A 144,179-nucleotide genomic window follows, 5' to 3' on the forward strand; every position below is an offset into this window, starting at 1 on the left:
GAATTCAATCTAATTCTGTTTCAACGGCATAACTGCACAATCTCAATATACCCATCAATACAAATCAACAGATATCAATTCACACAACTCATAATCGATCATAATACAAATCTGATATCAGATCTCAATCAATTCCATTTTGAAATCATAACAATTTCATACGGTATCTGTTCTTCGATCCGGTTTCGATTATACGATGTCTAATATCGCAAGAACACCATATATGAATCATATCTGATTCCTTCAATATCATATTTTCAAATCGTAACAAAACGTAGTAAAACTTACATCCAGTTGAAGTCTTTGTCGATAGGAACACAGTACTGAAGTCGGATTGAAATTCTGACGGGCGGATCTTGCGCAAACTTCAAATTCCTAAAATAAAAGGCGTAAGGATTTCTTGCAATTTCTCTGAAGCTTTCCTCGGCCTTTTCTTGTTTTCTTTGCTGAGTTATGAAGGAATGAAGAGATTATATATATATATATCTCGTGCATGTCCAAGCCATGTGGCTAAGTCTTTGTGCTGCACGTCTCGCGCATATGCGCGAGACATTCTGTCTTTGCGCGTAACCTCACGGCAGCTCGCGCATATGCGCGCCCTCGCTCGGCGCATATGCGCGAGGTTCACTGCCATACTCGCGCATATGCGTGGGTCCTGTCGCGCATATGAGCGAGGTTCTCTGCCTACCTCGCGCATATGCGCCTGGCTGGGTCACGCATATGCGCGAGGGCTCATCCTCGCACATATTTCCAATCTTCTTTCCAGCTTTTTCCGCTCCGATCCATTCCGTCTATAATCAATTCAATTATCAACAAATCATTTCTGATTACAATAATCAAAACCTCAGGCATTACACATGTGCACGTTGTTTATACTGGGAATGTATTTCTCACCGGAGTTATCCGACTGTTGTTGTGTTTGTATGTGTCCATGACAATAGGTGGGACAGGATCAGGGTCATGAAGAGGATGTGAGATTTCAGTTAGCATGGAGATTCAGACCCCGATGTAGAATAGGCTTCATCACTTGATATATAGTAGTTGAACCCTAATTTGATTTTAATGTGATTGTACAAAACTTGTACTTTTATGTTGATGTTTATATCAGATTGATTTTATTATGTTCCGCACTTGTATTTAAAAAAAAAATTAGACCCAATTTATTAAATTGATCCAATTATTCCAAGAACTATTAAGAAATGAATTAGCGTCCGGGTCCCCACATTTAAATGATTTTAGGAACGTGTCTTTGCGTTTAAAACGCTCGATTATTCGATCGTTGGCGAGGGTGCGACGTTGGACGACCGGACGACGAAGAACTCCGAGCCTTTTTCTTCTCCTTATTTTTTTCGAAATATTGTGTGTGCTTTGAGGTGTGATTCACGGATGATGGAGGAGATTTATGAGGTTTAAAACACCTAGAATACTTATTTATAAATTTAATTACATAATAATTGGCTTTGGTTTTGGGCTTGCAAGACTAAGGGTAATTGGGCCTAACTAAATTAATTAAATTGGGCCCAATAACACTTAATTAACTAAATAATAAAAGTTTATAAAATAAGTTTCCCAAAAATAATATTTTTGATATTTTAAAATTCCTTGTTTGGCCAAAACCGGCTTCCCGGGAAAAATTGAGCTCGACTCATAAATAAATTCGAACTCCAACTTTTTTAGAAAAATTAAATAATTTTTAATCATATTAGGAAGCCTTGCCATTATTTAAATAAAAATACATATTTTTGTCTTGGTCGTCTCCGGTCTTCTTTTCCCTGCCTATTATCGAATATTCGAGTGAAATCCTTAATTTCATGTAATCATGTCATATAATCATTTAATCATATAATAAATATCATGCAAGCATTTAAAAACAATTAAATAAAAAAATTAAAATAATTTTGCATGCATGTGGTTTACGTAGGTTGATTTTTCGGACGTTACTATTCTCCCCTCCCTAAATAGAATTTCGTCCTCGAAATTTTCTTTGACTTGATGATTGCAAAGCTTAGATTCTCTTATCCACCTCAAACTTAATCTCTAACTTAAATCTTATTCTTCAATTTGGTCCCCAAAATCTTGAAAATTGCAATTCTAACCCAAAAATGTTCCAAAGTTGACTCCTAAATCCGGCTCAAGTAGTGCATGCACCCTATTTTTCTAAGTTCTTCAATATCCCAAACAGTTTCCATAACTCAATTTAACATTTCATGCAAGAAAAGCATCGAAAAAATGTTAAACAACTAGGTTACCTCAAAATCAGTGTAGTGTTGGCTCTGTCTCATCCTCCGCAGCTTGCATGACATAGACCCTTCCAGTAGTGGGTTGCTTGAACGTTAGGCAATCTTTAGCCTTGTGTCCCAAATCTCCGCACTTGAAACACTTGTATGTGCCCCACATGCACTTGTCATAGTGTGGACGATTGCACTCCTTGCATAGTGGTTTCTCATCAGCCTTCGGAATGTTCCCTCTAGGTGGTTTCCCTTGTGGTTTTGGTGGTTCTGGTTGTTTTTGTGGTCCCGCATAAGGCTTCTTATTACTCTGATTAGCTTGCTGAGCACGATTCCTCTTTCGCTGCAACTCCCAATCAATGTCCTTGTGTGACTGCTCGGCTCTAAAAGCTTTGGCAACGACAGTAGTGTAGTCAGTAGGATCGCTGAGCATGACATCACGACGGATTCTCGGCTTCAAACCATCTAGGATGTGTCTTAATTTTTCAACAGCATCGTTGGCAATCAAGGGCCCAAAGTGACATCCCCTATCAAACTTCTGCACAAACTCAGCAATAGACCAATCCCCCTGACGGAGACTCATAAACTCCCTCTTAAGCCTAGAGCGAACATCAGATGTGAAGTACTTGTCATAGAATACCCTCTTGAACTCCTTCCAAGTCAACGTCGCCATATTCACTCCTCGCTCCGCTCCCTCCCACCATAAGGAAGCGTCGCCCTTCAACAGATAAATGGTATAGCGAACTCGGTCAGCGTCCGCCATGTCCATGTAGCGAAAAATCACCTCTAAGGATCGAATCCATCCCTCAGCAACGAATGGATAAGTAGTGCCATGAAACTCATCGGGGTGCATCCTCCTAAAACGCTCAAAAACTGGCTCTGGTTTAACCATTGATCCATTCCCTACATGTTGCTCAAGGAAAAGGGCCATACCGGCTAGTACACGGGCACTAGCATCCTGAACAGGTGGAGGCTGTTGAATATTCTCCTCCTGTCTAACCTCATCATTCCTAAGTAAATTTCTTCTCGGAGGCATCTCTGTACATGTCGTCCACGTAACCAACATGCATTAAAAATTTTACATGCAGCATGCAACTAACATTTATATCATATATCATGTAAGCATTTAAAGAATTTTAAGCATATAAAATATAAAGCAGTAAAAACTCACATATTTGAGGCGTGACTTCTTGAGCTTCTCGAAGTGACAGTACACAACACTTTGGGGAACATTGTCTCTGACATCAACTGAAACGACCTCAATTTTTTTTTATTTTTTTCTAATCTTAAATCATAAATTCTAAATTACTAAATAAAATAATTTAACATAATCATGAATCATAATAATTTAACAATTTAAATCTCAAGTGCATTAAAGAAAATCCTATATCTTCGACTAACCAAAATTCCTAAATCGACCTTTAAAAAGATCGGCTAACAATAAAATTAAGTATAAAACTATTTCTAATAAAAATCGTTAACATAATCTTTAAATCCTTAATCTATCTAGCTAGTGCGGAAACATAAAGGCCATCGGGTGTGTACTGCTGTACTCGATCTACTCACGCATCAGCACCTCCCATAAATAATCAAATTCTGCATCATACAAACCTAGTGAGTCTAAAGACTCAGCACGTTCTAAACATGGATATCAAATAAAACATATACAATCACATCCATTAAAATCATATTTTTATTTAAAATAATCTTTTGAACATGAATAAACCATTTAAAATCATTTAAGCATATTTAAATCGTAAATCGTAAAATCATTTTAAAATATTCTTTAAGCATAAATAAATCCTTTAAAAATCATTTAAAAATAAGCTTTGATCATAAATAAATCATTTTAAAAATAACTTTAATCATCATCATAAATCATATATCATAAGAATCATTTTTATCATAAGCTTTCAATCATATATCATTTTAGGTGAAGTTTGATCCTTGAAAGTGACTAGCTTTTATCCTTTGGTCGACTACAGTCTTAGCTCCACATGGTCCATGGGGGTGTGCACTAGGCTCCACCGTGGAAATATGATCGTCGGGGTCCCTCTGGGACCTTTTCCCATACACGGGGTCCCTCTGGGGCCTTGGCCCGTAAACAGGGTCCCTCTGGGGCCTTGGCCTGTATATGGGCTCCCTCTGGGGCCTTGGCCCTCACGTCATCACCACAAAATCATATATCATATATCATATCTTTTGTCACAGTCAATTCACATCCCTCAAAAATATTTTTCCTTTTCTTTAAAAATAATAAAATAAGACAGCCTTCCAAAAATAGCATTTTTACACATTATAAATTGCACAGTTTTACCATAAATCGTAAAAGTATATATTATCATCAAAATCATAATAATAAATCATAAAATATCATTTTACAAGTACTATGATCCTTCGGGATGCTGCCAAGCATTTTCGAATTTTCCTAAGTGTAAAAACATTGTTTTGCCCCTGGACGTAAAAATTTTCGAATTTATCTTTTTCTCACTTTTAATGACATGAGATTATTCTAAATAATTATTTAGGCTTAAATATAATTTTTCATAATTTTATAAAGCTTAAAACTAGGCTTTTCAATTAATTGTTTAATTAGCGTATCATGCGACGATTAAATCCCAGAAAAATCCAAAACTCATTATTTTGATCCCAAATTTTTAACATAACATTTTTAATATTTTTAAAATTCCTTTTTTGGCCAAAACCGGCTTCCCGCGAAAAATCTAGCTCGACTCGTAAATAAATTCGAACTCCAACATTTTTACAAAAATTAAATCATTTTTAATCATATTAGAAAGCCTTGTGATTATTTAAATAAAAATACATATTCTTGTCTTGGTCATCTCCGGTCTCCTTTTCCCATCATATCATCGATTCGGGTAAAATCTTTAATTTCATGTAATCATGTCATATAATTATTTGATTATGCAATTATACATTTAATCATATAATAAATATTATGCAAGCATTTATAAACAATTAAATAAAACAATTAAGCAATTAAAATAATTTTGCATGCATGTGGTTTACGTAGGTTGATTTTTCGGATGTTACAGATGAGGACTGCTCAGAACCGACAAAAGAGTTATGCTGGTAAGCGGTGCAGAGATCTAGAGTTTGCAGTGGGTGACCACATCTTTGTGAAAGTCACAGCTTTGAAGGATGTAATGAGATTTGGCAAGAAAGGTAAACTCAGTCCGAGATTCATAGGACCATTTGAGATTCTCGAGAGAGTTGAGAAACTATCCTACAGAGATTCATTATCACCGAATCTGGCGGGAATACATAATGTGTTCCACGTCTTGATGTTGCAGAAGTACATGTCAAATTCTTCACATGTGCTGAATTATGAGCCTCTGCAGCTGACGTCGAACCTGCCTTTCAAAGAAAGACCTACCCAAATTTTGGACAGACATGAGAAGAGACTCCTGAACAAGGTGATCCAAATGGTCAAAGTCAAGTGACTGAATCATTCCGAGGAATATGCTACTTGGGAGACCGAGACTAAGATGAGGAGTCGCTACCCAGAGCTAATTCGGTACGTTTTAAATTTCGGGAACAAAACTCAATTTAAGCGGGGGAGGAATTGCAATGTCTATAAATTCGAATGACGTAACAGACTACATGAAAATCTGGGCTATTATTAAAATGTTTATTTAATTATTTTTAAATGTATTTAATACATGGTTAAGACATGATTTTATGTTATGGCTTACTTGATTGCATAACATAGGGCTTTTAGCAGTATTTCATGCTCGATCGAGGAACGGAGACCGGGGATAGTTGAGAAAAAATGTTTTATTAAATAATTATTTTTAAGCATTTAATATATGGTGTGAATATTATGTAATTCTCGAAACTAAGCATTTTTAATAAATTTTTACACGTTGAACCATATTTTAAATCGGTAGGCGATTTTTAGCGAAATGGAAGACTTTTTGAGGGTTCGGGCAATATTTTTAACACATTTCAAAACGAAATATTTTACGGGCATTTTATTGGGCCTAATGGGCTTGTGCTAGTAGATATTTGGGCCAAGCCCGCTACACTCCACTATTTTAAGAACCTAAGACCAAATATACACTCACTTTTATTATTTAAAAATACTCCAAACCCTAGTACCTCCCCACGCTCATTCGGCCGCACCCGCCTTGAAAAATAGCAGCAGCTTTGGTTCATTTTTGCAACAAAATTTCAGTAGAATCTTATACCGTTTCTCCGGTGCTTGTCCCTCGCTTTACCGATTCGAGTTTTAGAGCATTTTTATACTAAGGCACGCCCTATACAATTTTCTCTCATCAATTACATCAGGATATGTATATTGAATGATTATTCATGAAAATTAATAGACCTACTATTATGCATCGATTTTACATGGTTTTTACATGAAAAAATATGGAGTTCTTGCTTTGTTTCTCACATTGTGGTATGGTTAAAGGGGCTGCTAGATTTTTTAGGGATAGGGGAAGATATACATGAGGTTTAGAGAGGGTTCAGGTGAAGGTTTTAAATCTTGAACATGTCGAGGTAGGAGGTCGATCGGGTTGCTTGTACAGGGCACGGTCTTGGCTAGATCGAATAGTAGGTTGTGAGCTGTGGTGCAAGGGCTGTTTCAAGCCTTGGATCAGACTCTGGTGGGTCTGAGATGTTGTCCAAGATGGCTCGAGTACAGCTGATCACGGTCCAGGGGCAGATTGCATGAGTTATCGTTCAATGGGCTCGGAATTTAAGTGTTCTTATGAAACGTGCTCAACCGCATGCATGGGGCTAGGGTCCATGGCTAGGTCCGTCTAGGAAGATCCAAAGGTGGGCTTAGAAGGGTTGATTTGGGTCTGGTCCAAGCTGGTTTGGTCTATGGTTGAGAATTCGGAGGTTATGTGCACTAGGGTTCGGCTCTCTTTTGTACAGAAAACTCCAGCAACTTCTAGGTTCTTTTAAAGAGTTTTAAATGGTCTGTTCTAGGTGGTTTAATGGCTGGCAAAGTGCGTTTAAGCCATGATTCATGTTTGGGAAAGTTTGGTTAAGTTTCTGGTTTATTCGGGTTAAAATTGGGACACCGGTCCATGTTTTATAACGAATTATATGCATGGACTCGAGTTTACATCTAGGAAATGATTAAAAATATGTTTTAAGCTTTTTTGATAAATTTGGATGGATTCGGGTCGAAATTTTAAGGTCCAGGGGTAAAATGGTCAAATTAGGCTTTCAGGGGCAAAATGATCATTTTGCACCTGGGTCGAGTTAACCGTCTTGGCACTGACGTGATAACTTAAAATGATGTTTAAAATGTTTATTTGAATTATGAATATGAATTTTTATGATAATGCTGGAAAATACGATGCATGCTTGGCTATAAGAAAATATATATATATGCATGAATTTTACAAGTATTGAGTACGATGACACGTTTTTGAAAGAGGTGAGTTGGTTGTAACTAATACGAACATGAACAAGTAAGGCCAAGGCTCAGTGGACGGGTAAAGTTGTCGCTGACGTCCCCGCCGTCGGGTACCGCGGTTATATGTAGATGGATCTATCGACCTAAAGCTGATACGAAAGTCACAACTAATGATCTGAATTCAATAAAGGAAAATGAATACATATATGATGATATGATATGACATGATTTGATATGACTCGATAGGTTGACGCCCCTGTTTATGCTTTTAAGGATCATAAACTTATTTTAATTACAGTAATTTCACTGTTGCATGATATGTCTATGTAATCTCTACTATTTTATTAAAGGTGAGACGCACAAAAAAAATGCCCATGCAGACACCAATTTTTTGTTCACCATTTTGCCCTTTTTGCCTCACCTTAAAAATAACTCTCTCTCGAAATCACTCAACATCTCCAAGAAACCGTTCCACACAACTACGTACCACGATTCTCTCAGTTATTGTTGATTTACCTTCACAAATCTTCTCTACAAGGTGGATTGGGATTTATTAAATCCACGATCTCCTCCAACAAATACTCGGTTGAGGCCTCGACGAATCCAACACCACATCCATTGCACTCGATCTCCAGCCTCTTGTCTGTCGGTTCAAATTCAATTTTCCGGCCAAGATATCATAAGGGTCCTTCCGTGATTGATGAAATATTACTATGTTGTTTTTAGCTCTCCGATCCTCAAGTTTTCAAAGTGATCGGGATAACAAGACACTACAGATTCTTTAATCTGTTTGCTTTGGATTTTGACTCGCATGATGAGCTAACTCGAAAATAGCCACAGATGCAAGTTTTTGTAATCTTTTTCCTTTTATGTTCAAGAAAAGACAAGTTTCGAACGGTACTTCAATTTGGTATTTTGAAAATTATCTGGTCCTCTTCAGAAGATCCGAGTTACTTTACCAAGGAAGGTGCCAAGAGAACACAGGCTTGATTGAGGTAATGTATTTTTTGGTTGAATTTCGGCTTCTCATTAATTCAAATTGCGTTTAATGTCGGGCTGAAACGGCACGTAGTGTTAATATGACAACGTTCTTTTGCAATTTCTGGAGACTGTCTCGATCCATCAATTAAAGTCGTAATCGCTTGCGTCAATCTAATTTATTTCTAGAGTCTGGAATTGCGATTCGTATGGCTGACTGTACGTTTTCAGTTCTCACATGTATTAAAATACTGCGGTTGCGTGTAATTAAAATGGACATTAACAAGATAAAACAAATCAAAACACAATGGGAAAGTGACTACATATGACTTAACTATTCGGGTTTAAGCCATCTATACGAATTGCTAGAACTTGGAGCAAGTGAATGCAGACAACGGTTCCTGCTTTGAGGAGGGAAAAGCAAATGAAGTTGATGGAGGAGAAACAATGCTGGGTTATTGTCCTTATTGTGCCTAATGCGGATCACAATATAGAACATGCCTTTTGAGCCTTACTCTTCTTTTTCTTTTGCTTGGGTGGCTGGAGCACGACTTTGATAGCAGCATCGAAGACTGCTTTGACATTCTGCTGGGAAAACATAATGGGGTAAATGACTGCAGCATGTTGAAAGAGCGAAGGTACGAATAAAAGAAACTAGAAATTTGAATATTGAATCTTGAGAATACCTGTTGAGTTTTTTTAACTACATTCAATGTAAGCAGGAGAACCAATCATCTTTCTCAACTCCTGCCCCTGCACATTTGATATACGGCATTATAATCATGTTCAGAAATTGGAGGAAGAAAAGAAGATTTAAGTCTTTTTTGTTTAGAATAAATTAGGAAAGTAGGTGGCAAAGAGAGCACCATAGGTGAAGCCTCACCTGTATAGGTCATATGACTCCAAAATCAATTTATACCTGAAAAACACAGTGATTTATCTCCATCTTCATTATTTATGAAATATTTAATAAATCATAGGATATATTGTTATTCAATTCTTTCAAATCTTCTGGGAGTATTTGACGAAGATGATCGATTATACTGGTATGCTTTCTCTGCAAATAAGGCTTCAACATTTTTTCTCTGTACTCTTAAATAGAGGATTTAAATTTAATGAAAACCAAGACAAATTTAGTATGCTTTTCTTTCACAATTTTAACTTTTGGAGGAGAGTTGACTGTCTTTATTGTGCCCTAGGGATACTCTTATTTAATATTGTGTATTTTATTGAATCTATGCAATGAGTGGCCTTCTCATTAATAAATTATTCAAAATGTGTTTTTATGTTTATTGGACAACTAAAGAAGGTCTCTCGATGATTTGTGTACATTTTGTTTACTGAGGATGATGATGAATTTTGTTTAAATTTTATCGAATCAGGCATAAATTATCACAAAAATTAATATTTTTTTTTAAAAAAAAAGGTTTAGAAACAAAATCTTATGTACATTTTGTTTACTGAGGATGAATTTTGTTGAACTTTAACGAATTTCAAAAAATTTAACAAGCCTATAAGAATGATAGAGATGTCAAGATTAATGTGTATAAAAAAATCCTGTAACTGTGGCTAACTGATCTAAGATCAGTGATAACTCATTTCAAACAGAAACAGTGGTGCTGAGAGAGATCTATATGCCCATGGTTGGTAGATCCCCTGTAACGCCACGAAAATGTTAAGGTCCATGCAAATCACGTGCATGCAATTATTAAATTCTCTTGTATTTTAATTAAATGTTTTAATTGCATTAATTAATTATGTTGTGCATAATTGCATGTTTAAAATGTATTATTCTACATTATTGCATTAAAATGTATTTTTAAAGGTTATTCAAGTTGCAATCGAGGAACGAGAACCGAGGGCTGAAAAATAGAAAATGTTTTTATTAAATAATTGTTTTTAATTATTTAAAATATGGTTGATACTTTTTAGTATTTTTGAAAATAAAGGGGTTTTGAGGTGATTTTATACGCCGAGGCGTAAATTTTATCGGTGTTGGTTTTTCAACTAAAATACGAACTTTTGGGCAACCCGGCTAGTAAATTCACATATTTAATTAAAGGAAAAATTTGTTATTATTTTATTAAATCCTAATTAAAGCTAATGGGCTTAAATTTTGTGGCTTAATAGGCCTATAGCCTAATTAGTAAATAAATTAGTATATAAAGTATTAATTGATCACAAAACCGTACACTTGCTACTCAAACAATCGGCCGTTCAATTTATTTTCTGAAAAACTCTCCCCCAACCCCACAAACCCACGGCACACACCAAAACAAGCAAAAGGGAAGTTTTGAAATTGAAGGAAAATTCACCCATGGTTTCTCGTCGCCGTTCTTCGCTTCGTCAACGGATATTCGTGCGTTAAAAACGCAAAGGCACGCCATAAATCTCCTTTTCTCATATATCGCACCATATTACATGTTTTAATTATGTTTGCATGGAAAATATGTTGATCTTTTATGTATTTTCGTTTTTAGTCCATATCATGTCAAAAAACTCAGGTTTTCATGATCCAAACTTATGATAACTTTGCATTAAGGGGCTGCCATGTTAGGGGCTTCATAGGGGATGTTTTTCCACTGGATTTAGAGTCCTTAAGGGCATGATCAAGGGCTGGATAGGACCATGTATCATAAGAAACGAAAATTTAGAGTCCTAGTGGGTTGGGACTCTTCGGCTAGGGTTCATTAGGACTCTCGGCGGCTTGCTGCTGTTAAGATCGCAACCAAGAGACTTAAGGGGAGGGTACGAGGGTCCTAAAGTGTTTGTGCAAGGGTAGGAAGCAACTGAGTAAGGGGCCGCACGGTGGAGGAACCCGAGAGGTTTAGTATGGGCTTTACTTTTCAAATTATTGCTTTTTAGGTTTGGTAAACAGAAGACGGTATCAGTTTTATGACTATTTCACTTGATTTTTAAAATGCTAGTTGATTGATGATTTATCTTAAGGGGCATAATATTTTATAAAAATATTTTCATGAGGTTTATGTATATGGCCGAAAATTGAGTGTTTATAAAAAAAAAAAATCTAGTACTTTTAAAGCAATAAAAAGGGCAAGACGTTTCAGTTGGTATCAGAGCCGAGCTCTCTTAGTACGGTGTGGTTCGGGGACGAACCAAGCGGAAGCTGGAGGGCATGTGAGGCCCGGGGCCAAAGAGGGCGGGGGGTGATCGCCGGTGCCATGAGGTTGCACGGACAATGAGCGGCTCCTGACAGGCTTCTAGGTGGAGGGAACATGAATGAACCGATCCCACACCGGAATGAGAGGGATTCCGAGACTGTTCAATGTAATGGACTGTACAGTTGAAGAAGGTTTAAAAGATTTGATTGGTACTACTCATATCACGAAGATGCATCTTCTTTTCGGTAGCTCATCACATTAGAACTCCAAAGTGAAGCGTGCTTGACTTGGGGCAATTTTGGGATGGCTGACCTCCTGGGAAGTTTCCCAGGGTGCGTGTGAGTGAGAACATAAGCACGCTGGAAAGACCCGTCTTGATACTGTGAGGACAGTCGTCGAATCTGGGGCGTTACATCCCCCGTTCGAATTTCACGCTCGAGGTGCTAGAGCCTTCAAGTTGTTCAATCTGAAGCCCGAGTTTTGTTTCTAAGGCCACAAGGTTTGGTATCTAATCTTTGTGAATAATAATGTTATATTTGAGTTCTGACGAGTACAGGGTAGGATGGTCGAATATTAACCTCTTAATTGTCTCATGAAGATTAAAAGGGGAAGCCAAAAACCAGCCTTCAGCATTAGTGGGTTATTCACCTACTTTACCAACTCAAACACTCATCATATAAATTGTTTTATTCATAATTTTATCGTTAAGTACACCTCAACATTTTAGATATAATACTCAATTATTATAGAGTTTGTTGTAATAATAAGTAACATATGTGATACTAATATATATAACACGATATAATCTATAATTCTTATGTTTGGTGATATAATGGTATAATTGAGATATATATTTAGCTAATCATTGCTAATGGTTGTATTGTATGTAAGGTGCACATTTTTTCAAGCCAAAGGATCCTTCTTACAAAGAGGTATCGTATCTGTGTGTTTTTCTTTTTTCGCTTTCACTTTGGTGTTTTACTTTGTGTACATAGTTTTAAATGTGTAGCACACGACATCCGTGTATCATTTGGTACACGATTTTCATCTTACTTCCCAACGTTGTTTTCGCTGTTGACCTTCTCATGTTGTAAAAAAATAATGTATGGTATTACGATGATAAATTATTTGAGACTTATTGTATTTTACACTTTTTTAAAAAATGTATTTTGAATAAAAACAATCATTTGTATGAGACTAACCTCTCATCTCAAATCTCATTCATGTTTCCACAATAGTTTATCTAATTAAAACATTTTACCATATCCTGCCATCAACTTTCTTCAATGTATGTTTATTTAATGCTCATATATTCATGTTTTTGGTGAATCTGTTATTGCATTTCTTGAATTTTTGAAACTTAATCATGTCGAGACCAATATTTAAGAGTTGTCTTCTAAATATTGTAACAGATATAATACTATTTAGCTTTAATGTTTTCTCCTCCTACACGGGCTACTACTCATAACAATCGCAATGATAATGAAAGACGTCAATTAAACACAGCGCGACGACGAGCACAAAGAGAATTAATGACAGAAAATGAACGACAAACAAATCTAGCTCGACGTCGGTCAGACTACTAAAGACGTATAAATAGATGTCCACATGCTACATATTTTGATGAATCCAACTTTGAAATATCAGATGTTATTACACATTTGAATGGTATGTTACATAAAATATGTAGTGCTTCCTATTTATCAATCATTCTTTTCATTTTTGGTACTTTTAATTTAATATAAGTCAATCCCATTCTTATTTATATATTATTATTTCAGAAATTTATTTATTTATTCTAATACAAGCATATAATGCTCTTATACATTTTTCAGTTCCTCTCAACAACAATTTGACTACGACTACCACAACGCATGCAATAATGAAAACTTCTTCAAATCAAGGTGGTATATTTCATTTGCACTATTTGAAGTTAAACGATTTTAAACATTTCTTTTATATATTATATTATACGATATGCAAGACAAAATTTGATACTACATCCACATGTAATAAATAAAATTATTAAATTTTATTTATTTAACATCATCAATTAAATATTTTTCATATCTAATAATTTGAACAACCAAATAATTAATTATTTAATATTCACTTTTAATGTCAGGAATCACCGCAACTACGGTTGAACAAGTGTGTCGTGTACAGACATTACCTTATCAAACAATGACATCAAATTTTGAGCAAGGGAGTACTAGCACAAGTCAACATCTAACTGATTTAAATCATCAAGGTAATATACTAAATTCAAATACACCATTGACGTAACATGCAACATTTTTTTTATGACTTTGCATTATGTCATCTATGTATAATATAAAGCATCTGAAATCAACATATAGCTGCATGATATAGCAATATCAAATACAACATAATTGTTTGGGCTCGAAAACACCATTTACGTCGATATCGATATCGTAATCTAGCAAAAAAAATCAATAATAGTCAACATAATGGTTGATGGAATTTGTACAAACCAAAAATTTGTATATAATGTCAAGCTCTACTTTTTCATGGTAGAACACCTAAACTGTGTTGCAAAATGGTCGCACAAAATTAAAACCTATTTCATCTCCAATTGAATTGCAACAATTGTATGATAAAAACAACGAACAAGGTAGGTATTTCATGCAACATATAATGGCGTATAATCGCTAAAACTCAGATAATTGAATCAAAATATATTGGATCAATAAGTATTACTTTGCTAAATAATTGTTTCACTACATTTTCTATTTGTGAACTACATGTGTATGTCTTTTTTGTTGAAAAATTTTTTTTTATTTCTTTTGCCATCAATTTCCCCTCTCAAGTTGTCCATTTATTATTTAATGACTTCGATAAGACTCCATCAACAAGGTGATTGATTTTTATTTTATTTTATTTTTTCAAAATTTTATGCACAAATATTTAATCATTTAAAATTTTCAACAGTTGATTTAAAAATAAACTAGGAAGCATCCTACATGACATAAATTTTTTAACATGAAAGATATAATTTTAACACATTGTACATTTTTTTAATGTCTTACTTTCATAGTTTTCTACAAAAATTTCAATTAGGACTAGCCAACGAGGTGCATGTATTGCGTGTAACATGAATATATAAGGCTAATATAATAAACATTCATGATATTACAACACCTTGACACCAAAACATTTTGAGTCATGAATATTTTTTTGGATTTTTTCAATATACAGTAAATATTGTCAAATGTTTTGAAAATAGACTATTTTTAAAACAATGTTTACAAATATGTTAGACTAATAAATTTCTACTATACACTTTATTCATTCAAGCTTCAAACAAATATTTATTTTTTACTTTGTCTGTTTGAAGATTGATTTGAACAATATTGCAGGCATAAGCTTCAGTGAAAACAATGTCATTGCTAACATACAACGATATCCACGTCAACGTCGATATCATAACCTAGCAAGAAATTTCGGTGAAAGTGAGATAAATTATCGATGACAATTGTCTGACCCAAGAATTTGTTTGCATTGCCAAGCTCTATTGTTTCATGGTGAAACATCACAATTTTGCTGTAGAAATGGAAGTACAAATTTGGATCATATCCCTTCTCCTATTGAATTACAAGAGCTGTATGCAGAGAATAATGAGGAAGTCAGGCATTTTCGGCAGTTCATAAGGGCATACAATCATGTTTTCTCTTTTACATCGATGGGAGTCAACTTAGATGAGTCCTTAGAAACCAGTACGCATGGAATTTATACATTTCGTGCCCATGGATCAATATATCACTCGATTGGAAGTCTTTAACCAAATAAAATTATAGGCCAAGGTACATGCATATGTGAATTGTAGACACAGATCATGATATAGACAATAGACTTCATGAAAATCCAGAACTAAGGCGAGAATTGCTGCTTAAGATACAAAACATTCTTGATCAACACAATCCATTTGTGCACGTGTTTCGACAAATTGGAAAATGTCAAGACATACCTAACTGTAGGCTCATCATCAGGCAACAAAAACCTAATGAACATCAATATAGTTTACCAACAGCATCTCAAGTTGCAGCTGTAATTGTTGACAACGAATTTCAAGAAACTTTGAGCAGTCGAGATATTACTATACAAGGAATCGGTGAAAATCTTATCAGCATTCAAGATGTAGTTGGCTATTATGATCCTTTGCAATATCCACTTCTTCTACCATATGGTACATATGGTTGGGACATAAATAGCCGAAATATCAATGGTACCTGGTTAACATGCTTAAATTACTATGCATATATGCTACAGGTTAGTAAAAAAAACATTGTACTTTATGCTTTATATTTTTAATTCAAAAAAATTTAAAACTTAAATGTACACCTATACTTATATATTGTAAATTATCTTCTTATTCAGATACGAGAAAATTCTCCATCTTTGCTACTTATAGGTCTACTTCAACAATACGTAGTTGACAATTACGTAAATATAGAAACACAAAGACTATGATGGATACGTTCAAATCAACGTGATATACGTTCTGAACTTTACCAAGGATTGGAAGATTGTTTACATGGAGGTGAAAATAATGCAGGTATGATAACTTAATTTTTAGAATATTATTTTTCATAACATATATTACAACTCACATATTATACATATCTACCAAATACATTACAGGAAATGTTGGTACCAGAATCGTTTTGCCATCATCTTTCGGTGGAAGCCCACGTGATATGTACCAACGGTATCAAGATGCCATGACTTTGGTACAAACATATGGAAAACCAAATATAATTCTTACAATGACATGCAATCCGAATTGGAATGAGATAAAATATCAACTACTTCCTGGGCAATCATCTCAAGACCGTCCAGATTTGAAAAAATTATACCAAAATTTGAAGAGTTTAAGAAAGATTTGTGGATAGGGGGTTTTGGGTAAGGTCCGGTCTTATTCGTACGTGATTGAGTATAAAAAAAGAGGGCTTCCTCATGTTTATATGTTGTTTGAAAATACTAACAAGTTGTGTACTCTCGATCAGACACCTTTACGTATAAAAATAACATTTTCATGATATGCATAACATAAACCTCACTTGTTCCTTTGCCTCAACCATAACATGTATCTTTTTTTCATGATCATAAACATTATCCTTTATTGAATTTAGATCGTTAATTGTGACTTTACTCAATCCCCAAAAAGTCGATGGATCTATCTATATGTAACCACAGTACTGGGCGGCGGGGACATCAGCGACAAAAGATTGTCAACTGAGCCTTGGCCTATCCTCAATCATATCCTCATATCCTCATTAGTCACAATTACTTCACTTTCTTCAACATTTCATATTTTCATCACTTTATAAAATCGTGTTTAATTAACATTTTTCTTTTGAAACCAAGCAAGAAACATATATTTTAAATGTCAACCTTTAATCATAAAAATCCATGGACATTTAAAAATCGTAATTTAACATGTAAAAATTCATAAACATTTGAAATAATCATAATAGTATATAAAACAGCGTTCAGAGCACTGCCATGACGTTTACTAATTTTTAGGTATAAAAAGACCGTTTTACCCCTAGACATAAATTCCTCGATTTTGACTTTTTCTTGAATTCATTGACTCTAACATGTCCCAAATAATTATTTAAGCTTACGTGAATTTTCCCATATTTTTATTTGGCGTAAACGAGGACTTTTAAGTTAATCTTTAATTAATCACTTTGACGGTGTTTTAATCCCGAAGAAATCCCAAACTTTAATATAAAATTCTTAAATTTAAAACTAAATCTTTTTATATTATTATAGCCCTTAAGAACCACGGCTCGACCCCCGTGAGTCGCGTTTCGATTTATTTTAACATTGAAAACCCTAATATTCCCTATAGAAGTCCCACCCGAACCATGTCTCGATTTTGTCGAGCCACTCTCGAGCTATACCAAACCAAACCCTGAACAACCCCCTTAGGCACCCTTCAGGACCCATAGAACCCTTAGGAAAAAACCCTAGGCTCGGACAGAAGTCGCACCAAGCGATGACAGCTGCGGCCGAGAGTTCTATACTTGCATGGACTTTACGTTTTCATATCTAGGCCCTTAACCATCGTCCCAGCCCCCGAACCAGCCTGATGTTAACTCACCTAGGACCATTAGGACTCATCCTAGCCCAGCTCCTGAGCCTCGGACCGAGACCCTTCCCATACACAAGCTACGCAACTCCTGCACAAGTCTGCACAAAGCTCTCGGGTAGGAGTCCTTGTTTGCAAGGAATCCTCCCAGCCCTCTAACCCGAGTCCTAGCTTGGCTAGGAGTCTACCCTTGACTCAAACATGCCCCTGGCCAGCCCTGATACCATGCCAAGACCAAACCAGCCCCTTGAGCAAGAACCCGAACCCCATGATCCCATGACAGAAAAATATCGGTACCATCTTTTGCTTGCTTGCTTCTTATGTGATTGCCGTGAGTTTGTTGTATTCTTAGGACTCTTAAAATCATGTAAAAACATCCTTTGCTCATACCCTAACATCATGGCAGCCCTTGACACGTGAAGAACAAGTTTTTACATCAAAATTCATGACTTTAACACACGCATGTACAACAAATCCAAAAATAATCACAATATTTCATGCTTTTCATGTACACGATATTTAAACGATAGTACGATGCGATAATTGAGAAAAGTAGATGTATGGCGTGCCTTTGTATTTTAAATGCGCGAATATACATTGACGATTTGCAAAGAATGGGGCAAGACCTTGGCTAGACTTTTCCTTGCAAAAATGTCGATTTTTCCTTGCTTTTGATTTGTGTGTGTGTCATGTGTAATTTGGAGAAAATTCAGAATTGATTGTCAGTGTGTGGCGTGTAACAATGGTAGGGTTTGGGGGTGATTTAACACTTTAAATAGTTAATTAGGCACTAACAAGGCTTAGGCCCATTAAGCACACAATTTAGGCCCATTAGTCTTTAAATAAAATTATATAAATACTTTGTTTAATAAGGTTTGTGAATTTAATAGACGGGTTGCTAAAAAGTTCGTATTTTTGTTGAAAAAACAACGCAGATAAAATTTACGTCCCGGCGTATAAAATCACATCCAAACTCCTTATTTTGAAAAATAAGAAAAATCATCATCCGTATTTTAAAAAATTAAAAATAATTATTTAATAAAGACATTTTACGTTTTTTCAGCCCTAGGTCTCCGTTCCTCGATCGCAACTCGAATAATCCTTAAAAATACAGTTTTATGCATAATGAAAATAAAATCCTATTTAACATCTAATCATGCATGTCACAAAGCCATTTAAGCAATTAAAATCAATTAATTAGCCAATTTTTAATAATTACTAGGTTTGCATGCTGTTGCATTACGTCGTCTAATTTTTGGACCTTACAATTCCTCACCCCCTTAAATAAAATTTCGTCCTCGAAATTAGAACTTACCGAAAAGCTCTGGATAGTGACTCTTCAAGTCCCTCTCGATTTCTCAAGTAGCTTCCTCTTCCAAATGATTCAGCCACTTGACTTTGACCATTGGAATGACTTTGTTTCGCAATCTTCTTTCTTGCCTTCCCAAGATTTGGACAGGTCTTTCTTCATATGTCATATTGGGAGTTAATTGAAGTGGTTCATAATTTAGCACATGTGATGGATTCGACATGTATTTTTGCAGCATCGAAATATGGAACACATTGTGAACTCCAGAAAGTGTCGGTGGCAATGCCACTCTATAAGCTAGTGTCCCTATCCTCTCCAAAATCTCAAACGGACCAATAAATCTTGGACTAAGCTTGGCTTTCTTGCCAAAGCGCATAATACTCTTAATAGGTGCTATTTTCACAAATACATGGTCGTCCACTGCAAACTCTAAGTCCCTTCGTCTCTTGTCAGCATAACCTTTTGACGGCTTTGTGCAGTCTTCATTCTCTCACAAATTTTGACTACAAGCTCGGCAGTCTCTTCAATTACATCTGGACCAATATCTCTTCTTTCCCCAACCTCGTCCCAATGAAGAGGAGATAAACATTTCCTTCCATAAAGTGCCTTAAAAGGAGCCATCCCGATAGATGATTGATAGCTATTGTTGTAAGTGAACTCCACTAGAGGTAATTTTGGTTCCCAACTACCTTGGAAATCAATAACACATGCTATCAGTAGATATTCAAGAATTTAAATAACTCTTTCGGACTGACCATCGATTTGAGGATGGAATGTTGTACTGAACAATAACTTGGTCCCCATCGCTGTATGCAGACTCTTCCAGAATGATGACGTAAATCTCGGATCTCCGTCAGAAAAAATAGACACTAGAATCCCATGCAGGCGAACTATCTCTCGAATAAATAACTCCGCATAATGAATCATGGTGAATGTCTTCTTAATAGGTAGAAAATGCGCTGATTTCGTAAGACGATCCACTATCACCCATATGGCATTTAACCCCTTAACAGTCTTTGGCAATCCCACCACAAAGTCCATAGTCATATTTTCCCATTTCCGCTCGGGATTAGGAATTGGCTTCAATTTCCCCGCTATTTAACTTGCTGACAAGTCAAACACTCGGATATAAATCTCAAAATGTCTCTTTTCATGCCTAGCCACCAATATAACAACTGCAAATCTTTGTACATCTTCGTACTTCCCGAATGGATGGAATAAGGTGTGTCATGAGATTCCTTCATAATAAGATCTCTCAAAGAATGGTCACTAGGAACCCATAACCGATCTCGATAACGAATTATACCATCCACCTATGAATATAAATTCCGGCCCTTAGCTTCATCTCTAGCTCTCCACTTTTGCAACTGCTCATCAGTGGACTGTTCATCGCGAATTTTATCTCTCAAAGTCGACTGTACTGATAATGTGGCAAGATTAGGGGCCTCGCCCCTAGCATACACCGTAAGCTCAAACCGTTGTATCTCGGACTGCAACGGTCTTTGTAGTGATAGCTGAGTGATAACTGCTGCTTTTATACTCAATCCTTCTACCACTACATTAACTTTTCCCGGATTGTAGCTAATGTCACAATCATAGTCCTTTACTAATTCAAGTCATCTACGCTGTCTCATGTTCAACTCTTTTTGGGTGAAGAAGTATTTCAAACTTTTATCATCGGTGAATATCTTGCACTTCTCCCCATATAGGTAGTGTCTCCAAATCTTTAGTGCAAAAACTACTACTACTAGCTCAAGATCATGAGTAGGGTAGTTTTTCTCGTGAATTTTCAACTGTCTCGATGCATATGCTATTACCCGGTCGTTTTGCATCAGAACTTAGCCCACACCAAGTTTAGAAGCGTCGGTATAAAGAACATACTCCCCTTGCCCCGATGGCATAGATAATACTGGTGCTAATATCAAGGCTTGCTTCAACTTGTCAAAACTGTCTTGACACTCGGGTCCCTAAACAAACTTTGCATTTTTCTTTGTCAAGGCGGTCATGGGTACCGGTATAGATGAGAACCCTTGAATAAACTTGCGATAATAGCCAGCTAGTCCCAAGAAACTGCGAATCTCGGTAACACTATTTGGTACTGGCCACTCTTTCACTGCCTCAACTTTAATTGGATCAACTTCCACTCCACTGCTAGAAATGATGTGGCCTAAAAATGCCACTCTATCAAGCCAAAACTCGCATTTGCTGAATTGAGCATAAAGCTTTCTATTTTGTAGAACTTGCGGTGCTGTCCTCAAATGACGGCTATGCTCCTCTCTGCTCTTGGAATAGATCAATATGCATCAATGAAGAGTATAATAATCTGATCCAGATACTGCTGAAATATGCGATTCATGAGATCCATGAAGATCGTTGGCGCATTGGTCAACCCAAATGGCATGACCATAAACTCATAGTGCCCATATCTCGTGCGAAATTATGTCTTGTGAACATCTGACTCCTTTATCTTCAATTGATGGTATCTAGATCGTAGATCAATCTTAGAAAATATCGATGCTCCTTGCAACTGGTCAAATAAATCTTCAATTCTTGGAAGTTGATACTTATTCTTGATAGTAACCCTATTAAGCTCTCGATAATCAATGCAAAGACGAATACTACCATCTTTCTTCTTCACAAATAATACCGGTGCGCCCGATGGAGAATAACTAGTGCGAATAAAACCCTTGTCTAGAAATTCTTGAATTTGATCTTTTAGTTCTTTCATATCAGCAGGTGCTAGATGATAAGGTGCTTTGGATATAAGAACAATGCCCGACATTAGTTCAATAGAGAATTCCACTTCACGATCTGGTGGAATGCCAGAAACGTCCTTGGGAAAGATGCTAGAAAAATCTCTGACAATATCAACGTCCTCCAATTTCTTACTGTTAGATGAATGTGCAGGAGTGACACATGCTAGAAAAGCTTGGCATCCATGTTTTATAAGCTTACTTGCACATAGATAGGAGATAATGTGCGGCATTTTCTTGTTTCTCTCCACCTCAAAGACAAAAGATTTACCACTTGGCAGTCGAATAGACACTAATCGCTGACTAAAATCAATCGAAGCTCCATTTGCTAATAGCTAATCCATCCCAAGTGTAATATCAAATTCGGGCATAGGAAGCACAATAAGATCTGCCTGAACCAAATCTTTGCATAAACGAAGCTCCAGATTCTTAAATATTTTAGATGTGAGCGTTTGGTCACCGGAAGGAATATAAATTTTGAAACCCAAACCCATATCTTGAGGAGTAATATTCAGTCTTTTGATGAAGGTTTCAGATATGAATGATGTGTAGCTCCTAAATCTAGCAATGCATAGGTAGCTACACCCAGAATGGTAATCCTCCCAGTGGCGAAAATGTCTTTTAAATCTTTTTGTGTTGAACTTATGTATTTACTAGCATTAATTTCCCCAAAGTTACTGAAGATTGCGTGTTGAACTTAAGCATTTCTTGAAAAATTGCGTTTTATCCCTTAAATTTCCGAATTTTGCATTCTAGTCCCCAAGTTTTTGGATAATTGCAATTTGGCCCTTATATTTTCGAAAATTTTCATTTTAGTCCTTAAAATTTCAAAAATTTCATCATGTTCCTTAAGAATTCAGTAATTGCATTTAAGCCCTCTTATTTTTTGGTTAATTGCAAATTGTTCCTTTATCTTTCGAAAATTACATTTTAAACCCTTCTAATTTCGAAATTGCACAATTGACCCCTTAAGAAATTCGAAACTCTAATAATCCCTTAATTATGATTTTCTTTTAATTTTTGGCCCTATAAATTTTTATTGGAATATCACATCTTCCACATAAATTAAGGCACAAAATTCAACACCAATTTCTATGGTTTCTAAAATCATAATTTAATTCTAACTAAGTAGAACATGCAACCTAATTTTCACTAGGTTAAATCTTGTTCCCAAATCAATTCTAATAACCAATTTAACATTTTATGCAATAATAAGCAATATAAAAATGTTAAATGACTAGGTTACCCGTGACAAGCGTAGTGTCTGCTTCCTCCTCTACTTCTTCACCATTCATAACATAAGCTCGTCCCATAGTAGGTGCTTTCCTCTTCGGGCAATCATTCTCCTTGTAGTAGAAACACTTGAATGTCCCCCATTCACATTTTCCAAGATGTAAGCGATTGCACCCCTTGCATGGTTGCCTCTCAGCAGGCTGTGGTGCTCCAGGATTTTGTGGCCTTTGTTTTCCTTGCTTCTTGTTTTGACCTTAGGGCTTTTGAGAACCTTGAGGTCTAGGAGGACCTGAATAATGTTTCTTGTTTGGCTGATTGTTATTATAGTGTTGTTTCTTCTTGCGCTGAATCTCAAACTCAATGTCCCTCAAAGCTTGCTCAGACTTGAATGCACAAGTAGTAGCTGTAGTGTAGTCCAAAGGATGCATCATCATAACATTATTGCGTAGAGTAGGACGTAGACCATCCATGAAGTGTCTAAGCTTCTCTGCAGGATCCCTCGCAATAAGGGGTACAAAGTGACAACCCCTATGAAATTTCTTCACATACTCAGCAACAGACAAGTCTCCCTGATGGAGGCTCATAAACTCCCTCTTCAGTCCCCCTCTAACATCAGCAGTAAAATATTTCTCATACAAAATCTCTTTGAATTGAGGTCAAGTAATAGTAGCTAGGTTAACACCATGCTCGGCCCCTTCCCACCATAGTAAAGCATCATCCCTAAACAGGTAAGTGGTACACCTCACCTGATCAGCATCCCCCATATTCAGATATCGAAAGTGTACCTCGAGTGAATGTGTAGAACCCGTAAATTAGACTACGTATAAGCCATGCTTAATTCTAGCATTTAAACTAAAATGATTTCCATTGCATGAGAATTTAAATTCCTTTCTTTAAATTTATTTACTTATTTTATGCAATAGTTTAGTTGCTATCTTTTCAGTTAATTAATTGAGGCGGACTGGAGTTGGAGTAAAGAGATAAATTTTAATGTTTAGAAAATATTCCTAAAATTTATTTAAGATAAATAATAAGTTAATTTATTGTAAAAGAGAGTTTAAGAAATTATTTAAATAAATGAAGATAAGTTGTAAATAAAGTTCAATAATTAATTCCCTAATTCTCTAAAATATTTAATGAGTAGATAAAACACTATATATTTAAAATTCAGTATTTAAGAAAATATTTCCCCTTTTTTTCCTTAAGATTTCGGCCCCTTTAAATAAATTTAAAATTTAGTAGTCAACTCACAATTTAATTGAATTCCTTCCTTGACCATTTTTAGGAGATAAGTCCCTCACTTTTAATTCTCCAATAATTAGTAATTAAGCGATTCCCTACCCTATTTTAATCAATTAAAAATAATCGGCTACCCCTTATTATTTTTGAAAAGATTTAGTCTTTTGATTTACAACTCTACTTTGATTCTTTCCTTATCCATTTTCTTGGGAGATAATTATATCTCAATAAATCTTCTACATTAATTAATTGAGCAAGATCCCACCCCACTTAGCTTGTTAAAAAAAAAATCGGCCATTCCTCATTTTAAAAAGATTTAATTTTGGTTTTTAACTCATCCTTTAATTATCTTTCCTTAATTTTTTTTCTAGATAGATATCCTCCCCAACTTTTAAATCACCAACAATATTTAATTAAACCATTTTTCCCTTTTGCACCTAACCTTAAAATAGACCAAACGCACTCCAATATCCCCTCAAAATCTTTGATATCATTCTTGTTTCCTATCTAGCAAATAAACCAGGATAGAAAGATTGTTCTCATCCCTTTATCTTGCAATCTTCCCATATATTTCCCTACCATTTCCCCCCATCACCACCACCGAAAATTTGAGAGAAATTCAGAGCAATTCAGAGGGGAAAAAAAACGTGAGAATTCAGTGAGAGATTAAGAGAGAAAATCGAGTAGCAAGAAAGAAAGAAAAGCGCTCCGTCTCCTCCGCGCCGCATCGTGTATTTCTTTTGTTTTTCTTCAAAACAAAAATATCCAGGCATGCATATACCATCCCTTGCTCTTCAGTCAAGTTGTATTTATATATTTATAAATCATTATGTGAGCATGAATCATGAAAACCGAAATTGGACAGAAATATTACAACCAATTATGCACAGATTTTCGTTCACTTCCCTTGCTACTTCACGGTTTGGCTTGTGTTGCTTGTTTCAGGTGCTGGCTCGTTTCCAGGCTCCCACGGCTGTTTATGGTCATGTCCTACAGCGGGTAAGGAAGAGTTTGGTCCGTTGGTTTGAGCCCTTTCGGCCCCAACATCACGTTTTGACAGCAACTGTCACAGCTGCCATTTTGAGTCTCAACTTTGTATCTTGCATGGCTAAGCCGAGTGTTCTGGTCTCGGCTGCCCTAGGGGCTGTAGCCATGGTCCGAACCTCTCCTTGGCATGTCTAGGACGTGACCAAGATGCCCTTTCATGGCTTGGTTCACGTCCCAATCGGTTTCAAAAATAAACAAGAACAGCCCCTCGGTTTTCTGTAAATTCTAGTTGTGTGCGTGTGTGGTGTTTCGAAAGTATGGGTGTGGGTGTGGATCTTAGTTGGCTCTATAGCCCTTAGCCATGGTTCATACCACACTCCTTGATGTCTAGATCATGCCATGGCCAACCAAATGGCCACTGGGATGACTCATGACAACAAACAACAGCGAAGCCCAAGCGTGCAGATTTTTGGCTCTCGGTTGGGCGTACTGTCATGTTTCGGGGGTGGGTTGGATTGTGGCTGGCCTAGGGCCCTTAGCCGTGGTTCAAACCATTCCTTAGGATGTTGGTAAGAGGTACTGGTCGGTGGTTCAAGCCCCAATGGCCAGTAGCCTCGCAAACGACGCAAAGGAAATGCAAGCATGCTGCTGTAACTTTTGACAGCAAGTGTTCTGTGGTTCAGAGGTGTGTTCCGGGTTCTTGGTTGGAATTTAGCATATGGCCTTGGACTGAACAGTACCTTATCATGTTAGAAAGGTCATGTTTATGGCGGTTCATGATTCGGATCATTTTAGAGGTCGTACGAGAATTTACGGTGCAATGTGCCAAAATGACTCTCGAAAGAGCGTTTTATGTTTTTCGTCCCCATTCACTAAATTTCGAGTACTGTAAATTTAGGATTATTATTTCATCATTTTAGGCGTATTTTAATCATGACTATATGTTGGTTCAGTGTTGGTTCGGGCTGGTTCGGATTCATGATTAAATACAAAGTCGTTAGGCGCAATTGTCTCAGTTTTCGAATTTAATTGCATAGTTGAGTCAAATAAATCAATTGCATATTTTTCATGTTAGATTTAAGTCGCAGCGAGCCTGGGAGCGATCCAACCCAATCAGTAAAATTATTATAGAATATTTAATTATGTTATTTAATTATATTACGTGCAAAATATTCATTTTTTAGATTTATGCGATATTGCTTGTGGTCACTTTACTATCACGGGATTATTACTTCACCCGGTCGTCAGTTACCGGTCCGTTCAGTTGTATCACCCAGTATACTGTGGCATGAGTCTGATCAGAAGATTATTATTTCACTCGGTCGCCAGTTACCGGTCCCGGTCGTCAGTTACCGGACAGTTCAGTTCAGGGACCACTTGCGTAGACCATAATCTCACCACAAAAATTATGACATGCTATTTCAGTACAGGGCTCCAAGGAGCAAACATTTTCACTATGATATTTTCAGTTCAGTTATGCACGTACTATAATTAATTATGACACGATATTTTACGTTATGCCTCATGACATGATATTTTCACTTGCATGCGATTTTATTATTTAATTACTTGATATCTACGATATATGCATGCTAAGTCTTTAGACTCACTAGACTTGATTGTTGTAGGTACTGATGATGTCGGGATCGAGGGCGAGGACCAGTGAGCTAGCTCGAGTCGGCAGTAGTGGAACCCGAGGAACTCATTTTTCAGCATTTATTATTTTATGATCAAATATTTTTATCTGTCGTTGGATTATTTTTAAACGGTTATTTTGCAAACATTAAATTTCTTCCGCTGCAATTTTGAATACTAAACGTTATTTATCAGTTTAATTGGTGAATGAGACATTTTAATTATTTTAAAAAGAAAATTTTAAATTTTCCGCAAATTTTCAAACCCGAATTTTCGGGCCATTATAGCTGGTATCAGAGCAATGATTTTGCATAGGGTTGTACTACTACTGACCACGAGAAGCTCACGAAGCGACGTCTTCGGTCTGTAAGTTTTACATTTACGCATTTTATTCGAAGCATGAATTATTTAACAACATGTTTTCATGAATTATTTTACGTCCAGATTTTTATTGTTTAGTATTTAAATTTAAATAAATCATTGAATTATGCATGTTAGTTACGTATGGGTTATATATGGAACAGTATGCCTTCTAGACGCCATGTTGGACGCCCGAGAGGTAATGTTGAGCCTCGCCAAGAAGATGGTGAGGAACAGAGGCAGGAGAGAGACTTACCACCTCCACCTCCACCGGACATGAATGCCCAGATGCTAGCTGGGATGACTCAGTTCTTCACACAGTTTGCGGGGAACAATGTTGTGGCAACCAGGCCGACAGGGCCCGAGGCTGTCTATGAGAGATTCATGAAGATGCGTCCTAAGGAGTTTTCAGGGACGACGGACCCCATGATTGCCGAGGGCTGGATCAAGTACCTCGAGGTTATCTTTGAGTTTATGGAGCTTGGAGATGCAGACCGAGTTCGATGTGCCACCTATTTATTCGGAAGAGATGCCCGCTTATGGTGGAAAGGGGCATCAGTAGCCCTGAACTTGGCTACATTGAGTTGGGCGCGCTTCACGGAGTTATTCTACTCCAAATATTTTACTGAGGAAGTGCGCACCAGGTTGACCACAGAATTCATGAGCCTGAGGCCAGGAAATCTGACTGTTACGGAGTTCATCCTTAAGTTTGAGAGGGGTTGTCACTTCGTTCCCCTGATCGCGAATGATGCTAAAGCTAAGATGATGCACTTCTTGGTGGGTCTACGGCCGATCTTGCGCCGTCATGTTAGGGTGTCTGACCCTATTACTTATGAGATCGCTGTCTCCAAGGCCCTAGCCGCAGAGCAGGATCAGCATGATATTGAGAGAGACCGCCAGGGCAAGCGCCCAGTCCAGGTACCACACCGCCCTCCTCCTTAGCAGTATCAGCAGCAGAATAAGAGGCCTTTCCACGGCCCGCCCAGAAACAGAGGAGGACCGCATCAGCAGCAGCAGGGACGCAGAGTCCCGAAGGCCTTTGAGCACCCAGTCTGCCCCAAGTGCTCACGCCGCCATCCTGGAGCGTTTATGTATGGCTCAGGGAAGTGTTATAAGTGTTGTAGCTCAGACCACATGTTGCAGCAGTGCTCCCGGAAGAATCTGCCTACCCAGGGCAAAGTTTTTGCTCTCCATGCTACGGAGACGAACCCGGAGACCATGCTTATGACAGGTACCTTTAAGCTTTAAATTTATATTTGGGATTTAATGTTTTGGGTTGAGATTTTGAACCTAGAATTGCGATAGGATTGCATGCTCTACTCAGTACTATTGTTGGGGGAATTTAGGTTAGAAGAACTTCGGCCTTTGCATGTCTATAGGCTTAACTCTTGTGATTATTGGGTTCAGCATAGTGTTCTAATCTTTCAGGGAGAATTTTCATAGCTGGCTCAGCTACAAAAGCCCTGATAGATTCAGGGGCTACCCACTCATTTATTTCAGAGCTCTTTGCGAATTTTCTCAAAGTTAAGACCGTTTGGCTAGATGTAGCCTACTCAGTGGTACTGTCTTCAGGAGAGGAGATGGCAGCCACCAATGTGATCCGCGACATAGATCTGGAGCTTCATGGCAACCTTGTTTATGTGGATCTGATTGTATTGCCGATGCCAGAGTTTGACATCATATTAGGCATGGATTGGCTTTTGCGGAACAGAGTGTTGATAGACTTCCAGCGGAGATCTGTTCTAGTCCGACCACCTGGGATGACACAGTTCTTATTTGAGCCGGACAGGTACTTTCCTTTACCGCGCATTATTCCTTATGTCCAGGCTAGGAAACTCATGGATAGAGGGTGTCGGGCATTTTTAGCGACTTCTATATCTGTCTCCAAGGCACCCAGTCAGTCAGCTTCAGATGTCCCAGTTGTCAGAGATTTTCTAGACGTTTTTCCAGAAGACGTCTCTGGTATGCCACCTGAGATAGAGGTGGAGTTTTCTATCGAGCTTATGCCAGGTACGGTTCCGATCTCAAAAGCACCGTACCGACTAGCACCGACAGAGATGGCGGAGCTTAAGAAGCAGATTCAGGAACTTCTTGACAACGAGTTCATTCGCCCGAGTTTTTCACCATGGGGCGCGCCAGTCTTATTTGTGAAGAAGAAGGATGACTCTATGAGACTTTGTATTGACTACCGGGAGTTGAACAGGGTTACAGTGAAGAACAAGTACCCATTTCCGCGGATTGAGGATTTATTTGATCAGTTGCAAGGAGCTTCGATATTCTCCAAGATAGATCTGCGTTCCGGTTATCACCAGTTGAGGGTGAGAGATGCTGATGTTTCCAAGACTGCTTTCAGGACTCGTTATGGCCACTATGAGTTCCTTGTGATGCCGTTCGGTCTGACGAATGCGCCAGCGATCTTTATGGATCTCATGAATAGCATATTTCAGTCGTATCTTTATCAATTTGTGATAGTATTCATAGACAAAATTCTCGTCTACTCTAAGAATCAGGAGGATCACAGCAGACATCTGACCACAGTGTTGCAGACCTTGCAGAAGCATAAGTTATTCACAAAGTTCAGTAAGTGCGAATTTTTGTTAGAGAAAGTGGCGTTCCTAGGCCACATTGTTTCTAGCAGTGGTATTGAGGTAGACCCTGCTAAAGTTGCCGCAGTCAGAGATTGGGTTGTGCCGCCGAATGCATCAGATATCCGCAGTTTTCTTGGACTAGCAGGATATTATCGGAAGTTCATTAAGGGATTCTCCTCTATTGCAGTTCCACTCACATCATTGACCAAGAAGAATGCTAAATTTGTGTGGAGCGAGGAGTGTCAGAAGAGCTTCGATACTTTGAAGCAAGCTCTTATCTCAGCACCAGTATTGGCCATGCCGTCAGGACCGGTGAGTTTGTTCTGTATACCGATGGTTCGAAGCTCGGTTTGGGCGCAGTATTGATGCAGCATGGGAAGGTGATAGCATATGCTTCTCGACAGCTGAAAACCCATGAGAAGAATTACCCTACCCATGATCTAGAGCTGGCCGCCGTAGTTTTTGCCTTGAAGATTTGGAGGCATTATTTGTATGAAGAGAAGTGCCAGATCTTTACCGACCATAAGAGCCTCAAGTACTTCTTTACGCAGAAGGAGCTGAACATGCGTCAGAGGCGTTGATTAGAGCTTGTGAAGGATTATGACTGTGACATTAGCTACCACCCGGGTAAAGCTAATGTAGTTGCGGATGCATTGAGCAGAAAAGTCGCAGTGATGGCTCATTTGATGATTCAGAAACCTCTTCAGTCTGAGATGCAGATGTTTGATCTAGAGGCATACCCTCAAGGTAGAGTCCCCCGTCTATCTACCTTGACTATTCAGTCCTCTCTTCTAGATCGTATCCGTAGTAGTCAGCCAGCAGATGAGCAGTTGGCAAAGTGGAAGCAGAGAGATGAGGCCAAGGGCAGTGTCTTGTATTCAGTTAGTGATGGCATTGTGAGATACCGAGACAGGATATGGGTTCCTAGCAGTGATTCTATCCGAGCAGATATCTTATCAGAGGCCCATATGTCACCGTACTCCATTCACCCTGGGAGTACGAAGATGTACAAAGATCTGCAGTTGTTGTATTGGTGGCCAGGGATGAAGAAAGACATCAGATGTTTTGTATCCGAGTGTCTGACTTGTCAGTTAGTGAAGGCAGAGCATCAGAGACCAGCAGGTTTGCTCAAGCCTCTTCCTATTCCCGAGTGGAAGTGGGAGAATGTTACCATGGACTTTGTTACCGGTTTGCCGAAGTCAGTCAGAGGATCAAATGCTATCTGGGTGATTGTTGATCGTCTTACCAAATCAGCGCACTTCTTGCCTATTAAGACGACTTTCACCATGGTTCAGTATGCAGAGTTGTATATCCGGGAGATAGTCCGACTTCATGGTATTCCAGTTTCTATCGTATCTGACAAAGACCCCAGGTTTACTTCCTCATTTTGGAAGAGTTTGCATTCGACGAGGGGTACAAAGTTGTTGTTTAGCACAGCTTTCCACCCTCAGACAGATGGGCAGTCAGAGCGGGTTATTCAGATTTTGGAGGATCTTCTCCGTGCTTGTGTTATCGATTTTTCAGGGAGTTGGGAGTCAAATTTGCCATTAGTGGAGTTCACCTATAACAACAGCTTTCAGGCGTCTATAGGAATGGCTCCGTATGAAGCACTGTATGGCCGTAAGTGTAGATCTCTGGTTCATTGGGATGAAGTAGGAGAGAGAGCAGAGTTGGGTCCAGAGATTATTCAGCAGACTGTCGATGTAGTAGCCCAGATCCGTGATAGGATGAGGAATGCTCAGAGTCGACAGAAGAGTTATGCGGACCAGCGGAGGAGAGATTTAGAGTTTGTAGTGAGCGATCATGTTTTTGTGAAGGTGGCACCAATGAAGGGTGTCATGCGATTTGGGAAGAAAGGGAAGCTCAGTCCGAGATTCATTGGGCCATTTGAGATCCTCGACAGGGTTGGGACGCTAGCTTATCGTGTTGCTCTTCCGCCGAATCTGGACGGAGTACACAATGTGTTCCACGTCTCCATGCTGAGGAAGTACATGGAAAATCCTTCGCATGTCTTGAATTTTGAGCCGTTGCAGCTTACTCCGAACCTGTCTTATGAGGAGAGACTAGTGCAGATCCTAGACAGACAGGAAAGGAAGATTTGGAACAAGCTGGTTAAGCGAGTTAAAGTCAAGTGGCTTAACCATTCAGAGAAGGAAGCTACGTGGGAGTCTGAGCCAGAGATGAGGAGTCGGTACCCCGAGTTATTCGGTGAGTTTCAATTTCGAGGACGAAATTTCTTTTAAGGGGGGAAGGATTGTAGAACCCGTAAATTAGACTACGTATAAGCCATGCATAATTCTAGCATTTAAACTAAAATGATTTCCATTGCATGAGAATTTAAATTCCTTGCTTTAAATTTATTTACCTATTTTATGCAGTAGTTTAGTTACTATCTTTTCAGTTAATTAATTGAGGCCGGACTGGAGTTGGAGTAAAGAGATAAATTTTAATGTTTAGAAAATATTCCTAAAATTTATTTAAGATAAATAATAAGTTAATTTATTGTAAAAGAGAGTTTAAGGAATTATTTAAATAAGTGAAGATAAGTTATAAATAAAGTTCAATAATTAATTCCCTAATTCTCTAAAATATTTAATGAGTAGATAAAACACTAGAGATTTAAAATTCAATATTTAAGAAATATTTCCACTTTTTTTTTCTTAATATTTCGGCCCCTTTAAATAAATTTAAAATTTAGTAGTCAACTCACAATTTAATTGAATTCCTTCCTTGACCATTTTTAGGAGATAAGTCTCTCAATTTTAATTCTCCAATAATTAGTAATTAAGCGATTCCCTACCCTATTTTAATCAATTAAAAAAAATCGGCTACCTCTTATTATTTTTGAAAAGATTTAGTCTTTTGATTTACAACTCTACTTTGATTCTTTCCTTATCCATTTTCTTGGGAGATAATTATATCTCAATAAATCTTCTACATTAATTAATTGAGCAAGATCCCACCCCACTTAGCTTGTTAAATAAAATCGGACATTCCTCATTTTAAAAAGATTTTATTGTGGTTTTTAACTCATTCTTTAATTATCTTCCCTTAATATTTTTTCTAGATAGATATCCTCCCCAACTTTTAAATCACCAACAATATTTAATTAAACCATTTTTCCCTTTTGCACCTAACCTTAAAATCGACCAAATTCACCCCAATATCCCCTCAAAATCTTTGATATCATTCTTGTTTCCTATCTAGCAAATAAACTAGGATAGAAAGATTGTTCTCCTCCCTTTATCTTGCAATCTTCCCATTTATTTCCCTAGCATTTCCCCCCATCACCACCACCGAAAATTTGAGAGAAATTCAGAGCAATTCAGAGAGGAAAAAAAACGTGAGAATTCAGTGAGAGATTAAGAGAGAAAATCGAGTAGCAAGAAAGAAAGAAAAGCGCTCCATCTCCTCCGCGCCGCATCATGTATTTCTTTTGTTTTTCTTCAAAACAAAAATATCCAGGCATGCATATACCATCCCTTGCTCTTCAGTCAAGTTGTATTTATATTTTTATAAATCATTATGTGAGCATGAATCATGAAAACCGAAATTGGACAGAAATATTACAACCAATTATGCACAGATTTTCGTTCACTTCCCTTGCTACTTCACGGTTTGGCTTGTGTTGCTTGTTTCAGGTGCTGGATCGTTTCCAGGCTCCCACGGCTGTTTATGGTCATGTCCTACGGCGGGTTAGGAAGAGTTTGGTCCGTTGGTTTGAGTCCTTTCGCCCCCAACATCACGTTTTGACAGCAACTGTCACAGCTGCCATTTTGAGTCTCAACTTTGTATCTTGCATGGCTAAGGCAAGTGTTCTGGTCTCGGCTGCCCTAGGGGCTGTAGTCATGGTCCGAACCTCTCCTTGGAATGTCTAGGACGTGACCAAGATTCCCTTTCATGGCTTGGTTCACGTCCCAATCGGTTTCAAAAATAAACAAGAACAGCCCCCCGGTTTTCTGTAAATTCTGGTTGTGGCGTGTGTGGTGTTTCGAAAGTATGGGTGTTGGTGTGGATCTTGGTTGGCTCTTTAGCCCTTAGCCACGGTTCATACTACACTCCTTGATGTCTAGATCATGCCATGGCCAACCAAATGGCCACTGGGATGACCCATGACAACAAACAATAGCAAAGCCCAAGCGTGCAGATTTTTGGCTCTCGGTTGGGCGTACTGTCATGTTTCGGGGGTGGGTTGGATTGTGGCTGGCCTAGGGCCCTTAGCCGTGGTTCAAACCATTCCTTAGGATGTTGGTAAGAGGTACTGGTCGGTGGTTCAAGCTCCAATGGCCAGTAGCCTCGCAAACGGCGCAAAGGAAATGCAAGCATGCTGCTGTAACTTTTGACAGCAAGTGTGCTGTGGTTCAGAGGTGTGTTCCGGATTCTTGGTTGGCATTTAGCCTATGGCCTTGAACTGGACAGTACCTCATCATGTTAGAAAGGTCATGTTTTTGGCGGTTTGTGATTCGGATCATTTTAGAGGTCGTACGAGAATTTACGGTGCAATGTGCCAAAATGACTCTCGAAAGAGCGTTTTATGTTTTTGGTCCCCATTCACTAAATTTCAAGTACTGTAAATTTAGGAGCATTATTTCATCATTTTAGGCGTATTTTAATCATGACTATATATTGGTTCAGTGTTGGTTCGGGTTGGTTCGGAGTCATGATTAAATACGAAGTCGTTAGGCGCAATTGTCTAAGTTTTCGAATTTAATTGCATAGTTGAGTCAAATAAATCAATTGCATATTTTTCATGTTAGATTTAAGTCGCAGCGAGCCTGGGAGCGATCCAACCCAATAAGTAAAATTATTACAGAATATTTAATTATGTTATTTAATTATATTACGTGCAAAATATTCATTTTTGACATTTATGCGATATTGCCTGTGGTCACTTTACTATCACGGGATTATTACTTCACCCGTTCGCCAGTTATTGGTCAGTTCAGTTGTATCACCCAGTATACTGTGGCATGAGTCTGATCAGACGATTATTATTTCACCCGGTCGCCAGTTACCAGACAGTTTAGTTCAGTTCAGTTCAGGGACCACTTGCGTAGACCATAATCTCACCACAAAAATTATGACATGCTATTTCAGTACAGGGCTCCAAGGAGCAAACATTTTCACTATGATATTTTCAGTTCAGTTATGCACGTACTATAATTAATCATGACACGATATTTTACGTTATGCCTCATGACATGATATTTTCACTTGCATGCGATTTTATTATTTAATTACTTGCTATCTACGATATATGCATGCTGAGTCTTTAGACTCACTAGACTTGACTGTTGTAGGTACTGATGATGTCGGGATCGAGGGAGGGGACCACTGAGCTAGCTCGAGTCGGCAGTAGTGGAACCCGAGGACCTCATTTTTCAGCATTTATTATTTTATGATCAAATATTTTTATCTGTCGTTGGATTATTTTTAAACGGTTATTTTGCAAACATTAAATTTCTTCCGCTGTCATTTTGAATACTAAACGTTATTTATCAGTTTAATTGGTGAATGAGACATTTTAATTATTTTAAAAAGAAAATTTTAAATTTTTCGCAAATTTTCAAACACGAATTTTCGGGCCATTATAGAATGGATCCAGCTCTCAGCAGCAAAGGGATCAGTAGTGCCAGAAAATTACTTCGGCCCTAGCCTTCGGAACCAATCATAAATATCCTGTTGTGGCCTAGGTGCCCGTTGTAACTGCTACTGCTGTAACTGCTGATGTTGTAACTGCTGCTCGAATAGACGAGCCATCCCTTCCAAAGCACGAGTAGCAGCATCCCCTGGAGGCGGTGGTGGGGGTGCATTCCCTTGATGGTTCACACTGTTCTCGGCTTGATTCTCATTCACAAGGGCACGTCTAGTAGGCATTTTATCTGAATGTTTTCTAAATTCTAATGTAACCAACATGCATTTAAAATCTAAATCTCTATTCATGTGACATATCCTTATTCATCTAGCAATTTAAGCATCGAAAGCATATATACTCAAAAAGCTAGTAAACATGTAACGTAAACATATTACTCATGTCTTCAAGCAGGTAACATCATATTGAATCATATAAAGCATGTAAAAACTTACAAATTTGAGGCTTGACGACTGATCTTTCCGGCGCTGATGGTGGCACAACCCTTTGCAGGACCTCTGCTCTGATACCAACTGAAACGTCTGCCCTATTTATTGCTTAAAAAGTACTAGAAATTTTTTTTAATCTAACATGAAACGGCCGACCCTCAAAATACTTAAAATATAAAGTCGGTGGATCCATCTACATGTAACCACAGTACTGGGCGGCGAGGACATCAGCGACATAAGATCGTCAACTGAGCCTTGGCCTATCCTCAATCATATCATTATATCCTCATATCCTCATTAGTCACAATTACTTCACTTCCTTCAACGTTTCATATTTTATCACTTTATAAAATCGTGCTTAAATATCATTTTTCTTTTGAAACCAAGCATGCAATATATATTTAAATGTCAACCTTTAATCATAAAAATCCATGGATATTTAAAATCGTAATTTAACATGTAAAAATTCATTAACATTTGAAATAATCATAATAGCATATAAAACAGTGTTCAGTGCACTGGCATGACGTTTAGTAATTTTTAGGTGTAAAAAGTGTTGGATATCGGTTTTCTCGTGCCTAAAACGCAGCGGAAGTTTAAATTTTTTATTTTGTTTTGAAAATCAGAATATATTTGTTTATGCACTCGTATGGTTTTATGATTAAAATTCATATGGAGTTTTGAAGTTTATACCTTTAGTGAAAGATTCACATTACACCAACTATTCCGAGGTTAGCGGAGATAGCTCTTGGTGAATTCCCTACGAACTTTCTTTAAATCTCCTTTCTTTAATCCTCCTATCAAGTCCACGACTAAATCGTTTTTTCCTCTTCTAAATTGCACTAGAAATTTAAAAAAAAAAATTCATTAAGATGGAAGAACACAAGGAGAGTGGGAGGAGGTGTTTTTCAAAAATTCCTTGGCTTGGAGGCTAAGGTTTTTCGAAAATTATGAATGAATTCTCTTTAACCCTAAGCCTAATACACACATATATAAGCTTAGGGCCCATTAATAAAATTAAATACTTAATGGGCTTGATCAATTAATTATTCTAGTCTAATTAGTTTAATTAATTAATTAATATTTTAAAGCCCAATTAAGAACCTTAATAATATGTATGTTGGTCTTGTACTCCTACAAGCCCATTATACATGTACCCATTACATTTAATTTAAATCATTTATAAATTCAACATTTGAATTTAATATTTAAATTATAAATTTAACTCCTTGAATTTATCACCTCCAAAATTTAATAATTAATAAACTCAACTTTTAAGTTTAATAAATTAAATTGTCAAAATTTTATAAATTCAACTCCTTGAATTTATTCTCTCAAAATTTAATTATCATAAATGAGTTCTGACATTCTGGATCATTCTTGATCCAGAATAACATTTATTCTTATTCGGCCTTACCCTAGTTAGCCCCATTTTTTTCATCAACACCTTGATCAAGAATGTCAGAACTCATTTCTGATTGCACCCATCAGATCATGGTAAGAGCGTCTAGTAGCATCGCCCCATGATCCCCTAGGTATCACTTATAGTGTCTGCAAGAACAAGTCGATTATGAGTACCGGTCCCTTCATCTCATATATCCCGATCGAATCTGCAACCATTGGTTCGTCGACGGTTGCATATTAATTCGATGACTATGTTATAAACATAAATAGTGGCATCGCATGTACCATTGGAGAACTCCTTCTCCAATATACATCTCATACTCTAGCCGGAGATTCCACTCACTATTATTTCATTAGATCACATAGGATATCCACACCCGTAGGTGAGAGGTGAATCCCCGACTACAATGCACTGGCTGCTATATGTGTCTCAACTTTACCCAACCTTGCCACCTGATGACTCTCCTGGAGCCGGTAAAAGAGTCAAAGCACAGCCCTAGCATATAGAGCCTCAGTGTTGTCCTGGGTCGTAAGGACTAATGGTGTACAATCATAACCACGGACTTATCCTCTCGATGAATGATAACCACTTGGAATGTCCGAGAGAGGGTTTTTCGGTATAATCATCATATGACTACACATCTGCATGTTTGGACATCTCTGTGCCCTTACCAAGAAACGCAGTACACAACATCACAGATGCTAGTCTCGAGCTCAAGCGGCCTTTATCCTTATTTTAAGCAGCTGAATCGACTAGGAACGAATTTAGAATATGCAGTATTTACAAATGAGTTTCAACATCGAATTACTATTCATTTGTATTAAAGCATAATCAAGGACTTTATCTATGCTGATTGCATGGGTATACAGATAAAGTAAAACAAAACCATGAAAAGTTAAATTATATTAAAATAAAGATTGTTTATTACACTTGAGTCAATAAATTCCCTAGCCAACAGTTGGCTTGTAGGGTATCTACTCAAATAATCTCCCACTTGTCCTAGAGCCAACTACCCACAAACTTTAGCCCCATTGTTTCGCGATGCTTTTCAAACAATGGTATTGGCATGGGCTTTGTAAGTGGATAAGCAACATTATCTGCAGAGGGGACTCTTTCGACATGTATATATCATCTTCCCACAATCTCCCGGATGATGTGGAACTTCCTAAGTATATGTTTGGATCGTTGATGAGACCTTGATTCCTTTGCTTGCGCAACGGCACCAGTGTTGTCACAGTACACCGGGACTGAATAATCTCTATTAGGAATAACGCCCAACTCTTGGACAAAATTCCTCATCCAAACTGCCTCTTTGGCTGCAGCAGATGCAGCAATGTATTCAGCTTCAGTGGTGGAATCCACAACGGTGTCTTGCTTGGAACTTTTCCAAGAGACAGCCACACCATTAACCATGAATACAAAGCCAAATGTCGATTTCAAATTATCTACGTCACATTGGGAGCCAGAATCAGTGTAGCCTTACAATTTCAATTCTCCACTCCCATAGACCATGAACAAGTTCTTAGCCCTTCTCAAGTACTTAAGAATATCTTTCACGGCCTTCCAATGCATTAGACCAGGGTTCGCCTGATATATTCTTGTAACACTCAAAGCGTAAGCAACATCAGGACGCGTCGATATCATACCATACATGATACTACCAATGGCTGACGCATATGGAATACGTGTCATCATCTCTATCTCTTCATCAGTTTTGGGATACATAGCTTTAGATAGATAACACCATTACACATTGTTGGAACTTTTCAAGTTCGCAATCTTGATTTTGATGTTAACAAAACTTGTTATTGTGTTTCTAACATATTTACTCAAGTGTGAAGTTGTTAACACAAGAAGCAAACTGTAACCGAATTCTGCACAAACTGAATTTCTGGCGAGATTCGGTGTTTTGAAGATATCTCTTAACTGGATGATTCAAATGACGATCCGCAAACTGGACTGGTAAGAAAACCCAATTTGGAACAAGTCGTATTTCACGTCAGTTGGGTAAAATTGGATGTTATCTAGGTCAAACGGATCATAACGGATCGTAACCGATCGGTTGGGTTTGAGCAGCTGCGGTTGTTTGGTCATATCTCTCAGCTCGTTTATCGAAATGAAGCGATTCAGTATGCGTTGGAAATATAAGACAATGATCTACAAATCATCTTCAGAATTCAAAGTCTGAATTGAAGCTTAAGATGCTGATAAATGACGATGAAGCTACTGGTTCTGCACAAACTGAAATCAGCTAGGCTGATTTCAGCACACCAGCTGAACTGAACCAGCAGTTGACCAACTGAACTTAACTGAACCAGCTGCTGAATGGCTGAACTGAACTGAAACAGCAGTTGACCAACTGAACTGAACTGAACCAGCTGCTAACCAGTTGAACTGAACGACCAGTTGAGTTGACCAGAGTTGACCAGTCGGGAAAATGTCCAGCAAGGCGAATTTGACCGTTGCAATTGCAGAAATAGTACAGAAACTTTCCAAACGGTCATATTCTTGTATCTAATGTATATATCATTGTTGGGGCTTATAAATACAACATTTTGAAGATCAAACAAGAGCTTTTGAAGAGGATTCAAAGCATGGGCAGTTAGCATGAAGATATCCGCTAGTTGAGAGCACAAGCCCTTGTGTGAGGATACATTTGAGATGTACACTGTAAATGATAAATTCCTCACACGCAATCACTCACACATATACAAGAGAGTTGAACTTCAAAGTTTAGTTGAGAGAGTCTTGCACAAAGACAATAAACTTGTGTATGTAGTCTTTGCATATGAGACATTATACAATATGTTGATTGTGAGGTGGTGCCTACAATCTTGAGTGCTAGGAGTTCAGTTTAGGCAGTGGAAGTCCTAGCTGAATGGGTTTGAAGAGTTGTATAAATCGAAGTCTTCTAGAGAATATCCTTTCTAAGGGGAAGAAGGAATGACGTAGGAGCATTTGAAGTCTCCAAACATCCATAAATAAATTCGTGTCTATTTGTTTATTGCATTTACTTATCATTTTCATAGTTTTAAAGATGCATTGTTGAAGCATTTTATGTGTTCTTCAAATACCAAAATATTGCATACAAGTGTTAGATAAAATACTTCAACCAAAATATTTTTACTCATTCAACTTGCATATATTTTAAATGCTTTAAAAAATATTTAATCGGTGGATTATTTCGAGTATTTTCTGCTTGGTTTGAAAACCAAACTCGCTTTAATTCATCGGTGTTCAATATTTCAAGAACCGAGCTATTGTAGCTCAACGATGTTCCCCTTAGCCGATTCCGACACACATTGGTAAGTATCCTCTCTTGGACTCCTCCATAGAGAATCGCTTCAGAATGGTATCGATATAAGTGGCTTGGGTGAGTCCTAGCATCCTTTTTGATCTATCTCTATAGATTTGTATTCCCAATACCTAGGATGCTTCACCTATGTCTTTCATGGAGAATTTACTTGCTAACCATAATTTAATTGATTGCAGTAATCCTACATCATTCCCAATTAGTAGGATGTCATCAACATAAAGTACTAGAAATGTCACTGCACTCCCACTAACTTTTTTGTACACGCATGGTTCCTCAAGATTCTTAGCAAAACCAAACTCTTTGATATTGCTATCAAATCTGAGGTTCCAACTCCTTGATGTCTGCTTGAGACCATATACTGATCTCTGAAGTTTGCATACCTTATGCTCACTTCCTACTGCGGTGTATCCCTCATGTTGAGACATATAAATTTCTTCTTTGATGTCTCCATTGATGAATGCAGTCTTTACATCCATTTGCCATATCTCATAGTCATACCATGCTCCTATGGCTAGTAATATTCTAATCGACTTAAACATAGCAACTGGTGAAAAAGTTTCTTCATAGTCAATTCCTTGCCTTTAAGTATAACCTTTTGCAACCAGTCTTGCTTTGAAGGTCAATACATTCCAATCCGCCTCAAACTTTATTTTGTAGATCAATTTGCATCCTATGAGAACAATTCCCTCAGGTGGATCCATCATTGTCCAGAATTGGTTTGAATATATAGAGTCCATCTCAGACTGCATGGCTTCAAGCCATTTGGGTGAATCAATATCAGATGTTGCTTCTTTAAAGTTCATTGGATCACATCCAACACAAGACTCGTCATGGTCTTGTTCATGAAGAAGCGTATATCTAGTAGGTGGTCTAATAACCCTATCAGACCTTCTAGAAGCATGTACTTCAACTACTGGTTGTTGGGAAATGGGTTCAACTTCTATAGTTGAGGTAGTATCTTGAATTTCTTCAAGTTATATCATCTTGCCTTTTCTATCTAATAGAAATTTCTTTTCCAAAAAGGTGGCATTTCTCGAAACAAACACTTTTGCTTCATTAGGATGATAAAAATAATATCCAACAGAATTATTTGGATATCCTACAAAGTAGCACAAAGTGGATCTACAATCAAATTTGTCTCCCACTGTCTGCTTCACGTAAGAAGGACATCCCCATATTCTCATGTAAGAATATTTGGGAGTTTTTCCCATACATATCTCATATGGTGTTTTATCCACTGCTTTAGTATGAACATTATTCAACAACATTGCCGTAGTTTCAAGCGCAAAGCCCCAAAATGATGTAGGAAATTCAGTGAATCACATCATGGATCGAACCATGTCCATGCTGGTGGAGTTCACTGTGAGAGAATCTCATTCTCTTTTAGATAACGCAAAAATTCTGCACTCAAGTATTCTCCATCTCGATCAGATCGAAGTGTCTTAATAATCCTTTCTAGCTGTTTTCCTACTTCAGATCTGAATTCTTTGAACATTTCAAATGCTTCAGATTTGTGTTTTATAAACATACCCATACCTCAAATGGTCATCAGTCAAGGTAATGAAGTAGGATTGCCCATATTTTGTGCTAACACTTAGCGAGCCACAAATGTCTGTATGGATCAAATCCAGTAGACCATGCGCACGTTACACATTTCCATTGAATGGAGTCTTTGTCATTTTTTCTTTTAGACAGGATTTACAAGTATGTAGAGAATTTTTGTCTGACAAGTCAAACATGCCTTCTCCCACTAGTTTGTGCATCCTTCTTTGTGAAATGTGACATAGTTTAGCGTGCCATATTTGTGTGGGATTTGGATCATCTAACTTTCTTTTGTTTTTGTTGAAATCATGTTTACTTGGACATTCACTTATCATTTCCAGAACATTTCTGTCACATAATTTCTTATGTCCGGACTTCTTGCAATGAAATTAATATGTTCTGACTTATCGGGCTTTGTAGGCCTTTCAAAGTTTGCCTCTTATTGGGTTTGTTTTTCTTCTGAGGGGCAGTACATTTATTTCCCTTAACTTGTGGGCCATTTTTCGTCTGACGAGAGTCACATTAAAAAAACAACAATTCTCTGTTTTATGGTGATCTCATAAGTTATAAGCGTATTGACTAGCTCTTCAGGCTATCATATGTCTTATTCAAATTGAAGTTCATCATAATCCCGTCAAATGAGGAAGAGAAAGACAAAAAATTGATGTTATCTAGTAACTTGTTAGGAATCACATAATCCAGGCCCACCACATTCTCAATAAGCCCAGTCATACGTACACCACGCTCATGGGCCAAAGGCCCATCTTGCATACGTGTAGTCATGAGCTCCTTGAATGTAATGTGCATCATTGTATGAGTTTCATGCACTATACAGCTCTTGCACGTGCATTCGAATGTCAGCAGCATTCAACATTTCCTCAAACTGTCCTTATAGTTCATTTGACATAAAAGCGAGCATATTACACTTTTGCTTGCATACTATGGTCCTACCATCTTGCATGTTTTGTCAGTTCAGCAGGACTGACATTAGTGTGTATGTCATTTTCTCCAAATTCAGAACAATTTCTCAACCAGTCTTGAAAGTTAGGTTCGGTTAGCTTGTTAATAACAAAAATGGATTGTGTGACGAAATCGAAAAATATACTGATATGGAAACAGAATAATGGTTACTGATAATTTTAAAATAATTCTAAGATATAAAATATGGATTTTATTTTATAAATTTTTCTCCCACTATTTTGACATTTCCACCACCCTCTGATGAAAAAGAAAAATCGTATTTTCTTAGTGGGCACGTAGAGTCCAATTAGCCAATTATATTTCCGAATAATATCAGCCAAATATAATTTCTAAAAAGTAGAATCCAATTGCATCCATATGCAACCTCCGCGTGTTTTGCCTCACGTTTTATAAAGACCTAATAATATGACGCCGTTTATCTTCACGTGTCAAACCAACCCATTAAAATTGAATTGTAGTAGACGGTCGCCATGAGTGCCCCCAATAATATGAGCCGAAGTCATGGGAGTTCCACTCAATTCACATCATATGTCCGGTGGACACAGCTTTCCGGCGTCCAGGCCTCCGCAATAATATGAGCCAGACACTGTCCGCAGGTAGCGATCAACATGCAACCACGGTTGATGCAAGGCAAGGAAAATTAAACCCTTTCAATTTTTACTTTTACGGTTTGATATGAATTTTGAATCATATTCAAAATGAGGGATTTTAATTTTAAAATTGTCTCATCATAGAGTTTGTATGTTTGCCGGATCCATGCAATAATATACATACATGCATACTACAATATATCGCATATATATATCGTAATATGACATTCAACAATAAATAATGATGAACGATCGCCAACACTATTAGATACATGTGAGCCAAACATGGATCAAGGTCCAAAACCTAGGTGAATACAGGATGCAAATGAAACTTATTACAAAAGCTTCCAATATTTTACATGTCTTTATCTTGTGCATCGGGCCCACCATCTTCCAGTCTTGATCTCCTACTATTTCTAATAATTACATTTAAATAGTTATGGCACATAAGGGATACATCTTATGGGATGGGAACAGGCCATAAACCAGGCCAATTTTAATAATATAAAATATTAACAAAATGAATAAAAGAGTAAAATATCCTAACATACACCTAACACATTGGTCAAGGCTCTCGATCATCATTCATGCATTTAATATCAAATATTAACATCAATTAATTAAACAAATTTAATTAACTGATAAATCATATATCTAATAATTTTATCACTAACCACCACAATTATTAAAGAATTTAATAAATTAAATAAACACCTTTATTTAATTTCCAATTAAATAAATAATAATTGATTTCTTGTAAAAATCATTTTTACCATAAATAATTAAAATCATATTTTAATTATTTATTTTACAAGAAAATTATTAATTTTCCAAAAATTAATTTTCCAAAAGTATAATTGAACCAATTTTCAAAAATATCAACTTTTCCCAAAAATTTGAAAAATCAGAAAATTGCTCCATAGGCCCAAACATTTCAAGCCCATTATCCAGAACGGTTCTCGAGACACTCCCGGGCAGCGGGCATTTCGGGCAGCAGCAGGGGCCCTGTGCACGCGCAGCGGGAGGATGTTCTGCACGCCGCTGCGTGCAGCGCGGACGCTCCGCCCAATTTGTGTGTGCGCAGCCGCTGCGTGCACCGTGATTCGCATTTCGATTTATTTTAACTTTGAAAACCCTAATATGCCCTATAGAATTCCCACCCGAACAATGTCTCGATTTTGTCGAGCCACTCTCGAGCCATACCGAACCAAACCCTAACCAAACCCCTTAGACACCCTCCAGGACCCATAGAACCCTTAGGAACCAACCCTAGGCTCGGACAGAAGTCCCACCAAGCGATGCAAGCTGCAGCCGAGAGTTCTATACTTGCATGGACTCTACGTTTTCGTATCTAGGCCCTTAAGACAAAAGTCCCACCAAGCAAACCAGCTTGATGTGCACTCACCTAGGACCCTTAGGACTCGCCCTAGCCCAGCCCCTGAGCCTCGGACCGATCCCCTTCCCGTACACAAGCTGCGCAACTCCTGCGCATGTCTGCACAAGGCTCTCGGGTAGTAGTCCTTGTTTGCAAGGACTCCTCCAAGCACTCTAACCCGAGTCCTAGCTTAGCTAGGACTCTACCTTTGACTCAACCAAGCTCCTGGCCAGCCGTGATCCCATGCCAAGACCAAACCAGCCCCTTAAGCAAGAACCCGAACCCCATGATCCCACGACAGAAAAATATCGGTACCAGCTTTTGCTTGCTTCTTATGTGATTTTTGTGAGTTTGGTGTATTCTTAGGACTCTTAAAATCATGTAAAAACATCTTTGCTCATACCCTAACATCATGGCAGCCCTTGACACGTGAAGAACAAGTTTTTACATAAAAATTCATGACTTTAACACTTGCATGTACAACAAATCCGAAAATAATCACAATATTTCATGGTTTTCATGCACACAATGTTTAAACGATAGTACGACGTGATAGACGAGAAAAGGAGATGTATGGCGTGCCTTTGCGTTTTAAACGTACGAATATACGTTGACGATTTGCGAAGAACGGGGCAAGACCTTGGCCAGACTTTTCCTTGCAAAAATCTCGATTTTTCCTTGCTTTTGATGTGTGTGTGTGTCGTGTGTAATTTGGAGAAAATTCAGAATTGATTGTCAGTGTGTGGCGTGTAACAATGGTAGGGTTTGGGGTGATTTAACACTTTAAATACTTAATTAGGCACTAACAAGGCTTAGGCCCATTAAGCACACAATTTAGGCCCATTAGTCTTTAATTAAAATTATAAAAATACTTTGTTTAATAAGGTTTGTGAATTTAATAGTCGGGTTGCTAAAAGGTTTGTATTTTTGTTGAAAAATTAACACCGATAAAATTTACGTCCCGGCGTATAAAATCACCTCCAAACTCCTTATTTTCAAAAATAAGAAAAATAAGAAAAACCATCATCCGTATTTTAAACAATAAAAATAATTATTTAATAAAGACATTTTATGTTTTTTCAGCCCTCGGTCTTCGTTCCTTGATCACAACTCGAATAATTCTGAAAAATACAGTTTTATGCATAATGAAAATAAAACCCTATTTAACATCTAATCATGCATGTCACAAAGCCATTTAAGCAATTAAAATCATTTAATTAGACAATTTTTCATAATTACTAGGTTTGTATGAAGTTGGATTATGTCGTCTAATTTTTTTCATAGTTACATTTAAAGATTATTTAAAAGTCATCGATTAAGCTAAAAAAAATATGAGAAAATTTATGTAAGCTTAAATAATTATTTGGGACATGTTAGAGTCAACGGAATTAAGAAAATGTCAAAAACTTGAAATTTTACATCTAATGGTAAAACAATAATTTTACACCCGAAACTTAGCAAACTTCATGACAGTGCTCTGAATGCTGTTTTATGTGCTAATATGATTATTTTCAATGGTAATGGATGTTTATAAAAATTTATATGTTAAATTTTAAATATTTATGGAATTTTATATGTTTAGGGATTTTTATGTCAAAAGTTTATTTTAAATGTTTGTGATGCTAAAATGTTATTTTAAATATTTGTGATGCTAAAATGTTATTTTAAATGTTTATGGATTTTTAATATGTTAAAATATTTATTTTAAACGATTATGGATTTTTATGATAAACGATAATGTTAAAAGATATGTTGTATTCTTTTTTAAAAAAGGAAAAGGATATTAAATGCATGATTTTATAAAGTGATGAAAATGTGAAACATTGGAGGAGGTGAACTAATTGTGACTATTGAAGATATGACAATAAGAATGGGAATATCGTGAGGGAAAAGGCTCCAGAGGGAGCCCATTTATGGGAGAAGGCAACAGAGGGAGCCCGACAATCATATTTTCATTCGATGAGGATAGGCCAAGGGCCAGTTCACCGGTGAGAGTTTTGTTGGTGTCCCCGCCGCCCAGTACTGTGGTTACATGTAGATGGATCCATCGGCTTTTTGAGGATGAGGAAAGTCACAATTAGCGATCCGAATTCAATAAAAGGAAAAATGTAAATGCTCATGATGAAAGGATATATGATAAAAAGGAAAAGGTTGAGGTTTAAGTTATGCATGTTCATATGGATATGTTTATGAGGATATGAAAAGGTTTACGAAAATGTTCATGAAAAGGTTTATGGAAATGTTTATGTTTAAAGTTGATGCATCATTATGAAAATGTTTTTGTGTAAAGTTTATGCATCATGAAAATGTTTACGAAAATGTTATGTTTAAAGTTTATGCATCTTCATGAAAACGATATTTTAAACACAAGTATTTTTCACTGTTGTATATGATCTATATATGTAGTACTTGTTATCAATATTATGGTGTGTTGGGTCTTTATACTCACTAGATGTGATTGATGCAGGTGATTATGATGATTATGGTAATGGCGGTCTTGATGGTTGATCTGACTGGACTGAAGGTGCACATAACCCGAGGACCGACGCTAGTTTTCCGCACTAGTTATGATTTATGATTTTAAGTTATGTTAATGATATTTTATGACTTTTATTTATGTTATTAGAGATTTTTGAGAGGTTATAGTATGTGTTATACTTTTCAAATAATGTTTTTAGGTTGGTAAAACTTTTGATGATTTTATGCTTTAAATTATTTCTTTTGGATTTTTAAATGTCAGTTGGTTGGGTTATTTTAAAATAGCGTCAAAAATAATTGAATTATTTTATACAAGTGTTCGGTCGATGCTAGTAAGGGATTTTTTTAAAAATAAAAAAAATTCTCGTACTTTTTCAGAAAACGAATAGCAGACGTTTCGGTTGATATCAGAGCAATTGTTCTGTAAAGGGTTGTGCCAACATCAGTGCCGGAAAGCTCAGTCGTCAAGTCTCAAATTGTAAGTTTACATGCTTTATATGATTTTATGATGTTAGCTGCATAATTATATGAATTATACGTTTATGTCACATGTTAAATAGCTTTATGATAATATATGATTTATATGCTTTAGAATTTTTATACGTGTTACGATATGAAATAAGAAATATTTGATTTCAATGCACGTTGTCTTTGTGGTGGAATTGGACTATGTTGAATTTGGGATTTTAGTATTGACGTTCTATTTTTGGGCCATAAGTTAAACGCAAATATTATGAATGCTTTTGGGACATGTAGATTTTCTAAGAAAATATGTATGATTCGTGGTTACTAGTTGAGTTAATTTAGGGAATTAGACGTAAGGAATAATTATTCGAAGATTGCGATGATCTTTGGAAGTAAGACAATGTATAAATTGGGATTTTAAGTTTTGATGAAAGGTAAGATTGGTTATAGGAATTGATTTTTGGGTATATAAGTTTAAAATTATCGAAAGTTATGTTATGGGAACCCGTGGAAGAGAATTAAGAATGCCAAGAACTTATGGATTAATCGTAGGATTCTCGAAATTAAGGATCAATTGGAAAAATTTTGAGGAAATTAGGAATTTATTTTGCAATTATTGAGGAATATGAGGACTATTTTAGCACTAAGCGAGAATTGAATGGGTTAAATGATAAATTTTTTTGATGATTTAGATTTTTAAGAATATTTTGAACCGTATGATATCTTGGTTATAATGTTATAAGGAATGTTAATTAAGGGTTTTTAAGGATGAAAAAATATTAGACTTGAAAATCTAAGCGTTAGCGGATGCGTTTGGGATTTTATGATTGGAATATGATAAGTTGATGAAATATTTTGGGTATAATATATGGAAGGTAATATACGATAAATATGGTCATCTATCTTTTTATATTGGGAATTTTACGAAAAGTTGAAATTCGAGGTTATAATAACATAGCACTAAGCCATCATGGGTCTTTTTAAGTTGCAATTCGCAGAACGAGGAATTAGAAGGTAAAATTAATCGGGATCAAGGAGACGTAAGGACATTCAAGAACTTAAGTTTTATCAGAGTAGCGTAGCGGAATCGTGGATTTTTGGGATACTAGAACTAAGTCTAAACTTTAGGTTATCAAGGATAAGCGAATTTCGAGGACGAAATTCAATTTATAGGGGGGAGATTGTAACGCCCCGAAAATTCGAAGGTCCACGCGAACCACATGCATACGAGTTACTAAATTCCTTGTGTATTTCAATTAATTATTTTAATTGCATAAATTAATTATGCTCTGCAAATTGACAGGTTTAAAATATATTTTTCTGCATGGTTGCATTAAAATGTATTTTTAAGGGTTATTCGAGTTGCGATCGAGGAACGGAGACCGAGGGCTGAAAATTAGAAATTTTTTTATTAAACTATTGTTTTCAATTATTTAAAATATGATTGATGTTTTTTCTTATTTTTGTAAATAAGGAGTTTTGGGGTGATTTTATATGTCGGTACGTAAATTTTATCAGTGTTGGTTTTTCAACAAAAATACGAACGTTTTGGTAACCCGGCTAATAAATTCACAAACTTATTTAAACAAAATTATTTTTAATATTTTAATTAAACACTAATGGGCTAATTAACCTTCTTAATGGGCCTAAGCCGTGTTAGTAGATTAATTAAAGAATTTAATGTACAAACCCAACCCCAAACCCTCCAAACCCCATGCCCACATTCAGATTTCTTCTCCAAAAACTCTCCCCAACGTACACGACACACACATCATATTTTTGAAGAGAAATTTCGAAGCTTTCAAGGGAAATTGAAGCCTAGGCCCTTCTCGTCGTCGTTCTTCATCATCAACATAAATTCGTGCATAAAATACGCAAAGGCACGCCATATTCTTTCCTTAAATCATCTATCACACCATATTATTTATTTAATTTAGTTTTGCATAAACATCAAGTGATTTTCGTATATGCTTCATAAGTAATTTTTAAGGCTTGTGTTTTCATCAAAAAACAAGTTTTATATGTAACTAAAGGGGCTTCCATGAATTAGGATGTATAAGGCATGTTTTACATGAGTTTAAGGGCCTAGGAAACACACAAACAGGCTGCACACGCACATGAACAAAGCTACAACCAAATTGATCACTATTGTAGATTATGGGATTGGTTGAAGGGAAATTGTTGCATGGGGGTAGTGGCTCGACCAGGTCTTGTGGTTGGGTCCTACGGGTCATGGTTAGGTCCTAGGATGGGTCCTAGCAGGGCTACGACTCACGCATCTAGGCTGGAGAAGAGTCCTCGGTTGATAGGACACTTCTCAAAGGAATTTCTGGTGGCCGAGAATTTCAAAGGTTTGCTCGGTTGGGGCTGGGCTAGGTGGTCTAGACGATGGCTTAGGATGGTCCAGTGAGGGTTAAGAAGTTCTGGGTTCAGGGGTGTGGCTTGGTTCAGAGAGGGCCGAGCAAAAACATGAGAAGCGAGAGATCTCCACAACGCGCGCATGTTTCTGATGTGGTTGAGAAGAGGGGCTCGCGGCTGGCCTAGGGTGAGCCAGGGTGGTCCATCAGGGTCCTAGGGTCATGAGCAGGGGTTGGGCTAGGGGCTGGAGTTGTTGGGTGCGCTGTGGCTCGAACCAAGAGTGGAAAACGTGAGGGAAGTCCCTTGTGCCGCAGGCTGCTGTGCTGCTCCAGGCGGTTCGTGCGTGGGTTCAATTGGTTGGGCTGGTCTTGGTTGGGCCTGGGACTGGTCTAGGGTCACTAGAGGTCATGGGTGGTCAGTGGTTAGATGGCTTGATGAGTCCTAAGGCAACTAGGAAACCTTATACAGCTAGGACACCTCACACGCACAAACACATGCAATCGGGTCTACTGTCCAGCAGGGTTTGAGCGAGCTAGGGCTAGGTTCTATGGTTCAGGGTCGGTCAGGAGGGTTCCTAGATGGGTTGGATTGGGTTTGCTTGAGGTGTCTTGATCATGGCTCGAGTATTTTGGGATATGGCTCGGTGTGTTCGATTAGGTGTCAAAAACGAAAATTAAAAAACTAAAATTGGATTCATGGGTACACGGGTGTGGCTCATGGCTCACGAGGGTATAATAAATAATAAAAATATTATGTTTAAAATTTGGGATCAAAATAATGAGTTTTGGATTCATCCGGGATTTTATCGCCGCACGAAACGTTAATTAAAGAATTAATTGAAACACCTAGTTTTATAAAATTATGAAAAATTATATTTAAGCTCAAATAATTATTAAAATTCTAAGTTTTAAATCTGAGAATTTTATATTAATGTTTGGTTTAATTTGAGATTAAAACGCAGTAATACGTTACATTTAAAGATTAATTTAAAAGTCATCGATTTAAGCTAAATAAAAATAGCAAAAAAATTTTGTAAGCTTAAATAATTATTTTTGACATGTTAGAGTCAACGGAATTGAGAAAATGTCTAAAACGTGAAATTTTACGTCTATGGGTAAAACAGTAATTTTACACCCGAAAATTAGTTAACGTCATGGCAGTGCCCTGAATGCTGTTTTATGTGCTAATATGATTATTTTCAATGGTTATGGATGTTTATGAAATTTTATATGTTAAATTGATTATTTTAAATGTTTATGTAATTTTATATGTTTATGGATTTTTATGCCAGAATGTTTATTTTAAATGTTTATGATTTAATATGTCAAAATGTTATTTTAAATGTTTATGATGCTAAAATAATATTTTAAATGTTTATGGATTTTTAATATGTTAAAATGTTTATTTTAAATGATTATGGATTTTTATGATAAAAGATAACGTTAAAAGATATGTTGCAAGCTTGTTTTTAAAAGAAAAAGGATTTCAAATGCATGATTTTATAAAGTGATGAAAATGTGAAACATTGGAGGAGGTGAAGTAATTGTGACTATTGAGGATATGAGGATATGTGGATAAGAATGGGGATATCGTGAGGGAAAAGGCCCCAGAGGGAGCCCATTTATGGCAGAAAGCCCAGAGAGAGCTCGACGATCGTATTTCCATTCGATGAGGATAGGCCAAGGCCCAGTTGACCGGTGAGAGTGTTGCTGGTGTCCACGCCGCCCAGTACTGTGGTTACATGTAGATGAATCCATCGACTTTTTAAGGATGAGGAAAGTCACAATTAACGATCTGAATTTAATAAAAGGAAAAATGTAAATACTCATGATGAAATGATATATGATAAAAAGGAAAAGATTGAGGTTTAAGTTATGCATCTTCATATGGATATGTTTATAAGGATATGAAATGGTTTACGAAAATGTTCATGAAAAGGTTTATGGAAATGTTTATGTTTAAAGTTGATGCATCATTATGAAAATGTTTTTGTGTAAAGTTTATGCATCATGAAAATGTTTACGAAAATTTTATGTTTAAAGTTTATGCATCTTAATGAAAACGATATTTTAAGTACAAGTATTTTTTTATTGTTGTATGTGATCTGTATATGTAGTACTTGTTATCAAGATTATGGTGTGTTGAGCCTTTATACTCACTAGGTGTGATTGATGCAGGTGATTATGATGATTATGGTAATGGAGGTCTTGATGGTTGATCTGACTGGACTGAAGGTACACATAACCCAAGGACCGACGCTAGTTTTCCGCACTAGTTATGATTTATGATTTTAAGTTATGTTAAAGATATTTTGTGACTTTGATTTATGTTATGAGAGATTTTTGAGAGGTTATAGTATGTGCTATACTTTTCAAATAATGTTTTTAGGTTGGTAAAACGTTTGATGATTTTATGACCTAAACTGTTTCTTTTGTATTTTTAAATGTCAGTTGGTTGGATTATTTTAAAATGACGTCAAAAATAATTTAATTATTTTATGCGAGTGTTCGGCCGATGCTAGTAAGGGCTTTTTTTTTTTAAAAAAAAATCTAGTACTTTTTAAGAAAACGAATAGCAGACGTTTCAAGAATGATGCCAGTCTCACACAAGAGCGAGGTACAAAAGGAGCGGGCAGTGGTGCTATTTGCTCTATCCCAGGACTACGACATCAGTGTAGGAAAACTCATCAATTCTTAAATCATGATGAGGGCTCATAAAAGCCACATCGGTCTTTTCTTTCCCACCATCATATAAGAGTTGTGTGCAAGGGCAAGAGTTGTGTTCCGTGATGATGAGGAGTGGTTGCAGCTAATGAAGGCTATTTGTGTGGAGGACCTACAGAGGAAGAGTGCCAAACGACAGATTGACTTGCCCACTCACGAGGAAGATGAAGGTTGATCGAGCACCGTCTACAACCACAACACCGGTGGCGGTCTCAGAATGATAAGATGGATGAGTCGCTCGCCTTTCATGGCAAAGCAGGACCAAGTCGACGCAAACATTAATGCTCACTTTGCTTACGTTAAGTCCATGATGCGCACCATGCTCATCCAAGGGGGCTCTGACCCAGAGGCCATCCACCACCTCCCCCATTCATTCTCTCGTTCCATTTTTAGTACGACTATCTGCAACAGGGGGATGCACATGGGATACCAACGCCGGAGCACGATGTGGACGAGCATTGATCAGGGAGTTCACTGTTTCCCCTTCTTTTCGTTTTTTATTTTATGTTACATCGTGTAGTTTGTTATCATCATTGTTGCATTTTGTCGTTTACATTGCATTTGTTTTTGTGTTCTGCATCTGTGTTTCGTTCATGTGTTCTAGTCTTTTGTGTGATGGGTACATTGCAACGCGGGTCGGGGGTCTTTTGTGTATCACATGCGTTGTCAATTGATGCTGAAACAAGTAGGTTGGTAGCCGATGATGATTTTGGGCTTGATGAATTACATGTTTCACAGTCTCGTCACTCGTATTTAATACCCCTTCAGCATGAGCTGTAAATTTTTATATGCACATATAGTGGGTTTTGGTATTTGTGTGAATGATAGTCGAGTTTAATAATTGGTGGGGGAAACTGAAGAGACATGAGATGCAAGTAGAATTTGAATGAATGTCTTTTGAAGGAGTGACTGACCAGTAGCATGAACTTCAGTAAAAAAACTGAAGTAAACCTAGAATAACTGTAGAACCCGTAAATTGGATTGCGTATAAGCCATGTATAATTCTAGTATTTAAAATAAAAATGATTTTTATTGTATGAGTATTTAAATTCTTTTCTTTAAATTTATTTATTTTACGCAGTAGTTTAATTGTTACCTTTTCAGTTAAATAAGTGAGGCCGGACTGGAGATGAAGTATTGAGATAAGTTAATAAAGACTTATTTAAGAAGTGGTAATTTAGCATGTTAGTAAATATATTTTAAAAAGTTGGCATGCATGCAAGTTATTAAACTTCTTTGGTATTTTATTTAATTGTTTTTAAAACATTAAATGCATGTTTATTTCATTAATTTATGTTTAATTATTTTTATGCATTTTAGGCATAATTCATGCATGATAGGATTTGTTTCATGAAATTTTAAAAGTTCGTGCATTAAGATTTTTAAGTTGCATTCGATCGAGTAACGAAGACCGGATAATTTTCAAGAAAATTATTTTATTACACGATTTATTTTTTTTTAAATTAAGTGGGAACGTTTTTAAGTGTATTTTTTTCAAAAATGGGGGGTTTTGGGTATTTTTACCCGCATCATTTTAATTTTTAGCGGTACGATAATTTTATCGAATCGGGAGACTTTTTAAGGGTTCGCTAATATTTTCAAAATCTTTCCAAGTCGAAATATTTTTGGAGAGTGGGTTTGGACTTATTGGGCCTACTTTATTTTATAGGGCTTAATTATCTTTTTAACTTTTAAATTAAACAATATAGGCCCAAAAATTAATTTGTTATCTATATAATTAACCTTAGGCACCATTAACCCTAAACCTAATCACTTTTACACAGTCGACACCTCCCCTCAGCTCCTCTCTTTCTCGGTTTCAGAAAACTCTAGCTGAAGGCCTCGTTTTCTTCTCTTAGGCTTGCAAGAAAAACTGCTCACGGTTCCCTCGTCTCGTCTTGTTCCCTTAGCATCATCAGGCACGTCTGCATCTTTGTTCCTTGCATCATTCATGCCAATATTATGTTAAAGTGTGTGTAAATGCATGGAAGCCCATCGATCTATCATGTATGCACGTTCTTGGTTGAAAGATTTACATACATCCTTGCACTTTTGAATCACTACTCACGTTTTGTTCATGCTGCGCAAGGGCCTGCGGTTTCGGTTGATTAAGGGCTGTATAGGGTGTCAAGGGGAGGTCTTGGGGGTTTCGTTGGTTGCTGGTTTGTGCAGAAGAAGGGCCGAGAGGGTAGTTGTGCTGGTTTCTCCTCGTTTTGGGTGTAGATCGAGCGAAGGAGAGCCGCAGCGGTGCATGGCTCGTCCTCGGTCTTGGTGTTGAACCACCTAGGTTCGTGACAGACCCTGGAGTGAGCCGTGAGATCGCTGGGGCTGTGGTGGAGCGAAGGTAGCGAGTGGCCAAAGGTATTTGGGTTATGCGTCGTGGGGTTTGTAGTAGCAATAGGATTGAATAAGTGTGTGCTAAAGGAGTTCCATGGTTTCGGTGGTGACTCATTCTTAGGTGGATAAGTAGGGGACACGTGAGGATGGTGGAGATTCAAAGTATTTAAGAGGTTGGTGATGTGTTGAGGAATGAGTGCACAAGGGAATGTTGAGTGTAGGGCCGAGAAGTTTTTATTAAGGTGGAGAATTTTGTACCGAGAGTTTGGCTTGTTCTAGGATTTTGGCCGTGGATTTGGGGAGCTAATGATGTTGTTTTAGGACCTAGTTAGTGTTTTAAAAATATGGTTATAGTTGTAGAAAATTCGAGTAAATTTTGTATTGATTCGGATTAAAAATCGGAACCTCGATCCAAGTTTTAAAACGAATTAAATAAGCTGCGATTTTTGGCTCAAGTTCATGTCTAAGAATGATTTTAAATATGTTTTGGGACATTTTAAAGAGTTTGGTAAGCGTCGGGTCAATTTTAGAGGTCTAGGGGTAAAATGGTAATTTTTGGGTTTTCAGGGGCAAAATGGTCATTTTGCACCCGGGGTGAGAATTTGGTCATGGCAGCGCCCTGAGCACAAATCATGATATTTTTAAATGTTCATGCATCACGTTTATGATTTTTACGCTATTACAATAATTATGGTGCATGCTTGGTTTAAAAGAATTAAGAGAGAAAAAGTGAGAAAGTGAAGAGCACTCCGTCTCCGCCGCGCCGCGTCGTTATTTCGTTTGTTTTCTGTCAAAACAAACCAAAGCATGTTTATATCTTCTTTCACTCTTCAATCAAGCCATATAGGTAATTTTAAATATCGTAAGTACGTGATTTTAATGAAAGAAGATCGAAATTGTTCATATTTAATTATGTTGGTTAATTATATTATGTGCATAGAAAATATTCATTTTTTAAATTTATGCGATATTGCTTGTGGCCATCTCACTATCATGGGAGCATTATTTCACCCGGTCGCCAGTTATCGGTCAGTTCAGTTATGTACCACCCAGTATACTGTGGCATTAGTCTGATCAGACGTTCATTACTTCACCCGGTCGCCAGTTACCGGTCATGGGAGCATTGTATTATCCGGTCACCAGTTACCGGTCAGTTCAGTTCAGTGCAGGGGCCACTTGCATAGACCATAATCTCAACAGAAAATTATTACATGCAATTTCAGTACAGGGCTCCAAGAAGCAAACATTTTCACTATGATTTTCAGTTCAGTTATGCACGTATTATAATTGCTCATGACAAGTTATTTTCACATTATGCCTCATGACATGATATTTTTATCCCATGCTAATCTTACTATATTATTTACTCGTTATTTACGATATATGCATGCTGAGTCTTTAGGCTCACTAAACTTGATTGTTTTAGGTACTGATGATGTCGGGGCCGAGGGCGGGTACCAGTGAGCTAGCTTGGGTCGGCAGTAGTGGCACCCGAGGACCACATTTACAGCACTTGCTATTTTTTTATGCTCAAACATTTTATCAGTTGTTGGATACTTTAACTTGTTATTTTGGCGAGTAATAATTTCTTCCACTGCTATTTTGAACATTTAAACTTGATTTTATCAGTTGATTTTGTGAATGAGGCAATTTTGATTATTTTAAAAAGAAAATTTTTTAATTATTCTGCAAGTTTTCAAACACGAATTTTCGGGCCATTATAGCTGGTATCAGAGCAATGATTCTGTAAAGGGTTGTACTACTACTGACCACGAGAAGCTCATGAAGTCATGTATTCGGTCTGTAAGTTTTACATTTGTGCATTTTATTCAAAGCATGAATTATTTGACAGCATGTTTTCATGAATTATTTTACGTCCAGATTTATTTTATTGTTCAGGATTTGAATTTAAATAAATTATGAATTATGCATGTTGGTTACGTTTGGGTTATGTATGGAACAGTATGCCCCCTAGACGCATTCTCGAGCGCACTAGAAATGAGGAGCCTCGCCAAGAGGACAGGGAGGAGAGAGACTTACCACCTCCACCACCCCCTCCGCCTGACATGAGTGCCCAGATGCTAGTTGGGATGACGCAGTTCTTCGCACAATTTGCAGGGAACCAGGCTGTGGCAGCAAGGCCGATAGGGCCCGAGGCTGTCTATGAGAGATTCATGAAGATGCGTCCGAAGGAGTTTTCAGGGACGTCTGATCCCATGGTTTCCGAGGGCTGGATCAAGTCCCTCGAGGTTATCTTCGAGTTCATGGAGCTTGGAGATGCAGACAGAGTCCGATGTGCCACATACTTATTCGGAGGAGATGCCCGCTTATGGTGGGAAGGAGCGTCAGTAGCCCTGAACTTGGCTACATTGAGCTGGACACGCTTCACAGAGGTATTCTACTCCAAATATTTTACTGAGGAAGTGCGCACCAGGTTGACCACGGAATTCATGGGCCTGAGGCAGGGAGATCTGATGGTTACAGAGTTCATCCATAAGTTTGAGAGGGTTTGTCATTTTGTGTCCCTGATCGCGAATGATGCTAAAGCCAAGTTGATGCATTTCTTGGTGGGTCTACGGCCGATTTTGCGCCGTGATGTTATGGTGTCTGACCCTACTTCTTATGAGGTTGCTGTCTCCAAAGCTCTAGCCGCCGAGCAGGATCAGCGTGATATCGAGAGAGACCGCCAGGGCAAGCGCCCAGTCCATGTACCGCACCGCCCTCCTCCTCAGCAGCATCAGCAGCAGAACGAGAGACCTTTTCACGGACCGCCGAGAAACAGGGGTCAGCAGCATCAGCAGCAGCAGTGGGGACGCCTAGCCCCGAGGACTTTTGAGCACCCAGTTTGCCCTAGATGCTCACGTCGCCATCCTGGAGCATGTATGTTTGGCTCAGGGATGTGTTACAAGTGTGGCAGTCCAGACCACATGTTGGTGGAGTTCCCTATGAGGAATCTGCCTACCCAAGGTAGAGTGTTTGCTCTCCATGCTACGGAGACGAACCCAGATACGATGATTATGACAGAGAGAATATTTATATCTGGTTCCGCTACGAAAGCCTTGATAGATTCAAGGGCCACTCATTCATTTATTTCGGAGGTCTTTGCTAATTTCCTCAAGGTCAAGACCATTGGGCTAGATGTAGCCTATTCAGTAGTATTGCCTTCTGGTGAGGAGATGGCAGCTACCAATGTGATCCGAGACATAGATTTTGAGCTCCATGGCAACCTCATTTATGCGTATCTAATCGTTTTGCCGACGCCAGAGTTTGACATCATTCTAGGGATGGACTTGCTATTGCGGAACAGAGTTTTGATTGACTTCAGCGGATATCTGTTCTAGTCTGACCACCTGGAATAACGCAGTTCTTATTCGAGCCGGACAGGTACTTTCCTTTACCGCGCATTATTTCTTATGTCAAGGCTAGGAAGCTCATGCATAGAGGGTGTCGGGCGTTTTTAGCAACTTTTATATCTGTCCCCGAGGCGCCCAGTCAGTCAGCCGCAGATGTTCCGATTGTTAGAGACTTCTCAAACGTTTTCCCTGAGGACGTTTCTGGTATGCCACCCGAGAGAGAGGTGGAATTTTCTATTGAGCTTATGCCAGGTACGGTTCCGATCTCCAAAGCACCGTACCGACTAGCACCGACAGAGATGGCAGAGCTTAAGAAGCAGATTCAGGAACTTCTAGACAAGGAGTTCATTCGCCCAAGTTTTTCACCATGGGGCGAGCCAGTCTTATTTGTGAAGAAGAAGGATGGCTCTATGAGGCTTTGTATTGACTACCGGGAGTTGAACAGGGTCACATTGAAGAACAAGTACCCACTTCCGAGGATCGAGGATTTGTTCGACCAGTTGCAGGGAGCTTCGATATTTTCCAAGATAGATTTGCGTTCCGGTTATCACCAGTTGAGGGTGAGAGATGCTGATGTTTCCAAGACTGCTTTCAGGACTCGTTATGGCCACTATGAGTTCCTTGTGATGACGTTCGGTTTGACGAATGCGCCAGCGATCTTTATGGATCTCATGAATCACGTATTTCAGCCGTACCTTGATCAGTTTGTGATAGTATTTATAGACGACATTCTCGTCTACTCGAAGAATCAGGAGGATCACAGCAGACATCTGACCACAGTGTTGCAGACCTTGCAGAAGCACAAGTTATTCGCAAAGTTCAGTAAGTGCGAATTCTGGCTAGAGAAGGTGGCGTTCTTAGGCCACATTGTTTCTAGCAGTGGTATTGAGGTAGACCCAGCAAAAGTTGCAGCAGTTAAAGATTGGGTTGTGCCGCAGAATGCATCAGAGATCCGCAGTTTTCTTGGGCTAGCAGGATATTATCGGAAGTTCATTAAGGGATTCTCCTCTATTGCCGTTCCACTCACATCATTAACCAAGAAGAATGCTAAATTTGTGTGGAGCGATGAATTTCAGAAGAGCTTCGATACTTTGAATCAAGCTCTTATCTCAGCACCAGTTTTGACCATGCCGTCAGGGCCTAGAGATTTTGTTTTGTATACTGATGCTTCTAAGCTCGGTTTGGGCGCAGTATTGATGCAGCATGGGAAGGTGATAGCGTATGCTTCTCGACAGTTGAAAATCCATGAGAAGAACTACCCTACCCATGATCTAGAGTTGGCCGCCGTGGTTTTTGCCTTGAAGATTTTGAGGCACTATTTGTATGAAGAGAAGTGCCAGATCTTTAACGATCACAAGAGCCTCAAGTATTTCTTTACGCAGAAGGAGCTGAACATGCGTCAGAGGCGTTGGTTGGAGCTTGTGAAGGATTATGACTGTGAAATTAGCTACCACTCGGGTAAAGCTAATGCAGTTGCGGATGCATTGAGCAGAAAAGTCGCAGTGACGGCTTATTTGACAGTTTCGAGACCCCTTCAGACTGATATGCAGAGGTTTGGTCTAGAGACTTATCCTCGAGGTAGAGTTCCCCGTCTATCTACCTTGACTATTCAGCCCTCTCTTCTAGACCGTATTCGCAGTGTTCAGTCAGCAGATGAGCAGTTAGCAAAGTGGAAGCAGAGAGATGAGGCCAAAAGCAGTGTCTTGTATTCAGTTAGTGACGGTATTGTGAGATACCGAGACAGGATATGGGTTCCCAGCAGTGGTTCTATTCGAGCAGATATTGTATCAGAAGCCCACATGTCGCCGTACTCCATTCACCCTGGGAGTACGAAGATGTACAAAGACCTGCAGTTATTGTATTGGTGGCCAGGGATGAAGAAAGACATCAGACGATTTGTATCCGAGTGTCTGACTTGCCAGTTAGTGAAGGCGGAGCATCAGAGACCAGCAGGTTTGCTCAAGCCTCTTCCTATTCCCGAGTGAAAGTGGGAGAATGTCACCATGGACTTTGTGACCGGTTTGCCGAAGTCAGTCAGAGGATCAAATGCCATCTGGGTGATTGTAGATCGTCTTACCAAATCAGCGCACTTCTTGCCTATTAAGACGATTTTCACCATGATTCAGTATGCGGAGTTGTATATTCGAGAGATAGTCCGACTTCATGGTATTCCAGTTTCTATCGTATCTGACAAAGATCCCAGATTCACCTCCTCGTTTTGGAAGAGTTTGCATTCGATGATGGGTACGAAGTTGCTGTTTAGCTCAGCTTTCCATCCGCAAACAGATGGGCAGTCAGAGCGAGTTATTCAGATCTTGGAGGATCTTCTCCGTGCTTGCGTCATTGATTTCTCAGGAAGTTGGAAGTCGAACTTACCATTGGTAGAGTTCACCTACAACAACAGCTTCCAGTCGTGTATTGGTATGGCTCCATATGAGGCACTATATGGCCGTAAGTGTAGATCTCCTGTTCATTGGGACGAAGTAGGAGAGAGAGCAGAGTTGGGTCCGGAGATTATTCAGCAGGCTGCCGATGTACTAGTCAAGATCCGCAATAGGATGAGGACTGCTCAGAGTCGACAGAAGAGTTATGCAGATCAGAGGAGGAGAGACCTAGAGTTTGCCGTTGGCGACCATGTCTTTTTGAAGGTAGCACCTATGAAGAGTGTCATGCGATTCGAGAAAAAAGGAAAGCTCAGTCTGAGATTCATTGGACCATTTGAGATCCTCGACAGAGTTGGGACGCTAGCTTATCGTGTGGCTCTTCCGCCGAATCTGGCCGGAGTACACAATGTGTTCCACGTCTCTTTGCTGAGGAAGTATATGGCGAATCCTTCGCATGTCTTGAACTTTGAGCCGTTGCAGCTTACTCCGAACCTATCTTATGAGGAGAGACAAGTGCAGATCTTAGACAGACAGGAAAAGAAGCTTCGGAACAAAATGGTACAGCGAGTCAAAGTCAAATGGCTTAACCATTCTGATGCGGAAGCTACGTGGGAGTCTGAGCCAGAGATGAGGAGTCGGTATCCCGAATTATTTGGTGAGTTTTAATTTCGAGGACGAAATTTCTTTTAAGGGGGGGAGGATTGTAGAACACGTAAATTGGATTGCGTATAAGCCATGCATAATTCTAGTATTTAAAATAAAAATGATTTTTATTGTATGAGTATTTAAATTCTTTTCTTTAAATTTATTTATTTTACGCAGTAGTTTAATTGTTATCTTTTCAGTTAAATAAGTGAGGCCAGACTGGAGATGGAGTATTGAGATAAGTTAATAAAGACTTATTTAAGAAGTGGTAATTTAGCATGTTAGTAAATATACTTTAAAAAGTTGGCATGCATGCAAGTTATTAAACTTATTTGGTATTTTATTTAATTGTTTTTAAAGCATTAAATGTATGTTTATTTCATTAATTTATGTTTAATTATTTTTATGCATTTTAGGCATAATTCATGCATGATAGGATTTGTTTCAAGAAATTTTAAAAGTTCGTGCATTAAGATTTTTAAGTTGCATTCGATCGAGTAACGAAGACCGGATAATTTTCAGGAAAATTATTTATTACACGATTTATTTTTTTTTAAATTAAGTGGGAACCTTTTTAAGTGTATTTTTTTCAAAAATGGGGGGTTTTGGGTATTTTTACCCGCATCATTTTAATTTTTAGCGGTACGATAATTTTATCGAATCGGGAGACTTTTTAAGGGTTCGCTAATATTTTCAAAATCTTTCCAAGTCGAAATATTTTTCAAGAGTGGGTTTGGGCTTATTGGGCCTACTTTGAGTTTATAGGGCTTAATTATCTTTTTAACTTTAAAATTAAACAATATAGGCCCATAAATTTATTTGTTATCTATATAATTAACCTTAAGCACCATTAACCCTAAACCTAATCACTTTTACACAGCCGACATCTCCCCTCAGCTCCTCTCCTTCTCGGTTTCAGAAAACTCTAGCTGAAGGCCTCGTTTTCTTCTCTTAGGCTTGCAAGAAAAACTGCTCACGGTTCCCTCGTCTCGTCTTGTTCCCTTAGCATCATCAGGCACGTCTGCATCTTTGTTCCTTGCATCATTCATGCCAATATTATGTTAAAGTGTGTGTAAATGCATGGAAGCCCATCGATCTATCATGTATGCACGTTCTTGGTTGAAAGATTTACATACATCCTTGCACTTTTGAATCACTACTCACGTTTTGTTCATGCTGCGCAAGGGCCTGCGGTTTCGGTTGATTAAGGGCTGTATAGGGTGTCAAGGGGAGGTCTTGGGGGTTTCGTTGGTTGCTGGTTTGTGCAGGAGAAGGGCCGAGAGGGTAGTTGTGCTGGTTTCTCCTCGTTTTGGGTGTAGATCGAGCGAAGGAGAGCCGCAGCGGTGCATGGCTCGTCCTCGGTCTTGGTGCTGAACCACCTAGGTTCGTGACAGACCCTGGAGTGAGCCGTGAGATCGCTGGGGCTGTGGTGGAGCGAAGGTAGCGAGTGGCCAAAGGTATTTGGGTTATGCGTCGTGGGGTTTGTAGTAGCAATAGGATTGAATAAGTGTGTGCTAAAGGAGTTCCATGGTTTCGGTGGTGACTCATTCTTAGGTGGATAAGTAGGGGACACGTGAGGATGGTGGAGATTCAAAGTATTTAAGAGGTTGGTGATGTGTTGAGGAATGAGTGCACAAGGGAATGTTGAGCGTAGGGCCGAGAAGTTTTTATTAAGGTGGAGAATTTTGTACCGAGAGTTTGGCTTGTTCTAGGATTTTGGCCGTGGATTTGGGGAGCTAATGATGTTGTTTTAGGACCTAGTTAGTGTTTTAAAAATATGGTTATAGTTGTAGAAAATTCGAGTAAATTTTGTATTGATTCGGATTAAAAATAGGAACCTCGATGCAAGTTTTAAAACGAATTAAATAAGCTGCGATTTTTGGCTCGAGTTTATGTCTAAGAATGGTTTTAAATATGTTTTGGGATATTTTAAGGAGTTTGGTAAGCGTCGGGTTAATTTTAGAGGTCCAGGGGTAAAATGGTAATTTTTGGGTTTTCAGGGGCAAAATGGTCATTTTGCACCCGGGGTGAGAATTTGGTCATGGCAGCGCCCTGAGCACAAATCATGATATTTTTAAATGTTCATGCATCACGTTTACGATTTTTACGCTATTATAATAATTATGGTGCATGCTTTGTTTAATAGAATTAAGAGAGAAAAAGTGAGAAAGTGAAGAGCACTCCGTCTCCGCCGCGCCGCGTCGTTATTTCGTTTGTTTTTTTGTCAAAACAAACCAAGGCATGTTTATATCTTCTTTCACTCTTCAATCAAGCCATATAGGTAATTTTAAATATCGCAAGTACATGATTTTAATGCAAGAAGATCGAAATTGTTCATATTTAATTATGTTTGTTAATTATATTACGTGCATAGAAAATATTCATTTTTGAGATTTATGCGATATTGTTTGTGGCCATCTCACTATCATGGGAGCATTATTTCACCCGGTCGCCAGTTACCGGTCAGTTCAGTTATGTACCACCCAGTATATTGTGGCATTAGTCTGATCAGACGTTCATTACTTCACCCGGTCGCCAGTTACCGGTCAGTTCAGTTCAGTGCAGGGGCCACTTGCGTAGACCATAATCTCAACAGAAAATTATTACATGTTATTTCAGTATAGGGCTCCAAGGAGCAAACATTTTCACTATGATTTTCAGTTCAGTTATGCACGTATTATAATTGCTCATGACGTTATTTTCACATTATGCCTCATGACATGATATTTTTATCCCATGCTAATCTTACTATATTATTTACTCGTTATTTACGATATATGCATGCTGAGTCTTTAGGCTCACTAGACTTGATTGTTGTAGGTATTGATGATGTCGGGGCCGAGGGCGGGGACCAGTGAGCTAGCTTGGGTCCGCTGCTATTTTGAATATTTAAACTTGATTTTATCAGTTGATTTTGTGAATGAGGCAATTTTGATTATTTTAAAAAGAAAATTTTTTAATTTTTCCGCAAATTTTCAAACACGAATTTTCGGGCTATTATAATAACCTTATTCCCATTCATGAATAGAACCTGAAAATTGATCCCTAGGTCAAATAAATGAACCTGCCTTATATTCAAAGCCTAGGGAGTACACATGAGAAACTTATGCACTTATTCAAAAAACAAAAAAACAAAAAAAAAACTGAAAAACAAAAGTGAATGTAAGGTGTGGGGGAGCCAAAAAGGGATGAAATCCTATCCCTAGGCTGAAAAGATGGAGACGTAGGACGTTGAGGAATGTCGGATGAAAATTCTGGCAAGTGCATAATGAAAATGATCGGTGTACTCCGAATCTTTTTGGACCATTTGAGCACCTGTTGACATTACCCCCCTTAATATCGTTGTGCAACCATAAATTCGACTACATTGTGTTTACTGGTTGGTCACAAATAGAAATGGTACTCAGGAGAGTGAAAACTTGTGTTGAATTGTTGATTTGGTGACTCATATGATTTGTGAACAAAGCTATCTGAAGTACAAGCTAGTAGAACCCACGACACACACACGAACACATTTTCTGTCCAAATAAAAATGCTATGTGGTACTTTAAAAGGGGTGGTAATGGGTCTTGTGATTTGACTGATGAGATGGAGTTCAAAAAAAAACCCGCGGAGGCATGAGTCGCCAGTTGCTATTTTGCCATTGATTTGGTTTTTTAGTACTTTTGCTTGGTGAAATATTTTGTGTCTTAGTTGAGGTCTATGACCTATTTTGCTTGAGTGTAAGAAAAAGGTCAGTATGAGGGCGTTGATAGGTGTTGTTTTTATGTGTTTTATTGCATTAGTTTTGTGTGCGTTTGCATTGTGTGTGCGTGAATTTTATATACATTTTGTTTATTTTAGAATTAGCATATGCATATGATCGTGCCTAACTTGTACGTGATGAATTTGCAGGTGAAATGTCAAGAGAACTGAAATTGGGACAGAAATATGCAAGACACAAGAATCTTCGTCTTCATCCACGATTCGTCAATAGGCTTCATTGGTTGTAACCATTCGTCCTCCACATTGATAACTACCCTGGCATGCACACACAGCTCGGTAATAATAGTAGGAAAGAATAGGGCGATGCTCGAGCTGTGTATGGACTGCTGTATCTGAGAAAAGATCAGTCGACCCACATTAATGGGAATGCCCTCCATCAATGCGTAGACCAGGATGGCGCGGTCTTTCTGAACATCACTTGTATGTGACACCGGCATCAATTGTTTCGATAGGAACGCATACCACATCGCGGGCCTGAACAACAAATATTTTTCCAGAAAACAACTCGGAGTTTTCCACCTAGCCCCCGGGTAACATATGGTTTGCATAATGAACTCGAAATTTGGATTGGGGATTAATGCCTCTAAATTAGACTCATCAACTACAGGGGTAACCAATAATGCATTTAGTGTGGTTGAGTCGAAAGAGACTAACCTACCCCGTACCATAGCTGCTCCATCAGACCGCTCGGCGGCATTGGCATACAATTCACGCACAAGCGGAATCATCGCGGCCTTAGGTGTAGCACAAAAAATGCCCATCCCCGTTCCTCAATAGCATGCAACAAATTTAAGGATCTAGAGGATAAATCAAACCCCCGCTTCGGAATAGGGCGCCTATGAACTTTGGCATGTTCATATCTATTTCAGGCTTCCTCATTGACAAATTTACCTCTAGTACTAGATGATGAGGAAGAAGAGGCATGTGTTACCTTTGATTTCATTGGAGCCATGTATGAATGTGGGTGTGGAGAGATGCCAAGGCCAATCCGAGTAGCTTTGTAGAAATTGAAGGAAGAACGGAGTCACCGGCGGCTTGAGTGTTGTGGGAGTGTATGAACTCGAGTGCCTGCAAATCAAGAGGAGAAGATTGAAGGTGAGGGGCGAATTTTTCAGAAATTTTCGGTGAGGGGAAAAATTTTGGGCGCGCAGTGTGTAAGGCCAGAGATTTTTTCATTTTAATTCGAGATTATTTAATTTATGAATTATGAAATGTTGAGTTATATTCCATGGTTTTACAATTCCATAGAACTGAAATTGAATTAAAAAGAGTTGTGAGGACTAAATTGCAAATAATGAAGATTTCAGGGGCTAAAGTGCAATTAATGATATTTAGTGGGACACTTGGCTTGCTATGGATTGAAGTATATATATTTGCAATCACCTTCACAATTCAGAAGCAATAAACCGAGAGTTCTCCAGAGCAAATTCTCTCAAGCTTCAATTTTGCTTAGAATTTGATTTTGTACGATCCGTCTATCAGAATTTCAATCCGAGCACGGTTCTGTACTCCTCTTGTCAACAGCTACAACTGGACGTAAGTTTTATTTAGTTCTGTTATCATTTGAAATTATGATATTGGAGGAATTATTATTTGATCATTATATGGTGTTCTAGATATGTTAGACATCGTAGAATCGAAGTGAGATCGAAGTCTAGTGAGTCTAAACACTCAGCATGCATATATTGTAAATAACAAGTAAATAAATAATAAAATCCCATGCAAGTGAAAATATCATGTCATGAGGCATAACGTAAAATATCGTGTCATGATTAATTATAATACGTGCATAACTGAACTTAAAGCCATACTGAAAATGTTTGCTCCATGGAGCCCTCTATTGAAGTAACATGTAATAATTTTCTGGTGAGATTATGGTCTACGCAAGTGGCCCCTGCACTGAACTGAACTGACCGGTAAGTGACCACCGGGTGAATTAATAATCGTCTGATCAGACTAATGCCACAGTATACTAGGTGGGACCGGTAAGTGACCACCGGGATGAACTGAACTGAACCGGTAAGTGACCACCGGGCGAAACCATGGTAGTGAAGTAGCCACAAGTAATATCGCATAAATCTCAAAATAAAATATTTTATATTTTTGCACGTAATATAATTAAATACGTAATTAAATATCCTGTATAAATTTTACCAATTGAGTTGGATCGTTCTCAGGCTCGCTGCGACTTAAATCTAGCATGAAAAATATGGAAATGATTTATTTGACCAAACTATGTAATTAAATCTGAAAACGCGACAACTACGCCCAACGACTTCATATTTAATCATGACTCCGTACCAACCCGGACCAACACCGAACCATCATATAGTCATGATTAAAATACGCCTAAAATGACGAAATAATGCTCCTAAATTTAAAGTACTCGAAATTTAGTGATTGGAGGCCAAAAACGTGAAACGCTCTTTCGAGAGTCATTTTGGCATATTGCACCGTAAATTCTCGTACGACCTCTAAAATGATCCGAATCACAAACGGCCAAAAACATGACCTTTCTAACTTGATGAGGTACTGTCCAGTCCAAGGCCATAGGCTTAAAGCCAACCGAGAACCCGGAACACGCCTCTGGACCGCGACGTCACTTGCTGTCAAAAATACAGCAGCAGCGCCTTTGATTCCTTGCGTTGTTTTCGAGACTACCGGCCATTGGGGCTTGAACCACCGACCAGAACCTCTTACCAACGTCCTAAGGAATGATTTGAACCATGGCTAAGGGCCCTAGGCCAGCCACAATTCGAACCACACCAGAAACAAACCATACGTCGCCACCGAGCACTTTATTCTGCGCGTGGGGTGTTGCAACGGTTCTTGCTGTGATGGACCATTCCATTGGCCATTTGGTTGATCATGGCGCGATCTAGACATCAAGGGGTATGGTATGAACCGTGGCTATGGGCCAGAGGCCAGCCAAGATTCACACCACACCACTAAAATCGAAACTACACATGCAGTAGGAGAAGGGGCCGAGGGGCTGTTCTTGTATTTTGAATTAATACATATTCCATCGTGGACCAAGCCTCAAAAGGGTGACTTGGTCATGTCTTAGACATGATAGAGAGGTGTTCTAACCATGGCTATAGGCCCCTAGGGCAGCCAAGATCAGAACTTCCTCCCTTGACAGCAACCAACAAAACCGAGAACCCAAAAGGGCATGAAGGGAGAGTTGCTGTCCTTCTTCGTAATTCCAGCGTGCATGGGACTCGAATATTGGACCAAAGTGATCCTAATACATCCTAGTGCATGCCTAAGAACAGCGTTGGGAGCCTGGACACGAGCCAACACCTGAAACAAGCACAACAAGCCAACCCGTGAAGAATGAAGTGGAATAGAAACCGTGCATAATTTTTTTACCAACAAAACTGCTGTCATATTTCGGTTTTGGATGGGATTTAATGATCAAATAACGTTTAAAAAAATGTTAATATGACTTTATTGAAGAGCAAGGGGAATATACACATGCCTGGATATTTTTGTTTTGTTTTGAAGAAAACAAAAGAAACGCAACGACGCGGTGCGGAGGAGACAGAGCGCTTTTCTTTCTTGCTTGCTACTCGATTTGTTCTCCTATTTTTCTCACGGTTTTCTCACGATTTCTCTCTGGTTTTTCCTCTGAATATTCGAGTATGGTGATGGAGAGATGGTTAGGGGAAAATAATATGGGAGGTTTCAAGATTGTGGGAGTTTAAATGGCAAGATAATTCTTTACTATCTTAGAGTTTGTTAAATGATTGATATCAAAAGATTTTGAGGGCTGATAGAGGGTGCATTAGGTCGAAAATTGAGTCTAGGTTCAATAAAAAAATTGCTTAATTAATTTATTTGTTAGTGATTTAAAAGTTGGGAGAATATCTTCCTAGAAAAGATTAAGGGAATGATAATTAAAGAATGAGTTTTTAAGTTAATTTAAATCTTTTAAATTAGGGGATGGCGGATTTTTAGCTAGTAAAATAGGGTGGAACATTTCTTAAATATTAATTAGTGGAGATTAAATTTTTTTTTTAGGGAATTATCTAACAAGGAAAAGATATGGAAAAAGGATTAAGGTTGAGTTGTCAAAGAAAATTTTAAATATTTTAAATTGTGATGACCGAAAATTATCATCTAAAATTTGGGTAGGAATATTGTTTAAATATTAATTAGTGTTGAATAAAATTTTGGGAATTAACTATCATGAAATGGATAGGGAAAGATATTAAATAAATGGGTTGACAACTAATTTTAAGTTAATTAAAGAGGGGCCAAAAATTGCATCTAAAATGGAGGGAAAATATTTCTTAAATATTGTGTTTTAAATCTTTAGTGTTTTATTTACTCATTAAATATTTTAGAGAATTAAGGAATTAATTATTGAACTATATTTACTACTTATCTCAACTTATTTAAATAATTTCTTAAACCTTCTTTTACATTAAATTAACTTATTATTTATCTTAAATAAATTTTAGTAATGTTTTCTAAATATTAAAATTTATCTCTTTACTCCAACTCCGGTCCGGCCTCACTTAATTAATTGAAAAGCTAGCACTTAAACTACTGAATAAAATAAATAGATTTAAAGAAAAGAATTTAAATACTCATGCAAGAAAGTCATTTTAATTTAAATACTAGGAATTATGCGTGGCTTATACGTAGTTTAATTTACGGGTTCTGCAATCCTCCCCCCATAAAAGAAATTTCGTCCTCGAAATTAAAACTCACCGAATAGTTCGGGATAACGACTCCTCATCTCTGGCTCAGACTCCCACGTAGCTTCCTCTTCTGAATGGTTGAGCCATTTGACCTTCACTCGCTTAACCAGCTTGTTCCGAAGCTTCTTCTCCTGTCTGTCTAATATCTGCACTGGTCTCTCCTCATAAGACAGGTTCGGAGTAAGCTGCAACGGCTCGAAATTTAGGACATGCGAAGGATTTGCCATATACTTCCTCAGCATAGAGACGTGGAACACATTGTGTACTCCGGTCAAATTCGGCGGAAGAGCAACACGATAAGCTAACGTCCCAACCCTGTCGAGGATCTCAAATGCTCCAATGAATCTCGGACTGAGCTTTTGTGGGGACCCGGACACTAATTCATTCCTTAATCGTCTTTAGGAATAATTCAAACAATTATAATAAACAGGGTCTAATTTTTTTTTTAAACACAAAGCGAAAACGTAATATAATTCAATTCAAATTACATATTAAACATAAACATACAAATCTTGTATTATCTACAAGAATTCAACTAGGTTCAACTATAAATCGGTGCTGAATCCTAAGTTGCTTTGAATCCCGGATCTCCACGCTATCTAGTCCAGCCTCGTTCTTTCCTTGACCCTGATCCTATCCCACCTGTTGCCATGCACACATACAAACAAGACAACAGCCGGATAACTCCAGTGAGAATTACATTCTCAGTATAAATAATGTATAACGGCAATCATAAAACAATATAAAATCATATAACAGATATGTCTAACATGTATTCAAATCAAAATATAAATCCATATCAAGAATAAATCCTATTCTAAACATGTACCATCATCAGGAACATAATTCATCGTGTACCATATTCAGGAACATAATCAACGTAACTCAATATAAACTGTCAATTTGACTCATGACTCCACATTTAAGACTAGACTCAATCCTAGTCTATGGATCCCGATTTCCAGAAGTTGGCATTCCCATATCGACCAACAGTAATAGAAAAAACTCTAGTTCTATCCACGTCGATAGGGTATCGATCACCAGTAATAGAAGAAGCTCTGATTCTATCCACATCGATATAGTATCGATCACCAGTAATAGAAGAAACTCCGATTCTATCAACATCGATATGATATCGATCATCAGTAATAGAAGAGTTACGATTCTATCCACATCGATACAGTACCGATCGCCAGTAATAGAAGAAGCTACAATTCTATCCACATCGATAGCCAAACATCCGGTGACAGACTTTGGCACTATCGCCAATACACGATCTTGTGACATCGTGCAATGTGCCCGTGGCGATCCCACCACTATCAGGCACTTCTGTCACAAGATTACTCGTCTAATACCTGCTGTCTATAAATCAAGAGAACAAGTACATCAATCAAATCAACACAATAAGGTAAAGTATGTGATTTAGGGAAACTCGAGCCAAACCTCACTCGAGTTGTGCAATCCCAACTCAACATTAATTTATACCTTTGTCTTCTCGATCAGACGAAGTCGAAGTCTCAAAGTCAAATCTGTCCATATCAATCTGAAATACAATATCGCATAGGCACAATCTCAATATGCAACTCAATTTAAAATCTATTCTGATCAATACTCAAATCACACATAATCTGATCGATATCGAATCAAGATACAATCTAATACATATCGACGATATCGCGATATAATCGAAGTCACTACTGAATATTATCAATATCAATCTACTGAGGTTTCGACGACATAACAATACAGTCTCGATAACCCCGTCAATTCCAACACGACATATATAATACCAGAATTCATAATCAGTACCAATACAATTCCTAATCTCAATATCGGTACACTTAAAATCAGTAATAACTCAAGTCTGATATCAAATCTCAATCAATTCAACTCTGAAAATCATAATAATTGTATAACCAGTCTATTCTTTAATCTAACTTCAATTATACAATGCCTACTGTAGCAGAAACATCATATCTGATTCATATTCAATTCTGACAATATCATAATTTCAAATCATGTCTAAACGTAACAAAACTTACGTCCAGTTGTAGCCTGCGTTGATAGGAACACAATACTGAAGTCGGATTGAAAATCAGACGGGCGGATCTTTCGCAAATCACAAATCTATAAGGTAAAAGGCGTAAGGATTATTTCATAATCAATAATCCTCCTCAACCCTTTTCTCAGAATTCTGAAGAGGAATGACGTGCACTTCCTATATATATATATATATCACTTTGCATGAAATTGAAACGTGGCTGATTTTTCACAAAACTTCAGCGGCGCTCGAGCGCTTGAAATGTACCGCTCGAGCGCAGAACACTCTGCCCGAATACTTAACTATTGTCCATTGGCGCTCGGGCGGTAACTCTTTACCGCTCGGGCGCAACAGGTTCTGTCCAAACCCTACTCTTGTGCGACACTGGCGCTCGGGCGGTTATTTGCTACCGCTCGGGCGCCAGAGGTTCTGTCCAAAATCTTGGCTCACAATGCAACGACGCCCGACTTCTCCATTCAAGTTCATATAACCTCAATCATGTCAATTAATCAACGTCTGATTACAGTAATTAAATCTCGGGCCTTACATTTCTCCCCCTCTTGGATCTGAGTTCGTCCTCGAACTCACAAATAGTCAATTGAGATATCAAAACGAAAAGTATAACAGAGATAAATCAGAAACTCATCTCAATAAAACCATTTTGAAATCTTAATCTCATATCAGATTCTATCTTTCAAATAATCTCTTTGCTATTCTTAAAATCTTACCGTGTTTTCAACAACAAAATAATCTTTGTTCTGAAATATTTTTCTTTTACGGATCTCCGATTCCAATCTGGAATAAGAATTCAAAAGTATAAGATCATACTACCCCTCAAAATAGTTCTGACAAAATCAATCTCACAATATTGGCTATACAACATCTATATATACCAATCAACAACTCATAATAAATCAACATCATCAGCTGTTATTAACTCTGTTTATCCCGGTCAAGGATATACTAAATCTTTGGCTTCAAATACTAACAGTCATCGTCCGACTCTGGCATATTCAGTTTGTTCATTCGAAGCTGGTTTTCATTCTTTTCTGACTCAGCTTCATTTTCTTTATCAGATTTCTGCTTTTATCAAATTCAATCTCAGATATCACCATAATATCATTCCCATTCAAAGGAAATCCGCAGTACTCACTGTACAGTGTCTCATCTGTAGCTCTCTTAATACTCATTTGATAGCTATCATTATACAATAATTCCTATAGTGCCAATATGTCATGTCAACTAGTGCTAGCATCCACCGCTACAGCTCCATAATTATCTTCCAATATCTGGATAGTACACTTTGGCTATCTGTCAGTCGGTGAATAATATATGAAAGAGCTCATGGTATATTCTGCCATAAGTACAAATTCAATCAAAATTCACAATCTAATATAGTCTACTGCTACATTCTGGTCAATCTAACCATTTCTTTGACATCGATCTTTGTCCTCTGGTCATGTTTGTACGTTATCTGGTACAAACTAACATCTGTATATTGAATAATCTATCAATAACAATCATATCATATCAAAATCTTGAAAGAATGAAAATAATTTCATTACGAAATCCATAGAAATGTACTCCCATTTCTGTTCAGACATAAACAATTCTGTAATATATCTTCTGATTTCTATCTTTCTAGCTTCATCGGTTGATAACTCAGACATATCAGTACAATTCTGTCACAACTGATTTATTCTGTGTATATCAAAGCTGTCTGTCCGAATATTATGCATTCTCTGTCACCAAAATGAAAACTGAATCCACTACTGTGTGTTTCTGACACTATCTGTCAATTTCAGATTCGAACTATTTGGTACAAACAAATCAGTTAATAATATAAATTAAGAAAAAATACCTACCTGGTATTCGGTTCTGACTATCGATATCAAATCTGTTGTACAATTCTGAAACATTAGACATCACAAGATAATCATTCTCATACAGTAAAAATCACATATCTGTCACTCTGATCACGTTCTGAATTGCTGTAATTCTCGAAATCAACTCTGAGTCGGCTTGAACTGTATATAATCTCAACGGTTCATAACAATCGGCATCAAATACGGATTCAGAATAACAGCAATATCGGATCGGATTCAAAATACCAATCATTTATACTAATCTAGTAAACACATAAAACGCAATTTCTGACATTTCTGACATTTATTAAGTTCTGCCACTTTCAATGTCGTTCTCATCCACAGATCACGGTCTCAACTGTGCTATAATCAGTCAATATACTATCTTCAGATATCATAGACTCTGAATACCCTCAGTTATAATAAAGATTCATATCTGAACAATTCTATATACAACAATCTCAGTTCCCAGAATATTCAATACAGATTTCAACTGTTTGATTCAATCAATCATACCCTGATATCGAATCAAGGCTGAAATCGCTTTCCATATATAGGACAAATCCGGAATTTCATCTGGAACGACTATAGCAACTCTCCTACTACTGACAAATCATTTCCAGATAGGCTCAACTTCAGTAATCAACTGAAGACATAAGGAATTACTTCATTCTTTTCAATAATCATCGAATCATACATAATACGGATATCAAGGAATTCAAAATCGAGAATCCTTACCATATATCATTCATTTTTTGGTCATTTCAGGTCCGAATCTTACCATCACCTGGCAAGAATCTATAATAGTTCTGTACTTGTTAGCATATCAATATCAGTAATGTAGTCAGAATCAGACAACACAAGTACAATACAATCTAATTCAATCTCATTCTCTTTTTACTGCAGTACACAATATATCACAAAATTCACTGATATCAATTCCTTTCCCCAAAAGGGACAAAGATCCATACTACAGTAATACAGACCCAGCAGGTACAACATATATCAATACAACTCAGTCAAAGATAATCGTAGGGAATGCATTAGTATATATCAATACATATGCAACATAATAATAAAAGATTATTACCTGCCACTATATCATCACGTGTGTCCTGGGTCTGTTCCTCGATCACTACCACCAGATGATTCTGCTCCCTGAAATCTTCGGGAACCTTTCTGTGGACAAACTCTAGCAAAGTGTCTCTGCTGTTTACAGATATTGCACCTACCAGTCACTCCCTGGCACTGCTCCCTAACTTCTTGAACTGTTTCTTTCGAGCTTTCAGCAAATCTTGCTTCCCACTCGTACTGCCACTATCCAATCGGAGAGGGAATTGTAGTGTCTGGGGTTGCATTGCACACAACCTTTATTGTTTTCTAATCAGACTCGCCTCAGCTCTTTTTGCTTTATTCAAAGTATCAGCAAAATGGTAAGGTCGCTGCATATTTATCAATGCAACTATCTCTGAATTCAATCCTTTGATGAACTGCTCAGCTACAGCTTCATCATTCCCAGCTATCTGAGGAACAAAACGCAGTAAAGTAGAGAATTTAGCAACATATTCTTCAATATCCAGTTGGCCTTGTCTCAAATTCTCAAACTCTCCTCTCTTGTCCTCTCGGTACGATCCTGAGAAGAATCTTCGATCAAATTCAGCTTCAAAGACTTCCCACGTAATCACCGTACCCCACTGTTCTAATACTCTTTTGGTTGTAATCCACCAACTCCTAGCGACCTCGTGTAACTGATTGGCACCAGTTTAATTCTCTGTTCATTTGGATAATCAAGTGAATCAAACAGTATCTCTATATCATCTAACTAATTCTCACACTCCACTGACGTCTCATTACCCTTCAGAATCGGCGGTTGAAACGATTGAAATTTCTTCAACTGTGTTTCCTTCAAAGTTTCTGTCTCATCCATCTGATCCGTCGGAGTACTACCCAATACTCGAATTCTTCTTGGAGGTATATCTAATTACCACAAGAGTTAGCCATCATATGAGATAAATCAATCTCAGTCCCTTTCTGATCAGCTTACCTTTTGATCAAGAATTGGTTCTGATTTATTTTCAAATCAGACATATTACCAAATCAACTCAGGCATTCAGGTAACATGTATTTAAAAGCAGTAAACATAATATCATGCTAGCATACATAATGTAATTCCACATTATAAGTAAATCACATGCAGGAAGGAAAACTCAATCTACCCCGCTCACTCTCTTCTATCTCAATCTCAAGAACCTACAGTTCTAGAACCTACTGTTCTGGAACCTAATGCTCTGATACCACATGTTGTGGGGACCCGGACATTAATTCATTCTTTAATCGTCTTTAGGAATAATTCAAACAATTATAAAAAAATGGTCTAATTTTTATTTTTTTTAAATACAAAGCGGAAACGTAATATAATTCAATTCAATTGCATATTAAACATAAACATACAAATCTTGTATTATCTACAAGAATTCAACTAGGTTCAACTATAAATCGGTGCTGAATCCTAAGTTGCTTTAAAGCCCGGATCTCCACGCTATCTAGTCCAGCCTCGTTCTTTCCTTGACCCTGATCCTATCCCACCTGTTGCCATGCACACATACAAACAAGACAACAGCCAGATAACTCCGGTGAGAATTACATTCTCAGTATAAATCATGTATACATGCAATCATAAAAAAATATAAAAGCATATAACAGATATGTCTAACATGTATTCAAATCAAAATATAAATCCATATCAAGAATAAATCCTATTCTAAACATGTACCATCATCAGGAACATAATTCATCGTGTACCATATTCAGGAACATAATCAACGTAACTCAATATAAACTGTCAATTTGACTCATGACTCCACATTTAAGACTAGACTCAATCCTAGTCTATGGATCCCGATTTCCAGAAGTTGGCATTCCCATATCGACCAACAGTAATAGAAAAGACTCCAGTTCTATCCACGTCGATAGGGTATCGATCACCAGTAATAGAAGAAGCTCTGATTCTATCCACATCGATATAGTATCGATCACCAGTAATAGAAGAAACTCCGATTCTATCAACATCGATATGATATCGATCATCAGTAATAGAAGAGTTACGATTCTATCCACATCGATACAGTACCGATCGCCAGTAATAGAAGAAGCTACAATTCTATCCACATCGATAGCCAAACATCCGGTGACAGACTTTGGCACTATCGCCAATACACGATCTTGTGACATCGTGCAATGTGCCCGTGGCGATCCCACCACTATCAGGCACTTCTGTCACAAGATTACTCGTCTAATACCTGCTGTCTATAAATCAAGAGAACAAGTACATCAATCAAATCAACACAATAAGGTAAAGTATGTGATTTAGGGAAACTCGAGCCAAACCTCACTCGAGTTGTGCAATCCCAACTCAACATTAATTTATACCTTTGTCTTCTCGATCAGACGAAGTCGAAGTCTCAAAGTCAAATCTGTCCATATCAATCTGAAATACAATATCGCATAGGCACAATCTCAATATGCAACTCAATTTAAAATCTATTCTGATCAATACTCAAATCACACATAATCTGATCGATATCGAATCAAGATACAATCTAATACATATCGACGATATCGCGATATAATCGAAGTCACTACTGAATATTATCAATATCAATCTACTGAGGTTTCGACGACATAACAATACAGTCTCGATAACCCCGTCAATTCCAACACGACATATATAATACCAGAATTCATAATCAGTACCAATACAATTCCTAATCTCAATATCGGTACACTTAAAATCAGTAATAACTCAAGTCTGATATCAAATCTCAATCAATTCAACTCTGAAAATCATAATAATTGTATAACCAGTCTATTCTTTAATCTAACTTCAATTATACAATGCCTACTGTAGCAGAAACATCATATCTGATTCATATTCAATTCTGACAATATCATAATTTCAAATCATGTCTAAACGTAACAAAACTTACGTCCAGTTGTAGCCTGCGTTGATAGGAACAAAATACTGAAGTCGGATTGAAAATCAGACGGGCGGATCTTTCGCAAATCACAAATCTATAAGGTAAAAGGCGTAAGGATTATTTCATAATCAATAATCCTCCTCAACCCTTTTCTCAGAATTCTGAAGAGGAATGACGTGCACTTCCTATATATATATATCACTTTGCATGAAATTGAAACGTGGCTGATTTTCCACAAAACTTCAGCGGCGCTCGAGCGGTTGAAATGTACCGCTCGGGCGCGGAACACTCTGCCCGAATACTTAGCTATTGTCCATTGGCGCTCGGGCGGTAACTCTTTACCGCTCGGGCGCAACAGGTTCTGTCCAAACCTTACTCTTGTGCGACACTGGCGCTCGGGCGGTTATTTGCTACCGCTCGGGCGCCAGAGGTTCTGTCCAAAATCTTGGCTCACAATGCAACGACGCCCGACTTCTCCATTCAAGTTCATATAACCTCAATCATGTCAATTAATCTACGTCTGATTACAGTAATTAAATCTCGGGCCTTACAGCTTTCCTTTCTTCCCAAATCTCATAACACCTTTCATAGGTGCTATCTTCACAAAGACATGGTCGCCGACGGCAAACTCTAGATCTCTCCTCCTCTGATCAGCATAACTCTTTTGTCGACTCTGAGCAGTCCTCATCCTATCACGGATCTTGACTACTACATCGGCAGCCTGCTGAATAATCTCTGGACCCAACTCTGATCTCTCTCCTATTTCATCCCAATGAACAGGAGATCTACATTTGCAACCATACAGTGCTTCATACGGGGCCATACCTATAGACGACTGAAAACTGTTGTTATAAGTGAACTCCACTAATGGCAAGTTCGACTCCCAACTCCTTGAGAAATCAATAACACAAGCACGGAGAAGATCCTCTAAAATCTGAATAACTCACTCTGACTCCCCATCTGTCTGCGGATGAAAAGCTGTGCTAAACAGCAACTTCGTACCCATAGTCGAATGCAAACTCTTCCAAAATGAGTAAGTTAATCTGGGGTCTCTGTCAGATACGATAGAAACTGGAATACCATGAAGTCGGACTATCTCTCTGATATACAACTCTGCATACTGAATCATGGTGAAAGTCGTCTTAATAGGCAAAAAGTGAGCTGATTTGGTAAGACGATCTACAATCACCCAGATGGCATTTGATCCTCTGACTGACTTCGGCAAACCGGTCACGAAGTCCATGGTAACATTCTCCCACTTCCACTCGGGAATGGGAAGAGGCTTGAGCAAACCTGCTGGTCTCTGATACTCCGCCTTCACTAACTGACAGGTCAGACACTCGGATACAAACCGTCTGATGTCATTCTTCATTCCCGGCCACCAATACAATAACTGCAGATCTTTGTACATCTTTGTACTCCCTGGATGGATAGAGTACGGCGACATGTGGGCCTCTGATAGAATACGGTCTAGAAGAGAGGGCTGAATAGTCAAGGTAGATAGACGGGGAACTCTACCTCGAGGATAAGTTTCTAGACCAAACCTCTGCATCTCAGTCTGAAGGGGTCTCGAAACTGTCAAATGAGCCGTCACTGCGACTTTTCTGCTCAATGCATCCACAACTACATTAGCTTTACCCGGGTGGTAGCTAATGTAACAGTCATAATCCTTCACTAACTCCAACCAACGCCTCTGACGCATGTTCAGCTCTTTCTACGTAAAGAAGTACTTGAGGCTCTTGTGGTCGGTAAAGATCTGCCACTTCTCTCCATACAGATAACGCCTCCAAATCTTCAAGGCAAAAACTACGGCGGCCAACTCTAGATCATGGGTAGGGTAATTCTTCTCATGGATTTTCAGCTGACGAGAAGCATACGCTATCACCTTCCCATGCTGCATCAATACTGCGCCCAAACCGAGCTTCGAAGCATCGGTATACAACACAAAATCTCCGGGCCTTGACGGCATGGCAAACACTGGTGCTGAGATAAGAGCTTGCTTCAAAGTATCGAAGCTCTTCTGGCACTCATCGCTCCACACATATTTCACATTCTTCTTGGTCAATGATGTGAGTGGAACAGCAATAGAGGAGAATCCCTTAATGAACTTTCGATAATATCCTGCTAGCCCAAGAAAACTGCGGATCTCTGATGCATTATGCGGCACAACCCAATCTCTGACTGCTGCAACCTTCGCTGGGTCTACCTCAATACCGCTGCTAGAAACAATATGGCCTAAGAATGCCACCTTCTCTAACCAGAATTCGCACTTACTGAACTTTGCGAATAACTTATGCTTCTGCAAGGTCTGCAACACTGTGGTCAGATGTCTACTGTGATCCTCTCGATCCTTGGAGTAGACGAGAATATCGTCTATGAATACTATCACAAACTGATCAAGATATGACTAAAATACGCGATTCATGAGATCCATGAAGATCGCTGGCGCATTCGTCAGACCAAACTGCATCACAAGAAACTCGTAGTGGCCATAACGAGTCCTGAAAGCAGTCTTGGAAACATCAGTATCTTTCACCCTCAACTGGTGATATCCTGAATGCAAATCAATCTTGAAGAAAATCTAAGCTCCCTGCAACTGGTCAAATAAGTCCTCAATCCGCGGAAGTAGATACTTGTTCTTCACTGTCACCCTGTTCAACTCCCGGTAATCAATGCAAAGCCTCATAGAGCCATCCTTCTTCTTCACAAACAAGACTGGCGCGCCCCATGGAGAAAAACTCGGGCGAATGAACTCTTTGTCAAGAAGTTCCTGAATCTGCTTCTTAAGCTCTGCCATCTCTGTCGGTGCTAGTCGGTACGGTGCTTTTGAGATCGGAACCGTACCTGGCATAAGCTCGATAGAAAACTCCACCTCTCTCTCGGGTGGCATACCGGAGACGTCCTCAGGAAAAACGTCTAGGAAATCTCTAACAATAGGAAAATCTGTGGCTGACTTACTGGGTGCCACTGGGACAGATATAAAATTCGCTAGAAACGCTCGACACCCTCTACGCAAAAGCTTCCTAGCCTGGACATAAGGTATAATGCACGGTAAAGGAAAGTACCTGTCCGGCTCAAATAAGAACTGTGCCATCCCCGGCGTTCGGACTAGAACAGATCTTCGCTGGAAGTCAATCAAAACTCTGTTCCTTAGAAGGCAGTCCATTCCCAGAATGATGTCAAACTCTGGCATCGGCAACACGATCAGATCCGCATAAACGAGGTTGCCATGGAGCTCAAGATCTATGTCTCGGATCACATTGGTAGCTGCCACCTCCTCACCAGAAGGCAATACTACTGAATAGGCTACATCTAGCCCAACGGTCTTGACCTTGAGGATATTAGCAAAGACCCCCGAAATAAATGAGTGAGTGGCCCCTGAATCTATCATGGCTTCCGTAGCGAAACCAGATATAAAAATTCTCCCTGAAAGGTTAGAACACTAAGCTAAACCCAATATCACAAGTACTAAGCTTATAGACATGCAAAGGTCAATGTTCTTCTATTTTAAATTCCCAAAATAATACTGAGTAGAGCATGCAATTCTACTGCAATTCTATGTTCAAAATCTTAATCCAATACATTAAATCCCAAATATAAATTTAAAGCGTAAAGGTACCTGTCATGAGCATCGTATCTGGGTTCGTCTCCGTAGCATGGAGAGCGAAAACTCTGCCTTGGGTCGGCAGGTTCCTCTGAGGGCACTGCGGCAGCACGTGGTCTGGGCTACCACACTTGTAACACTTCCCTGAGCCATACATACATGCTCCACAATGGCGGCGTGAGCATTTAGGACAGACTGGATGCACAAAAGTCTTAGGGAGTGCGCGTCCCTGCGGCTGCTGTCGTCCTCCTCTATTTCTGGGCGGGCCGTGATAAGGTCTCTTGTTCTGGTGCTGCTGCTGCTAAGGAGGAGGGCGGTGCTTTACCTGGATTGGGCGCTTGCCCTGGCGATCCCTCTCAATATCATACTGATCCTGCTCTGCGGCTAAAGCTCTGGAGACGGCGACCTTATAAGCAGTAGGGTCAGCCACCCTAACATCACGGCGCAAGATCGGCCGTAGACCCACTAGAAAATGCATTAACTTGGCTTTAGCATCATTTGCGATCAGGGACACAAAATGACAACCCCTATCAAACTTACGGATGAACTCCGTAACAGTCAGATCTCCCTGTCTCAGGCTCATGAATTCCGTGGTCAACCTGGTGCACACCTCCTCAGTAAAATACTTGGAGTAGAATACCTCCGTGAAGCGTGTCTAGCTCAACGTAGCCAAGTTCAGGGCTACTGATGCCCCTTCCCACCATAAGGGGGCATCTCCTCCGAATAAATAGGTAGCACAACGAACTCTGTCTGCATCTCCAAGCTCCATGAACTCGAAGATAACCTCGAGGGACTTGATCCAGCCCTCGGCAATCATGGGATCAGACGTCCCTGAAAACTCCTTCGGCCTCATCTTCATGAAGCGCTCATAAGTAGCCTCACGCCCTGTCGGCCTGGCTGCCACAGCATTGTTCCCTGCAAACTGTGCGAAGAACTGTGTCATCCCAGCTAGCATCTGGGCATTCATGTCAGGTGGAGGGGGTGGAGGTCCCTGCCTCTCCTGTCTCTGCTCCTCACCATCCTCTTGGCGAGGCTCATCAACACCTCTCGGGCGTCCAACAAGGCGTCTAGGGGGCATAATGTTCCATACATAACCCATACGTTATCAACATGCATAATTCCATAATTTATTTTAAGTTTGAATAAATACTGAACAATTAAAATCTGAACGTAAAAACATTTCACGAAAACATTCTGATAAAATAATTCATTCTTTAAATAAAATGCATAAATGTAAAACTTACAGACCGAAGACGTGACTTCGTGTGCTTCTCGTGGTCAGTAGTAGTACAACCCTATACAAAATCATTGCTCTGATACCAGCTATAATGGCCCGAAAATTCGCGGTTGAAAATTTGCGAAAAAATTAAAAAATTTTTTTTAAACAATTAAAATGTCTCATTCATAAGTTAAACTGATAAATAAAGTTTAATATTCAAAATGGCAGCGGAAGAATTTAATGTTTGCGACACAACCGTTTAAAAATAGTCCAACGACAGATAAAAATGTTTGATCATAAAATAATAAATGCTGAAAAATGAGGTCCTCGGGTTCCACTACTGCCGACCCAAGCTAGCTCACTGGTCCCCGCCCTCGGTCCCGACATCATCAGCACCTACAACAATCAAGTCTAGTGAGTCTAAAGACTCAGCATGCATATATCGTAAATAACAAGTAAATAAATAATAAAATCCCATGCAAGTGAAAATATCATGTCATGAGGCATAACGTAAAATATCGTGTCATGATTAATTATAATACGTGCATAACTGAACTGAAAGCCATAGTGAAAATGTTTGCTCCATGGAGCCTTGTATTGAAGTAACATGTAATAATTTTCTGGTGAGATTATGGTCTACGCAAGTGGCCCCTGCACTGAACTGAACTGAACTGATCGGTAAGTGACCATTGGGTGAAGTAATAATCGTCTGATCAGACTAATGCAGCAATATACTAGGTGGGACCGGTAAGTGATCACCGGGATGAACTGAACTGAACCAGTAAGTGACCACCGAGCAAAACCATGGTAGTGAGGTAGCCACAAGCAATATCGCAAAAATCTCAAAAAATAATATTTTATATTTTTGCACGTAATATAATTAAATACGTAATTAAATATCCTGTATAAATTTTACCAATTGAGTTGGATCGTTCCCAGACTCGCTGCGACTTAAATCTAGCATGAAAAATATGCAAATGATTTATTTGACCAAACTATGTAATTAAATCCGAAAACGCGACAACTACGCCCAACGACTTCATGTTTAATCATGACTTCGTACCAACCCGGACCAACAGCAAACCATCATATAGTCATGATTAAAATATGCCTAAAATGATGAAATAATGCTCCTAAATTTACAGTACTCGAAATTTAGTGATTGGAGGCCAAAAACGTGAAACGCTCTTTCGAGAGTCATTTTGGCACATTGCACCGTAAATTCTCGTACGACCTCGAAAATGATCCGAATCACAAACGGCCAAAAACATAACCTTTCTAACTTGATGAGGTACTGTCCAGTCCAAGGCCATAGGCTAAAAGCCAACTGAGAACCCGGAACACGCCTCTGGACCGCGACGTCACTTGCTGTCAAAAATACAGCAGCAGCGCCTTTGATTCCTTGCGTCGTTTTCGAGACTACCGGCCATTGGGGCTTGAACCACCAACCAGAACCTCTTACCAAAGTCCTAAGGAATGATTTGAACCATGGCTAAGAGCCCTAGGCCAGCCAAAATTCGAACCACACCAGAAACAAACCATACGTCCCCACTGAGCACTCAATTCTGCGCGTGGGGTGTTGCAACGGTTATTGCTGTCATGGACCATTCCATTGGCCATTTGGTTGACCATGGCACAATCTAGACATCAAGGGGTATGGTATGAACCATAGCTATGAGCCAAAGGCCAGCCAAGATTCACACCACACCACTAAAATCGAAACTACACATGCAGTAGGGGAAGGGGCCGAGGGGCTGTTCTTTTATTTTGATTTAAAACCGATTCCATCATGAACCAAGCCTCAAAAGGGTGACTTGGTCACGTCTTAGACATGATAAGGAGGTGTTATAACCATGGCTATAGGCCCCTAGGGTAGCCAAGATCAGAACTTCCTCCCTTGACAGCAACCAACAAAACCGAGAACCCAAAAGGGCATGAAGGGAGAGTTGCTGTCCTTCTTCGTAATTCCAGCGTGCATGGGACTCGAGTATTGGACCAACGTGATCCTAATACATCCTAGTTCATGCCTAAGAACAGCCTTGGGAGCCTGGACACGAGCCAGCACCTGAAACAAGCACAACAAGCCAACCCGTGAAGAATGAAGTGGAATAGAAACCGTGCAGAATTTTTTTACCGACAAAACTGCTGTCATATTTCAGTTTTTGATGGGATTTCATGATCAAATAACGTTTAAAAAATGTTAATATGACTTGATTGAAGAGCAAGGGGAATATACACATGCCTGGATATTTTTTTTTTTTGGTTTTGAAGAAAATAAAAGAAACGCAACGACGCGGCGCGGAGGAGACGGAGCTCTTTTCTTTCTTGCTTGCTCTTAATATTCAAGTATGGTGATGGAGAGATGGTTAGGGGAAAAATAATATGGGAGGTTGCAAGATTGTGGGAGTTTAAATGGCAAGATAATTCTTTACTATCTTAGAGTTTGTTAAATGATTGATATCAAAAGATTTTGAGGGCTGATAGAGGGTGCATTAGGTCGAAAATTGAGTCTAGGTTCAAGAAGAAAATTTCTTAATTAATTTATTTGTTAGTGATTTAAAAGTTGGAAGAATATCTTCCTAGAAAAGATTATGAGAATGATAATTAAAGAATGAGTTGTCAAGTTAATTTAAATCTTTTAAATTAGGGGATGGCCGATTTTTAGCTAGTAAAATAGGGTGGAAGATTTCTTAAATATTAATTAGTGGAGATTAAATTTTTTTTTTAGGGAATTATATAACAAGGAAAAGATATGGAAAAAGGATTAAGGTTGAGTTGTCAAAGAAAATTTTAAATATTTTAAATTGTGATGACCGAAAATTATCATCTAAAATTTGGGTAGGAATATTGTTTAAATATTAATTAGTGTTGAATAAAATTTTGGGAATTAACTATCATGAAATGGATAGGGAAAGATATTAAATAAATGGGTTGACAACTAATTTTAAGTTAATTAAAGAGGGGCTGAAAATTGCATCTAAAATGGACGGAAAATATTTCTTAAATATTGTGTTTTAAATCTTTAGTGTTTTATCTACTCATTAAATATTTTAGAGAATTAAGAAATTAATTATTGAACTATATTTACTACTTATCTCAACTTATTTAAATAATTCCTTAAACATTTTCCTTAAACATTCTTTTACAAGAAATTAACTTATTATTTATCTTAAATAAATTTTAGGAATGTTTTCTTAATATTAAAATTTATCTCTTTACTCCAACTCCGGTCCGGCCTCACTTAATTAACTGAAAAGCTAGCACTTAAACTACTGAATAAAATAAATAGATTTAAAGAAAAGAATTTAAATCTCATGCAATAAAATCATTTTAATTTAAATACTAGGCATTATGCATGGCTTATACGTAGTCTAATTTACGGGTTCTACAATTTTAATTCGAGATTATTTAATTTATGAATTATGGAATGTTGAGTTATATTCCATGGTTTTACAATTCCATAGAACTGAAATTGAATTAAAAAGAGTTGTGAGGACAAAATTGCAAATAGTGAAGATTTCAGGGGCTAAAGTGCAATTAATGATATTTAGTGGGACACTTGGCTTGCTATGGATTGAAGTATATATATTTGCAATCACCTTCACAATTCAGAAGCAAGAAACCGAGAGTTCTCCAGAGCAAATTCTCTCAAGCTTCAATTTTGCTTAGAATTTGATTTTGTACGATCCGTCTATCAGAATTTCAATCCGAGCACGGTTCTGTACTCCTCTTGTCAACAGCTACAACTGGACGTAAGTTTTATTGAGTTATGTTATCATTTGAAATTATGATATTGGATGAATTATTATTTGATCACTATAAGGTGTTCTGGATATGTTAGATATCATAGAATCGAAGTGAGATCGAAGAACAGATTGATTATGGAATTGTTATGATTTTCTGATTATATTAATTGGAAATGGAACAGATTTGGATTATTGACTGATTCTGGATTGTATCGGATGTTGGTTATGATTTGTAATTGATATCTGTTGATATTGTAATGACGGGGATATCGGGATTGTGCCGTTATGCTGTTAATTTTGAATTAGATTCAGATAGATCGGATTTAGTATGAAATTGGGAATAGAATGTTGATATTACTATTCTCGATATGTCATTTCAGATTGATAGAGACAGTCTTGAATTCAAAATTTCCAATTCTTCAGACCGAGACTATGAACGAAAGGTATAAGTCGATGTTAACCGGGAGATTAACTTGAGTCAGATTGGACTATAGTTTCCCTAAAACCACATACTTTGTTTTATTGCAATTGTTTGATATTGATTTGATTAATCTATTGATTTATAGAAAGTACAGAATAGCCGATAGCTATTGAGCGAGAGTCATTGACAGAAGGGCCAGACAGTGATAGAGTGGTCATTGGCCCATTGCACATTGTCATAGGATAGCTTTGGCGGATATGCCAAGTCTGTGGCGGATATGCCAAGACGCTGGATTACTGACTTATATCGATATTGCTTAGGGGCAGATCGACTCCTATCGCTGAGATTCGATATATGTGTCAATGTCCAGGAACCGGGATCCCTAGATTAGAGATGAGTCGAGTCGGAGATGACGAGTTAGAGAGTTTTATCTATATTCACTAATGTGTCATAAATTTTGATTCATGTTCTTAATACATGGTTTATGCTTTTGTATATGATTTTATGCATCGCATGTATACATTGCTTATACTAGAATTTTATTCTCACCGGAGTTATCCGGCTGTTGTCGTGTTTGTATGTGTGCATGGCAACAGGTGGGACAAGATCAGGGTCGAGGAGATGATGAGAGATCGTGATTAGAGTGGAGACTACGGACTTTGACGTTGCTGTAGATAGGATTCAGCACTTGACATTTAGTTGTTGAACCTTACTTTAAGTTCGATGTTTGTTGTACAAGACTTGTACTTTTATACTGATATGTATATTAGATTGAATTACATTACGTTCCGCAATTTTAAAAATAAAAATAAAAATTTAGACCAAGATTAATTAATTGATCCATTTATCCCAATGACGATTAAGAAGATGATTAGCGTCTGGGTACCCACACAGAGTGAAAAGGAGAAGGGAAGGGGACGGTTTTATAACGCGGCGCACTGGGACAGTAAAGTTTGACCGCTCTAGCGCGCTGCATTCTGGTGAAAAACAAAGGGGTTGCGCTAAGGCGGTATAATTTTACCACCCTAGCGCGATGCCCATTGTCCCCAGCATGCTAGGGAGTCGTGCTGGGGCGGTAGAGTAATACCGCCCTAGCGCACGCTCCACGAGTTTTTGAATTTCTTTTAAAAAAATAATAATAATTAGGCAAAAAAATAAATAAAATAACAAAATCGAATTAAGTGCAATTTATAGTCGAGAGCTTGACTGTCGGTCAGTTTTAGTTTGGATTGTCTTGGAACCGGATCATTCCAAGTTGTGGCTCCATCGTGCCACCAATGTAGTGCTTCAGTCGCTGGGCATTGACCGTGAGTTTCCCATCTTTTCCATCTTGCAGTTCTACAACTCCCGATGCGTATACTTTAGAAATCACGAATTGACCAGATCATTGCGACTTCAATTTTTCCGGGAAACAGTCGCAACCGGGATTTGTAGGGCAGGACATTTTCACCTACCTTGAATTCTCTTTCAATGATTCGCCTGTCATGAGCCCTCTTTGTCTTCTCTTTGTATGATAATGCGAGATCATATGCCAGATTTCGGAATTCTTCCAACTGACCAAATTGGAGTAGACGTCGTTCACCTGCATCAGTAAAATTAAAGTTTAGTGCTTTTGTTGTCCAGTATGCCCGATGCTCTAACTCTACAGGTAAATAACATGCTTTACCAAATAGTAGCCTATATGGTGTAGTGCCTATAAGTGTTTTAAAAGCAGTCATATATGCCCAGAGAGCATCATCTAACCTCGCAGACCAATCTTTCCGACTGACACCTACCACTTTTTCCAAAATCCGCTTGATCTCTCGATTAGACTATAACACCCCGAAAATTTAAAAATCCACGCAAACCACATGCATGCAATTATTAATTTCCTTGTGTATTTCAATTAATCTTTTTAATTGCATGAATTAATTATGTTGTGCATACTTGCATGTTTAAAATATATTTTTCTACATTGCTGCATTAGAATGTATTTTTGAAGGTTATTCGAGTTGCGATCGAAGAACGGAGACCGATGGCTGAAAAATGTAAAATGTTTTTATTAAATAATTGTTTTTAATTATTTAAAATATGAGTGATGCTTTTTCTCATTTTTGAAAATAAGGGGGTTTTGAGGTGATTTTATACGCCGGGACGTAAATTTTATCGGTGTTGGTTTTTTTTTTACAAAAATACGACATTTTTGGCAACCCGGCTAATAAATTCGCAGAGTTATTTAAACAAAACTATTTTTATATTTTTAATTAAAGTCTAACTAAGCACTAATGGGCCTATTTATTTGCCTAATGGGCCTAAAGCCTGGCTTAGAGAATTAATTAATATTTAAATAAGATAATCAACCCCAACCCTACACATTGCTACACGCCTCAAACCTTATATTTTTCTCTCCCAAAACTCCTCAAAGTGCACGGCTCACACACATCACAATTTAAAGAAGGAAATCGAGACTTGCAAGGTAGAGTTCAAGCCAAGGTTTTTGCCCCGTTCTTCGCCGTCGTCAACGAATAATCGTGCGTTAAATACGTAAAGGCACGCCATATTCTTTCTTTCAATCATCTATCACACCATAATATTTATTTGAACATGTTTTGAAAGAAAACAAGGGACTCAAATTATAATTTTCGCAACTATTCATATGCATGGGTTTAACTCTTGTTTGTTGATTCAAAAATCATGTTTAATTTGTGTTAAGGGGCTGCCATGGTTAGGGTATGGGTTAAGGGTGTTTTAAACAAATTTAGGGTCCTAAATACACACCAATTAAGCTGAAAACGTGAGCAACAAAAGCTGGAAAACAGTAGGCATCAATTAAGAAGGAACCGTGGGTTTTTTTTGATTGCACAAGAGTCAAGTGGCTCGTTTCTTGGCATGGGCTGTTGGGGCTCGTCCAGGGCTCGACCAGGGGCAGTGTTGGTCTCGGTCTAGGGCAGGGTTGGGTCCTAGGGTGGCTAGGGGTTAAGGTGGTGGCTAGGGAAGAGTCCTAGTGAACTAGGACTCTCCCCCATGTAAGTTTCTGTGCGCAGCGGGAAAGTTAGGCTTGCGGCTGGCCTGGGCGCGAGCCAGGCTGGTCCATAAGGGTCAAGGGAGGTTGGCCAAGGGTTGGGTCGTGGGTTGGTGCATGGTGGCTCGACGTGGCTCGAGCCAAACGCAGGGAGCGTGAGAAGCAAGGTAGAGCGCTGCTGCTGTACTTGGTGTGGTTGCTTGCTGTGCAGTTTTTGAAGCTTGGGGTTGGTCTGGGCTTGGCCTGGGCGTGGTCCAGGGTGGTTGGGGTCATGAGGGGTCAAGTGGTTAAGGGCTGGAAGTGTCCTAGTTGGGTTAAGAGTCCTACTATTGCTAAGGATACACACGCACACCACATGCAGATTTTTGGGTTCGGTTCCAGCAGAGTTTGAGCGAGCCAGGGCTAGGTTCAGGGGCTTGGGCTTGGTCAGTAGGGTCAGTGGGTGGGTTGGCTAGGTTTTGGCTCAAGGTGGCTCGGGCATGGCTCGGGTAAATTGGGAGATGGCTCGGTGTGTTCGATAAGGTGTCAAAAACGAAAATAATAAAGCTAAAATTGAATCCATGTGTCCACGGGTGTGGCTCATGACTTGGAAGGGTAGAATAAATCTTTAAAATGCTATGTTTGAAATTTGGGATCAAAATAACGAGTTTTGGGATTTATCCGGGATTTAATCGCCGCATGAAACGCTAATTAACGAGTTAATTGAAACGCTTAGTTTTATGCTTAATAAAATTATGAAAAATTATATTTAAGCTTAAATAATTATTAAAAGTCTAAGTTTTGAATTTGGGGATTTTATATTAAGGTTTGGTTTAATTCGGGATTAAAACGCATTAATACGTCACATTTAAAGATTAAATTAAAAGTTCTCGATTTAAGCTAAATAAAAATATGAAAAAAAATTCATGTAGGCTTAGATAATTATTTGGAACATGTTAGAGTCAATGGAATTAAGAAAAAGTCAAAAACGCAAAATGTCACGTCTAGGGTAAAACGGTCTTTTTACACCTAAAAATTAGTAAACGTCATGGCAGTGTCCTGAATGCTGTTTTATATGCTAATAAGATTATTTTCAATGATTATGATTGTTTATGAATTTTTATATGTTAATATGTTAAATTTTAAATGTTTATGGAATTTTTATGTTTATGGATTTTGATGTTAAAATGGTTATTTTAAACGTTTATGATTTAACGTTTATTTCAAATGTTTATGATGTTAAAAGGTTTATTTTAAAATGTTTATGAATGTTTATAATTTTAATACGTTAAATTATGATTTTTTAAATGTTCATGGATTTTCATGGTTTAATTATTGGACATTTAAAAGAAATGTTGCATGTTTGGTTTCAAAAATAAAAACGATACGTATATACATGATTTTTATTAAGTGGTGATAACATGTTGAAGGACGTGAAGAGATTGTGACTAAATATGTTGGAAATATCGTGAGGGTTATGATCCCAAAGGGAGCCCGACAATCGTGTTTCCTTGGATACGGATACGAATACGAATACGTGATACGAATACGAATAAGTTAATACGTTGGCCAAGGCCCAGTTGACGGGTGAGAGTATCGCTGGTGTCCTCGCTGCCCAGTACTGTGGTTTTTTTTAGATGGATCCATCGCCCAATACGATCAAGAATACGAGTCACAATCACGATCTGAATTCAACAAACACGAACATGAACATGAATACGAATATGAATATGGATACGAATATGGATATGCACATGGATATGAATATGAATATGAATATGTTTGTGTTTTTATGAAAATGTTTTTATGCATCATGAAAATGTCTTCGAAAATGTTTAAGTTTAAGTTTATGCATCCTCATGAAAATGATATTTTAAGTACAAGTATTTTTCACCGTTATATGTTAATTGTATTGCGTATTACTTGTTATCAAGAATATGACGTGTTGAGTCTTTAGACTCACTAGGTGTGATTGATGTAAGTGATATTGATTATGAATATGATAATGGAGGTCTTGATGGTTGATCTGATTGGACTGAAGGTGCACATAACCCGAGGACCGACGCTAGTTTTCCGCACTAGTTATGATTCATGATTTTAAGTTATGTTAAAGATATTTTTACGACTATTTATTTATGAGTGGTTTTTGAGAGGTTATAGTATGAGCTATACTTTTCAAATAATGTTTTTGATTTGATAAAATAGTTGGTTGTTTTACTTTTAAAATGGTTCCAAAATATTTTATGATTCGGCCAAATGGTATGTGAGGTTTGAAAAAAAAATTTCCAGTACTTTTTAAGAAAACGAATAAGCAGACGTTGAAAGGGATCGATTTTAAGTGACCGAAAACGCAACGGAAGCAACAAAAATTCGGAAATCATATTTTCTGGCATAAAATTTTCGGCCACCTTGTGTACTAGGATGTAGCATATACAAAAATACAAACTATGACATACATAGGGTGTTTTAAATATTTACCTATCAATCATAAAAGATTGATGATGGCTCCAACTAAGGTGTAAACACCTTAGCTCTTGAAAAGCAAGAAAATCTTCAAGCTTCCCTTTGAGCCCACCTTGCTCAAATAATAAGCTCACCACTAACAAGCTAGAACCACTATAATTTTGCACCAGAAAAATTAGAGCATTTTTCTTTGAGAAGTGTTTTCTTTCCTCAACTATTGAAGAAGAAAAATGAGAGAAAAACTTGGAGAATCCCCTATGCTAGTTTCGGCCATGCCCCTTCAAAAATAGGAGGAGAGAAGACTAGTCTTGGTTATGGGAAAAAGGTGTGAATTCCAAAGGCATGCCATGCCTTGGATGTTGCAAAAGTTGTCTCCCAACTTTTCACCTCCCATGCATGCAAGTCTTATTTGATTTTTAACAATTAAAAAGCCATGGACTTATTTTAATTATCTCAAACATATTTCAGACTAATTAAACATTACATGAGTTCACTCAAGTCACTAGTTGAATAATTATTTCTAATTGGGCTCTACAAAGCTCAATACTGTTTAACTAATCCAACACTTGAATTAATTTAATTATTTGGACTCTACTAGGTCCACTAGTGTTTAATTAATTCAACACTTGAATTAATTTAATTTAGTCCATAATAATGTTTATGAAAATCACAATTTTCAAATACATTATTTATTTGGCCAACTTTTAATCTAGGAACACTTCCACAAATTAAAAGTCACATTTCTCTCATAGAAGTCATACTTCTATTTTATTTATGCTTATAAACTCATTCACAAGCCGTTCAACACATTGAACAATTTTACTTCTCAACGGGATCTAGAAAGCTAGTACTTGTGTGGCCCTCAATGGTTTATTGATACAACTAGCCGTGGGTTCACATCTCCATGTGATTCGGACTAAACATGTCCTTATATGAGCATACCCCAATTGCTCCATTCTTAATTATCAACTCTTTGTTAATAAGAACGTCAGAACTCAAGTCTGATAGTACCCAACGAATCATGTTAAACGCCTAGCAGCATCGCTGACATGATTCCCTAGGTATCAAATGATAGTGCCGGCAAGAACCATTCAATTATGGTTAGCGTACAGGACGGTCCCTTCAACTCATATATCCCGACCGATTCGACAACCATTGGTTTATCGAGAGTTGTCAATGAATCGATACTATGTGTCATGTCGTAGTTGCATCGATGGTGTAATCAATGAAACCCCTTTCATAATTACCAGCATACTCTGATCAGAGATTTCAACCTACATACACATGAGAACACATAGGATATCCATACCCGAAGGTAAGCGGTGAATCCCCGAATACAATGCATCGACTCCTATATGTTTCGACAAAATACCCAACCTTGCCACCTGATAACCCCATGAGAGTCGGTAAACAAGTCAAAGTGTAATTCTAGCACATAGAGTCTCAATGTTGTCCCGGGTCATAAGGACTAATGGTGTACAACCATAAACTAGGACTTTTCCACTCGATAAGTGAGAACCACTTGGAAAGTCCTTTATGGAGTGTTGTTCAGTGCACTCTACCAGGAGCACCTATCTGCATGCTTGGACATCACAATGTCCCCTACCAATGAAACATGGTACTCACATCGCAGATACTAGTCTCGAACTCGAGCGGCCTATATCCTTCTTAGTGGTGGCTGAATCGACTAGGAACTATTTAGAATATACAGTATTCCAAATATGAGTTTCATGATACTCATCATATGAGCATCTCATATTCTTTCTACTATTTGTATATTCAAGGGCTTTCTCTATGCAACTAGCATGGGTATACAGATAAAGATGTGCCAAAATAATAATTTCAAATATTATTAAAATAAAGACTGTTCATACATAGAGTTTCATTGTGAACACTCGGCCACCACTTGGCTCGACGGGCACCTACTCTAACAATCTCCCACTTGCACTAAAGCCAACTACCCATATGCTTCAAACCCATCGATTCGCGATGCTTCTCGAACAATGGTCTAGGTAAAGGCTTAGTTAGCGGATCCGCAACATTATCTGTGGAGTCGACTTTGTCAATCATGACATCTCCTCTTTCCACGATCTCTATGAGGATGTGGTACTTTCTCAATACGTGTTTGGACTTCTGATGAGACCTTGGCTCCTTTTCTTGAGCAATGGCTCCCGTGTTGTCACAAAACACCGGGACAGGAGCAACTCCATTAGGAATGACGCCCAACTCTTGGACGAAATTCCTTATCCAAACAGCCTCCTTTGCTGCAGCTGAAGCGGCAATGTATTCTGCTTCAGTGGTGGAATCCACTGACTGTCTTGCTTGGAACTCTTCCAAGAGACAGCAGCACCATTGAGCATGAATATGAATCCAGAGGTTGACTTTGAGTCATCAATATCGCTTTGGAAGCTAGAGTCGGTATAGCCTTCCAATTTCAGATCTCCACCCCCTAGACCAAAAATAATTTATTGGTCCTTCTCAACTACTTGAGGATGTCTTTCACAGCTTTCCAGTGTGGAAAACCAGGGTTCGATTGATATCTACTCACTACACTTAGTGCGAAAGCCACGTCAGGACGTGTAGATATCATCCCATACATGATGCTACCAATCACAGATGCATAAGGAATGCTTGTCATCGCCGCTATCTCTGCATCAGTCTTGGGAGACATAGACTTGGATAGGGACACGCCATGACACATTGGTAGATGTCCTCTCTTAGACTCATCCATCGAGAACCGCTTCACGATGGTATCAATGTATGTGGATTGGGTGAGACCAAGCAATCTTCTTGATCTATCTCTATAGATCTGTATTCCCAATACAAAAGATGCTTCACCCAAGTCTTGCATCGAGAACTTACTTGCTAACCATATCTTAGTTGATTGCAACATTCCTACATCATTCCCAATGATTAGAATGTCATCAACATAAAACACCAAGAATGTCACAACACTCCCACTGACCTTCTTATACACACAGGGTTCCTCAGGATTCTTAGCAAAACCAAACTCTTTGATTGTACTGTCGAATCTGAGGTTCCAACTCCTAGATGCCTGCTTTAGACCATAAATAGATCTTTGAAGTTTGCATACCATATGCTCACTTCCGATAGATGTAAACCCTCCAGGTTTGAGACATGTAAATCTCTTCCTTAATATCTCCATTAAGAAAGGTTGTCTTGACATCCATCTGCCATATCTCATAGTCATACCATGCAGCTATGGCTAGCAAAATCCTTATGGACTTCACATTGCAACCGGAGAAAAGGTTTCCTCAAAGTCAACTCCTTGTCTTTGAGAATATCTTTTTGCCACCAATCGCGCCTTGAAGGTCAATACCTTCTCATCCGCCCCAAGTTTCCTCTTGTAAATCCCTTTACACCCTATGGGAACAATTCCCTCAGGTGGATCCATGAGATTCCACACTTGGTTCGAATGCATGGAATTTATCGCAGATTCCATAGCTTCAAGCCATTTGAATGAATCGGCATCAGATAACGCTTTCTTGAAGGTCCTTGGATCACATTCAAGGTTAGGCTCATCATGGCCTTCTTCAAGAAGCAGACCATACCTCATAGGTGGTCTCGAGACTCTCTCGGATCTTCTAGGAGCTTGTATCTCCTCTCTTGGCTCCTCGGGTGTGGGTTCTACAACTATGGGTGTCTCTCGAACCTCTTCGAGTTCTATCATCTCGCTTTTTCTATCTTATAGAAATTCCTTTTCCAAAAAGGTTGCATTCCTTGAAACAAACACATTTGTTTCTTGGGGATGATAGAAATGATATCCAACTGAATTCCTTGGATATCCCACAAAGTAACATAAAATGGATCGACAATCCAATTTATCTCCCACTACCTGCTTCACATAAGCAGGGCGTCCCCATATTCTAAGACAAGAATATTTGGGTGGCTTACCCATCCATATCTCATATGGTGTCTGCCTTTGAATGTACATTTAATGGAATATCTTTCAATTTTAAGTTATAGAGATCGTTTTCAAGTTCACCAGTACCAATCAAACATTCATTCATGTAAATGTTGCACACACCTTTGCAAAATAAACAAGAATATCCATTTTTATCAGCATATAAATGAAACAATGTTTTTCACAAAATTAGGTTCAAACAAAACATCTCATTAAATTAACTTAAAACTATTGTTCAACAATAAGTAAACATCTTCAACAGCCTTGGCAGCAACTCTTGTCCCATTGCCCATTCTTAAGAAGGTCACATCTTCCCTAAGATTTCTACTTCTTCCCATCGCCTGCAAATCATTACAGAGATGTGAGCCACATCCGGTATCCAATACCCAAGAAGTAGAGTTAATTGAAATGTTTACTTCGATATAGAACATACCGTTTCCAGAACTCTTCTGGGCCAGATATTCCTTGCAATTTCGCCTCCAATGTCCCGGCTTCTTGCAGTGATGACAAACATCACTAGTCTTGTCAGCCTTAACTGGTGTGGCTGCCACAACGGGACCCGGAGTCTGCCTCTTCAAGGGCACGTTCTTCTTGGGACGTTGGAAAGAACGCTTCTTTCTCTTCCCACGTGGATCGGTCTTTGTACCAGATGAAGAACCCACATAAAGAACCGACTTATCTTTCTTGATGGTGGACTCAAAAGTCACAAGCATGTTCACCAACTCCTCAAGGGTCGGTTCCATCTTGTTCATATTGAAATTCACCACAAAAGAATCAAACGAGCTAGGCAGTGACTAAAGCAATACGTCAGTGGTCAACTCCGAAGGCAACATCAAATCCATGCCAACGAGCTTGTCAACGAGCCCAATCATCTTTAGGCCATGCTCATGGACCGAAGCCCCATCTTGCATGCGTAAAGTGATCAGCTCCTTGACCGTAGCATGCCTAAGAGGCCGAGTCTGCTCACCAAAGAGCTCCTTGAGGTGCAAATGAATGTCAGCAGCACTCTTTGCACCCTCAAAACGCCTCTGCAGCTCATCATTCATAGAAGTCAGCATATAACACCTGGCTATCAAGTCATGGTCACACCATTCCTTGTAAGCCTGCAATTCCTCAGGAGTGCAGTCAGTCGGAGCCTTATCAGGGGCGATTCAGTCAGTGTATATGCAATCTTTTCCGAGTTCAAGACGATTTTCAGATTTCTTAGCCAAGTAAGGTAATTAGGTCCGGTTAATACGTGTTTTTCGAGTATGGCAGAAAGCGGATTGCGAATTGAAGACATTGTCAAATAGTACTGAAAAGTAAACAGATAAATGTTAATGACTATTATAAAATATTTAGTAAGATATAAAGTATGGACTTTAACTTTATAAATGTTTACTCCCACTGTTTTGACATCTTTCACTACCCTCTAGTGAAAACTGGAAATTCCTTTCCTCAGTAGGTACGCAAGGTCCAATTAGCGAATCAGGATCCCGAATAATATCAGCCAATCACAATTCCTAAAAGGTAGTTTCCAATTGCATCACAATGCAACCCTCTACGTAAACTTTTGTCTCACGTTTGATTAGGACCCAATAATATGACGTCGTTCATCTTCACGTGTCAAGCCTTACCCATCGATGTTGAATCTTAATGGACGGTCGCCATGAGTTCCCCAATAATATGAGCCGAAATCATGGGAGTTCCACGTAGTTCACATCACCATGTCAATGGATGTCACAGCTTTCCGGCACCCAGGGCCCCCCAATAATATGAGCCGAGCCCCGAGTACGGGTAGCGTTCATCATGCACCCATTGTCGATGGAAGACATGAAAATTATAAATAAATATATAATTCTCCTTTTCAAACTTGATATTAATTTTGAATCTTATTCAAAATGAGGGTTTTTAATTTTGAAAGGTCTCTTCATTAATTTTATTTAAAAGCTCGCCATATTTGATCGTATGTCTGCCGGATTCATGCAACTTTGCTATTATCATAATAATAACGCACATACTCATTATTTATAACATATCATGCATATATTATAAACAGTAAACAAAACAAGGATGATCAATCGCCCCAATAATAATGGCCCGTGTGAGCTAAACACGGGCCTAGGTCCAATCCTAGGGAAATGCATGGGATGCAAATGCAACTATTACATTAGCTTCCAATATTTACATGTCTTCGATCTTCATAATCATCATGGCCACCATCTTCCAATCTTGATCATCCACTATACTAATATTTACAAATAAATATCGATGGCAAATAGGGATACATCTCATGGGGTGGGAATGGGCCATAAACCAAGCCCACTTTATAAATTGATAATTATTACAATCATTCAACACAAAATATCCTAGCATACACCTAGCAAATTGGGCTTGGGCTTTTGATCATCCTTCATGCACAATATCATATATCATACACCATCAATTAATTATCACAATAATTAATTGATCCAATATTATATATCTTGATCGAATCACTAACCGCCACGATTATAAACTAAACTAACAAAGTATACAAACATCTTTTGTCTACTTTCAAATTAATTTATTTATAACCGAATTTCTTGTAAATCACCATTTACTATAATTATTTAAAGTCCAACTTAAAATATTTATTTCATGAGAAAATATTTGCAACTTTTGTAATTTTAAACTTAAGGGCCCAAAAACTTATTTTTCACCAAAAACATTTTGGCCCATTTAAAATTCACAAATATGTTAGCCATCCAATGGCCCAACAACTCAAGGCCCATGACACTTAGATATTTCAAAACATCTTTTGAAAACCTTAGTCGTCATCGCCGTCGCCGGAGCTCCCTCGCCGGATTCCGGCAACATGCCCAAATTTTTTTTTTTAATTTTTCGAAGGGGGCCGTTCGGGGCTGCCCGAAATGAGCAGCCCCTCGGGCAGCCCGAGCTGCTCGAAATGGGCAGCAACATGCTGCACGAAACTTGCCCCCAAAATGCCTTGATTTTGTTGCAAAAATTTCATCTCATGCGGTTAGAAATCGACCTCAATATAATATTATGTATATGCTACAAAAACTAGTACCCTTAGCTCTGATACCACTTGAAAGGAATCGATTTTAAGTGACCGAAAATGCAACGAAAGCAACAAAAATTCGGAAATCATATTTTCTAGCATGAAATTTTCGGCCACCTTGTGTACTAGGTGTAGCATATACAAAAACACAAACTATGACATAAATAGGGTGTTTTAAAGATTTACCTATCAATCTTAGCTCTTGAATGGCAAGACAATCTTCAAGCTTCCCTTTGAGCCCACCTTGCTCAAATAATAAGCTCACCACTAACAAGCTAGAACCACTCTAATTTTGCACCAGAAAAATTAGAGCATTTTTCTTTGAGAAGTGTTTTCTTTCCTCAACTATTGAAGAAGAAAAATGAGAGAAAAACTTGGAGAATCCCCTATGCAAGTTTCGGCCATGCCCCTTCAAAAATAGGAGGAGAGAAGACTAGTCTTGGTTATGGGAAAAAGGTGTGAATTCCAAAGGCATGCCATGCCTTGGATGTTGCAAAAGTTGTCTCCCAACTTTTCACCTCCCATGCATGCAAGTCTTATTTGATTTTTAACAATTAAAAAGCCATGGACTTATTTTAATTATCTCAAACATATTTCAGACTAATTAAACATTACATGAGTTCACTCAAGTCACTAGTTGAATAATTATTTCTAATTGGGCTCTACAAAGCTCAATACTGTTTAACTAATCCAACACTTGAATTAATTTAATTATTTGAACTCTACTAGGTCCACTAGTGTTTAATTAATTCAACACTTGAATTAATTTAATTTAGTCCATAATAATGTTTATGAAAATCACAATTTTCAAATACATTATTTATTTGGCCAACTTTTAATCTAGGAACACTTCCACAAATTAAAAGTCACATTTCTCTCATAGAAGTCATACTTCTATTTTATTTATGCTTATAAACTCATTCACAAGCCGTTCAACACATTGAACAATTTTACTTCTCAACGGGATCTAGAAAGCTAGTACTTGTGTGGCCCTCAATGGTTTATTGATACAACTAGCCGTGGGTTCACATCTCCATGTGATTCGGACTAAACATGTCCTTATATGAGCATACCCCAATTGCTCCATTCTTAATTATCAACTCTTTGTTAATAAGAACGTCAGAACTCAAGTCTGATAGTACCCAACGAATCATGTTAAACGCCTAGCAGCATCGCTGACATGATTCCCTAGGTATCAAATGATAGTGCCTGCAAGAACCATTCAATTATGGTTAGCGTACAGGACGGTCCCTTCAACTCATATATCCCGACCGATTCGACAACCATTGGTTTATCGAGAGTTGTCAATGAATCGATACTATGTGTCATGTCGTAGTTGCATCGATGGTGTAATCAATGAAACCCCTTTCATAATTACCAGCATACTCTGATCAGAGATTTCAACCTACATACACATGAGAACACATAGGATATCCATACCCGAAGGTAAGCGGTGAATCCCCGACTACAATGCATCGACTCCTATATGTTTCGACAAAATACCCAACCTTGCCACCTGATAACCCCATGAGAGTCGGTAAACAAGTCAAAGTGTAATTCTAGCACATAGAGTCTCAATGTTGTCCCGGGTCATAAGGACTAATGGTGTACAACCATAAACTAGGACTTTTCCACTCGATAAGTGAGAACCACTTGGAAAGTCCTTTATGGAGTGTTGTTCAGTGCACTCTACCAGGAGAACCTATCTGCATGCTTGGACATCACAATGTCCCCTACCAATGAAACATGGTACTCACATCGCAGATACTAGTCTCGAACTCGAGCGGCCTATATCCTTCTTAGTGGTGGCTGAATCGACTAGGAACTGTTTAGAATATACAGTATTCCAAATATGAGTTTCATGATACTCATCATATGAGCATCTCATATTCTTTCTACTATTTGTATATTCAAGGGCTTTCTCTATGCAACTAGCATGGGTATACAGATAAAGATGTGCCAAAATAATAATTTCAAATATTATTAAAATAAAGACTGTTCATACATAGAGTTTCATTGTGAACACTCGGCCACCACTTGGCTCGACGGGCACCTACTCTAACAATCTCCCACTTGCACTAAAGCCAACTACCCATATGCTTCAAACCCATCGATTCGCGATGCTTCTCGAACAATGGTCTAGGTAAAGGCTTAGTTAGCGGATCCGCAACATTATCTGTGGAGTCGACTTTGTCAATCATGACATCTCCTCTTTCCACGATCTCTCTGAGGATGTGGTACTTTCTCAATACGTGTTTGGACTTCTGATGAGACCTTGGCTCCTTTTCTTGAGCAATGGCTCCCGTGTTGTCACAAAACACCGGGACAGGAGCAACTCCATTAGGAATGACGCCCAACTCTTGGACGAAATTCCTTATCCAAACAGCCTCCTTTGCTGCAGCTGAAGCGGCAATGTATTCTGCTTCAGTGGTGGAATCCACTGTACTGTCTTGCTTGGAACTCTTCCAAGAGACAGCAGCACCATTGAGCATGAATATGAATCCAGAGGTTGACTTTGAGTCATCAATATCGCTTTGGAAGCTAGAGTCGGTATAGCCTTCCAATTTCAGATCTCCACCCCCTAGACCAAAAATAATTTATTGGTCCTTCTCAACTACTTGAGGATGTCTTTCACAGCTTTCCAATGTGGAAAACCAGGGTTCGATTGATATCTACTCACTACACTTAGTGCGAAAGCCACGTCAGGACGTGTAGATATCATCCCATACATGATGCTACCAATCACAGATGCATAAGGAATGCTTGTCATCGCCGCTATCTCTGCATCAGTCTTGGGAGACATAGACTTGGATAGGGACACGCCATGACACATTGGTAGATGTCCTCTCTTAGACTCATCCATCGAGAACCGCTTCACGATGGTATCAATGTATGTGGATTGGGTGAGACCAAGCAATCTTCTTGATCTATCTCTATAGATCTGTATTCCCAATACAAAAGATGCTTCACCCAAGTCTTGCATCGAGAACTTACTTGCTAACCATATCTTAGTTGATTGCAACATTCCTACATCATTCCCAATGATTAGAATGTCATCAACATAAAACACCAAGAATGTCACAACACTCCCACTGACCTTCTTATACACACAGGGTTCCTCAGGATTCTTAGCAAAACCAAACTCTTTGATTGTACTGTCGAATCTGAGGTTCCAACTCCTAGATGCCTGCTTTAGACCATAAATAGATCTTTGAAGTTTGCATACCATATGCTCACTTCCGATAGATGTAAACCCTCCAGGTTTGAGACATGTAAATCTCTTCCTTAATATCTCCATTAAGAAAGGTTGTCTTGACATCCATCTGCCATATCTCATAGTCATACCATGCAGCTATGGCTAGCAAAATCCTTATGGACTTCACATTGCAACCGGAGAAAAGGTTTCCTCAAAGTCAACTCCTTGTCTTTGAGAATATCTTTTTGCCACCAATCGCGCCTTGAAGGTCAATACCTTCTCATCCGCCCCAAGTTTCCTCTTGTAAATCCCTTTACACCCTATGGGAACAATTCCCTCAGGTGGATCCATGAGATTCCACACTTGGTTCGAATGCATGGAATTTATCGCAGATTCCATAGCTTCAAGCCATTTGAATGAATCGGCATCAGATAACGCTTTCTTGAAGGTCCTTGGATCACATTCAAGGTTAGGCTCATCATGGCCTTCTTCAAGAAGCAGACCATACCTCATAGGTGGTCTCGAGACTCTCTCGGATCTTCTAGGAGCTTGTATCTCCTCTCTTGGCTCCTCGGGTGTGGGTTCTACAACTATGGGTGTCTCTCGAACCTCTTCGAGTTCTATCATCTCGCTTTTTCTATCTTATAGAAATTCCTTTTCCAAAAAGGTTGCATTCCTTGAAACAAACACATTTGTTTCTTGGGGATGATAGAAATGATATCCAACTGAATTCCTTGGATATCCCACAAAGTAACATAAAATGGATCGACAATCCAATTTATCTCCCACTACCTGCTTCACATAAGCAGGGCGTCCCCATATTCTAAGACAAGAATATTTGGGTGGCTTACCCATCCATATCTCATATGGTGTCTGCCTTTGAATGTACATTTAATGGAATATCTTTCAATTTTAAGTTATAGAGATCGTTTTCAAGTTCACCAGTACCAATCAAACATTCATTCATGTAAATGTTGCACACACCTTTGCAAAATAAACAAGAATATCCATTTTTATCAGCATATAAATGAAACAATGTTTTTCACAAAATTAGGTTCAAACAAAACATCTCATTAAATTAACTTAAAACTATTGTTCAACAATAAGTAAACATCTTCAACAGCCTTGGCAGCAACTCTTGTCCCATTGCCCATTCTTAAGAAGGTCACATCTTCCCTAAGATTTCTACTTCTTCCCATCGCCTGCAAATCATTACAGAGATGTGAGCCACATCCGGTATCCAATACCCAAGAAGTAGAGTTAATTGAAATGTTTACTTCGATATAGAACATACCGTTTCCAGAACTCTTCTGGGCCAGATATTCCTTGCAATTTCGCCCCCAATGTCCCGGCTTCTTGCAGTGATGACAAACATCACTAGTCTTGTCAGCCTTAACTGGTGTGGCTGCCACAACGGGACCCGGAGTCTGCCTCTTCAAGGGCACGTTCTTCTTGGGACGTTGGAAAGAACGCTTCTTTCTCTTCCCACGTGGATCGGTCTTTGTACCAGATGAAGAACCCACATAAAGAACCGACTTATCTTTCTTGATGGTGGACTCAAAAGTCACAAGCATGTTCACCAACTCCTCAAGGGTCGGTTCCATCTTGTTCATATTGAAATTCACCACAAAAGAATCAAACGAGCTAGGCAGTGACTAAAGCAATACGTCAGTGGTCAACTCCGAAGGCAACATCAAATCCATGCCAACGAGCTTGTCAATGAGCCCAATCATCTTTAGGCCATGCTCATGGACCGAAGCCCCATCTTGCATGCGTAAAGTGATCAGCTCCTTGACCGTAGCATGCCTAAGAGGCCGAGTCTGCTCACCAAAGAGCTCCTTGAGGTGCAAATGAATGTCAGCAGCACTCTTTGCACCCTCAAAACGCCTCTGCAGCTCATCATTCATAGAAGTCAGCATATAACACCTGGCTATCAAGTCATGGTCACACCATTCCTTGTAAGCCTGCAATTCCTCAGGAGTGCAGTCAGTCGGAGCCTTATCAGGGGCGATTCAGTCAGTGTATATGCAATCTTTTCCGAGTTCAAGACGATTTTCAGATTTCTTAGCCAAGTAAGGTAATTAGGTCCGGTTAATACGTGTTTTTCGAGTATGGCAGAAAGCGGATTGCGAATTGAAGACATTGTCAAATAGTACTGAAAAGTAAACAGATAAATGTTAATGACTATTATAAAATATTTAGTAAGATATAAAGTATGGACTTTAACTTTATAAATGTTTACTCCCACTGTTTTGACATCTTTCACTACCCTCTAGTGAAAACTGGAAATTCCTTTCCTCAGTAGGTACGCAAGGTCCAATTAGCGAATCAGGATCCCGAATAATATCAGCCAATCACAATTCCTAAAAGGTAGTTTCCAATTGCATCACAATGCAACCCTCTACGTAAACTTTTGTCTCACGTTTGATTAGGACCCAATAATATGACGTCGTTCATCTTCACGTGTCAAGCCTTACCCATCGATGTTGAATCTTAATGGACGGTCGCCATGAGTTCCCCAATAATATGAGCCGAAATCATGGGAGTTCCACGTAGTTCACATCACCATGTCAATGGATGTCACAGCTTTCCGGCACCCAGGGCCCCCCAATAATATGAGCCGAGCCCCGAGTACGGGTAGCGTTCATCATGCACCCATTGTCGATGGAAGACATGGAAATTATAAATAAATATATAATTCTCCTTTTCAAACTTGATATTAATTTTGAATCTTATTCAAAATGAGGGTTTTTAATTTTGAAAGGTCTCTTCATTAATTTTATTTAAAAGCTCGCCATATTTGATCGTATGTCTGCCGGATTCATGCAACTTTGCTATTATCATAATAATAACGCACATACTCATTATTTATAACATATCATGCATATATTATAAACAGTAAACAAAACAAGGATGATCAATCGCCCCAATAATAATGGCCCGTGTGAGCTAAACACGGGCCTAGGTCCAATCCTAGGGAAATGCATGGGATGCAAATGCAACTATTACATTAGCTTCCAATATTTACATGTCTTCGATCTTCATAATCATCATGGCCACCATCTTCCAATCTTGATCATCCACTATACTAATATTTACAAATAAATATCGATGGCAAATAGGGATACATCTCATGGGGTGGGAATGGGCCATAAACCAAGCCCACTTTATAAATTGATAATTATTACAATCATTCAACACAAAATATCCTAGCATACACCTAGCAAATTGGGCTTGGGCTTTTGATCTTCCTTCATGCACAATATCATATATCATACACCATCAATTAATTATCACAATAATTAATTGATCCAATATTATATATCTTGATCGAATCACTAACCGCCACGATTATAAACTAAACTAACAAAGTATACAAACATCTTTTGTCTACTTTCAAATTAATTTATTTATAACCGAATTTCTTGTAAATCACCATTTACTATAATTATTTAAAGTCCAACTTAAAATATTTATTTCATGAGAAAATATTTGCAACTTTTGTAATTTTAAACTTAAGGGCCCAAAAACTTATTTTTCACCAAAAACATTTTGGCCCATTTAAAATTCACAAATATGTTAGCCATCCAATGGCCCAACAACTCAAGGCCCATGACACTTAGATATTTCAAAACATCTTTTGAAAACCTTAGTCGTCATCGCCGTCGCCGGAGCTCCCTCGCCGGATTCCGGCAACATGCCCAAATTTTTTTTTTTAATTTTTCGAAGGGGGCCGTTCGGGACTGCCCGAAATGAGCAGCCCCTCGGGCAGCCCGAGCTGCTCGAAATGGGCAGCAACATGCTGCACGAAACTTGCCCCCAAAATGCCTTGATTTTGTTGCAAAAATTTCATCTCATGCGGTTAGAAATCGACCTCAATATAATATTATGTATATGCTACAAAAACTAGTACCCTTAGCTCTGATACCACTTGAAAGGAATCGATTTTAAGTGACCGAAAATGCAACGAAAGCAACAAAAATTCGGAAATCATATTTTCTAGCATGAAATTTTCGGCCACCTTGTGTACTAGGTGTAGCATATACAAAAACACAAACTATGACATAAATAGGGTGTTTTAAAGATTTACCTATCAATCTTAGCTCTTGAATGGCAAGACAATCTTCAAGCTTCCCTTTGAGCCCACCTTGCTCAAATAATAAGCTCACCACTAACAAGCTAGAACCACTCTAATTTTGCACCAGAAAAATTAGAGCATTTTTCTTTGAGAAGTGTTTTCTTTCCTCAACTATTGAAGAAGAAAAATGAGAGAAAAACTTGGAGAATCCCCTATGCAAGTTTCGGCCATGCCCCTTCAAAAATAGGAGGAGAGAAGACTAGTCTTGGTTATGGGAAAAAGGTGTGAATTCCAAAGGCATGCCATGCCTTGGATGTTGCAAAAGTTGTCTCCCAACTTTTCACCTCCCATGCATGCAAGTCTTATTTGATTTTTAACAATTAAAAAGCCATGGACTTATTTTAATTATCTCAAACATATTTCAGACTAATTAAACATTACATGAGTTCACTCAAGTCACTAGTTGAATAATTATTTCTAATTGGGCTCTACAAAGCTCAATACTGTTTAACTAATCCAACACTTGAATTAATTTAATTATTTGGACTCTACTAGGTCCACTAGTGTTTAATTAATTCAACACTTGAATTAATTTAATTTAGTCCATAATAATGTTTATGAAAATCACAATTTTCAAATACATTATTTATTTGGCCAACTTTTAATCTAGGAACACTTCCACAAATTAAAAGTCACATTTCTCTCATAGAAGTCATACTTCTATTTTATTTATGCTTATAAACTCATTTTGTAGCCGTTCAACACATTGAACAATTTTACTTCTCAACGGGATCTAGAAAGCTAGTACTTGTGTGGCCCTCAATGGTTCATTGATACAACTAGCCGTGGGTTCACATCTCCATGTGATTCGGACTAAACATGTCCTTATATGAGCATACCCCAATTGCTCCATTCTTAATTATCAACTCTTTGATAATAAGAACGTCAGAACTCAAGTCTGATAGTACCCAACGAATCATGTTAAACGCCTAGCAGCATCGCTGACATGATTCCCTAGGTATCAAATGATAGTGCCTGCAAGAACCATTCAATTATGGTTAGCGTACAGTACGGTCCCTTCAACTCATATATCCCGACCGATTCGACGACCATTGGTTTATCGAGAGTTGTCAATGAATCGATACTATGTGTCATGTCGTAGTTGCATCGATGGTGTAATCAATGAAACCCCTTTCATAATTACCACCATATTTTGATCAGAGATTTCGACCTATATACACATGAGAACACATAGGATATCCATACCCGAAGGTAAGCGGTGAATCCCCGACTACAATGCATCGACTCCTATATGTTTCGACAAAATACCCAACCTTGCCACCTGTTGACCCCATGAGAGACGGTAAACAAGTCAAAGTGTAATTCTAGCACATAGAGTCTCAATGTTGTCCCGGGTCATAAGGACTAATGGTGTACAACCATAAACTAGGACTTTTCCACTCGATAAGTGAGAACCACTTGGAAAGTGTGGGTTTGGGATTTATTATCAATTAAATTAAACAGGGTCTAAAAATTTTTCTTTTAAAACACAAGTGCGGAGCGTAATGGAATGTAACTAATATACATCTCAGTATATAAGTACGATAATGTACAACAATTATTCAAACTAGTCTAAGGTTCAACCACTAAATTTCAAGTATTAAACCAAGTCTACAATAAGTCCGGAATCACCACTCTAACTTATCTTCTCTCCTCATCTTCTTGACCTCGATCCTGTCCCACCTGTTGTCATGCACACATACAAAACAAGACAACAGCCGGATACTCCGGTGAGAATAAATCCCAGTATAAAACATGTATACATGCATGTCATGCAGTTTAATACAAATCATAACACATAATCAGTAATTATGACACATTAGTGAATACAGATAAAACAATCTGACTCTTACTCTTTAACTCGACTCGTATCTAAGTCTAGGGATCCCGGTGTGAATAAGATGTAACAGGTCTCCCACCTACTCTCCCAATCGGGGTGGCGTTACATCTTATTCCTAAACTTCGGTCTGGTCTGTATCGAAATCTGCAATCGGAGTGAATCTGATCCGAAGCATCGATATCACCGAACGTTTAGAAAATTGACGTATCTACCAATGACACTCCTATCTCAGTACATATATATAAATCAATATAAAGTACAAACAGAACAAGTATGTGATTTTGTTGGGAAACTCAAATTGAATCTCATTTGAGTTGTGTCTTCCCCAAACAAAACATGAATTATACCTTTCGTCGTACAGTCTTTATCGTGATCGAAGTCTCGATGTCGAATCTGTCAATATCAAATCTGAAATGGCAATGTTGAGATGCATTCTATCAATCTCTATTCAATTCAACACATCTACGAATCAATGATCAATCTTGACGGTATAACGGCGTAATCTTTCGATACCGATCAACTCAAACAATAAGAATCTCAACATATATCAACAAACCATAATCCTCAATTCATAACCAACATAATATACTCGTTAGCATCTCAGAATCAGTAGAAATCGGAATATGTATATGCTGGAAATTGAGAACAATCATATACGATATCATTTCTTCAATCCGTTTACGTTTCTACGATGTACAAAATCTCAAGAACACATATCTCTACTCAAATCATCATTCCTCCAACATATAGATTTCAAAACATGCTGGAAATGAACAATACTTACATCCCCTTGTAGCACTTGATGATAGGAGCAATAATCTATGTTTGGATTGAAGTTGGGATGGTTAAATCTTGAGTAATCACAATTCAAAGATGGAATGAAGCTTGAGGGAATTTGCTGAACTTGCTCTCCCTTTCTCTCTGTTCTTAGGCTAGCAAAGAAGGAAATGAAGATACATACACCTTATATGCATGGCCAGGACAAGTGTTATTATTTTTCAATGAACACGTTGCACCGCGGGTGCGGTGGCTTCTTGACCGCAGGTGCGGTCTGCTCTCGGCAGCCCTATCCAAAATGCAGAGCCATCGACCGCGGGGGCGCTCTGGTTTACACCGCGGGTGCGCTGCCTCTGGGACCGCGGGTGGGGTGCGGTGTTGTTACTGTAATTCTATTCAACTTTCTGTCCATGCACTGCGGGTGCAGTCCTTTTTTAGGCGCGGGTGCGCTCATGCTACTGTAATTCTTCCACAATTCATGAGCTCAACCGCGGGTGCGGTCCTTTCCTAACCGCGGGTGTGGTCTATATCTCATGCAACACTTCATAGTCTGATTTAGTGCCTCTCATTACATGTCATGCATACTCATATCTTCCGAATATCACATCAATGAAGACTAATAAATCTCAAGCCTTACATTTCTCCCCCTCTAAGAAATGATTTCGTCCTCGAAATCGCAAACAATCTATCAAATCATATATGAAAAGCACTATAATTAAAATTGAAGACATACTCACATCATGTAAATAACTCGGGATATCTCTGTCTCATATATTCTTCTGTCTCCCAAGTCGCTTCTTCGATGCCACGACGACTCCACTGAACTTTCACAAGTGGAATAGTCTTCGTTCTGAGCTGTTTTTCTTTCCGCTCAAGAATCTGTATCGGTTGTTCAACATAACTCAAAGTCTGATCAAGCTCGACTTCGTCAGGCTGAATGACATGAGAAGCATCAGGCATATATCTACGCAGCATCGATACATGAATTACATCATGTATTTCAGATAGAGAAGGAGGAAGAGCAATTCAATATGCTCGATCGCCAATCTTTTCAAGAATTTCGTACGGACCGATGTATCTAGGAGACAACTTTCCGCGTTTGCCAAATCTGACAATGCCTCGGAAAGGAGAAATCTTCAAAAACACTCTGTCTCCTTGCTCAAATACTAACGGTCTACGTCTGATATTGGCATACTTCGCTTGTCTATTTTGTGCCGTCTTCATTCTCTTCTGAATGATCTTCACTTTCTCAGTCATTTCACGTATCATATCAGGTCCAAGTTCTGGTACCTCAGATACATCATCCCAGTACAACGGAGATCTGCACTTCTTGCCATATAATGCCTCAAACGGAGCCATCTCAATGCTCGTTTGATAGCTGTTGTTGTACGAAAATTCACACAAAGGTATTGAATCTTGCCAACTAGTGCCGAAATCTAGCACTACAGCTCGCAACATGTCCTCTAAATTCTGGATAGTCCGCTCTGACTGTCCGTCCGTCTGGGGATGGTATGCAGTGCTCATGTGCAATGTCGTACCTAAAGCATACTGTAGACTGTGCCAGAAATGAGAAGTGAATCGTGGATCACGATCTGATACGATCGACTTTGGCACACCATGCAATCTGACTACCTCACTGATATATATCTCAGCCATCTGATCATGTCGGTATGTCATTCTGTACGGAATAAAACATGCTAATTTGGTCAATCTGTCAATAATGACCCAAATCGCATCACAGCCCCGGGATGATCGAGGTAATTTCGTCACGAAATCCATGGAAATGTGATCCCATTTTCATTCAGGAATAGACAAACTCTGAAGTAGACCTCCGGGCTTTTTTCTCTCGGCCTTTACCTGCTGGAAATTCAAGCACTTTGACACAAATTCGACAATGTCTGCCTTCATCTGTTTCCACCAGAACTGTGACTTCAAATCATTGTACATCTTTCTGCCACCAGGATGAATACTAAACCGACTACAGTGCGCTTCTGACATAATCTGTTGTTTCAATTCTGGAACATCTGGCACTACAATACGGTTATTCACATACAGAACATAATCATGTACCTGATACTCTGACTGATGCCTTGATATGACCATATCAATAGACTTCTGCACATTCTGATAAGTTCTTTGGGCTTCCTTGATTCTCATAATCAAATCTGGCTCAACTTGAATCGTAGCAAGTTGTAGCGGTCTACTATATGTATCAAATGCTAAACCAGACAAACAGCGATCTTTAACTAAATTTGAAACACCTATCGTCGATAAGGATAGGGCACATACCTTTCGACTCAAGGCATCCGCTGCTGCATTTGACTTCCCTGGATAGTACTTGATCTCGCAATTAAAATCTTTCAACAAATCGAGCCATCTACGCTGTCTCATATTCAATTCTGATTGAGAAAACAGATACTTCAGGCTCTTGTGATCAGAGTAGATCTCAAATTTCTCGCCATAAAGATAGTGACGCCAGATCTTCAATGCAAAAACAATAGCCGCCAATTCAAGATCATGAATTGGATATCGGGTATCGTGTGGCTTCAGCTGTCTAGAGGCATATGCGATCACATGTCTTCGCTGCATAAGAACACATCCTAACCCTCTGTGAGATGCATCACAATACACAACGAAATCACCAGTACCTGAAGGAATCATCAAGACAGGTGCAATGGTCAGCCTCTTCTTCAACTCTATGAAGCTAGACTCACAATCCTCAGACCACACAAACGGTGCATCCTTCTGTGTCATCTGGGTAATCGGCTTCGCAATGCTGGAGAAATCTTTAATGAATCGTCGATAGTACCCTGCCAGACCCATGAAACTGCGTATCTCTGGCACAGAATTCGGTCTCGGCCAACTGATCACAGCTTCAACTTTACTCGGATCTACAGAAATACCGTCTACAGATATGATATGACCTAAGAAGACAACTTGTCTCAGCCAAAACTCACACTTCGACAGTTTAGCAAATAATCTTTCATTTCTCAACGTTTGCAACACAATTCTCAAATGATCGGCATGCTCAGTCATACTCTTGGAATACACCAAAATATCATCGATAAAAACAATCACAAACTCATCTAAATACCTCTGAAAGACACGGTTCATCAACCCCATAAACACCGCTGGAGCATTCGCTAAACCAAAAGGCATGACAACAAAATCATAATGTCCATACCTGGTTCGGAATGTTGTCTTCGGTATATCAACATCTCTAACTCTTAGCTGGTGATATCCAGATCTCAGATCGATCTTGGAATAAACAGAGGATCCCTGCAACTGATCAAATAAATCATCGATACGAGGCAATGGATATTTGTTCTTTACCGTCGCCTTGTTCAGTTGCCGGTAGTCGATACACAATCTCATTGAACCGTCTTTCTTTCGTACAAAAAGTACTGGAGCGCCCCAAGGAGACACACTCGGTCTAATGTATCCCTTGGTCAGAAGATCTTCTAACTGTGCTTTCAATTCTTTCAACTCTATCGGCGCCATCCTATACGGAGCTCGAGATATAGGAACAGTACCTGGCACAAGATCTATGCTGAAATCTATCTCTCGGGCTGGGGGTAACCCTGGGATATCGTCAGGAAATACATCTGCAAATTCCCGTACTACTGGCAAATCTGCCAATTCCGGGCTCGATTTCTGTAGATCTACAGAATAAACAAGAAACCCCTCTGCTACTTTCTGCAATAATCTAATCATAGTCAGAGCAGACACTAAGGGAATCCGAGATCTGGAACCCTTACCGTAGAATTTCCATTCGTCAGCCATCTCTGGTCTGAACTTGACAATCTTCTGGAAACAATCTATAGTGGCTCTGTACTTGGTTAACATGTCAATCCCAACAATACAATCAAAATCAGATAGACCAAGTACAACACAATCTAGCTCAATCTCGTGACTTTCAAACTGTAGCTTACAATGTCTACCTGAAGTCACAGATATCAAACCACTTCCCAACGGAGAAGAAATAGACACTACAGTAGACAATGACTCGACGGGCAATGCATGTATCAATGCAAAACGTTCTGATATGAATGTATGTGATGCACCTGTATCTATCAATACATAGGCAGGATAACCACAAAGAAAACAGTTACCTGCAATCACATCATCTGGTGCATCTTGGGCCTGCTCCTCCATCAATGCAAACATCTGAGCCTGTTGTCTGGGAGGTTGGCTCACTGTCTGGCCACCTCTTGCTCTAGGCTGGGACTGTGTATGAGTGGGCTGGAAGGAATGGACAGAAGAAGCTTGCCTCTCAGGCTGAGTCACTGATGCAGATGACCCTGCACCCTGAAATCTCTGTGCACCTCACTGTGGACAGACTTTGGCGAAATGTCCCTGTTGCCTACATATGTTACATCTGACCATCACTCCTTGACACTACTCTGTGGCATGTCGTCCTCCACAAGAACGGCAGTATACACCTGCATACTCTGCACTCTAACCAGGACCTCCCTGTCGGGGTCCACTGGAGCTCGACGAACTGCTCCCTGATCTCTTGAACTGTTTGCCTTTAGCTTTCAAAGAATCTTTCTTGCTACTACTACTGCTTCCACTATCAAATCGAGGAGGAGGTGGTGGAAACTGTGCGGCGGGCTGTGGCTGTCTCTGACTCTGAGCACTATAGGAAGCTCCTCGCTGTCTAATCAAGCCAGCCTCTGCTCCTTTCGCTCTGTTCAGTGCATCAGAAAAGGTATTGGGTCGTCCCGTGTTCACCAAAGTAAAAATATCAGGGTTTAAACAATTGATCGGCGACCGCTTCATCATTTCCTGCCACGTGTGGCGCAAATCGAAGCAAGGAAGAAAACTTGGCAACATACTCTTCTATGTTCCACTGCCCCTGTCTCAAGTTGGCAAATTCTGCCCCTTTGTCTTTTCGATAGGAGACTGGAAAGAAACGTTGATAAAATTCATCCTTGAATACCTTCCAAGTAATATCAATACCTCTATGCTCCAATGCTCGTTTCGTGGTAAGCCACCAACTCTTGGACACTTCTTGTAACTGATGCCCAATCAACTTCACTCTCCGTTCATCTGTATAGGCAAGAGATTCAAACAGCATCTCTATATCGTCTAGCCAGCTCTCACAATCCACTGCAGTCTCCATGCCCTTCTAGATAGGTGGATGGAATGACTGAAACCTCTTTATTAACGTCTCCATAGGTGTCGCAGTAACATCCATCTGAGTACCTGACGTACTACCTTGTTCTGGAACTTGACCTGCAGCTGGTTGTGGTATTCTTCTAGGCGGCATATCTGATTATCAAAAGATTAGTACACAATCTATACAATCTGTCTCAGCCCTCCCCTGATCATATACCTCTGATCCAGAATCGGTTCTGATTCAGTCTTTACCAGTACATGATGTAAGTCAATTCAGATAACAATACAACATGTAATAGGGAAAGCAATAAATCATGCTAGCACATCAAAAGCAAGGAAGAAGACTCGATCTACCCCGCTCATTCTATTCTATCTCAGTCTACAGAACCTACTGCTCTGATACCAGCTGTTGTGGGGACCCGGACGCTAATCATCTTCTTAATCATCTTTGGGATTTAATTATCAATTAAATTAAACCGGGTCTAAAAATTTTTCTTTTAAAACACAAGTGCGGATGGTAATGGAATGTAAATAATATACATCTCAGTATATAAGTACAATAATGTACAACAATTATTCAAACTAGTCTAAGGTTCAACCACTAAATTTCAAGTATTAAACCAAGTCTACAATAAGTCCGAAATCACCACTCTAACTCATCTTCTCTCCTCATCTTCTTGACCCCGATCCTGTCCCACCTGTTGTCATGCACACATACAAAACAAAACAACAGCCGGATACTCCTGTGAGAATAAATCCCAGTATAAAACATGTATACATGCATGTCATGCAGTTTAATACATATCATAACACATAATCAGTAATTATGACACATTAGTGAATACAGATAAAACAATCTGACTCTTACACTTTAACTCGACTCGTATCTAACATTAATTCAATTGTATATAAACAGGCACAAGGTCTTTATTTATTTTATCTCTACAAACATAATATACATGTCTTGTCCAGTACATATTCAACAAACTAGTATTCAAATACAGTACATGACAAAAGTACAAACTACTAGTACATCTGCTAAGCCCGTGATCACCACGCTATATCCATCTCTCATTTCTGTTGCGACCCAGATCCTGCCTTACCTGTTGTTATGCACACATACAGACACAACAACAGTCGGAAATGCCGGTGAGAATAAGTCCCAGTATAAAACATGTATACATGCATGTCATGCAGTTTAATATAAATCATAACACATAATCAGTAATTATGACACATTAGTGAATACAGATAAAACAATCTGACTTTTACTCTTTAACTCGACTCGTATCTAATCTAGGGATCCCGGTGTGAATAAGATGTAACAGGTCTCCCACCTACTCTCCCAATCGTGGTGGCGTTACATCTTATTCCTAAACTTAGATCTGGTCTTTATCGAAATCTACAATCGGAGTGAATCTGATCCGAAGCATCGATATCACCGAATGTTTAGAAAATTGGCGTATCTACCAATGACACTCCTATTACAATACATATATATAAATCAATATAAAGGACAAACAGAACAAGTATGTGATTTTGTTGGGAAACTCAAATTGAATTTCATTTGAGCTATGTCTTCCCCAAACAAAACATGAATTATATCTTTCGTCGTACAGTCTTTATCGTGATCGAAGCCTCGATGTCGAATCTGTCAATATCAAATCTAAAATGGCAATGTTGAGATGCATTCTATCAATCTCTATTCAATTCAACACATCTACGAATCAATGATCAATATTGACGGTATAACGGCGTAATCTTTCGATACCGATCAACTCAAACAATAAGAATCTCAACATATATCAACAAACCATAATCCTCAATTCATAACCAACATAATATATTCGTAAGCATCTCAGAATCTGTAGAAATCAGAATATGTATATGATGGAAATTGAGAACAATCATATACAATATCATTTCTTCAATCCGTTTACGTTTCTACGATGTACAAAATCTCAAGAACATATATCTCTACTCAAATCATCATTCCTCCAACATATAGATTTCAAAACATGCTGGAAATGAACAATACTTACATCCCCTTGTAGCACTTGATGAGAGGAGCAATAATCTATGTTTGGAATGAAGTTGGGATGGTTAAATCTTGAGTAATCACAATTCAAAGATGGAATGAAGCTTAAGGGAATTTGCTGAACATGCTCTCCCTTTCTCTCGGTTCTTAGGCTAGCAAAGAAGGAAATGAAGACACATACTGAGAAGGCCCTCGAACTACTTGCTTGAAAATTTGCGGAAAATTAAAAATTTTCTTTTTAAAAGAACTTAAATGGCCTCATTCATAATATCACTGGTGAATCAAGTTCAATATTTCAAAATATTGCAGCGGAAGAAAATCAAAGTTTGCCAAAAATCACAATTTAAAAAATCCAACAACTGATAAAAATTGTTTGCGAAGAAAATAACAACTGCTGCTCTGAGGTCCTCGGGTGCCACTACTGCCGACCCAAGCTGGCTCACTGGTCCCCGCCCTCGGCCCTGGCCTCATCAGTACCTACAACAATCAAGTCTAGTGAGCCTAAAGACTCAGCATGCATAAATCGCAGGTAACGAGTAAAAATCTGAATTTAAAATATGCATGAGATAAAATATCCTGTCCTGAGGCATACTGAAAATAATCTGTACTGAGCAATTATAATACGTGCATAACTGAACTGGAAATCACTGTAAAAATATTTGCTCCTTGGAGCCTGTACTGAAATAACTGATAAAATTTTCTGTTGAGATTATGTTTTACGCCTGTGGCCACTGCACTAAGCTGAACTGATCGGTAACTGGCTACCGGGGAGGCTGAAACTGATCTGAGCTGGCCGGTCACTGGCGACCGGGTGGTACCATACTGAACTGATCGGTCACTGGCGACCGTATAAAATAACACTCCCACATAGTGAATGAACCACAAGCCATATCGCATAAATCTCAAAAATAATCATTTTCTGTTTAATGCACGTAAAATAATTAACTGGCGTAATGAAAATTCCTGTAATTTTACCAACTGGATTGGATTGGATCGTTCCCAGGCTCGCTGCAACCTAACTGTGCTATGAAAAATATGCAATAGCTTAAACTTAACCAACTATGCAATTTACGTTCAAAAGATGCGACTATGACGCCTAATGACTTCGCATTTAATCATGACTCCGAGCCAACCTGAACCGACACTGAACTGACGTATAGTCATGATTAAAATACGCTGAAAAATCATAAAATAATGCTCCTAAAATGATAGGGTCGAAATCTAGGTGAAATGGAGGCCAAAACACGAAACGCTCTTTCGAGAGTCAATTTGGCACATTGCACCGTAAATTCTCGTACGACCTCAAAAATGATCCAAATGACGAACGGTCGAAAACATGACCTTCCCAACTCAATGAGGCACTGTCCAGTCCAAGGCCATGGGCTAAAAGCCAACCAAGAACTCAAACGACGCTTCTGAACAGCAGCACACTTGCTGTCAAAAATACAGCAGCTGCGCACTTGTTTTTCCTTGTGTCGTTTTCGAGGCTACCGGCCATTGGGGCGTGAACCACCGACCAGAGACTCTTACCAACATCCCAAGGAATGATTTGAACCATGGCTAAGGGCCCTAGGCCAGCCACAATCCGCATCACACCAAATCTTAACCGAAGGGTCCAACCGAGAGCAACGTGCATGCGTGTGTAGTGTTTATGCTATGATCGATGTCTTGCGTCGTTCCAGTGGCCATTTGATTGACCATGGCACGATCTAGACATCTAGGAGCATGATATGAACCGTGGCTAAGGGCCATAGGCCAACCAAGATCCACACCAAGCCACAAAAGAAACGAACCATATGCTGAAAAATGGAAGGGCCGAATGGGGAAAGGGGCTGTTCTTGTTGATTATTTAAAAACCGATGAGCCATGGACCAAGCCACCAAAAGGGCAACTTAGTCACGTCTTAGACATGCTAGGGAAGTGATCCAACCATGGCTAAAGGCCCTTGGGGCAGCCAAGATCAGATCCACAACCCTTGACACAAAACTGAAATTTTTCGAACAACATTTCTGCACTTATGGGGAACTTGCTGTCATTCTGAATTTCCAGCAAGCATGGGGCTGGTTTGAATGGACCAACATGGTCCTAATGCATCCTACTACATGTATACAAGCCGCCTTGGGAGCCTGGAGTCGATCCAATACCTGAAACCATCAAAACTCAGAAAAACGTGAAGCTTGCCAATAAATTCGAAAATTCTGCATGTGAGGTTTCAAAATGTTTTGACATGGATCTCGATTTTTACTTGAATAAACATGATCATGTACTGAAAAATAAATGATAATATGACTTGATTGAGGTTTGAAAGAAATCTAGACATGCCTGGTTTCGTTTTGAAAGAAAACGAACGAAACAACGACGACGCGGCACGGAGGAGGTGGAGCGCTTCTCTTGCTCTTTCTAGTTCTCGATTTTTTTCTTGCCTTCCCTCTAGCTAAGACTCACGATTTTTACACTGAAAATGGATCTGAATGGTGAGGTATTTCGGTGGAGAGGGAGAGGGATTGAGTGGTTATGAAGGTGAGGAGAAGGGTGCACAAAAATAGGATCATATCAAGACCAAGTCCACTCCCCTTTTGAATTTGAATTTTGAATTGATATCAAATGAGTTGGTGGATGCTTCTAGGAGGTGGTGGCCGAAATTTTGCTTATTTTCTAGTCTAGGATATGTCCATTAATTAATTAAATTGTGCTCCCAAAAATCCTAGAATTATCCTACAACTTACATGCAAAGAAATGGTCAAAAGGTTGATGAGTTGGCAATTAAATTGTCTAGCAACTATGGGGGCCGAAAATTGCAATAAAATGAAGGGGAAATATTGTTATCTAGTCAACTAATAATCCTTGAAAGCCTTACTAATCCTTTAATTAATTTAGTGAGCTAACCCATTAATTTAATAACTTAAATGAGTTCATTTCTTAATCACCTCAAATAATTAAATTAAAATCCTCAACTAACTTAAATAATTCCTTAAACTTCTTTTTAACTTAAATGAACTTACTTGCTAGCTAAATTAACTTCTGGAAATATTTCTCAAATCTTAAATTCTATCTCAAAACTCCAACTCCAGTCCGGCCTCACTGAAATAACTGAAATGCTAAAAATCAAACTGCTGAACTGAAATAATAAATAATTAACTTCAAACAAATGCATTTAAAATAATCATGCAATGAAGTCAATTAAATTTAAAAATCTAGAATTATGCATGGCTTATACGTCTACTGACTTACGGGTTCTACAATCCTTCCCCCCTTAAATAAATTTCGTCCTCGAAATTAGAACTCACCGAATAACTCAGGGTATCGACTTCTCATCTCCGGCTCAGACTCCCACGTAGCTTCCTCCTCTGAATGGTTGAGCCATTTGACTTTGACTCGCTTAACCAACTTGTTCCGAAGTTTCTTCTCCTGTCTGTCTAAGATCTGCACGGGTCTCTCCTCATAAGATAAGTTCGGAGTAAGCTGCAACGGCTCGAAATTCAGCACATGCGAAGGATTTGCCATATACTTCCTCAGCATGGAGACGTGAAAGACATTGTGTACTCCGGCCAGATTTGGCGGAAGAGCCACACGATAAGCAAGCATCCCAACTCTGTCAAGGATCTCAAACGGTCCAATGAATCTCGGACTGAGCTTCCCTTTCTTCCCAAATCTCATGACACCCTTCATAGGTGCCACTTTCACGAAGACATGATCGCCCACTGCAAACTCTAACTCTCTCCTCCGCTGATCGGCATAACTCTTCTGTCGGCTCTGAGCAGTCCTCATCCTATCACGGATCTTGACTACTACACCAGCTGCCTGCTGAACAATCTCTGGACCCAACTCTGCTCTCTCTCCTACTTCATCCCAATGAACAGGAGATCTACACTTGCGACCATACAGCGCTTCATACGGAGCCATACCTATGGACGACTGGAAACTGTTGTTATAGGTGAACTCTACCAATGGTAAGTTCGACTCCCAACTCCCAGAGAAATCAATGACGCAAGCACGGAGAAGATCATCTAAGATCTGAATAACTCGCTCTGACTGTCCATCTGTCTGCGGATGGAAAGCTGTGCTAAACAGCAACTTCGTACCCATAGTCGATTGCAAACTCTTCCAAAACGAGGAAGTGAATCTGGGATCTCTGTCGGATACGATAGAAACTGGAATACCGTGGAGTCGGACTATCTCTCGGATATACAGCTCTGCATACTGAACCATGGTGAAAGTCGTCTTAATAGGCAAGAAGTGCGCTGATTTGGTAAGACGATCTACAATCACCCAGATAGCATTCGATCCTCTGGCTGACCTCGGCAATCCGGTCACAAAGTCCATGGTAATGTTCTCCCACTTCCACTCGGGAATAGGAAGAGGCTTGAGCAAACCTGCTGGTCTCTGATGCTCGGCCTTCACTAACTGGCAAGTCAGGCACTCGGATACAAAACGCCTGATGTCCTTCTTCATTCCTGGCCACCAATACAATAGCTGCAGATCTTTGTACATCTTCGTACTCCCAGGGTGAATGGAGTACGGGGATGTATGGGCCTCTGATAAGATGTCTGCTCGGATAGAATCACTGCTAGGAACCCATATCCTATCTCGGTATCTCACAATACCGTCGCTGACTGTATACAAAATACTGCCCTTAGCTTCATCTCTCTTCTTCCACTGTGCCAACTGCTCATCTGCTGCCTGACCGCTGCGAATACGGTCAATAAGAGAGGACTGGATAGTCAAGGTAGATAAACGAGGAACTCTACCTCGAGGGTAAGTCTCAAGATCAAACCTCTGCATCTCGATCTGAAGAGGTTTCTGCATCGTCAAATGAGCCATCACTGCGACTTTCCTGCTCAAAGCATCCGCAACTACATTAGCTTTACCCGGGTGGTAGCTAATGTCACAATCGTAGTCTTTCACAAGCTCCAACCAACGTCTCTGACGCATGTTCAGCTCCTTCTGCGTAAAGAAATACTTGAGGCTCTTATGGTCGGTAAAGATCTGGCACTTCTCCCCATACAGATAGTGCCTCCAAATCTTCAAAGCAAAAACTACGGCCGCTAACTCCAGATCATGGGTGGGGTAGTTCTTCTCGTGGATTTTCAGCTGTCGAGAAGCATACGCTATCACTCTCCCATGCTGCATCAAAACTGCACCTAAACCAAGCTTCGAAGCATCGGTATAAAGGACAAACTCGCCGGATCCTGACGGTACAGCCAAAACGGGTGCTGAGATAAGAGCTTGCTTCAAGGTATCGAAGCTCTTCTGACACTCCTCGCTCCACACAAACTTCACATTTTTCTTGGTCAGTGCTGTGAGTGGAACGGCAATGGAGGAGAATCCCTGGATGAATTTCCTGTAATATCCTGCTAGCCCAAGGAAACTGCGGATCTCGGATGCATTCTGAGGCACAACCCAATCTCTGACTGCTGCAACTTTCGCCGGGTCTACCTCAATGCCACTGCTAGAAACAATGTGGCCCAAGAACGCCACCTTCTCTAACCAGAATTCGCACTTACTGAACTTTGCGAATAGTTTATGTTTCTGCAATGTCTGCAACACTATGGTCAGATGCCTGCTGTGCTCCTCCCGATTCTTGGAGTAGACAAGAATGTCATCTATGAACACTATCACAAACTGGTCGAGGTACGGCTGAAATACGCGATTCATTAGATCCATGAAGATTGCTGGCGCATTCGTCAGACCGAACGGCATCACTAGGAACTCGTAGTGACCATAACGAGTCCTGAAAGCTGTCTTCGAGACATCAGCATCTCTCACCCTCAACTGGTGATAACCGGAACGCAGATCTATCTTGGAGAAAATCGAAGCTCCCTGCAACTGGTCAAACAGATCCTCAATCCTCGGCAGTGGGTATTTATTCTTCACTGTAACCCTGTTCAACTCCCGGTAGTCAATGCAAAGCCTCATCGAGCCATCCTTCTTTTTCACGAATAAGACTGGCGCGCCCCATGGAGAAAAGCTCGGGCGAATGAAATCCTTGTCAAGAAGTTCTTGGATCTGCTTCTTAAGCTCTGCCATCTCTGTCGGTGCTAGACGGTACGGTGCTTTGGATATCGGAGTCGTTCCTGGCATAAGCTCAACGGAAAACTCCACCTCTCTCTCTGGTGGCATACCAGAGACGTCTTCGGGAGAAACGTCTAAGAAATCTCTAACAATCGGAACATCTGAGGCTGACTGGCTGGGTTCCTCGGGGACAGATAAAAAGGTTGCTAGAAATGCCCGACACCCTCTATGCATGAGCTTCCTAGCCTGAACATAAGGAATAATGCGCGGTAAGGAAAAGTACCTGTCCGGCTCAAATAAGAACTGCTCCATTCCAGGCGGTCGGACAAGAACGGATCTCCGCTGGAAGTCTATCAACACTCTGTTCCTCAATAGCCAGTCCATCCCTAGGATGATGTCAAATTCCGGCATCGGTAGCACAATCAGATCCGCATAAACAAGATTACCGTGCAACTCAAGGTCTATATCTCGGATAACATTGGTAGCTGCCATCTCCTCTCCTGACGGCAACACTACTGAAAAGGCTGTATCTAGCCCAATGGTCTGGATCTTGAGAAAGTTTGCAAAGACCTCCGAAATAAATGAGTGAGTGGCCCCTGAATCTATCAAGGCCTTGGTAGCGGAACCAGATATAAAAATTCTCCCTGAAAGAGCGGAGCTCTAAGTTGAATCCCACTACAAGATCTAAACTTATAAACATGCAAAGGTCTAGGTTCCTCTAGCTTAATTTCCCCGAAATAAATCTGAGTAGAGCATGCAATCCTATAACAGTTCTAAGTTCAAAATCTAAATCCCGATTCCCAAAACGCGGAAATTCAAAGAATAACTTAAAGTTTGAAGGTACCTGTCAACAACATAGTCTCCGGGTTGGCTTCCGCGGCATGGAGAGCAAAGACTCTGCCTTGGGTAGGCAGATTCCTCTGAGGGCACTGCAGCAACATGTGGTCTGGACTGCCACACTTAAAACACTTTCCTGAGCCAGCCATACATGCTCCAGGATGGCGACGTGAGCACCTGGGACAGACTGGGTGCTCCTGAGTCCTCGGGGCTGGGCGTCCCCGCTGCTGCTGTTGCTGCTGCTGCTGGCCTCTGTTCCTGGGCGGTCCATGAAAAGACCTCTTATTCTGCTGCTGATGCTGAAGAGGAGGAGGGCGGTGCGGTGCCTGGACTGGGCGCTTGCCCTGGCGATCCCTCTCGATATCCCGCAGATCCTGCTCTGCGGCTAGGGCCTTGGAGACGGCAACCTCATAAGTAGCAGGGTCAGATACCCTAACATCCCGGCGCAATATCGGCCGTAAACCCACCAGGAAGTGCATTAGCTTGGCTTTGGCATCATTCGCTATCAGGGGCACAAAGTGACAGCCCCTCTCGAACTTACGGATAAACTCCGTAACCGACATATCCCCCTGTCTCAGGCTCATGAACTCGGTGGTCAGCCTGGTGCGAACCTCCTCGGCAAAATACTTGGAGTAGAAAACCTCCGTAAAACGGGTCCAAGAAAGTGTAGCCAATGTAAGGGCTACCGAAGCTCCTTCCCACCATAAGCGGGCGTCTCCAGTGAACAAGTAGGTGGCACATCGGACTCGGTCTGCGTCCCCCAGCTCCATAAAATCGAAGATAACCTCGAGGGATTTGATCCATCCCTCGGCAACCATGGGGTCAGATGCCCCAGAGAATTCCTTCGGGCGCATCTTCATGAATCGCTCATACACTGCCTCGGGCCCTGTCGGCCTGGCTGCGGCTGCGGCTACGGCTGCGGCATTGCCCCCCGCAAACTGTGCGAAGAACTGTGCCATCCCAGCTAACATCTGGGCACTCATGTCCTGTAGGGGCGGTGGAGGAGGTGGTAGGTCTCCCTCTGGTCTACGCTCCTCCCTGTCCTCTCGGCGAGGCTCCTCCTCTCTGTTGCGCTCTAAGATGCGTCTAGGGGGCATACTGTTCCAACATAACCCATACGTAACTAACATGCATAATTCCGTAATTTATTTTAAATGAACTCTGAAATACTGAAAATCTGGAAGCATGCTGACAAAATAATTCATGCTATAACTGAAATGCTGAACAAAATGCTGAACTGAAAAAAAAACTTACAGACCAAAGGCGTGGCTTCGTGAGCTTCTCGCGGTCAGTAGTAGTGAAACCCTATACAGAACCACCGCTCTGATACCAACTGAGAAGGCCCTCGAACTACTTGCTTGAAAATTTGCGGAAAATTAAAAATTTTCTTTTTAAAAGAACTTAAATGGCCTCATTCATAATATCACTGGTGAATCAAGTTCAATATTTCAAAATATTGCAGCGGAAGAAAATCAAAGTTTGCCAAAAATCACAATTTAAAAAATCCAACAACTGATAAAAATTGTTTGCGAAGAAAATAACAACTGCTGCTCTGAGGTCCTCGGGTGCCACTACTGCCGACCCAAGCTGGCTCACTGGTCCCCGCCCTCGGCCCTGGCCTCATCAGTACCTACAACAATCAAGTCTAGTGAGCCTAAAGACTCAGCATGCATAAATCGCAGGTAACGAGTAAAAATCTGAATTTAAAATATGCATGAGATAAAATATCCTGTCCTGAGGCATACTGAAAATAATCTGTACTGAGCAATTATAATACGTGCATAACTGAACTGGAAATCACTGTAAAAATATTTGCTCCTTGGAGCCTGTACTGAAATAACTGATAAAATTTTCTGTTGAGATTATGTTTTACGCCTGTGGCCACTGCACTAAGCTGAACTGATCGGTAACTGGCTACCGGGGAGGCTGAAACTGATCTGAGCTGGCCGGTCACTGGCGACCGGGTGGTACCATACTGAACTGATCGGTCACTGGCGACCGTATAAAATAACACTCCCACATAGTGAATGAACCACAAGCCATATCGCATAAATCTCAAAAATAATCATTTTCTGTTTAATGCACGTAAAATAATTAACTGGCGTAATGAAAATTCCTGTAATTTTACCAACTGGATTGGATTGGATCGTTCCCAGGCTCGCTGCAACCTAACTGTGCTATGAAAAATATGCAATAGCTTAAACTTAACCAACTATGCAATTTACGTTCAAAAGATGCGACTATGACGCCTAATGACTTCGCATTTAATCATGACTCCGAGCCAACCTGAACCGACACTGAACTGACGTATAGTCATGATTAAAATACGCTGAAAAATCATAAAATAATGCTCCTAAAATGATAGGGTCGAAATCTAGGTGAAATGGAGGCCAAAACACGAAACGCTCTTTCGAGAGTCAATTTGGCACATTGCACCGTAAATTCTCGTACGACCTCAAAAATGATCCAAATGACGAACGGTCGAAAACATGACCTTCCCAACTCAATGAGGCACTGTCCAGTCCAAGGCCATGGGCTAAAAGCCAACCAAGAACTCAAACGACGCTTCTGAACAGCAGCACACTTGCTGTCAAAAATACAGCAGCTGCGCACTTGTTTTTCCTTGTGTCGTTTTCGAGGCTACCGGCCATTGGGGCGTGAACCACCGACCAGAGACTCTTACCAACATCCCAAGGAATGATTTGAACCATGGCTAAGGGCCCTAGGCCAGCCACAATCCGCATCACACCAAATCTTAACCGAAGGGTCCAACCGAGAGCAACGTGCATGCGTGTGTAGTGTTTATGCTATGATCGATGTCTTGCGTCGTTCCAGTGGCCATTTGATTGACCATGGCACGATCTAGACATCTAGGAGCATGATATGAACCGTGGCTAAGGGCCATAGGCCAACCAAGATCCACACCAAGCCACAAAAGAAACGAACCATATGCTGAAAAATGGAAGGGCCGAATGGGGAAAGGGGCTGTTCTTGTTGATTATTTAAAAACCGATGAGCCATGGACCAAGCCACCAAAAGGGCAACTTAGTCACGTCTTAGACATGCTAGGGAAGTGATCCAACCATGGCTAAAGGCCCTTGGGGCAGCCAAGATCAGATCCACAACCCTTGACACAAAACTGAAATTTTTCGAACAACATTTCTGCACTTATGGGGAACTTGCTGTCATTCTGAATTTCCAGCAAGCATGGGGCTGGTTTGAATGGACCAACATGGTCCTAATGCATCCTACTACATGTATACAAGCCGCCTTGGGAGCCTGGAGTCGATCCAATACCTGAAACCATCAAAACTCAGAAAAACGTGAAGCTTGCCAATAAATTCGAAAATTCTGCATGTGAGGTTTCAAAATGTTTTGACATGGATCTCGATTTTTACTTGAATAAACATGATCATGTACTGAAAAATAAATGATAATATGACTTGATTGAGGTTTGAAAGAAATCTAGACATGCCTGGTTTCGTTTTGAAAGAAAACGAACGAAACAACGACGACGCGGCACGGAGGAGGTGGAGCGCTTCTCTTGCTCTTTCTAGTTCTCGATTTTTTTCTTGCCTTCCCTCTAGCTAAGACTCACGATTTTTACACTGAAAATGGATCTGAATGGTGAGGTATTTCGGTGGAGAGGGAGAGGGATTGAGTGGTTATGAAGGTGAGGAGAAGGGTGCACAAAAATAGGATCATATCAAGACCAAGTCCACTCCCCTTTTGAATTTGAATTTTGAATTGATATCAAATGAGTTGGTGGATGCTTCTAGGAGGTGGTGGCCGAAATTTTGCTTATTTTCTAGTCTAGGATATGTCCATTAATTAATTAAATTGTGCTCCCAAAAATCCTAGAATTATCCTACAACTTACATGCAAAGAAATGGTCAAAAGGTTGATGAGTTGGCAATTAAATTGTCTAGCAACTATGGGGGCCGAAAATTGCAATAAAATGAAGGGGAAATATTGTTATCTAGTCAACTAATAATCCTTGAAAGCCTTACTAATCCTTTAATTAATTTAGTGAGCTAACCCATTAATTTAATAACTTAAATGAGTTCATTTCTTAATCACCTCAAATAATTAAATTAAAATCCTCAACTAACTTAAATAATTCCTTAAACTTCTTTTTAACTTAAATGAACTTACTTGCTAGCTAAATTAACTTCTGGAAATATTTCTCAAATCTTAAATTCTATCTCAAAACTCCAACTCCAGTCCGGCCTCACTGAAATAACTGAAATGCTAAAAATCAAACTGCTGAACTGAAATAATAAATAATTAACTTCAAACAAATGCATTTAAAATAATCATGCAATGAAGTCAATTAAATTTAAAAATCTAGAATTATGCATGGCTTATACGTCTACTGACTTACGGGTTCTACACATACACCTTATATGCATGGCCAGGACAAGTGTTATTATTTTTCGATAAACACGTTGCACCGCGGGTGCGGTGGCTTCTTGACCGCAGGTGCGGTCTGCTCTCGGCAGCCCTATCCAAAATGCAGAGCCATCGACCGTGGGTGCGCTCACCCTACTGTAGCAGCACCGCAGGTGCGCTGCCTCTGGGACCGCGGGTGCGGTGTTGCTACTGTAATTCTATTCAACTTTCTGTCCATGCGCTGCGGGTGCAGTCCTTCTTTAGGCGCGGGTGCGCTCATGCTACTGTAATTCTTCCACAATTCATGAGCTCAACCGCAGGTGCGGTCCTTTCCTTACCACGGGTGCGGTATATATCTCATGCAACATTTCATAGTCTCATTTAGTGCCTCTCATTACATGTCATGCATACTTATATCTTCCGAATATCACATCAATGAAGACTAATAAATCTCAAGCCTTACAGAAAGTCCTTTATGGAGGGTTGTTCAGTGCACTCTACCAGGAGCACCTATCTGCATGCTCGGACATCACAATGTCCCCTACCAATGAAACATGGTACTCACATCGCAGATACTAGTCTCGAACTCGAGCGGCCTATATCCTTCTTAGTGGCGGCTGAATCAACTAGGAACTGTTTAGAATATAAAGTATTCCAAATATGAGTTTCATGATACTCATCATATGAGCATCTCATATTCTTTCTACTATTTGTATATTCAATGGCTTTATCTATGCAACTAGCATGGGTATACAGATAAAGATTTGCCAAAATAATAATTTCAAATATTATTAAAATAAAGACTGTTCATACATAGAGTTTCATTGTGAACACTCGGCCACCACTTGGCTCGACGGACACCTACTCTAACAGACGTTTCAGTTGGTATCAGAGCAAAAGTCCTGTAAAGGGTTGTGCCACCATCAGTGCCGGGAAGCTCAGTCGTCAAGCCTCAAATTTTAAAGTTTACATGCTTTATATTATTTTATGATGTTATCTGCATAAGTATATGAATTCTATGTGTAAGTCACATGTTTAATAGCTCTATGAGGATATATGATTTATATGCTTTAGAATTTTATACGTGATAAGATATGAAATAAGAAATTATTTGATTTTAACGCATGTTGGCTTCGTGGTGGAATTGGACCATGTTGATTTTTGGGTTTTAGTATTGACGTTCTATTTTTTTTGGGCCATAAGTAATCATGAATATTATGAATGCTTTGGGCACGTAGATTTTCTAAGAAAATATTATGATCCATGGTTACTAGTCGAATTAATTTTTGGGAATTAGATGTGAGGAATAATGATTTAAGGATTTGCAACGACTTGGGAGTAAGAAAATGTATAAATTGAGATTTTAAGTTTTGATGAAAGGTAAAATTGATTTTTGGGTAAATAAGTTAAAAATTATCGAAATTATGTGATGGGAAACTCGTAGCAGGAAATTAAGAATGCCAAAAACTTATGGGTTAATCGTAGGATTTTTGAAATTAAGGACCAATTAGGATGATTTTTGAGGAAATTAAGAATTTGTTTTGTAATTATTACGGAATTTGGGGACTAGTTTAGCAAAAACCGATAATTAAATGGTTTAAATGATAAGAATTTTGAGGATTTAGACTTTTAAGAATATTTGGAACATTGGGATATCTTGGGTTATAATATTATAAGGAATATTAATCAAGTGTTTTTAAGGATGAATCAATATTAAGCTTGAAAAATCTAAGTGTTAGTGGATGCATTTGGGATTTTAAGGTTGAAATATGATAAGTTGATAAATATTTTGGGTATAAAATAAGAAAAGTAATATACGATAAGTATGGTCATCCATATTTTAATATTGGGAATTGTAAAAAAAATTAAATTCGAGGTTATAATTGTAATAGCACTATGTCATTTGGGTCTTTTTAAGTTGCGATTTGAAAGTGAGGATTTAGAAAGAAAAATTAATTGGGTTTTAGGAGACGTAAGGATATTCTAGAACTTAAGTTTTATCAGAGTAGCGCAGCGGAAGCGTGAATTTTTGGGATCCTAGAACTAAGTCTAAACTTTGGGTTATTAAGGATAAGCGAATTTCGAGGACGAAATTCAATTTAAGGGGGAAGATTGTAACGCCCCGAAAATTTAAAAGTCCACGCAAACCACATGCATGCAATTATTTATTTCCTTGTGTATTTCAATTAATCGTTTTAATTACATGAATTAATTATGTTGTGCATACTTGCATGTTTAAAATATATTTTTCTACATTGCTGCATTAAAATGTATTTTTGAAGGTTATTCGAGTCGCGATCGAGGAAAGGAGATCGAGGGCTGAAAAATGTAAAATGTTTTTATTAAATAGTTTTTTTTAATTAATTAAAATATGAGTGATGCTTTTTCTTATTTTTGAAAATAAGGGGGTTTTGAGGTGATTTTATACGTCGGGACGTAAATTTTATCGGTGTTGGTTTTTTTTACAAAAATACGAACTTTTTGGCAACCCGGCTAATAAACTCGCAGAGTTATTTAAACAAAACTATTTTTATATTTTTAATTAAAGTCTAACTAAGCACTAATGGGCCTATTTATCTACCTAATGAGCTTAAAGCATTGCTTAGAGAATTAATTAGTATTTAAATAAGATAATCATCCCCAACCCTACACTTTGTTACACGCCTCAAACCTTATATTTTTCTCTCCCAAAACTCCTCAAAGTGCACGGCTCACACACATCACAATTTAAAGAAGGAAATCAAGACTTGCAAGGTAGAGTTCAAGCCAAGGTTTTTGCCCCGTTCTTCGCCATCGTCAACGAATAATCGTGCGTTAAATACGCAAAGGCATGTCATATTCTTTCTTTCAATCATCTATCACACCATAATATTTATTTGAACATGTTTTGAAAGAAAACAAGGCACTCAAATTATAATTTTCGCAACTATTCATATGCATGGGTTTAACTCTTGTTTGTTGATTCAAAAATCATGTTTAATTTGTGTTAAGGGGCTGCCATGGTTAGGATATGGATTAAGGGTGTTTTAAAAAAATTTAGGGTCCTAAACACACACCAATTAAGCTGAAAACGTGAGCAACAAAAGCTGGAAAACAGTAGGCATCAATTAAGAAGGAACCGTGGGTTTTTTTTTTATTGCACAAGAGTCAAGTGGCTCGTTTCTTGGCATGGGCTGTTGGGGCTCGTCCAGGGCTCGACCAGGGACAGTGTTTGTCTCGGTCTAGGGCAGGGTTGGGTTCTAGGGATGCTACGGGTCAAGGTGGTGGCTAGAGAAGAGTCCTAGTGAACTAGGACTCTCCCCCATGTGAGTAGGGGTGTCAAAATGCGACACGACTCGTCAACCCGACACGACCCAACACGAAAAAAATCAGGTTCGGATTGGGGTTTTTCGGGTTCGGGTTGGGTGGGTTCGGGTTAGTGCCATGTTAGGCAGGTTTCGGGTTGGGTCGGGTTGGGTCGCGGGTTGACCCGCGAACTTTTTTTTTTGAAAATATTACCTATATTTTTATATATTGTATATTTTAACAAAATTTATTGTATATTTATATGATAAATTTTCATCATTTAATATTTATTTTGCATATTTTATTTTTTAACAATTTTTTTATTTGGTTTAGTAAATATACTTTTAATTTTCTACGATTAAACTTTCAAATTTTAAATCGGAAATTTTGTTATTATGTGTTTAAATTAAAATATTATTATTTTTTATTTTTTTGAATTTTTTTCATTAATTTTTTTAAAAAAATTTAGAATAAATAAATAAAATTCGGGTTAGACGGGTTGAGTCGGGTTATACGGGTTCGTGTTCGGGTTGGGGGTTTTCGGGTAACTTCGGGTTCGGGTAGAAAAAAAAATAAAAAAAATTTCGCGGGTTGACCCGAAATCCCACCCAACCCACCCGATTGACACCCCTACATGTGAGTTTCTGTGCGCAGCGGGAAAGTTAGGCCTGCGGCTGGCCTGGGCGCGAGCCAGGCTGATCCATAAGGGTCAATGGAGGTTGGCCAAGGGTTAGGTCATGGGTTGGTGCATGGTGGCTCGACGTGGCTCGTGACAAACGCAGGGAGCGTGAGAAGCAAGGTAGAGCGCTGCTGCTGTGCTTGGTGTGGTGGCTCGCTGTGCAGTTTTGAAGCTTGGGGTTGGTCTAGGCTTGGCCTGGGCGTGGTCCAGGGTGGTTACGGTCATGAGGGGTCAAGTGGTTAAGGGCTGAAAGTGTCCTAATAGGGTTAAGAGTCCTACTATTGCTAGGATACACACGCACACCACATGCAGATTTTTGGGTTCGGTTCCAGCAGATTTTGAGCAAGCTAGGTCTAGGTTCAGGGGCTTGGGCTTGGTCATTAGGGTCCCTAGGTGGGTTGGCTAGGTTTTTGGCTCAAGGTGGCTTGGGCGTGGCTCGGGTAAATTAGGAGATGGCTCGGTGTGTTCGATAAACTGTCAAAAACGAAAATAATAAAGCTAAAATTGAATCCATGGGTCAACGGGTGTGGCTCGTGACTTGGAAGGGTAGAATTGTAACGCCCCGAAATTTTTAAGGTCCACGCGAACCACATGCATTTGAGTTATTAAATTCTTTGTATTTAATTAATTGTTTTAATTGCATTAATTAATTATGTTGTGCATATTTACATGTTTAAAATATATTTTTCTACGTAGTTGCATTAAAATGTATTTTTAAAGGTTATTCAAGTTGCGATCGAGGAACGGAGACCGAGGGCTGAAAAAATAGAAAATGTTTTTATTGGTGATTTGTTTTTAATTAGTTGAATTAAGGGTGATGATTTTTAGTATTTTTGAAAATAAAGGGCTTTGAGCTGATTTTATACGTCGGGACGTAACTTTTATCGGTGTTGGGTTTTCAACAAAAATACGAACTTTTTTGCAACCCGGCTAATAAATTCACAAATTTATTTTAACAAAATTATTTTAATATTTTAATTAAATTCTAATTAAACATGAATGGGCCTAATTGGTGAGCTTATTGGGCCTAAGCTTAATTAAAGATTTAATTAACTATAAAATAAGTTAAACCCACCCAAACCCTTTTCAAACTCTCGCCCACCTCTTTTGCACCATTAAAATTCTCTCCCAAGCAAATACACCACACACACGACACACGCACACAGCATATTGAAGGACTTTTCAAAGGGTTCAAGGAAAAGCTAGCCAACGTCTTCGTTTCGCTCCGTTCCTCGTCGCCAACGGTTTTTCGTGCGTATATAATGCAAAGGCACGCCATAAATCTCCTTTTTCTCATCTATCACACCATATTACATGTTTTAATTATGTTTGCATGGAAAATATATTGGCCTTTTAATTATTTTCGTTTTTATGCCATAGCATGTCAAAAACTCATGTTTTTATGTTCTAAAACTTCTGTTAATGATGCATAAAGGGGCTGCCATCATAGGGTTATGAAAAGGGATGAATTTGGGAGGGTTTAAGGTCCTAAACAAGTTGACACAAGGGCTAGACACGGGGTAGGAAAGGGTTGCTCGAAAATTGAGTCCTTGTGTACAAGGACTCTTCGACGAGGACTCTACGAGGGCCAAGGTTTCTAGCTATGGTGAAGGTGTGTTAAGGGAACAAAAAGGGACTGTAGGATAGTTCGAAGGGGGCTGTGCGATGCTAAGGGTGAAGGCTACACGATCGCGAGAGGGCGGAGAGCCGCACATGGCTAAGGAGTCGCGGCTGCGAGGCTGCAGCTTCTGGGCATGGGAAGCTCGGTCCAGCAGGTTCCTTAGGGGTTATTCAGGGTCCTAGGAGGGTCAACTAAGGTCTGGACATGTGGCTAAGGGGCTGGAGTCGAGGTTAGCTTAGGATCAAACCAAATATGGGCTAGGGTTTGTGCAGAAATTTTCAGTAGGTATCATAGGCTGTCCAAGGGCTTTAATTGGTTTGTATTGGCTTGAAAATAGTTTATTTAGGTGTTATTAAGCTTTGGTTCAAATTGGGTAAAGTTTGGTTAAGTTTCGGCTTCATACGAGTCAAAATCGAGAAGTACGTCTAAGTTAAAAAAAAAACGAATTGGGAAACGCCTAATTTTAACCTTTATAAAATAATGGAAAAATTAGGGTTAAGCTTAAATAATTATTAGAAGTCTAAGTTTTTAATTTGGGAATTTTATGTTAAGGTTTGGTTTAATTCGGGATTAAAACGTGTTAATACATCTTAATTAAAGATTAAATTAAAAGTCATAGATTTAAGCCAAATAAAATTATGGGAAAATTCATGTAAGCTTAAATAATTATTTGGGACATGTTAAAGTCAGAGAAGTTAAGAAAAAGTCAAAAACGGGAAATTATACGTCCAGGGGTAAAACAGCCATTTTTCACCTAGAAATTAGTAAACGTCATGGCAGTGCCCCGAATACTGTTTTATGTGCTAATATGATTATTTTCTATAGTTATGGATGTTTATGGAATTTTTTTTATGTTAAAATGATATTCTAAATGTTTAAGGAATTTTAGATGTTTATGATTTAATATGTCAAAATGTTATTTTAAATGTTTTGAGGTTAAAATGTCATTTTAAATATTTATGAAATGTTCATGATTAAATTATGATTTTTAAATGTCTAAGGAATTTTTACGATTTAAGGAAGACATTTAAAAGACATGTTGCATGCTTGGTTTCAAAAATAAAATGTTATGTTATGCATGATTTTTATAAAGTGATGAGAATGTAAATGTTGAAGGAAGTGAAGTGATAGTGACTAATTCGTTAATGATGGCGATGTCGTGAGGGTGATGGTCCCAGTGGGAGCCCGACGATCGTGTTTCCATTATTACGAATATGAGGTTATGAGGTTATGAGGTTTGAGGTAAGAATGGGAATATCGTGAGGGGAAAAGGCCCCAGAGGGAGCCCATTTATGGGAGAAGGCCCCAGAGGGAGCCCTGACGATCGTATTTCTATTCGATCTTGATAGGCCAGGGCCCAGTTGACCGGTGAGAGTGTTGCTGGTGTCCCCCGCCGCCCAGTACTGAGGTTTCACGTAGATGGATCCATCGTCATGTCATGTCAGGAAAGTCACAATTAACGATCTGAATTCAACAAAGGAAAAAAAGGAAATGTTCATGATTATGTTTAAGGTTTTATGTCATGTCATGTTGAGGAAAAGGAAATTCATGTTTGCATGTTATGAAAATGTTTATGTTTAAAGTTTTATGCATCATGAAAATGTTTACGAAAATGTTTGAATTTTATGCATCTTCATGAAAACGATATTTTAAGTACAAATATTTTTCACTGTTATATGTTGACTGTATTACGTATTACTTGCTATAAAGATGATGGTGTGTTGAGTCTTTAGACTCACTAGGTGTGATGGATGCAGGTGAGTTTGAGGGAGGACTTGACGGGTGATTTGACTGGACTGAAGGCGCACACAACCCGAGGACCAACGCTTCTACTTTTTCCGCATTATAACTTTTGACTCATGTTTTATGATTAAAGATTTTAAGACCATTTATTTATGCTTTTTGGAGAGATTTTTGGGAGGTTTAGTATGAGCTATACTTTTCAAATGTTAGTTGGTTGATCTATTTTAAAATGGTTCCAAAATATTTTATGATTCGGCCGAATGCTATGTGAGGTTTTAAAAAGAAAAAAAAAATTTATAGTACTTTTAAAGCAATAAAAAGGGCAAAAAAGGGCAGGACGTTTTAAGAATAAATCTTAAAAATGCTATGTTTGAAATTTGGGATCAAAATAACGAGTTTTGGGATTTATCCGGGATTTAATCGTCGCATGAAACGCTAATTAACGAGTTAATTGAAACGCTTAGTTTTATGCTTAATAAAATTATGAAAAATTATATTTAAACTTAAATAATTATTAAAAGTCTAAGTTTTGAATTTGGGAATTTTATATTAAGGTTTGGTTTAATTCGAGATTCAAACGCATTAATACGTCACATTTAAAGATTAAATTAAAAGTTCTCGATTTATGCTAAATAAAAATATGGAAAAAATTCATGTAGGCTTAGATAATTATTTGGAACATGTTAGAGTCAATGGATTTAAGAAAAAGTAAAAAACGCAAAATGTCACGTCTAGGGTAAAACGGTCTTTTTACACCTAAAAATTAGTAAACGTCATGGCAGTGTCCTGAATGCTGTTTTATATGCTCATACAATTATTTTCAATGATTATGGTTGTTTATGAATTTTTATATGTTAATATGTTAAATTTTAAATGTTTATGGAATTTTTATGTTTATGGATTTTGATGTTAAAATGGTTATTTTAAACTTTTATGATTTAACGTTTATTTTAAATGTTTTTGATGTTAAAAAGTTTATTTTAAAATGTTTATGGATGTTTATGATTTTAATACGTTAAATTATGATTTTTTAAATGTTCATGGATTTTCATGGTTTAATTATTGGACATTTAAAAGAAATGTTGCATGTTTGGTTTCAAAAATAAAAACGATACGTATATACATGATTTTTATTAAGTGGTGATAACATGTTGAAGGACGTGAAGAGATTGCGACTAAATATGTTGGAAATATCGTGAGGGTTATGGTTCCAGTGGAAGCCCGACGATCGTGTTTCCTTGGATACGGATACGAATATGAATACGTGATAAGAATACGAATAAGTTAATACGTTGGCCAAGGCCCAGTTGACGGGTGAGAGTGTCGCTGGTGTCCCCGCCGCCCAGTACTGTGGTTTTCTTTAGATGGATCCATCGCCCAATACAATCAAGAATACGAGTCACAATCACGATCTGAATTCAACAAACACGAACATGAACATGAATACGAATATGAATATGGATATGCATATGGATATGAATATGAATATGAATATGAATATGTTTGTGTTTTTATGAAAATGTCTTTATGCATCATGAAAATGTCTACGAAAATGTTTAAGTTTAAGTTTATGCATCCTCATGAAAATGATATTTTAAGTACAAGTATTTTTCACCGTTATATGTTAATTGTATTACGTATTACTTGTTACCAAGAATATGACTTGTTGAGTCTTTAGACTCACTAGGTGTGATTGATGCAGGTGATATTGATTATGAATATGAAAATGGAGGTCTTGATGGTTGATTTGACTCGACTGAAGGTGCACATAACCCGAAGACCGACGCTAGTTTTCCGCACTAGTTATGATTCATGATTTTAAGTTATGTTAAAGATATTTTTACGACTATTTATTTATGAGTGGTTTTTGAGAGGTTATAGTATGAGCTACACTTTTCAAATAATGTTTTTGATTTGATAAAATAGTTGGTTGTTTTACTTTTAAAATGGTTCCAAAATATTTTATAATTCGGTCAAATGGTATGTGAGGTTTGAAAAAAAAAATTTCTAGTACTTTTTAAGAAAACGAATAAGCAGACGTTTCATAGACAATTCCACTTGACCACTCGTCTGGGGTGATAGGGGGTAGAGATCTTATGTGTGACACCATATTTGCTCAAAAGTTTTTCAAATAGTTTGTTGCAAAAATTGGTGTCACCATCACTAATGATTGCTCGTGGTGTTCCAAATCTATTAAAAATATTTTTCTTTAAAAATTTCAGGACCACTTGAGCATCATTAGTGGCATATGCTTCTGCCTCTACCCACTTAGACACATAATCAACCGCAACCAAAATATATTTTTTGATGAACGAACTGGGAAATGGTCCTATGAATTCTATCCCCCACACATCAAAAACCTCACACTAAATGATATTGTTTAATGGCATTTCATGACGGTTAGAGATGTTACATGTCCGCTGGCATTTATCACAAGCAAGCACATAAAAACGAGCATCCTTAAATAGGGTCGGCCAATAGAAGCCACATTCAAGTACTTTAGATGTCGTCCTTGTTGGTCCAAAATTACCACCTACCTCACGGTCATGGCAATGGTTGAGAATTTGACCAAAATCTTCTCCGCCAACGGCGCCAAAAACTTGATCGAGCTAAACTTGCACTTTGGAATCCTCAATAAAAATATGGTTTTGTATGCTCAAAAATTAATCGCAAGTGCATGATGTCAAACAATAGTATGATGTATGAGAGTACTAGTATCGTTTCACTGGAGACTGTATTTTACAATTATTATTTCTAGTTATCAAATCTTTAGCAACGAAATTTGAATGGTTGTTTATGACTACTAAAATTAAATAAAAACTCAAAGATAAAATTCTAGAATTAAATAATGAGATATAAAATCTAGAACAATTAATTAAATTTCAATGAGAAATGAATTTGTTGAGAATCTCGGTTCACCTACCCCTCGTTATTTACTTAATTCATTCGATAGTGATTTATGCTTCCGACAGGATTTCCTATTCAATTGAACACGCCCTCTCAAGTTATGCCAAACTAATTCTACTCAATGAAGTAATTAAATGTTGTTAATTATTTATCAAGACTGAATCGCATATCGATCTATGAAATCCCGTAGTTTTCGCCCTACCAGACTATGACTATCGGCGCGTATCAAATTTCATATGTCAATATAAATTTTAGATCCACGGACGATGCTACTCGTTCCTATCACAAGTTATTCTCTCGAAGTCACCCGCAATATAAGATTATTATTAAAGTTAGCTACACATTAATAATTGTAATGAAATACAGTAGTATAATCATGAATAAATCAACATCAACATGTGAATTAACTACATCAAAGTTCGGGGTAGGATCCCCTTAAATCCCAACAAATATTGTAAATTAGATGTTCAAATTCATAGTGAAAATAAACAACACAAGGTTTAAACAATAAATTCTAAATAAGAAATACTAGACAAGACGAGATCTGCGAAGAACGGTGCCCGGAAATTTTGAAATCATTAACCCCAAGCAATTGCTCCAAGCTTTTCTCCTTCTCTAGACTCTTTGGCTGCTGAATGATCAATCCATATTCGTGCCTAGGGTTTTCGCCTTTAGCTTTCCACCTTCCATGTTGAATAAAATCCAAATAGGAAACTTTTTTTTTTTTTATTTGAGCTGGGGCGGTCAAGTTTCCCCGCCCCAGCTTGCGATCTTATGTACTGCTGGTGTCTTCTGCAGCCTATCAAGCTGGAGCGGTCAAACTTGACTGCCCTAGGACGAGGTCTCCTGTTCTTTTTCCTTCAGCCTCTCGTGCTGGGGCGGTAAAGTTTGACTGCCCTAGTGCGAGGTGTTCTGCTTGGCACTCATTTTTTTGTTACACTCGCGCTGGGGTGGTCAAGCGAGACATCTTCTGTCCCCAGCCTTCTCTTTCAGTTGATTTTTCTCCATTTTCTGCAGATTAACATAACTTCAATGAGCGGTGATCAAATGCAATAAAATAAGAAGAAATAGACAGAATGCAGACTCCTTATAACCCAGAACGATGCAAACTACGACTCACACAATGCATTAAAACACGTAAATATTACCTCTACCAAGATGTCTTTCACAGCTTTTCAGTGTGGAAGACCAGGGTTCGTTTGATATCTACTCACTATACTTAGTGCAAAAGCCAGGTCAGGACGCGCAGATATCATCCCATACATGATACTACCAATTGCATATGCATAAGGAATGCTTGTCATCGCTGCTATCCTTGCATCAGTTTTGGGAGACATAGACTTGGATAGGGACACTCCATGACACATTGGTATATGTTCGCTCTTGGACTCATCCATCGAGAACCGCTTAAAGATGTTATCAATGTATGTGGACTGGGTGAGACCAAGCAATCTTCTTGATCTATCTTGATATATTTGTATTTCCAATACAAAAGATGTTTCACCCAACTCCTGCATTGAGAACCTATTTGCTCACCATATTTTAGTTGATTGCAACATCCCTACAAGATTCCTAATGAGTAGAATGACATCAAAGAAAACACCAGAAATTTCACAGCACTCCCACTGACCTTCTTATACACACAGGATTCCTCAGGATTCTTAGTAAAACAAAACTATTTGATTGTACCATTGAATCTAAGGTTCCAACTCCTAGATGTCTTCTTGAGACCATAAATAGATCTCTGAAGTTTGCAACCATATGCTCATTTCCAATAGATGTAAACCCTTCAGGTTGAGACATGTAAATCTATTCCTTAATATCCCCATTAAGAAAGGCTATCTTTACATCCATCTGTCATATCTCATAGTCATACCATGCAGCTATGGCTAGCAATATCCTTATAGATTTGAATATTGCAACTGCAGAAAAGGTTTCCTCATAGTCAACTCCTTATCTCTGAGTATAGCCTTTTGCTACCAATCGTGCCTCGAAGGTCAATATCTTCCCATCCTCCCCAAGTTTCCTCTTGTAAATCCATTTACACCCTATCGGAACACTTCTCTCAGGTGGATCCACAAGATTACACACTTGGTTCGAATGCATGTAATTTATCTCAGATTCCATAGCTTCAATCCATTTTGATGAATCGGCAACATATAACGCTTCCTTGAAGGTCATTAGATCACATCCATGGTTAGGCTCATCATGGTCCTCTTCAAGAAGCAGACCATACCTCATAGTTGGTCTCGAGACTCTCTCGGATCTTCTAGGAGCTTGTGTCTCATCTCTTGGCTCTTCGGGTGTGGGTTCTACAATAGTCGGTGTCTCTCGAACCTCTTTGAGTTCTATCATCTCCCTTTTTATATCCAATAGAAATTTCTTTTCCAAAAAGGTTGCATTCCTTGAAACAAACACCTTTGTTTCTTGAGGATGATAGAAATAATATCCAATTGAATTCTTTGGATATCCCACAAAGTAACATAAAATGGATCGACTATCCAATTTATCTCCTACTACCTGCTTCACATAAGCAGGGCATCCCCATATTCTAAGATAAGAATATTTGGGAGGCTTACCCATCCATATCTCATATGGTGTCTCATGAACTGCTTTGAATGGATATTTTTCAACAACAGTGCCGCTGTCTCAAGTGCATATCCCCAAAAAGATGGCGGCAACTCCGTGAACCCCATCATAGATGGAACCATGTCCATCAAAGTCCGGTTACGATGCTCTGAAACACCATTCAATTGCGGTGTAGCAAGCGGAGTCCACTCCGAGAGAATCCCATTCTCCCTAAGATACTCTTGGAACTCGGCACTCAAGTATTCACCACCTCGATCTGATCAAAGTGACTTGATTCTTCGTCCCAACTGTTTCTGTACTTCACTTCTGAATTCTTTGAATCTTTCAAAGCCTTCAGATTTATATTTCATCAATAACACATAACCATACCTTGAAAAATCATCGGTAAAAATGATAAAGTAGACATGTCCATGCTTATTGTTGATGCTAAGTGGACCGCACACATGAGTATTGAAGGATCGTGTGGTGAGCACCTTGAGGTGCTTCAAACAAAATATTCTCCAAGAGCTGCAGTAGCTCGTGTTCTAAGAATGTATACACCGATGAATTAGATCGAGTTTGATATTAAACCAAGCAGAAAACACTCGAAATAATCCTTCATTAAGAAACAGTGATATATTTTATATCCTGTGTAACTGAAAATAACAGGAATCAGTTGTGACATATATCAGTTCAGTTATGGTGAAAAACTTAACCGACGGATGATCTTACTGATCAAATCAGTTTGAAAACAATAGTTAAACATTTAAATACACAAGATATGTTTATAGATATTTGAAGACTTCAACTGCTCCTACGTCACCCCTTCTACCACCTCGGGTAGGATCCACTAGAAGACTTTGATTAATTACAACAAATGTAATAACCCACCCAGCTTAGGACTTACCCACTGCCTAACTGAACTCCTAGACTAGACTGAGGGCAGCACCTTTCAGTCAACACTTGTTTAACGTCTGAGTGTCAAAGACTACATACACAAATTTATTGTCTTTGTGCAAGACTGTATTTGAGTGGTGGTGTGTGTGTGTGTGAGAAGTGAACAAGGAATGCACCACGAAGGTGTTCTCACACACTGAGGGAAGTAAGCTTCTAAACTAAGATGATATGATTTGAGTATTCCCTCTAGGCTTATTGCTTCTTGAAAGCTGATAAGCAAATAAGCGTGCCCTTTTTCTTTGTATCTTCACACACTCTTGTATGTTCGTCTGCTTGCTGAAGGTCTTGAGCTTGTATTTATAGAGGCATTGAGACCGTGCTTCAAGACTCATCACATGTGATCGTTGCAGCTTGAATGTGTTCCTTGATATATGTGTCTCGACTTTTCTGACATGCCTCCAGGAATCTCTTGGCTTTAATCTTTGCTGCAACGTCCATTATTTTACATTTGATCGTACATGTGCTTTGTATCTTTGTGCGTAGCTGGAATACATTTTGATAAGCTTGTCTTGATCTGCAACTGATTGATCCCTAACTAATGTTTCATCTTAACTGATCTTCAATTGGGATAGTGAAATCAGTTGACTCTTCGGTTGAACTGATTTCACTCTTTCAGTTGAACTGGTCAGCTGGGTTCTTCATCAGTTGAACTCTTCATCAGCTGGCCGGGCTTCTAAAGGTCTTCTGCTGAACCACCTATCAGCTGGACAATCAGTTGAACTGTTCTTTCATATGTCGGTTGAATTGATTCAGTTTGGTCGATTAGTTGGTGTTTTCAGTTTACGCTTTGATAGCTTTAGTTTTGGCTCGTTTAACTGATCAGTTCGAAGCCTGATCAGTTCCAGCTTCCTGCGCACTTAAGTAAATCATTATAAACACAATAACAAGTTTTGTTACCATCAAAATAAGATTGAGAACATGTAATGTTCCAAAAATCTCCCCTTTTTTGATGATCACAAAACTTGACAGTTAAAAAGATTTTTAAAAAATTGATTTAAAAAGAATCTTCCAGTTTGAGGGATAGCAGAAAAAAAAGTTCGCCCTCAACAACTGAATAAAATGATTTAAAAACAGTTTTTCAGTTCGAGGGATAATTCTAAACAAAACCCCCCTCAGAAACTGAAATAAAAACTGCCCTTCAAAAATATAATCATTTACGCGATTAAAGAAGTTTTAGCATCAATCATGCACTTTAGGCAACAAATCTTAATATAGCAGTTCAGTTATATGAAGGCTAACTTGGTGAACAAGATGTTTATTTAATCAAATAAGCGTTCTTTGTATTATACATTCACACATCAACAAGTGTAAGGGAGATTGCTACTCTATTAGCAGATTTTAAATAACATCAAACATCAGTTAATTTACACATAATAGAACTGAATATACTAACAACTAGTCGCCTTGAATTCTGGATAAATTTTGAGTCACTTTTGCCGGAAAATAAGCTAATTTGCCTTGGACTTGATCTCTGTGCTGGCTAACTGGTCGAGCTGACTCAAACTGGACTCAAATGATGCTGAACCGCATTGATCATCTATATTTTTATCTGATATAGAAAAGAAGCGGCGGCATTTCTGATGATTAAGCTCCACTTAACTCATCAGTTTCATTTTGTAGTTGGGTTTCTTCTGTTGATCAGATGAACTGGTAGACTGCAACTGAAATCTTGTCTGCTAATCAGTTTAGTTGATCTGCTGTCAGCTTGGACTCAACACAATGCAAGTTGTTAAAACAACAAAATTAATGAGTCGAGAGAAGTGGCTACAATGTTAGTTGCAGAGCCAAGACCTTCTCTCTTCCCACGGTAAATCCATATAAAATTTTTAAGAGGATTTTGAAATCCATTTTAAATACTATTTTAAAACACATTTTAAAATATAAGTTTTCAAATGTCCTTCGTAGAACAACTATCTCTGATATCAATTGAAGGATCGGGTGCTGAGCACCTTGAGGTGCTTCAAACAAAATATTCTCCAGAGCTGCAATAGCTCGTGTTCAAAGAATATATACACAGATGAATTAGATCGAGTTTGGTATTAAACCAAGCGCAAAAAACTCGAAATAATCATTCGTTAAGAAACACTGATATATTTTATATCATGTGTAACTCAATAACTGAAAATAGCAGGAATCAGTTGTGACATATATCAGTTCAGTTATGGTAAGAAACTTAACCGACGGATGCACTTACTGATCAAATCAGTTTGACAACAATAGTTAAACAATTAAATACACAAGATATATTTATGGATGTTCGGAGACTTCAATTGCTCCTACGTCACCCCTTCTACCACCTCGGATAAGATCCACTAGAAAACTTCGATTA

General features: G+C 38.7%; 1 long non-coding RNA gene across 1 annotated transcript; it reads left to right on the top strand.

Annotated features, from left to right (window-relative positions):
• Positions 1–12,965: 12,965 nt before the first annotated feature.
• On the top strand, positions 12,966–16,586 carry LOC142531253 (uncharacterized). Its single transcript, XR_012816237.1, has 6 exons — positions 12,966–13,394; positions 13,562–13,630; positions 13,852–13,977; positions 15,107–16,016; positions 16,125–16,302; positions 16,389–16,586. It is a non-coding gene; the product is annotated as an uncharacterized LOC142531253 (long non-coding RNA).
• Positions 16,587–144,179: the final 127,593 nt, after the last annotated feature.

The sequence above is a fragment of the Primulina tabacum genome, chromosome 17 (assembly GCF_025594145.1).
Source record: "Primulina tabacum isolate GXHZ01 chromosome 17, ASM2559414v2, whole genome shotgun sequence".
In the NCBI taxonomy this organism is placed as follows: domain Eukaryota; kingdom Viridiplantae; phylum Streptophyta; class Magnoliopsida; order Lamiales; family Gesneriaceae; genus Primulina; species Primulina tabacum.